Source organism: Budorcas taxicolor, chromosome 4 (genome assembly GCF_023091745.1).
Source record: "Budorcas taxicolor isolate Tak-1 chromosome 4, Takin1.1, whole genome shotgun sequence".
NCBI classification, from domain to species: domain Eukaryota; kingdom Metazoa; phylum Chordata; class Mammalia; order Artiodactyla; family Bovidae; genus Budorcas; species Budorcas taxicolor.
Genome location: NC_068913.1, coordinates 50,571,793 through 50,693,688, shown reverse-complemented (window position 1 = coordinate 50,693,688; position 121,896 = coordinate 50,571,793). Strand labels below are relative to the sequence as shown.

Sequence of the window (121,896 nt, the reverse complement as noted above, 5' to 3'; positions counted from 1 at the left end):
ACCCATCCTCAGGTGTGTAGCAATGCCACCGAGTTCACAGGTCTTTTGAAGAGAGCTGCAATGAACTGAATGTGTCCCTCTCCCAAATTCCAATGTTGAAACTGTAGCCCCAGAGTGATGGTATTTGGAGGTGGGACCCTTGGGAGGTAGTTAGGTCAGGAGAGTGGAGCCCTCATGATGGAATTAGGGTCTTCCAATTCGGGAGCTAGCTACATGAGGAAACAGTAAGACAACACCTGAGTGTCCTCTAGAAACCAGGAAGAGGGCATTCACTGACCATGCTGGCACAAGATCTCAGACTTCTAGCTTCCAGAACTGTGAGAAATAGAAATAAACTTTTGTTGTTTAAGCCACTCCATCTATGGTAATTTGTTATAGTAGCCTGAACTGACTAGGAAAAGAACCATACCTGTTCTCCATACTGAAGAGTCTCTGCCAACTTGTAGTACTGGCTGGTCAAGGACTTGTATCCTTCTTTTACATCCAAAGGGTGATTTTCACATGCTCCTCCTGTATGGCCCAGAGCTCCTCCATGCTGGGATAGTCATGAGTAAAAATGGAGAAAACTTCAAGCACATTCTAAAGTGGAATATTTGGTGGTCAATGTATCCTGGCCACAGGAAGTGTATTATCAGAGGTGCTCCTCCAACTCAGAACATCCTTGTTCAGTCTGGAGTGGTGGGATATGGAGACATATATCTGTGCTTTTTTTCAAGGCCCTTCAGAAGGAATTGTGTGTTCATGATACAGCTATGCATCTTGATTGCAATGGTGTGTACGTGGAGCCATGTGTGTGCATGCATGCTCAGTCACTTCAGTCATGTCCCACTTTGCAACCTCGTGGACTAGCCCATGAGGCTCCTCTGTCCATGGGATTCTCCAAGCAAGTGTACTAGAGTGGGTTGCCATACCCTCCTCCAGAGGATCTTCCCAACATAGGGACCGAACCCACATCTCCTGCAGGTCCTGCACTGACACACAGATTCTCTACCACTAGCACCATGTGGGATGCCCCACATGAAGTTATACTTGGGATAAAAATAAGCTCTATGGTTTGTACCAATGTCAGTTTCCTGGGTTCTGTGTTGTACTGTAATTGTGCAAGATGTTAACATTGGGAGAGGCTGGGTGAAGGGTGCAAAGGAACCTTGCTGTACATGTCTTTGCAAAGTCCTGCAAATCTATAATCATCTCAAAATAAAAGGGTCTTTTTTTTTTTTTTTTAAACATAATGGGGAGGGATTCAGAATACTGGAGCGCTTGGTCTAGAACAGTGACATGGGTTGGATCTTGCGCACAAATATTTCCTCTGTGTCTAGGCCTAAAGATGTTCCTGAAGAAAGAGATGAAGTGGGGTACCTTAGCAGATTTAAAATTAGTATAAAGTCTAGATAGGTCTTCAGCTTCTTGGAGCTCTGTGAGAATGCTAGTGAATCCCCAGCTGCTTTTCTGAAGACCTGTAGGGAGAGCAGGCAGACAGGCAGGTGAGTTGTGTAGACCACAGGAACAGGCCAGAAAGCCCAGGACTTCCCTGGTGGTTCAGTAGTTAAGACCCTTTGCTTTCAATGCAGGGGATACAAGTTGATCCCTAGCTGGGGAACCAAGATCCCAAGTGCCATGTAGTGCAGCCAAAAAAAAAAAGAAAAGAAAAGAAAAGAAAAAAAAAGGCAGTTAGTCCAAAAAGAAAAATACACAAATGAGTCGGGTCAATGATTCCCTCGAGTATTAAATGATAATAAACATCTGAGGTGTTCAATTTCTTTAGTCATCAGACAAATGCAAATTAAAAACACAGTGTGATCCTAATACACAGCCACAAGCATAGCTCAGATGAAAAAGACACACAAACCAAGTGTACACAGAAACATGCAGCAACTGAAACTCTCATATATGATGCAAGTGTGAGTCAATGCAATCACTTTGGAAAATGGTCTGCCGTAGATACCTATTGCAGTATCTACTGAAGTTGGACATACGTATTGTTGTTGTAGTTTAGTCACTGAGTCGTGTCCAACTCTTCTGCAACCGCATGGACTGCAGCCCTTCTGGCTCCTCTGTCCCTGGGATTTCCCAGGCAAGAACATTGGAGTGGGTTGCCCTGTCTTTCTCTAGGAGATCTTCTCAACCCAGGGATGGAACCCACACCTCCTGCACCGGCAGGCAGGTTCTTTATCACTGAGCCACCAGGGAAGCCCTGAACATAACCATATGACACAGCAACTCTGCTCCTAAGTATATAGAGTAGTCTGCATATGTTTACCAAAAAAATGTAACAATGTTCTCAGCAGCACTGTTCATGAAAGCTAAAAACTGGAAACAACCCAACTATTCATAAACAGTAGAACAGATAAATAAGTGGTGGTAAATTTATACAGTGGGATGTGCTGTGCTGTGCTTAATCTCTCAGTCCTGTCCAGCTCTTTGCGACCCCATGGACTGTAGCCCGCCAGGCTCCTCTGTCCACAGGGACTCTCCAGGCAAGAATACTGGAGAGGGTTGCCATGCCCTCCTCCAGGGAATCTTCCCAACCCAGGGATCAAACCCAGGTCCCTTGCATTGCCAGCAGATTCTTTACCATCTGAGCCACTAGGGAATCCCAGATGAAAGAATACTGTTTAACAATGAGAATTAATGAAGATTGTTACATACAATAACATGGATGAATCTTACATTTGTAATACTGAGTGCAAGAAGACAGACACAAAAGAGAAAGGGAAACAATCTTATGATTTTGATAGAAATCTTTCCATTTTGATTCCATTTATATGAAATTCAAAGAACAAGTGTTAGAAGTCAGGACAGTAATCATCCATTGAGGCAATTACTGGGAGAGAGCAGGAGAGGGCATCTGGGGAGCTATTTCCTGCTCCTTGATCTGGGTGCTGGCTGCACTAGTGTGCTTATTTTGTGAAAATTCATGCAGTACACTAGGCTTTGCATCATTTTGATGTGTATTCGTACCAGAAAGACAAGTTGGCTTAAAATAATGAAAATCATTGCACAGAACAAGCTGTAAATAATTGGGTAAGAATTATAAGATTGAACTGAGATATTTATGTGGCATTGTTTATTGCATCAATAAGTCTTTTACAAAAAGAAATTACACCCAAAACAAATGGAAATAGAGCTATGAAGAATACATCAAAATGATGGCTGATAAGAATACTGAACCACTGCACAGCACAAGAAACCAGTGACAAAATATACTTGCAAATTATATGATCCACTGGAGTTATTATTAAAAATATATAAACATTTCATACAACTCAATATCGAAAAAACAACCCAATCAAAAAAAAATGGGCAGAAGGGCTTCTCTGGTGGTCCAGAGGTTATGAATCTGTCTGCAGTTACAGGGGACATGGGTTTGATCCCTGGTCCATGAAGATCCCACATGCCGTAGGGCAAGTGAGCCCATGGGCCACAGCTACTGAGCCCACGCATCACAGTTACTGAAGCCCCCATGCCTTAGAGCCTGTGCTCTGCAGCAAGAGGAGGCACCACAGTGAGGAGCCTGTGCATCACAGCCGAAGAGAAGCCCCACTCATCGCAACTAGAGAAAGCCCATGCACAGCAATAAAGACCCATTGCAGCCAAAAAGAAAGGAGGGAAGGAAGGAAGGAAGAGAGAGGAAAGAAACTGGGACCTAAAAGGTAAGTATTTTTTAAAAAAATGTGTAGAAGACCCAAATAGACATTTTGTCTAACGAAAACATACAGATGATCAATAGGCACATGGAAAGATGCTCAGCATCGTTAATCATCAGAGAAACGCAAACCAAAACTACAGTGAGATATCACCTCATACTTGTCAGAATGACTATCATGAAAAAGACCACAAATAGCAAGTGTTGGTGAGGATGTGGAAAAAAGAGAACATTTTTACACCGCTGGTGGGAATGTAGATAAGTGCAGCCACTGTAGAAAGCATTACGGAGGCTCCTCCAAAAATTAAAATTAGAACTACTATATGACCCAGAAATTCCACTGCTGGGTATTTATCTGAAGAAAACGAAAATACTAATTCGAAAAGAACATGCACCTCAGTGTTCACAGGAGCATTATTTGTAATAACCAATATGTAGAAGCAACCTACGTGTCCAAGAATAGATAAAGAAGACATGATATAGATATATATATATATGAGTAATATTTCGTTCATTTTTTCATTCTTTTTTTTACAGCTGAGTAATATTGCATGATATCATGGATTATATATATATCATGGAATATTATGATATATATATATCACTCAGCTGTAAAAAAAGAATGAAAAAATGCCACTGGAGCAACATGGATAGACCTGTTAGGTATTGTGCTTAGTGAAATAAAGACAAAGACAAAAACTGCATGTTATCACTTATATGTGGAATCTAAAAAATAAAGCAAACAAATGAATATAATGAAATAGAAGCAGACTCACAGATAAAGACAAAAAATTAGGGGTTACCAGTGGGGAGAGTAGAAAGGTAGGCAAAATAGCAGTGGGGACTTCTGAGGTAAAAACTACTATGTATAAAATATATAAGCCGCAAGGGTATATTGCACAGCACAGGAAATATAGCCAGTATTTTATAATAACTTTAAATAGAGTATATTCTATAAAAATTTTGAACCAGTATATGATATACCTGAAACTACTATAATATTGTAAGTCAACTATATCCCAACTAAAAAAAAAGTACTGGCACACTTAAAATTTAGCATTTTTATTATATTTAATAGTTTCATTCAGAAGGGACACATCAGAGTAGTTTAAAAGGTAACATTATTTTTCATAAAAAATATGTGCAAATATTTCTGTATGTACATGATTTGACTTTTTCACTTATTGAAATTCATATACAATAGTAGAATCTTATCCTATAGGTTAAAAACATAACAAAAGCTTTAATTTCAAGTAAAATTTCTACTGAAAATATAGAATTAAAATTACGTTTACTATTCACAAGATGCATAAAGAGACGAAATTACTAGAGTGTGCTTGGGAAACAAGTCAAATAGACTGTGGTCTTATATAGCCACAAATGGACCCAAGATCTCTAGCCTTTAAAATATAACTTTGGTATTTCCTTTGACTTAAAAAAAAAGAGAGAGCAGTGCATATTTCCTCTATTGAACAGAGGTATTCATCCATTTTCTGCAAGACTATGACATTCAGTCTTTAGAGCTATGACTTGTTGCCATTATAGAAAAGTATTACTGTAAATTGTAATGAGATAACATTACAATCCTGGTTATGCTGTACCCAACTAGGTGAGAAATCTGTTCCCTATCAATTAAAGACAGTATAACTCATGAGCATTAAAGACTATTGTAACATCACAGGCCACTATAACTCACTGAAATTCTAACATGTAGTGCGGGTAGAAGGAAGAGAAGGATGCTTTTTAGTCAGCCAATTTGATCTGATCACTAATGATATTTCTTCAGAAGTAGATAGAGACCTCATTTCTGATTATATTTAAGAAGAACACCGGAGATAAGATATGCTGCCTTTGGACAGCCAAATGCCTTTAGGAACTCCACACATCTGTGCCAGAGGTACAATACCATTCTCAGTCAAGTTAAGACATTATCTCAATTGAAAACCTGAGTATTTTTCTCTAGAAATGAAGTACAACTTCATTCAGTCCAGTGTAAAATACATGCAACCAGTCCACAGGACCAAAGCCGATAGATTATACACAATGCCTGGAAATTGTTGACCCTCAGAAAAGGTTCAGGAAAAAACATTTTTTGGCTTAACATATGGATTTTTTGAAACATCTATTTTCAATGTGTATATTCCAAACCAATGTTTTTCCTTTGATACTGAGCTCATTTAGAATGCTTTGTCTTCATATATATATATACACATAAGCAGTTCACTTTTTAGATTTTTTGAAAGGTGTTTAGAATTTAGTTAAAGATCATTTCACATACTTGCTAACATTTTAACAAAAAATATAAACTTGTTTTAGTCACCATGGTCTTATGAGCATATTAAAATTGATTTTTGTTCAAAATGACACAATTTTTTGTTTGATTTTAAATAGACCATACTTAAATATACTCTACACAATGCTCATTTCTATGCTGCTAAGTCAGTTCAGTCGTGTCCGACTCTGTGCGACCCCAGAGATGGCAGCCCACCAGGCTCCCCTGTCCCTGGGATTCTCCAGGCAAGAACACTGGAGTGGGTTGCCATTTCCTTCTCCAATGCATGAAAGTGAAAAGTGAAAGTGAACTCGCTCAGTCGTGTCCAACTCTTTGCGACCCCATGGACTGCAGCTTTCCAGGCTCCTCTGTCCATGGGATTTTCCAGGCAAGAGTACTGGAGTGGGGTGCCACTGCCTTCTCCACATTTCTATAAACTAAGGTAAATTAAAACTGTATTTTTCAAGTAAAGATAGTGTATCATATATTTTTACTGGATCTTATTTGTGAGCTTTGCTTATATCAAAAAATAATATCAATAAACCACAATAATCTTATCACTTCACTTCTCTGAGTCAATTCTATAGCTTTTAAGTGAGCATTTTCTTTATTCTAGTTACATATCTGGTCACATACAGTAATACTTCATTAACCAAATTTGTATTTTTAAAACTTTTTGGATGCATTTACCAAAAGGAATTTCTAAAGACCTTTACTGATAAGTACACTAATAATTCTATACCAGCCTTTACTCACTGTGACCTTACACTGTGATCAGAGCAGCTCATAGGTATCAAGGTCAATCAGAAATAGATTTACAGGATAATCATTCCTGACTCACCTGCCCACAGAGACTGTTGGGTGACCCTTACCCCAGCTGCACAGAAGTACACATGCACCCACATGAACACTCCTAGCAAATCTGTTGTAGGAGCAGCAGTATGGTTCCCTCAGATCCTGCAAACCGCTAAACCCTGTTGACCATGTTGCACATTTTAGAAATAAAATACTCATTTTATAAATAAAGCCTAGAAACAATCTTTGTGCTTCTCTTTCCGTGGTTCAGAGGTTAAAAAAAAAAAAAAGATTTTTAAAAGTCTACTGGGAAAAGAATGAGTGTTTCAAGTTCAAAGGAAATAGTCAATGCAGAAAATATTTGCATAGAATTACATGGTGGGGAAATTCTGCCACGCAGTCAGTCTTTGCTTAGAGTGACCTCCTGAGCTCAATTTCAGGAAGCAAGTCTTCGAATAGCCTGTGGAAGCAAGGGGGAAACAGTGTTGATGCAACAGAATTCTCCTTAAGTCTACCTAATCTCTTTTGCAAATATGTCTTTGTAGTGTTGTTTGCTTACATTTACTTAGGCGTATAGCACCACAATGAAATTAGGGTAAAAACTTAATTTTGTACCTCATCATATGCTAATTGGATGTAGTTTAAAAACAATCATTACTATTTCTTGAGCACTTACTATGTACAAGACTGTTTTATTCCTTTACATGTACCCATTAATGGTCACAACTCTGTAACGTATTATTTCTATTTTACATGAAGAAACTAAAATGAAGTCAGGATAAGTAAATTGTCCCAGGCTACTCAGATGGTAAGATGCAGAATCAGGGCCAGCACTCAAGTCTGTTGGTCTAAAGTTCAGTCCCTTAAAACCACTCTGCTTTACAGTTTCCTTATCTACAAGGGCCCTACCTGAATGATGCTTTTATGTGGCATCAAAAATACTTCTACAGTGTGGCAACTTCTTAAGTTCCAATTGTGATATATGAGTTTTCATTCAACTAACTTGTCCCTATAGCCTTAATCATAAACTAGTAAGCTGGAAGGACTTCACAGCTTCATAATGACATTCCTGGGCTCATTAAGCTGATGGGCTAAAATGCAGAACCCCTGGTTTTCACTCTACTTAGTGATTTCTTCCCTAAAAATCTTCTCTGCCGGTAATCTAGCAGAAGATACGTAGTTCTGCATTAAGGTCAAAACCAATTCTATAACTGTAAATGGGGTGCCCACCTAGACCACAGTTCATGTGAAAATGCTCAAGTCTTTAGTGGACCCCTGCTCAATAGAAGCAAAAAATTTGATGTAGCTGTTATGAAAATAAACCCATTCTTAAGTCACAGTAATGTAAACATCTTGATGAGACCACGGGACATCATAGTTGACCCTGTCTGGGATTTTGTATCCCCTTCTTGTTCAGGGAAGAACTAACAAATTTCTTATCTGTGAGGAACAATAAAGAGAACAGAAGGAATCTCACTCAAGGTAGAGTCTGTTATAAACATGAAAGCTGCTCTCAAATATTTAAGGACTGTTCAGAGAAGGCAACCAGAATGATCTCAGTCCACTGGATGATTCTTAGAGGAAGGGTGAATCTAGTTTGTAAGCACAGCTGACACCTGGAGCCTTCCAGCTGTGTAGCAAACCCCCTTGAAAAGCTACTAATTGCCAATGTCTAGAAACATTCACACAAAAGCTGAGAGAACATCCTTAGAGGTGGGGTAGGAAGAATGTCTGCAGAGCTGAGGATGTGGGGCTACTTGATTTTGAAACATCTTTCAACTTGAATCTGTCTTGTTCTAAAGCCATCATCAGTCAGAGGAAGAGGTTCCTACTGTCCTCTTGGTCCCTAAGAGCTGGAAAACTCGAATGAACTTTTTGGCCAACTCAATATTTCTGAGGCTTATGGAACTCCTGGCTTAAAAATTCCCTCCATTCACCTTTCTCCTATCCCACTGGCCTTAGGTCTCTGAAAGAGAAAGTGTGCAGAAGTTTAGGTATAAAATCAAGACAAATGTGTTGGCTGCTTCCAGTTGCTGATCACATCTGTAGGCTTGAGGCAAAAGGCACCTCCCCATCCCCTGGTACTTAATGTCTTCAATAGAGAATCCTTGTTTTCCATTTTACCCTCTTTGTATTTTCTTAAAATTATTTTCCCTGGATAGTTTTTATCAAATATTTTTAATACTACAAGTATTATTCTGTTTAATTCAAATTCTTTTCTTTGAACAATAACAATGATCATACCTCATCTTGGACATCAAGTTCTTCTTCAATCATTTCTGCTTTCATTAATTCAAGAGGATCTTTACAGTCTTGGATGAGGGCGATCTTGACAAAGAGAACACAGAGACTATTTATTAGAAGTCTAATAGCATCAACCTACCTGGTTCTTCACTGAAAATAATTTGCAGCTTTGCTGGTGTCTCTCATCTAAAATCTGCATACTTCAAAATCCTTTTCAGCTTTCTTGTTCTTTCATATTTCCCACTTAGAATTCTCCCTCCACCATTTTTTTCACACTGAAGTGTGAGCTGGTATAGTTCATTGTCTAACCTCCTTCGCAACTCTCTTCCCCAACCTCTGAAGTGTACACTTAGCAAGTCATCCAGCTGGCCTAAATGATTCTGCAGTCAATGGTCATTTTCTTTCAATAACCAAGCTAAGAGCACTTAGTAAAACATTGAGCATTCAGGGAACTCGAAGTGAAGGGCTCCTGCTCCTGACTGACGACAATAACAATCTCAAGTTGAATTGAATGGGAATTAATTTTATTGGAGATAGAAACCAACATCTATGGACCAAGTAGGTTATTCAGGAAAATTCTGCTTTTTAGCCATAATGTGTAATTTAGCCTAAACACAAAAGAAACCAGTAACAATCTGGACTTTGTCTTAGCCATAAAGCATATTCCCAAAGCAACTCTAAATGTACATCAAGATAACAGCAACATTTCATTTTAGCTACTTTTAATCTTACAAATAAATAACTCAATTCTCTTTACACTATCCTTCTTTGTTATTGTTACCTATGGGGGAAACAATAAATCAATTTTCAGTTATATCAAAAAATTTTTTTTCATTAATTTATTTATTTGGCTACATTGGATCTTAATTGTGGCTCACCAGCTTTTCTCTAGTTGCAGCACAAGTACTCACATGCCTCGTGGCATGCAGGAGCTTAGTTCCCTGATCAGGGATCAAACCCATATCCCCTGCATTAGAAGGTGGATTCCCAACCTCTAGACACCTGGGAAGTCCTTAGACTTTTTAAAAAATGTTTACAGGTTTTCAAAGCTGAGCATCTTGAGTGTAGCACCTTTTTTTTTTTTTTTAAAGATCCACATCTTGGTATTTAGAAGTAGTATTTTTTCTAACAGCATTAAGTAGAACAATCTTTCTACTAACAATAGGTGAACTTAATAATTTACTAATTGTTTTCTAAATTAGTTTCACTTCAAATAGTAACTTTCAATCTACACTATCCTATTTATCCTACTTTTAGATAAAAAGGAAGCAATTTAAAATATAGTGGACTGTGTTATCAGAATAATTATTATTGTTGTCATTTTTATAGACATTTGTTTTAGTTTCCCAAATTCATGGTGAGACGGTCCATGAGAGATGACATTCTTGTATCAAGCAGTAGGCCCAGCCCAATGACGCACATCAGAATCCTCAACTGTCCTGGGTATTTTACAGGAGAAATGATAAAATAAGGCAGCCTGTGGGAAGTCAGGGTCTATCTTGTTTTTCGGAGAATAAACTCTAGGATGATTTGTGGCTTTCAATTTCTTTTTCTTTTTTCAAAGATCATTTATGACCTAATGAATCCTATTTAAAAATATTGATAGGAAATTTCCTGGCAGTCCAGTAGTAGGTCCATACTTCCAGTGCAGGGGGCACAGGTTCAATCCCTGGTCAGGGAACTAAGATCTCACAGTCACATGGTACGGCCAAAGGGAAAAAAAACTGATAAGAGTTTGTAGACTGCTGAGAATTTAGATTGCATTTACATACAAATCACAGAAGATTCAAGGTTTGGTGCCTTTTTTCTTAAAAGTCATTACAGCTACTGCCTACTTATATTAGTAAACCCCCACATTGTGGAATTAATAATGTGCTAGTTTCTACCAGGTGCTTTACTATAAACTGTCCCGTTTAGTCTTCATATCTACCCAGCAAGGGGAATGTTTTACTCCCATTTTACTGATGAGAAAACTGAGGCTCTGAAAAGTTAAGCAAGTGGCTTAAAAACTTCACTGGGCTGGGATTCAAATTTAGGTTTGTGGAATTTTCTGCCATTTACAGAAACCATGGTCGTTTAGGAAAGCTATGTATGTAGAAAGTTTCAATGTTTACCGTTTCTAAAATGGAATCTTGAACCTCTTGAGATTTCACCTGGTTCTGGAGATGGAGGACAGCATCATGAACAGTCATAAAAAATATGTCCTTCCTGATGTTATTATCATTAAAGAAACCACATTTCTCCAGCTTTTCTATCACATGATCTTCAAAAGAAAAAAATAATGTTTAGTTAGTCTCTAGGAAAAGATATTCTTATAACATCAACCAATGCTAAGTTTTGGAACCTCCTCCTTTTTTTTTTTTTTCTCATTTCCAGAATGTAATCCTGCTCTGTCAGTTTCTTTCCCAGCAGCACATGGAATGGTGACACCATAACTGGTTGTGGTATTAATAGGTGGTCTTGTTTCCCAGCCATATCTCTTTTTCCAGGGAACCCATTCTCCTGCTGCTGTGAGGCTGGCTGCTAACAGTTCACAGCTGTACCCTTCTCTGGAGAACTTTCTTTGGCCAGTGGGAACTGTCTCACCTGAAGAAGGCCTAGGAGGTTTTACCCGCAGCCCGCAGCCATAGCTGGACTGATCTGGAGGTAAAAGGGCCAGCCCCCCCACCCCTTGCCTCAAGAAAACCATCAGGTGCTCTTGAGGTATTCTCCCTGTGAAACCAAGCTAAGTAGATTCTGAAGCCATCTCTTTATCTTCTCGTCCTGCCCTATCCTGCTCCTCTCAGTCCTTGATAAATTTTCCAGGGTACTGCCTTAATAAATCACTTGCGCTAGAATCCTTATCTCAGGCTCTGCTCCTAGAGAACTCAGTCTAACCACTACTATTCCTATACACCACTTGTACATCGACAGACACAGATTCGTGCCCTGCAAGTTCCTCTAGTTCTCAGGGATATGAGTCATTTCCAGCTCTGCTCTCCCCAGGACAGTTTTTTGCCCATTGATCCTCCACTGCTAAGAGGACATAGGTTTCCGGGTGTTACCAGCTCTATGACACAAATTGGAAGTAATCTTTCCAGATTCAATTACCTTCAGAGTAATTATTTAATGGGTAGAGTTTCTGTTTGTGGCAATGGTATTTTTGAAAATAGGTAGTTGTGGTGATCTTTGGGACACACAGATCTTTCTAAATTAGTGTTTTTGTTTTTTTCCAGATATATACTGAGGAGTGTAATTGTTGGATCCAGTGGTACTTCTGTTTTCAGTTTTTTGAGAAACCTCCAAATTGTTTTCCACAGTGGTGGTACCAATTTACATTCCCACTTACAGTGTACCAGGGTGCCCTTTTTCTCTACATCCATACCAATATTTTTAACTGCAGACTTTATAATGACAGAAATTCTGACAGGTATGAAATGATATCTGATTGTTGTTTTGGTTTGCATTTCTCTAACAATTAGCATTGTTGAGCATCTTTTCATGTGCCTGTTAGCCATCTGCATGTTTTCTTTAGAAAAATGCCTGTTCAGGTCTTCTGCTCACTTTTTTTTGATTGGGTTGTTTGGTTTTTTGATATTGAGTTGTATGAGCTATCTGTATTTTTTCCAAATATTTTTTATTGAAGTATAGTTGATTTACAATGTTGTGTTAATTTCTGCTGTACAACAAAGTGATTCAGTTTATATATATATATATATATCACAGAATATTGAATATAGTTCCCTGTGCTATACAGTAAGCCCTTATTGTTTATCCATTCTATACATAGTAGTTTGCATATGCTAACCCCAACTCCCAACTCATTTCTTCCCCACCCCTCATTCCCTTGGCAACCACAAGTCTGTTCTCTATGTCTATAAATCTGTTCTGTTTGTAGACAGTTTCATTTCTGTCATATTTTAGATTCTGCACAAGTGATATCATATAGTACTTCTCTTTCTATGACTTACTTCCATTAGTAGGATAATCTCTAAGTCCATCCATGTTGCTGCAAACAGCATTATTTCATTCTTTTTATGGCTGCATAGTATTCCATTGTGTATATATATTAATACCACATCTTCTTTATCCATTCATCTGTTGATGCACATTTAGGTTGCTTCCATGTCTTAGCTATTGTGAATAGTGCTGCTATGAACACAGAGCTGCACGTATCTTTTGAATTATAGTTTTGCCCAAGAGTGGGATTGCTGAATCACATGGCAACTCTGTTTTTAGTTTTTTGAGGAACCTCCACTCTGTTTTCCATAGTGGTTGCACCAACTTACATTCCCACCAACAGTCTAGAAGCATTCCTTTTTCTCCACAGCCTCTCTAGCATTTGTTCTTTGTAGCTGTCTATATGTTTTAGATATTAACTCCTTGTCAATCACATAATTTGCAAGTATTTTTTCCCACTCAGAAAGTTGTCTTTTCATTTTGTTGATGGTTTCCTTCACTACACAAAAACTTTTAGGTTTAATTAGGTCTTATTTTATTTACAATAGCATGGAAACAATGTAAGTGCCCATCAACAGATGATTAGATTAAAAGATGTGGCATAAATGAAATGGAATATTATTCAGCTATAAAAAAGAATGAAATTCTGCCACTTGCAGTAATGTGGATGGACCTAAGGAATATTATGTTTAGTGAAATAAGTCAGACAGAGAATGACAAATGCTTTATGATATCACTTATATGTGGAATCTTAAAAAAATACAAATGAATGTGTATGCAAAACAGAAACAGATCCACAGATATAGAAAACAAACTTACGGGACTCCCTGGTAGTCCAGTGGTTAGAACTTCACCTTCCAATGCAGGGGGTTTGGATTCAATTCCTGGTCAGGGAGCTAAGATCCCAAATGCTTCATGGCCAAAAAACAAAACATAAAACAACCGAAGCAATATTGTAACAAATTAATGAAGACTTTTAAAAATGGTCCACATCGGAAAAAAAAAAAAAAAAACCGCTTTAAAAAAAAGCAATAAAACAAACTCCTGGTCACCAAAAGGGAGGTAGAAGGACCAATTAGGTATATGAGACTAATTGATACAAACTACTAAGTATAAAATAGATAATCAACAAGGAAGTCCTGTATAGCACAGGGGATTAAAGCCATTATCTTGTAATAACCTATAATGAATTATAATCTGAAAAAATACTAAATCACTATGCTATATACCTGGAACTAATATAATGTTATAAACCAACTAAACTTCAATAAAAAAAAAACAATAACAACAGCAACAATAAAAAATGTGCAGTAAATGTAAAATACACACTGGATCTCAAAGATGTAAACAGGAGCAAATAGTGTAAAATATCTCAATAATAAATGTTATACTGACCAAAAAAAAAAAAAAGGAAGGAAAGCAAGAAAGAATAGTTGTGATTAATTGCACAACACAGTGAATGTACTTAATGCCACTGAATTAGTTGTATTCTTAACTAAAAGCGCAAGTCTTATATCTCTTTTACCACAATAAAAATAGTTTTTGGAAAAAAAGCCCTTTGGACATTATGTACTCACATTCCAAGGTAGGAGAAAAGGCTTAAAGAAAAGTCTTATAGATAGATATGTATATATGCAATTACCTTGAAGTGATGCAAAGTACACATTTACATCAATTCTTTGGAATTCTTTGACAATCTAAAAATTTAAAAAGGAGAATTTGTAACAATGAGTAACTTTACCTGCCTATAACTCAGTAGCATTCAACTACTTGCTCAGGAGAAACTCTGAACACTTTCATGGTGAATCAGGAGTCTGAAGAAAGTTCATTGTTGGAAATTGGAAAACCACCGAAGTTTCAACATATAGTTACGATGCTTAGGATGAAAAGACCATGTCTTAAGAGGTGGCAACATCCAGTGCTCAATAGCCCAGCACTGGATAGCACACAAGAGCTTCGTAAATATTTGTGGAAGGAAGGAAAGAAGGGATAAAGGAGGCTTCCTAATGCAACCTCTGCTGGTTGGAGAGAAGAGTATAAGTTTATGTCTCTGAGTGGAAGAGATATGGCTGTGGCTATGTGGCCACCAGACACCAAGGGTAAACACTGACCTAGAAACCAGGGCCTCTGTATTTTGACTGTAGCAGTGTCAGTACAGTGATTGTGCTCTTACACTATAGTCTTGCAAGGTGTTACCACTGAAAGAAACTGGGTAAGTGGTACTGAGGATCTCTCTGTATTATTTCTTATAGTTTTATGGGGATCTACAGTTATCTCAAAATAAAAAGTTTAATTAAAAGAATTAAGATGGAAGACCTATGGACAAAACAAAAGACCCATGGACAATAATAAAACAGAGCTTAAATTTTCTGGGGAAAAAGATCAAGACCTCTATGCAGGTATAAAGTTTGGAGTTTTCAAAATTGTCACTTTAGCATTTGAAAGCAACAAGAAGCCCCAGCTAAGTTAAACCTCAGTTGAGAGTAGTTTAACATTATTACGTAAACCTGATTGTCGGTGCCTTGAACTTGCCTGCTTTTCTGCCCAATCCTCTTGATACCTACATGAGGCTTCACTTAAACTTGACACTCCTGGTCAAGTTGACATCATTAGTCTGTTTTGAGCACTTAATACAATTGTTGTTTAAAAGATTATTTAAAAGATTATTTTCCTTGCCCCCTAGATCGCTTAGTCCCAGGAGGGTAGAAACTATGGCTACTTCATAATTATTAATAGTTTCTGGTCCCCAGCCAAGTGCTTGGCACATCTGAGGCATTGCACATCTATTTGTTAAATGAATCACTGAACTTGAGCTTGCATACCTGCTTTCTGATAAGAACGTTTCTGTCCCGCATGCTCTTCATTCAACTCTTTGACTGCCTAGATGTCTGGCCTACTTCCTGCAGATCTAACCTTGATAATGCCTGGCTTTTCCAGCTCTACCGTGTTTCTCATTCTGCTGCTGTTCACATAACAGATAAAAACATAATACTTAAATTTTGCCCATTTTTCTTTTCATATTCCATGTATATTCTCAGGAAATGAAAACGTAACAAATGGTAATACTTGCTGACAGGTGACCATGTGCCAGACACTCTTCATTCTTCTCATTTAATCCTCATAACAAGACTATGAAGGAGGTACCATCACTATCCCCACATTCAGATGGAGAAACTGAGGTACAGACAGTTTAAGCGATTTGCCCACAGTCACACCACTAATAAGTTGTAGAGCCAGGATTCAAGCCTAGGGAGTCCAGCTCTGCAACCCATGCTTTAAGAATACATTCCATTGCAAAAGCATCCCCCTAGAAAAATTACAGAACCCGTGCAATCAGTTACCCTTCTGCAACACCAGGAAAAATAGTAATCGTTTTACTATTACCAAAGCTCCAAATCTGTAATTCGAAACACCAGAACCTTACCACACGCAATGATCTCACTCCAACAACATCCAAGAATGAGACGGCTCCACAGTCAAGTACAAGGCTATGGATTGGCACTTTGGGAACATTCACTTTGACTGGAAGCTCAGAGTTCCAATCCACTTGGATCTCTATTTCCTTGGTTGGGATATCAGGTTCTTCTGGATTTTCAATGTCTTCATCAGGCTCGAAAGCATTATTTGATGAACCAGCACCACTTATAATGCCATTCTAAACAAAGAAAGCATTGCCAACTTAATTACCAATTAGCTGGGATGTCTTTCAACAATTAATCTAAAAAGACTTAACAGTCCTATGAACTGTTCCTTGGTAAGCAAAACATCAAGAGGATGAACTCTTAGGGAATAAGATTTACCTCAGCCCAAATTTTGATATTCTCTAGGAAGAAAAAGGGAAGAGCAGTGAAGCCAGGAAATGCTTGATTTCTGGAAGATGGTGGAACTTAGGCAAGAGATATATTGGTAGGAATGTTTGAATAAAAGGTAATACCGTAGCTCTAAAAGTCTATAAACCTATAACTGTCTTCTATTGTGAATAATTGTCTAGTATTGAATTAGCACTTGTTTTGTTCCTTTCAGTAAAAATAAGGTTTATTTCATGAAAGAGGAAGATAAATCACACCCTGTGTTTCCAAGGAGCTCTGCTGATGTCATTTTATTCTTTCCCATTCTCTCTTGCCTGAAAGAACAGCTCAGCTGTTCTCTGACATACGTGTGTCATCCGCCTGTTCACATCTGGGTACCAAAGAGAACACATTTAATTTTAGACAATCTAACTGCTCTAATGTCATCTGAGAAATGAGAGAATTTCGGAGGGGGAGTGGAAAGGGTGACGTTGCCTTACCTTTGTTGCTCTTAACTGCCCTTTCTTGACGAGCTTTTGTATTTTTCTCAGTGCTTTCAGCCTCTTATTATATACTCTAATGGCATCAAATCCAACCTTTGGAAATAAATGTTAAGTTAGTTAGAACATTTGGTTTCTAATGCTCATTAATGACTGTTTTTACCTGGAAAGGCTATTCTCAAGCAGTATTACTCCCTTTTCCTGCTGCTGCTGCTGCTGCTAATTTGCTTCAGTCGTGTCTGACTCTGTGTGACTCCATAGACGGCAGCCCACTAGGCACTCCCGTCCCTGGAATTCTCCAGGCAAGAACACTGGAGTGGCTTGCCATTTCCTTCTCCAATGCAGGAAAGTGAAAAGTGAAAGTGAAGTTGCTCAGTCGTGTCTAACTCTTCACGACCCCATGGACTGTAGCCTACTAGGCCCCTCCATCCATGGGATTTTCCAGGGAAGAGTACTGGAGTGGGTTGCTATTGCCTTCTCTGTACTTCCTTCTATATCCTGCCAAAAAAGAAATTCTGAGGTCTGATGGAGGTCTCCACTACCAGGCCACCCTAACCCACCCACCCAGAGACTCAGGGAAAGTGAAAGTGAAAGTGAATTTACTCAGTCATGTCCGACTCTTTGGGACCTCATGGACTGCAGCCTACCAGGCTCCTCTGTCCATGGGATTTTCCAGGCAAGAGTACTGGAGTGGGTTGCCATTTCCTTCTCCAGTGACTCAGGAAAGGTAGTAGTATATTGAAGACTCTAAGACTGTAAAAAAAAAAAAAAAAAAAACAGCAAAAAATAACCTTTGTAGCTTTAAGTCTTAACAAATTTCCTTAACATAACAAAGCCCTCTTGTTGCAAAATTTAGGAACATTCCTTTGAACCTTAGGAAAACACTGATCTATAGGCAAATTCCACCTTCAAAGCATAGCATAGAATTCAAGACCAGAATTCCCTGTTTATATAACCCGCTTATACTTTTTACCCTTTACTCCAACTGCCCCTCACCCCTTACCCAATATACATTCCCACATTTTCTTCTCAGCTCACACAGTTCCCAAACCCCTGCATTAATCTCCTTCCCTCTGCCCAACTGCCATGCAAAGCCCGATTGCTGACATCCAAAGCCTGACATGGATCGCTCCCTTCCATGAAATCTTAACACTTATTGTCTACACTTCTTATTTGGAACTTACTCAGATTCTGGCTGGAGAAATCTCTTGTGGTTTTGTCCAGCACAATTATTGCTACCTGAATTTTAACATATGTGTTATTATTGGTTTTTTCCTGTCCCCAAATATTAACAGATTAAAAGTTATTTGAGGGCAAGGGTGTCATAATTATTAATGCCCTGTACAAAGGGAACATGGCATAGGGCCAAATAAATACCTGTAAAATGAATGAAGTCTCAAAGGTGGTTAGAAACCAAATTTCTAGGGATAAAATACTTACTGTGGACTTGATACATTTTTTCAAACCATCAACATTGCCATAAAAAATAGGGCTAGAAAATCTCAGAATCTTCACACCTTCAAGTTCTTCAATCTAGTATTAAAAAAAAATTGTATGAGTTTAAATCATTTAAATATTCAGTTAAGCTTTTGGCTATTCAGCTAGGAGCTGAGTTAGAATTGCTCCAAGGAGCTAGGCAGTGGCACTCAACTTACCTTGAATAGGGCCTAGATCGCAGTTGGGAGACAGAGTTACACAAAGTCCTGAACTTCCACAGTCACAGAGAAGGTCAGAATAGAAAGTCTTAGAAAGCAATTATTCAGCCCTCTAATTTCCAGATGACAAAACTGAGACTCCAAAACACAGATACTGTATATCCCTGTAATCCCACTCCTGGGGCACGGATCCAGAGAAAAACATGATCCAAAAAGAGACATTCACCCCAATATTCACTGCAGCACTGTTTAGAACAGTCGAGACGTGGAAGCAACCAAAATGTCCATCAGCAGAGAACATCCATCAACAAAGAAGATGCAGCACACACATACAATGAAGTATTACTCAGGCATGAAAAGATTGAGAGAATGCCATTTGTAGCATTAGAGACTTAGAGAGTGTTACATTGAGTGAAGTCAGTCAGTCAGAGGAGGAGAAATATCCTATGACATCCCTTATAAGTGGAATCTAAAAAGGAATGATACAAATGAACTTATGAAACACACTCACAGACTTTGAGAATGAGCTTATGGTTGTTGGTATGGGGGAAGATGGAGGGGGCAGGGATAGTTAGGGAGTTTGGGATGGGCATGTACACACTGCTATATTTTAAATGGATAACCAGGATTCCATAGCACATGGAACTCTGCTCAATGTTACATGGCAGCCTGGATAGGAGAGGTGTTTGGGGGAGAATATATACACATATATGTATGGCTAAGTCTCTTTGCTGTTCACCTGAAACTATCACAACATTGTTTGTCAATTGGCTATATCCCAATACAAAATGAAAAGTTAAAAAGAAATGAAACTGAGGCTCCAAATCGTCATATGAATTGCCTCAAGTTCATATGACTGGCCTTCTCCCCATCTCCAACTATTTTAAAATAGTGAGGGGAAAAAGAGGAGCAAAATTTAAGGGACTTGCAGGAACTGAAGCCTATTATATTTGCTTGTTCTGGAGAAGGCAATGACACCCCACTCCACCATTCTTGCCTGGAGAATCCCAGGGACGGAGGGGCCTGGTGGGCTGCAGTCCATGGGGTCATGAAGAGTCGGACACGACTGAGCAACTTCACTTTCACTTTTCACTTTCATGCATTGGAGAAGGAAATGGCAACCCACTCCAGTGTTCTTGCCTGGAGAATCCCAGGGATGGAGGGGCCTTGTGGGCTGCAGTCCATGGGGTCGCTGGGAGTTAGACATGACTGAGTGACTTCACTTTCTCTTTTCACCTTCATGCATTGGAGAAGGAAATGGCAACCCACTCCAGTATTCTTGCCTGGAGAATCCCAGGGACGGAGGAGCCTGGTGGGCTGCCATCTATAGGGTCGCACAAAGTTGGACACGACTGAAGTGACTTAGCAGCAGCAGCACCCTGACACAGAGGCCAGACAAAAAGTGAACCTAACAGAATCATGGACTTTTCTACCCTTTAGGAATCATAGCAGTTTTCATCCAGCCCCTTCAGATGAGAAAACTGAGGCCCAGAGAGGCTGACTGACTTGCGCAAGGTCTCCACAAGTTAGAGCCTAGAACTCAGAACCCCCAACTCACCAAAGGTTCCCTGCCTCAGAGCATCGTAGAATCATTTCTAGCTCTTGACAGTACCTGGCTCAACACAACTGCCAGAGATTGTGAAAATTAATGAAGTAGCAGCTACTGGAATTTTAGATTCAGTATCTAATATCTAAAAAAATTTTTTCTTTGCTTTTAAAAACTATTTGTTGCTAAAATACATGTTTTCTTTATTTTGTAGTTTCTTTCTTTACTCTCTTTCACGGCAGGTCTACTTCCCACCATGAGAAATGTTTTAAATTGAGATAACACTGGTATATAGCACTATATTAGTTCTGTCTATGCAACATAATAATTCTATATTCATATACACCACAAAATGATCACCACAATAAATACCCTCTTTGCCCCTTCATCCATGTCACTGAAACTCCAACCTCCTTCCCCTCTGGTAATCACTAATCTGTCCTTCATATCTGTGATTTTTGTTTCATTTTGTTTTTATTCATTTGTGTTTTTTAGAATCTATACCTCTAATGGTATTTGTCTTTCTCTGTCTTCTTTCACTTTTCATAATAACCTTAAGATCCATCCATGTGATTACAAATGGTAAGATTTTCTTTTTTATCACTGATTAGTATTCATGTGTGTGTGTGCGTGCCCACGTGTGTGCGCATGCTCATTTCTTTATCCATTCATCTATCAGTGGACACTTAAGTTATTTTTATATCTTGGCTACCGTAAACAATGCTGCAGTGATCATAGGAGTGCATACATCTTTCTGAATTAGTGTTTTCATTTTCTTCACATAAATAGCAAGAACTGGAATAGGTGATAGTTCTATTTTTAATGTTTTGCGGAACCTCCATATTGTTTTCCCTAATGCCTCCACCAATTTACATTCCCACCAACACTGTGTGAGGGTTTCTCCATGCTCTTTCCGACACTTCTTATTTCTTGTTTTTTGTTAATAGCCATTCTGACAGGTGTGAAGGAAAAATCTCACTGTGGCTTTGATTTGCATTTCTCTGATAATTAGTGATACTGAACATTTTTTCCTCTGCCTGTTGGTGATCAGTATATCTTCTTTGGGAAAATGTCTTATTAGAGGCTCTGCCTATTTTTAACTGAATTGTTTGGGGGTTTTTTGCTATTGAATTGTTTGAGTTCTGGGTATATTTTGGACATTAACCCATTATAAGATACATGATTTGCAGTTGTTTCCTTCTAGTCAGTTGGTTGCCTTTTCATTTTGTTCATTGTTTCCCTTGAACACGAAAGGTATTTAGTTTGCTGTAGTTCTACTTTTGCCGCCTTTGCTTTTGGATTCAGACCCAAAAATTTAACACCAAGACGGATGTTTGGAGCTAACTTCCCTTGTTTTCTTCTAGTTTTATGGTTTCAGGTCTTATATTCAAGTCTTTAATCCATTTTGAGTTCATTTTTGTATATTATACAAGATAGTGGTCCAGTTTCATTCTTTTGCATATGGCTGTTCAGTATCCCTAACATCACTGACTTCTGCTTTATTGACTATGCCAAAGCCTTTGACTGTGTGGATCACAACAAACTCTGGAAAATTCTTAGAGAGATGGGAATACCAGACCACCTGACCTGCCTCTTGAGAAATCTGTGCGCAGGTCAGGAAGCAACGGTTAGAACTGGACATGGAACAACAGACTGGTTCTAAATCGAGAAAGGAGTACGTCAAGGCTGTATATTGTCACCATGCTTATTTAACTTATATGCAGAGTACATCATGAGAAATGCTGGGCTGGAAGAAGCACAAGCTAGAATCAAGATTGCCAGGAGAAATATCAATAACCTCAGATGTGCAGATGACACCACCCTTATGGCAGAAAGCAAAGAACTAAAGAGCCTCTTGATGAAAGTGAAAAGGAGAGTGAAAACTTGGCTTGAGGCTCAACATTCAAAAGACAAAGATCATGACATCTGGTTCCATCACTTCATGGCAAATAGATGGGGAAACAGCAGAAACAGTGGCAGACTTTATTTTGGGGGGCTCCAAAATCACTGCGGATGGTGACTGCAGCCATGAAATAAAAAGATGCTTACTCCTTGGAAGAAAAGTTATGACCAACCTAGACAGGATATTAAAACCAGAGACATTACTTTGCCAACAAAGGTCTGTCTAGTCAAAGCTATGGTTTTTCCAATAATCATGTACGGATGTGAGAGTTGAACTATAAAGAAAGCTGAGCGCCGAAGAATTGACTCTTTTGAACTGTGGTGTTGGAGCAGACTCTTGAGGGTCCCTTGAACTGCAAGGAGATCCAACCAGTCCATCCTAAAGGATATCAGTCCTGAATGTTCATTGGAAGGACTGATGTTGAAGCTGAAACTCCAATAGTTTGGCTAGCTGATGAGAAGAACTGACTCATTTGAAAAGACCCTGATGCTGGGAAAGATTGAAGGAATGAGGAGAAGGGGACAACAGAGGGTGAGATGATTGGATGGCATCACCGACTCAATGGACATGAGTTTGAGTAAACTCCGGGAGTTGGTGATGGACAGGGAGGCCTGGTGAACTGCAGTCCATGGGGTTGCAAAGAGTCAAACATGACTGAGCAACTGAACTGACTGAACTGAATATCACCAATTAAAGAGACTATCTTTTTTCCATTGTATATTCTTGTTATAAGCTGTCAATATATCTGTGAATTTATTTCTGGGCTCTCTATTATATTCCATTGATTTATATGTATTTTGATGCTAATACTATACTTTTTTGATTATAATAACTTTGGAGTAGAAAGGGGAATTATTTATATGATCTGAAGAGAAACCAGAGTATATGGCAATAGCTTTATAGCAGAGGGCTTCCCTGGTGGCTCAGAGGTTAAAGCATCTGCCTGGAATGCTGGAGACCTGAGTTCGATCCCTGGGTCAGGAAGATCCCTTGGAGAAGGAAATGGCAACCCACTCCAGTATTCTTGTCTGGAGAATCCCATGGAAGGGAGGAGCCTGGTAGGCTACAGTCCATGGGGTCACAAAGAGTCGGACACGACTGAGAGACTTCACTTTATAGCAGAACTTGAAATCAAGGAGCATGATGTCTCCTGCTTAGTTCTTTCTCGAGATTGCTTTCACTACTCAGGGTCTTTTGTGATTCCATAGATATTTTACAGTTATTTGTTGGGCTTTGTTTCTAAATATATACCTGGTTAATCCACCTTTGCTATATTTTCCTTTACCAGTGAGATTTTTACTTTTATATGTTTTCTTGTTGCTAGTAAGTAGCTGTAGATTGGGTGTGTCCTTAGGGGGAGGGGAGTTCAGAATCTTCCTACTCCAGAATCCATCTTGGACTACCCCTTTGAAATTTCTTTCTCTGTTTTTTCATCTTTGTTCCCTCTTGTCACTTAGCAATCTTTTTTTTTTTGGCAGGGAATATAAGCCCATCAATGGAATGTTCATTTTCTTCATTTTTGATTTTCTGTATTATGTATTATTTCTTCCAATGCCAAGGATAAAGATGTCAAATAAGATTCTTTGTGACAAAGAACATGACTTCACAGGGATTTCAGAGAATTTCATAAAGGATAATGATAACATAGAGAAATAGAAATTTTTTTCCTCTTGCTGCTTAAAAATTTTTTTTATTTCATGGCTTTCAACCCTATCACTGTAATATTTCTGGGTATGGATTTTTATGTGTACATTAACTGGGTTCAGTGGGCATTCTGGATTTGTACATATTTTTCTTCTAATTTGGGAACATTTTGATACTTATTCAAACATTTTATCTTTTTTTTTCTCTTCTCCTTTTTGGGGACTGCTGTTACTCATATGATGATATATTTTATTTTGTCCTAGAGGTCTCTGAGGCTCTGTCTTTTTAAAGTTATAACTGACATATTAGTCTCATATGTTCACATTGTACATATTATGTACAACCTGATATTTGTATATATTGCAAAATGGTCACCACTATAAGTCTAGTTAACATCTGTCACAATATGTAATTACAAATTTTTTTGTGTGATAAGGACTTTTTAAGATCTATTCTCTTAGCAATTTTGAGATATGCTATATAGTATTATTAACTTTGGTCACCATACTGTATATTACATCCCCGTGGCTTATTTTATACCTGGAAGTTTGTGTCTTTTGACCCCATTCACTCAGAGAAATAGAATTTTGCTTCAACTTTTGGAAATAATTGAATTGCCTGTTTTTTAAAAACTACCTCTTACAGTGGTTTGACATTAAAATGACATCTTAACTAGCATGAACAAAATGCATATCAGAGAGCTTCCATGGTGGCTCAGAGGGCTTCACTGGGGGCTCAGACACTAAGGAATCTGCCTGCAGTGAGGGAGACCTGGGTTCAACCCCTGGGTTGGGAAGATCCCCTGGAGGAGGGCATGGCAACCCACTCCAGTATTCTTGCCTGGAGAATCCCTATGGACAGAGGAGCCTAGCAGGCTACAGTCCATGGGGCCGCAAAGGGCTGGACACAACTGAGCAAGCACACACAGGATATCAGAGGGCACACTGGAACAGAAGTTTTCCTAGTATGCCCAGTATCCTTATGGACTTTCCCAACAGAAGTAGCCTCCCTTTTTGGCTACCTTATCCCTAACACACTAGAAGAGAAATATGTAACCTCTGAAAATCCAGCTTAGCAAACCCAAGTCTAGCCAGTGTCTCCCAAGGGCACTTACATTTTTGTAATTCTTGGTGCTTTTGTAGATGTCTGTGCTGGGGATACTTCCAAGGCTGTTCCAAGATGGACTAAAAGAAGAAAAATTAAGGTCAGGATTTTTGGGAACAGGCATATTTTAGAATAAAACATTAGAAGAAATGATAGAATCCAAAGAGCCCATAATTTGGATGTCTTGGGACTCTGTCCTTATTGCAGATGACATTTTCTGGTAGCTAACTCTGAAGTGAACAGCTGGTATTTGTGCAAGCCTGGGGGTAAAAAAGGAAGTGTGCCTCTTTTCCAATGCCTGCAAGAAGTAATGAGCATCGTACTTTCATATGTGTGGCACTTTATAGGATAAGCAAAGAGTTTCACACATGTTAAATCTTATTTGAGCCCTGAATGGTCAACAGTATTATCCTCATTTTTAAGGGTGAGTAAACTGAGGTTTAGAGAAGTTCAAAAAAGCTCTGGAGGGAAGAGAAGCACCGCCTCTATCTTTAACCTGTGGGTCTTCATGGTCTGGCACAGTGCCTAGATCTACCTTGTGAGTTATGGCAACTTTCTGATGAAGTATGGGAAGTCTGCAGTGGTCCAATTAGTCTCATTTCATAGAAATAGGAGCCTGGGAGGACCAGATTGTTGATTTCCTGTTCCTGATGCAATCACATAAATTCCAGGATTCCTCAACTGTGACTAGGGACATATGCTAAATACTATGCCTGAACAAAGAATGTCTGTTTGGGGTGCTCTCAGCAATGTGCTCTCTGGCCCAGGCTTATAATTACTGGAAATTAAATCCTGGGGAGGATACTGCTTTTGGTTGGCTCAAAGCCCCATTACCAAATCTGCAGGTAAAGGGTTTCATCCATTTCTCCTTGGCTTACTGTGCCATGCTGATTTTTACCTTAAAGCTCAGAAACTGTGTGGTCTTTCTCTAAAAACCCTTCTCCCCATCAATCACACACAAGTTACAGTAAATACGGAGGCAGCCAGAACTCAGAAGACATCGTCTTCCAAGGAGAGTTTCTGGGGTGTTTCCCAGAAGAAAACTGGGTGCTTTGGGAGCTTGAGAAGTCTTTCAGGCCCCTGGGCAACCACTTAAGGTGCTGAGATGGTAAACACAAGCTTTTGGGTAGGCTCCAACATGCCAGGGGAGGGAAGGAGAATTGCTTGGTGGAACAGGAAAGGTGGGCCCAGGCTAAGCTATAGACATCTGTGCTAGGTTTACCCAGGTTTTTCATTCCTTTGTGACCCAAGTGCAGGCCAAGAAGCAGCCAGAAGCCTGGGAAGATAGCAGAGGCTTCGAGAGAAGCTCTCTTTAACTCTCTGTTCAGAAAATGCCAGAGACATAGAAAGGTACCTACCGAAGGCCTTTCAAGACTCCAGACGAAACAAACCTCCAAGCTGCCTCATAGATTGTTTTCCATTACTTTGAACTGTGTCTCTGCTGCTTTCACTCTCTAGATGACCTGATTATATCTATTTTGCATTATTGGTATGGCTTATTAGGTACATACCTTATTTGGCAGATTTGAATGAATTTTGGCTACAATCAACTGTCTTAAAGTCTCCTATTCTGGGTTATTACGTAACTTCTGGGTTACTAGCTTCAAAAGAAAATGAGCCATAATATATTTAGCAGCTGTCTGGGCCCAAGACTTGGGTCCCTAGGGCCTCTTAGACTTCATCTCATTTTAAAAAGAAACTACACGGCAACCTCAGTCTTTTGCTGATCATGTATCTTTCAGTCTTACCATGACTTGGAGGTGAACCTAGCAGTAGGGCCTGTGAGTAAGTGCATAGATTTTGGGGTGGGATACATCTTTGAAATGCTGACTCTGCAACATACTAGCTGTGTGATCTTAGGAAAGGTTCTTAACCTACTGAGTTTCAATTATCTTACCTATCAAATGAGAATAATAAAACATATTCACAGGATTTTTTTTAAAGACTAATTATGATAATGTCTAATTTGTAGAAGCGCTAATAAATAGTCACTACTGTGAAAGGGAGTAGTTTTATTACACTTATCAAAATTGTATAAGAAATTTCAGGGTGTGTTGTCCTGTTTATCGGTACCTTGGATCTTATATTACTCACAATTGAACTCTCAGGACCACGGTGAGAAATCCGAACACAAGGCCAGCTAGTAAACCGAGGTCCAGTCCCAGAATGATGGATGCCATGCATGTAAATACCCAGATAACCTAGGAAAACATGAAAATGAAAAATGCTAATTCATCAGGTACCGTGAAGTGGGTAAAAATAATATCAATTGTCCATGAACAAATCACAGCTTTGTAAAATATTCTGACATCTTTACACACTTTAAGTGGAAATTGGACTTCCGAATACAGGCCAACTGTCCCATTAAAATATTTTTAGATTTAATTTTTGAATAGGTGATATATTATTGTTTTAGTCACTGAGTTATCTCCAACTCTTTGCGACCCCATGGACGATAGCCCACCAGGTTCCTCTGTCCATGGAATTCCCCAGGCAAGAATACTGAAGTGGGTTGCCATTTCCTCCTCCAGGGGATCTTCACCAGCCAGGGATCAAACCCCTGTTTCCTGCATTGGCAGGCAGATTCTTTACCACTGAGCCACCAGGGAAGCCCTGATATATATTAACATAGTTCAAAATAAAATTGGTATTAAAAAGGTATGCAGAGGCACTTTCTTGGAGGTCCAGTGGTTAAGACTCCACACACCCACTGCAGGGGGGTTCAGGTTTGAATTCTGGTTGGGGAACTAAGATCCCACAAGCAACATGGTGTGACCAAAAAAATGTGCAGTGAAAAATCTTGGTTGCAACCCTCTCCTTTCTCCATTCATTCCCATCCTCTTTTCTCTCTTACATCCTCTTTTATTTCTGTGTGTGTGTGTGTACACATGTGCACATTTTTCACCAGCATTTTTTTTTTGCAAATACCACTGCAAAACATAGATTATTTTCCTTTCTTTTAGTGTGTTATACACACTCTTCAATTTGGACCAGTCTGTTTTTACTTAACAATTTGTCTTGGAGATCTTTCCGTATAGACAGATAGGGAATTTTTTCCCATTCTTTCTATCTGTTTTGGTTTAAATTATAGCAGAACTCTGAAGGGTTTAGCTTCTTCTTCTTCCTTTTTGTTTTTACAATTCCTCAGAAGAGTTGTAAAGATTATTTTAATCAAAATTATAATCAACATGGGGTTTTGCATTTTGTTTCTGCTTTGTGTTTTATTTGTCCTTCTAAATTAGAGGGTTTTTTTTTTTAATTTATTTGTTCTTTGGCTTTAGAAGGCCAGTGCTTTATGAAGGAGCTCATATAGGATTCTTGTACAAAATGGATCTTCCCAGAGATATAGGACTTTCACAAATTGTAGCTCATGTGGAAGACTTCACAGTTTTGGCTTATCCACAAAATTCTAATTTCTGCTCTGCTTCCCAAACTGCAAGTAAGACTCAGGAGATAAGGGGACATAATATTATGGCACAAAGCACATACGTAATTCCTATTTCAGAAGAAAAAAAAAAAAAAAAGGATGGCAAGCAACTTACAGCATCAGTCTTATTCTGCCTCCACAGATGAGGAACATCACACACCTGCATAAACATCCCCTTCAGGTTGGCAATTACAACAGCTGCCAAGACCGACTGCCAGGAAAGATGGGGAAGTCCAGGTTATTCAGTGAAATGGTTTGCCATTTGATGACTTTTAAATCCCCTGCTATTTCTTGGGTAGCAGAGCAGTGAAGGGAAAGTAAGCAATCAGTGTGGCAAGAAGCAAGGTTATACCTTCTGCAGGGGTTCCAGCAACTTCCCCAGGGCAACGATGGCGATCATCACAACCCCAGCTGAGATGATGCCAGCAACCTGAAAGACACACACATCTCCCATAGTCAGGGTCTGTGCTTCCCACTCTGAATATGTGTTTGCTGCACGCATGTGTGCAAGAGCCTGTTTATGGGCACACAATGCTCCCCTACCTCCCTCCTTCTGCTCAGTCCTGTTGAGAGAAATAAGAATTATTTGCTAAAACCAAATACATTTAGTAGCTATGGCAGAGAAAAAGAAAATGTGGGGGCTAGGTCTGCTAGAGTAAAGCCAGTTTGGCTTGATTGCACTTGGGTACATGGCAGACCTCTATTTTTTGGTGTCAATTTAAGAGGTCAGTATTCCAGGAAACCCAGCCCATCCTTGTTCCTGGACAACAGATCCTTGAAGCATTCTTGGGAAATAACTTCTCATAGCACATAATTGATTCTTCTGCATTATGGAATCGGCAACCTGATAACGATTCTAATAACATTTTGCAGGCACGGTTGCCATGATAATCTCAGAGAAAATAAATTCACCAGTCCTGCAGATTCAAAAACACCACATGAGTCTGCTGAGAGGCAGGACCATGTCACCAGCATCCTCCTACAGCAGCCCGTGTGACGGGGCCAGTAGCAGGAGTAAAGGAAGCTTCAGAAACTTCACCTTCACTGGCAGAAAAGCTCTCCCAGCATTCACAACTAGCTAGGACAGAAGCTGAGGGGGTGGGGACTTTGCTGTGGTGTGATTAGATGACCAGTGGATTCTCTGCTGAGACAGCTGGGGCCTGGCCAAGGTGAAGCCTAGAAACTCTAAAACAAAGGAGAGGAGAGAGGGAGCCAGAAACCAAGCGAGCAGACAGGAAGCAGTAAAGGCGGGTGCATTGGGCCCTGGTGCTGCCCAACGCACGATGCTTGCATTCAAGGAGACACATAAAGCCAATACAAATAAAAATCCAAAAACGTAAGGAAATGTCATGGCCATACTCATCCACTCCATCTGGCAAATTGATCAGTCATGTTCAGAGGATAGCTAGGCTAGCCTGAGGCCATATTATGTATATGATACACTGAAAAGTCTGTTCTGTCCATCCACATCCCCATTTCTAGGTAATCTGTATCTTGCAGCACCACACGTCTAGGTTCCCAGTACCTTAGTGAGATTTTCCCCCCCTTCCTATCTAAGCAGAGAATCTGGTATCTTTCCTTCATCTTTCCCTCCTTTCTTTCCTTCCTTTAGTTCTGTGGAATTACTTAACTAATATTTATTGTCTATCATGAGCCACTTGCATTTCACTGTGGATGCAGGGCTCTGTGGATTGGAGAAAGAGATGGAGATTTGGGAACAGGGACCAAAGCCAGCTCGAGGGTGGCCACCTACTCACCAAGGATAGGGAATAATTAGCCCTCAACTATAATGTGGTCCACTGGAGAAGGGAATGGCAAACCACTTCAGTATTCTTGCCTTGAGAACCCCTGAACAGTATGAAAAGGCAAAATGATAGGACACTGAAAGAGGAACTCCCCAGGTCAGTTAAGTGTCCAATATGCTGCTGGAAATCAGTGGAGAAATAACTCCAGAAAGAATGAAGGGATGGAGCCAAAGCAAAAACAATACCCAGTCGTGGATGTGACTGGTGCTAGAAGCAAGGTCCGATGCTGTAAAGAGCAATATTGCATAGGAACCTGGAATGTTAGGACCATGAATCGAGGCAAATTGGAAGTGATCAAACAGGAGATGGCAAGAGTCAACGTCGACATTCTAGGAATCAGTGAACTAAGATGGACTGGAATGGGTGAATTTAATTCAGATGACCATTATATCTACTACTGTGGGCAGGAATCCCTTAGAAGAAATGGAGTAGCCATCATGGTCAACAAAAGAGTCCGAAATGCAGTACTTGGATGCAATCTCAAAAATGACAGAATGATCTCTGTTCGTTTCCAAAGCAAACCATTCAATATCATGGTAATCCAAGCCCATGCCCTAACCAGTAATGCTGAAGAAGCTGAAGTTAAACAGTTCTATGAAGACCTACAAGACCTTTTAGAACTAACACCCCCAAAAGATGTCCTTTTCATTATAGGGGACTGGAATGCAAAAGTAGGAAGTCAAGAAACACCTGGAATAACAGGCAAATTTGGCCTTGGAGTATGGAATGAAGCAGGGCAAAGGCTAATAGAGTTTTGCCAAGAGAATGCACTGGTCATAGCAAACACCCTCTTCCAACAACACAAGAAAAGACTCTACACATGGACATCACCAGATGGTCAACACCAAAATCAGACTGATTATATTCTTTGCAGCCAAAGATGGAGAAGCTCTATACAGTCAGCAAAAACAAGACCGGGAGCTGACTGTGGCTCAGATCATGAACTCCTTATTACCAAATTTAGACTTAAATTGAAGAAAGTAGGTAAAACCACTAGACCATTCAGGTATGACCTAAATCAAATCTCTTATGATTATATGGTGGAAGTGAGAAATAGATTTAAGGGCCTAGATCTGATAGATAGAGTGCCTGATGAACTATGGAATGAGGTTTGTGACATTGTACAGGAGACAGGGATCAAGACCATTCCCATGGAAAAGAAATGCAAAAAAGCAAAATGGCTGTCTGGGGAGGCCTTACAAATAGCTGTGAAAAGAAGAGAGGTGAAAAGCAAAGGAGAAAAGGAAAGATATAAGCATCTGAATGCAGAGTTCCAAAGAATAGCAAGGAGAGATAAGAAAGCCTTCTTCAGCAATCAATGCAAAGAAATAGAGGAAAACAACAGAATGGGAAAGACTGGAGATCTCTTCAAGAAAATTAGAGATACCAAGGGAACATTTCATGCAAAGATGGGCTCGATAAAGGAAAGAAATGGTATGGACCTAACAGAAGCAGAAGATATTAAGAAGAAGTGGCAAGAATACACAGAAAAACTGTACAGAAAAGATCTTCATGACCCAGATCATCACGATGGTGTGATCACTCACCTAGAGCCAGACATCCTGGAATGTGAAGTCAAGTGGGCCTTAGAAAGCATCACTACGAACACAGCTAGTGAAGGTGATGGAATTCCAGTGGAGCTATTTCAAATCCTGAAAGATGATGCTGTGAAAGTGCTGCACTCAATATGCCAGCAAATGTGGAAAACTCAGCAGTGGCCACAGGACTGGAAAAGGTCAGTTTTCATTCCAATCCCAAAGAAAGACAATGCCAAAGAATGCTCAAACCACTGCCCAATTGTACTCATCTCACAAGCTAGTAAAGTAATGCTCAAAATTCTCCAAGCCAGGCTTCAGCAATATGTGAACCGTGAACTTCCAGATGTTCAAGCTGGATTTAGAAAAGGCAGAGGAACCAGAGATCAAATTGCCAACATCTGCTGGATCATGGAAAAAGCAAGAGAGTTCCAGAAAAACATGTATTTCTACTTTATTGACTATGCCAATGCCTTTGACTGTGTGGATCACAATAAACTGTGGAAAATTCTGAAAGAGATGGTAATACCAGACCACCTGACCTGCCTCTTGAGAAACCTCTATGCAGGTCAGGAAGGAAGAGTTAGAACTGGACATGGAACAACAGACTGGTTCCAAATAGGAAAAGAAGTACATCAAGGCTGTATATTGTCACCCTGCTTATTTAACGTCTATGCAGAGTACATCATGAGAAACGCTGGGCTGGAAGAAGCATAAGCTGGAATCAAGATTGCCAGGAGAAATATCAATAACCTCATATATGCAGATGACACCACCCTTATGGCAGAAAGTGAAGAGGAACTAAAAAGCCTCTTGATGAAAGTGAAAGAGGAGAGTGAAAAAGTTGGCCTAAAGCTCAACATTCAGAAAACGAAGATCATGGCATCTGGTCCCATCACTTCATGGCAAATAGATGGGGAAACAGTAGAAACAGTATCAGACTTTATTTTGGGGGCTCCAAAATCACTGCCGATGGTGACTGCAGCCATGAAATTAAAAGACGCTTACTCCTTGGAAGGAAAGTTATGACCAACCTAGATAGCATATTCAAAAGCAGAGACATTACTTTGCCAACAAAGGTTCATCTAGTCAAGGCTCTGATTTTTCCAGTGGTCATGTATGGATGTGAGAGTTGGACTGTGAAGAAAGCTGAGCACCGATAAATTGATGCTTTTGAACTGTGGTGTTGGAGAAGACTCTTGAGAGTCCCTTGGACTGCAAGGAGATCCAACCAGTCCATTCTAAAAGAGATCAGTCCTGGGTGTTCTCTGGAAGGAATGATGCTAAAGCTGAAACTCCTATAGTTGGCCACCTCATGCGAAGAGTTTACTCATTGGAAAAGACCCTGATGCTGGGAGGGATTGGGGACAGGAGGAGAAGGGGATGACAGAGGATGAGATGGCTGGATGGCATCACTGACTTGATGGACATAAGTCTGAGTGAACTCCAGGAGTTGTGATGGACAGGGAGGCCTGGCGTGCTGCAATTCATGGGGTTGCAAGGAGTCAGACACAACTGAGCTACTGAACTGAACTGATGGGGACTAAGACTAATTTTGGTTACTATTTTTTAAATCTCCCAGGGGACCCACTTCCTGTACTTTATAAGGGAAAATTACTTGTTTGACAGGAAATGCTGTATATTTTATATCTATGAGCAGATTCCGTTGCTAGACAATTAATTCTTCTGTTAAGTGAGAGGATAACCAGGGCTAGAGAATAGTTTGTCATCAGAATTACTTTTTCATGAATCATTAGACATCAGATGGGGATGAGAGAAAGCACAGGTTGAAATCTTGAGCATCTATAGATGTGCTAAACGCAGTTGATATCCACTGACACTCATGATTCCATCCATTCATTCAGCAAATATATGTTTCTTATGTGTCAGATACAATGTATGTGTCATAAGTACTAAGGCATTATTCTTACCTTGAGAACTTAATGACCGGAACAATCAACAGTCAACATGTATGTGCCAGAATTTTACAACCATTTGCTTATTTAATCTATACAGTGTCCCTGTGAGGTGGATACCATGATTACTCCCCATTGCATAGGTACTGAAACTGGGGCTCCAACATGAAAAGTGCGGGAAAAGTCAAACAACAAGGGAAGACTTGCCAGTTTAGTTGGTTATTAGTTCCTGGATTTTAGTCCAGACACATAGACTTTTAACCCCAGAACTTAGTATACATTTCAGTAATGAAATAGCAAGTGATTTCTGTGCTTGCTTCATTCTTCAGTACTGAAATCCTGGCATCCTTCATTCCTAAATATAATACATGCCAGTGTGTGGCAGGGAGTATTAGTTTACCAGAACACCATTATCCCCAAACCTTCTGCCAAGGGATCACTTTGCATGGGCATTCTTGAGGGGAAAGGAAGGGGGAGAGGGCTGTCCCCATCAGAGCCTGGAGTTAGCAGACAGTGAACATCAGCTCTTGGGGATCTGCCTGCACCCACTTACAGCCATGTGCCTTGGGGAGCTTGTCAGGTCTCCATGTCCAGTGGAAGCCGCAGAAAACTTCACTGCTAACAGTTGCCCCTGAACACAGGAGCAACTTTGGCAATCACCTCCAACCTCTTCCCCTTAACCACAGATCTCCGGTTATGCTTCCTATTTGAGGCTGTATTGTTTTATTTGCTCTCTCAGAGCTAGAAATGTGTTCAGAAAAATGGAGAAGGAAACTCAATCTTAAATAGGGTAATTCTGAAAATTAAAAGTAAATGTTTGTTCATCAGGAGCCAAGAAATTGGAGAAGGCCAATTCCTCTGACTCTGTCACAAAGGTCTGTTATGACTGGGAAAGGAGCATCGTGGGCACCTTGGAGACAATTCAAACTCTCCTTGGGCCACTCACTGTTGGAGTCATTCATTTTCTCAGTTACTCTCTTTTTTATATTTATTTGCATCTCTACCTGAAAAAGAAATCCTATTTGAAGACTGTGTGTAGATTGTGTGTGTTAAACTATTTACTTTGGATTGTTGCTCCTTATAGTCTCAAAGTACTATTTACTCTTAAATAATAGTTCTTTCCGTGTTGGGAGGAGAAAACTCCCCAGGCGTAATAGAAGCACAATCCCTGAGCCTGCCCCTCACCCTCATCCATTTGGTTTGGCATAGCTGACTCACGTGCTGCTGAAAAGGATGGCCTGAGTACAGATCCTGAGCTATCTGGCCTAGTGAAGGAGGAGTTTTCCAGAGATTGACTGGGATGCTGGTTTGGGGGAAGGCCACAACTTAAAATCACAGTTAAAGGCAAAATCAAACCCACATTCAGAACTTCAAGAACAAGTCTTTCTCGGGAAGAAATGACAAAGTGTTTAGCAGAAATATGCTTAGCTAGCAAACTGTGGTTCTGTTGGATGCAAGGCCTCTGGAGGAAGTTCCTGATCCTTGGTAAAGCAAATGTAAATAGACAGCTTTGCATTTTCCTGAAAACAGAATAACTCATTAAGCCACAGAGAGATCTTACTAGGCCTTCTCTATTTCCAGATAACAAATAGAAAAAAATCAGCACCTTCATTATCAACTGTTATCATCCCTGCAAAAGCAAGTAAGTGGAGCTATCTGCCAGCTGGGCAACGACACAAAAAGGTTTGAGACTTACTGCATCATAAAACTATAAAGAGAGGTTTACAGGGAGGGGGTAGATCATCGCCACAGAGACGGAGAGGTCCCAGGTGGAATCAGAACAGGATGTGCAAGTTTACTTTTCTCAAAGGGTAATTGTCCTGAGTTCTTTTGCAAGCCTTTCTGAGCCACCATTCCCCTGACTCATTCTTTACATCATTCTAGCTTTCACTTTTCACTTTCATGCATTGGAGAAGGAAATGGCAACCCACTCCAGTGTTCTTGCCTGGAGAATCCCAGGGACGGCAGAGCCTGGTGGGCTGCCATCTACGGGGTCGCACACGACTGAAGAGACTTAGCAGCAGCAGCAGATGGATATTACCACACTGCCGCCCCGTACCTGTGTCTTTCCCCCAGTACTCTCCTGGACAGCAGTGCGGGACAGGGCGGTGGTAGCCACAAAGCAAGAGAATAATCCAGAGAAGATGTTGCTGATTCCAAAGGCGATGAATTCCTAAGAGAGAGAGAGAATGAATGGTAGTGATGCTACAAATCAAATCTTTGGAAGACTCTTGTCGAGCAAAGAGCATTAAGAAAGCAAACTCCCAAGCCCAGCCTGCCTGGGAGTCCCAGTTTAATTCTTACCATTAAAGGTGCTTGGAGACCTTGAAAGACATGTGGAATCTGGGCTCCATAAAGCCTCAGAAAGGCTTCATTGCCCTCAACTGTTCTGAAGACTGACGTATCTTTTGCTGAAATGCTTTATCTTACTTTCTGGTGAGTGGCCTATCTGCAACTCTCACATAAAATATTTTTTCTGAGGTTGGATATTTGCTAGGAAGTATATTATGACTTGGAGAATGATTATTCTGAGGGCTAATCATTTAATTGCTGTAATTGCTATGCTGTGTTTATAGACACAAACCAGACTTGCAGATTTGCAAGCAGTAGAAAATCAGCGTGGTAATGGATCAGATGCTACAAAACCCATCTTGTATCTGTTACTGGTATCCCCTGCTTTTCAAAAGTTTGCTTTACACCAGTTGGCTTTTATAAAAGATCTATCTAAGTTAGTTACTTGTTTTTGCTAACTCAAAGAAATCTCAAGAGAATTTTTGCTATTATGAAAAAAGGGAGAAAAATGTTTGTTTTTGCAGCAACCCCTTATAAAGGCAGCATGCTCCCCAAGCAGAGAGAGTAGCAGCACTAAGCTCCTTCCTGGGAAGCTACACTCAGCATCTCAGCATCTCAGCACGGAGCCGCCATTGCTCTGAACTGTGTTTGTGAGCACCTGTTCATCTCAGTGTATTTTGTGCATCCGTTTGCAAGATGTGTCTTAAGGTAACTGCTTCTTCACTTTACTGCCATTTCAGCTTAAGAAGATTTTCATAGGAACTCTCTCTTTTGGATATGGGGGAAACCTGTAATTAATTGCACAATAAACTACCTCAGTTTAAAGTGGTCACAACTATTATCATTGATGTTTGTGGCAATCTTTTGCCATATTATAGCTGCCTTTAAAAAAATTACCAGGAAAAAAAATTTTTTTTAATTACCAGGAGATACTAGATTACATGAAGAATTCTTATTCCAACTTGCTCCTAATACGTTAAGCGTAAATGTTATTTATGATCTAACTGAATTAAGTTTTTAAAAATTAGGATTACTTTGACTTTTTTCTTAAAAGGTGTGATGCATACAGCACAGGAAATATAGCCAAATATTTTCTAAGAACCATAAATGGAGTATAACTTTTAAAGTTTGTGAATTGCTATGTTGCACACCTGAAACGTATAGTACTTCAACTATACCTCAATTAAAAAAATAAATCTTTAAAAAATGTAAAATAAAAAAGAGATGTATCTAGCTAATATAACACGTGGAGCTTTTTTGGATACTTAGCCAAACAAATCAACTGTTCAAAAAACTTAAGACAACCTAAAAACTGGCTAGATAGTTGATGTTATTAAAGAATTATTATTCATATTTTTAGTTGTGATATGATATTGTGGTTATCTACCTAAAAACTGACTGGATATTAGATGATATTATGGAATTATAGCTAGTATTTCTAAAAATATAATGGTGTATCATGCTTATGTGGTTTTTTTTACATTCTTATCTTTCAGATATATGATAAAATATGGATATATAAACAACAAAATATATTTTTAAAATGAAGTGATACAGCATGCATATTTCAAAATAACTTTAAATTAGCAGACGCAGGAGAGAAACCAACTCAGTAAAGATGGATGGGAGAAACCAATCCCTTCTTTAACAGACAACAAATTCTTTCCCATATTTTCTTATTTTCAGTCCTACAAACCAGTTCAGCCAAAAGGTGACCATACCTGGTTCCCATCGATGGTGTAATCATGCTTGATGGCGTATACTTTTCCTACAGACACTGCAATGGCATAAGCGACCACAGATATGGAAAACGATGCAGTCAGCATCTCAGAAAACAGACTCACAGATGGCATTGCCGGAGGCAAAAACCTAGTTTTTAAATGAAAAATGCTGTGACAATTTGACTACAATGCTCTTCCCCCACCTCACCAAATGCTGCATCGACCCAGCCACAAGTCAGACATGAAAGAATTAAACCCAAGAGGACAAGAGGTACATAAGAAGGGTAAGTAGTAGCACCTGCTTTTACAATTCTGTCAGAAGTTGGTGCTCTCTCACTGGCTGATTGCTTTGTCCCCTATTTGAGAGACTATGGATGCTGCCTTATCCACACTCTGACAAGAAAAACCTGTCATTACTGATTTTTGAATACCGCATATTCCTGTGCGGCACCATCTCACACATTAGTGTTTCTCTTCACAGTTTCATCTTAGAGGCCTTTGATGTGTTTAATATCAAAGGTCTTTGATATCTAGGATATCTTTAAAAGATATCCTAACCGTTAAATGAGATTTACCCTGTACAAGAAGCGGTCAGGTCTGTTACACAGACAAAGAATGTAAGATGCTGAAACAGCGAAGTGGAAAATCCTTATCGAAGAGCCATGATACTTAAAATCTTCTTGAGTACTCCCAAAAGAGTAAATGTATATGGTTATCAGAATGCTCCATCGTCACTATAGTTGTGGGATCAAACAGTTACTATCTGACAAAACCAAAGCTACTCACCAACCATATAAAGAAATAAATTTACAAGTTTATAAGTACGCAATCATGCCCAAGTATGAAAATCAGAGAGGATTCCTTTCTTGTGCCGCATCTTAATGATCATCCGTATGGCCAGTTCTCTGGCCAAAAATAATAATAATAATAATCTTCCTGACCTACCTCATACCTGAAGCTCCTTTCATAGGAAACTACACTTTTTCCCCCTATAGTTGGAAGTGGTAATGTAGAAATAAGGTTCTTATAGAAATCCATAGAAATCTAGAACCTGCTAATATCTTAATATTATCCAAAGTATGATCCTAAATCTAATATCCTAGAAATTGTTGAATCTACCTTTCTCTCTTTGTTGATTAGGGAACTGAGGCCCAGAAGAGTGAACTATTGAGTAGGTCCGAGTGTGAATGTTAGATATTAGATGATTTCCTGAGTAGCCAGATCTGATTTGCCCTGCTGGTTAAGAAAAAGAGTTAAGTGAGAGAATAGGGGGCCCTGGTTTGGGTGAATCCCAGTGGGATGCTCAGAAGCTGACCATACTTGGAGAAACTGTGTATTTGGCCAAGAAAGGCAGTCTGGGAGTAGGGCAAGTGGTCATGGTTTGGGGGACGGTGTCACTGGACACTGAGCAATACTGACTTATGGCACTGACTCTCAATGGAATTAAAGAAAACTGCCAGTAATGGCTGTGCTTTTACTCCCTTCTTGGGGGATTGACATGGGGAGGAGATGAAGAGGTGGGCAGGCACAATCTATATTTTGTTTTGTTTTGTTTTGTTTTGGCTGTGCCACACAGCATGTGGCATCTTAGTTTCCTGGCCAGGCATAGAACCCACGCCCCCTGCATTGAAAGTGAGGAGTCTTAACCATTGGACTGTCAGGAAGTTCCACAACCATTCTTTTTGGTCCTCTTTCTTTCATCCTACTCATCTCATGCTCCTTTCCTTGTCCTTTTCCAATCTCTCCACATCATGGTTTCTTTTTCAGTTTTTGTTAATGTTATTATACTTCTTTCTGGGGTATCAAAAAGCTGAACAAGACAAGTGAGATCACTACCCTTGTGGAAGAGCTTATATATATCCCGGGGGCCAGGCAGGTGAGGCAGACGGACCAATCACAACAGGTGGTCTGTCAGAGCATTCAACTTGACTAACCCAACAGCAAGAGGCCAGAGATCCATTTTCAGCAGGAGAGCATCCAGGAAATCTCTTGATAGGGCCAGAAAGGATCACTTGTGGCAGCAAAAAGGAGTGCCCCAAATCTAGTAATAGAACCTGGACTTAGGGGACAGGGCATTTGCCATGGACCTCCTCCAAGAGTTACACCTTAGGAAACCTGACAACGTGGATCTATAAAATATATTTTTAATGTAGCTCTTTGTAACTACTCAAATAATCTAGTTGTTAGGGTGAAAACACTGTAACTCAAGCAGCCACACTGTATCTTTTTATTACTAAATTTATACCAGCATTAGGATTCACTATCAAAATGTTGATCCTCTAATGTAAAGTTTCCCAAACTTACCTAATCATTAGAATCATGTGAAGCCCCTTTGAAAAATATTAATTAGGTTCAGGATGAGAACCAGGAAGGAATTCGTGTTAACAAGGCCTTGTGTGATTCTTAGAAAAAAGTGAGTTTGTGAAACACTCGAATGGATGATACATAAATTAAGCCCCATGTAGCCAGTTGTAACTTTTCTTTCCTGTTTTTTAATAGATTAGAAGAAATCATGCAATTAATCTAATGTCATGGCAGCAGTTCCCTGTGGAATAAGCCCTGGGGCTGGGCTGGGCGGTGGAATTTCTATTAAGAGCATGAAAAACACAGAGTGTTAAGGTCCCTCAGCTAGTATTTAATGGAAGGGAAACCAGTACTTGTCATCTAATAGCAAGTCTAGTCATGAATGCTGTAAGTTAATGTTATAAATCTAATAAACATTTGTGTTTCTTTTTCACTGTCATACGATCAAATTATGCTATAGGGCCCTTGGTCCACTCTGCACTTTATGAGGGATCTCACTGGTGTTTTATAAGAAGCTGAAGTTGAGATTTCAGTGATTTGTCACTATCTTTGTGTCACTGGCTCAGATGGTAAAGAATCAGCCTGCAACGCAGGAGACCTGGGTTTGATCCCTGGATCAGGAAGATCCCCTGGAGAAGGGAATGGCAGCCCACTCCAGTATTCTTGCCTGGAGACCTCTATGGACAGAGGAGCCTGGTGGACTACAATCACAGGGTCACAAAGAGTCAGACACAACTGAACGGCTAACACTTACACTGTAGGAGAACCCCCCTCCGCCCCAGGGCCACAGAACTAGATGATGACAGAGGACAGACTCTTAGTTCCTTACTCTTTTAATTCACCAAATTGCCAAAATATCAAACCTCCCTTAAAGATCATGCATTTTATTTATAGGAACAAATGATATAATTATTATCTTAAGCTGATTATATGGAAGAGAATTTAGGCCAGATCTCCCTTTTTCTTTAAGCAGATTGTTCTCGGTACAATAAGCGTTACACACCATGATTCTGCTTATACTGTAATTGTATATGTGAGTTTAAATCAGGAGTCTGGAGTTAACCGTGCATGTCCTGCCATGTTTTAAGAATGTAAAGAAAAAGAAAGAGCATATAGTGCTGCTTTTAAACAAATGACTTGATCTTTACCTGATAGTTTGCACAAATGGGATATTTCTTTAAGATCATACACATGAGACTATTGAAGGATCAGCAGTGAAATGAAGCTTGTTTCATTTAAATAGGAAGTACTGACAATGTATTATTAATGCCTAAGAGGAACTCCATACTCACCCACTTGGGATGGATTTAACAATACCAGCATTATAGTTTTTTTCCAGGTCAGCTCCATATGAAATGGCAGTAGCTGCTATTGTCTGAAATAAAAGAAAAGAGGTTTTTAAAAAGTTCATTTGAACAGTTCCTTTCTTACAAAGCTAATTAATGCTGAATTTTCTAATTACACATTCTACTTACCACAATCACTTCTATAGGAATAGGGACTGGGATTTTGTGTTTAAATCGGTCATTTAATTCCTTAACTGCCATACAGATGATAATGGTGAGTAATCCAGCAATGAAATCAGCAAGATTAGTGTTACCAATATTTTGAAAAATCTCAATCAGTGTCTGTAAAAAAAATAATTTCATATACCTCCTGTATGAAAAATCATATCATCATCAAAGAGCACTTAAGAATTTCATGTAAAATTTAAAAAATTTTAATTTGTGTTTGTTAATACAGACACCATTAACGTCCAACCCTTGCAATATAAATACCAAGTTGCTAATGATGGTTAACTTGGAGTGGCAAAAGTATGGGTGATTTCTGCTTTCTCATTTTAGCTTATCTGTATTTTTTACAATAAAAATGAGATCTTTTCAAAGAAAGTATATCATTATATACTGTCTTTTGCTGGCAGAAAAGCTTTAAAATTTTATACCTTAAGTAGCTTTACAGGTGCTACTAACTGACCTAATTTTCATCATGTTATATGTATTATTGAGATTAAAAACAGAAATCAAAAGTCCTGGTTAACCAATATTTTAGGTAAAATTCTTCACTAAACATGAATGATACAGATGTTAATAAAAATTCCTAAAATTCTTCATATGTAGATACATATGGACTCATCCATTCCTTATGGCAAAGAAAAGCTATTGAATTGATATATAGGTCAAGTAGAAATTTTTGGAAATTAATTTGATACCTAGTTCAAACTTCAACTATGATCATTTAAATAAAACTAACTCTTTCAAAAAAAAAAAAAAAAAGCAAGAGAGTTCCAGAAAAACATCTATTTCTGCTTTATTGACTATGCCAAAGCCTTTGACTGTGTGGATCACAATAAACTGTGGAAAATTCTGAAAGAGATGGGAATACCAGACCATCTGACCTGCCCCTTGAGAAATCTGTATGCAGGTCAGGAAGCAACAGTTAGAACTGGACATGGAACAACAGACTGGTTCCAAGAAGGAAAGTGAGTATGGCAAGGCTGTGTATATTGTCACCCTGTTTATTTAACTTATATGCAGAGTCCATCATGAGAAACGCTGGGTTGGAAGAAGCACAAGCTGTAATCAAGATTGCCGGCAGAAATATCAATATCCTCAGATATGCAGATGACACCACCCTTATGGCAGAAAGTGAAGAGGAACTAAAGAGCCTCTTGATGGAAGTGAAAGAAGATAGTGAAAAAGTTGGCTTAAAGCTCAACATTTGGAAAACTAAGATCATGGCATCCGGTCCCTTCACTTCATGGCAAATAGATGGGGAAACAGTGGAAACAGTGGCTGACTTTACTTTTTGGAGCTCCAAAATCACTGCAGATGCTGATTGCAGCCATGAAATTAAAAGATGCTTACTCCTTGGAAGGAAAGTTATGCCCAACCTAGACAGCATATTAAAAAGCAGAGACATTACTTTGTTAACAAAGGTCCATCTAGTAAAGGCTATGGTTTTTCCAGTGGTCATGTATGGATGTGAGAGTTGAACTATTAAAAAAAACTGAGTACAGACTCTTGAGAGTCCCTTGGACTGCAAGGAGATCCAACCAGTCCATCCTAAAGGAGATCAGTCCTGGGTGTTCATTGGAAGGACTGATGTTGAAGCTGAAACTCCAATACTTTGGCTACCTGATGAGAAGAACTGACTCATTTGAAAAGACCCTGATGCTGGGAAAGATTGAGGGTGGGAGGAGAAGGGGACGACAGAGGATGAGATGATTGGATGGCATCACTGACTCAATGGACATGAGTTTGGGTGGACTCCAGGAGTTGGTGATGGACAGGGAGGCCTGCTGTGCTGCAGTCCATGGGGTTGCAAAGAGTTGGACATGACTGAGCAACTGAACTGAACTGAACTCTTTCCAAGTGGACATAAATCCAGCTCAAGAAAAACTAGTTTTGTTTTGTAAATAGGGTGTTTCTGGGAATCAAGGGAGATTAGCAAGGAAGACTCTCAAGAGAGAACAATAATATCTTTGTTATAGGAACTTCCACAGAAGGCATGACTTTAGAAGGTTCTTCCAGACAAGTGAAGGTTACTTTCCTTTGAATGAGTCCTTTTATAGATATATATTTTATATGAAGATAAAAGATTACTTCAAATAATTATAACAACAATCTGGTAACAGTTATGTATAGTGATCACCAAGTAATAGAGGAGTCATCTTGCCAACAACCTCATTCTTTGGAAAACATTCAAGAGTAAGGGATGAGAGGAGAAGCCACTGTGTAAGCAAAATACATTCCACCAAGTGCTTGAACTACAGTTCAAGAATCTGACTGGTGGGAAGCCTCTTGGATTTTCACTGAGTATGTTTGTCCTTGCTTTAAACCCAATACTAGCATGTTTACTCTGAACACTTTCCAGAGTCAGTAAAAATTGCTAGAAGCATATACATTGATAGTAACAAGATGAAGCCAGTGATAGCAAGGTGAAAAAGAAAACAAATCAGAAACTATACAAGCAGACACAACAACTCAAGAATTTAAGGCATTTACCATAGCAGTACAGGCTTCCCATGTAGTGCTAGTAGTAAAGAACACGCCTGCCAATGCAGGAGACATAAGAGACATGGGTTCAATTCCCTGGTCAGGAAGATCCTCGGGAGGAGGAAATGGCCACCCACCCCAGTATTCTTGCCTGGAGAATCCCATGGACAGAGGAGCCTGGCCGGCTATCGTCCATCAGGTCAAAAAGAGTCAGATACGACTGAAGCAACTTAGCACACTTAGGGCTGAGTACTACAGCCCTAAATAACTCGGAGTCTTGAAGGTATTGCTATCCAGTTCTCTATATAATCAAATTTCCTGATGATGACCGTCATTAATTCATGAGCTAAACATAATACTTCAATTAACTGTCTACACAATAAAGGTTTACTTTCAACACAAGATGGAAAAATTCAAACTTAAGAACAATATGAACAACTATCCCAATCCTAATTTTCACCTTACAAAAATGATCACTATAGGATTCTCATGTAATCTATGAGACTCACTTAGACCTTCGAATAAAAAGCATCTGTGACTGTATTAAAAATGTAATATGAAAAAAATAAAATAAATGTAATGTGAGTTGCAAAAACCAAAATCAGTTTACATTACACAGTTACATCAAACAAGGCTTATGAATGTATCAGTTGCCTATACTGAATATTTATTCAGAATCTCTTATGAAAAGTTATACAAAAGAAAGCTTAATATATGTGGAAATAAAACTCACCCACATAAACTGAAGTAGTCAGACTGTATTAATATTCCAAGATACAGAAACAAGACTTAAGAAAGCACTGAAAAGTAATTCTAACTTATTAATAGTTTAATAAAGTAAAATACTAACTAAAATATGTTTAAAATATGGATACACTTATGATTCCATATTTTAGCCTAGTATTCTGACCAGGCAAATCAAGAAGATAAAAAAACTCTTCAGAAATGGGTAATATTTTATTATATTTCCTACTATGCTTGGAGAATTTTAGAACCATTTCATTTAAAGAATTTCTTCCTACTGGGTAAAAGTAAAAATTATAAGTTAAAAATTATACCTGTATTACATATGAGGAAATTCATTAGTTAACTTTTGGTGCCAAATTTATTTTAATTCATCTTGTCTCTATGACTATAACAAACCCCTTGCTGTCAGGAATTTCCTACCAGAACTTCGGTGCATATATAAGATCAACCTTAAAGTGTTACTTTTGTTTTATAATGGCTTCATTTTTACATACAGAAATAAGTTCTAAGTAACGAATCTGATCAAGCTTGGGGGTAGCTTTCAAAACTCTCACCATCTGGGCAGAACTTTTCAATGTGGTCTTCATTCTTGTTAGGGAAGAAATGGGGACACAGAGCCGACTTAGTCAGCAAGCAGAAAGACTTCCCTTGTCTATCAAGACGAACCATTCAGAGTGAATGGTAGGAAAACATAACCGCTTTGAAATGGACTGCATGATTTACTTACATAATTGAGTAGCTACACAGTAGCTTGAGTATCACTAACTCTGAATTCTGCCAACACCTTGTCATTTTCCTTCTGTAGCCTCTATCTTTTTTTTTTTTTTTTGGCCACACAGTATGTGGGATCTCAGTTTCCCAACCAGGGATAGAACCTGTGCCCTCTGAACTGGAGACATGGAATCTTAACAACTGGACCACTAGGGACATCCCTCTCTTCTGCATCCTATGCCTAGCATCTCTGGCATTTGTAAACTGAAGTTTCTATTTTTCTTTCTTTTCCATTATTTCCTCCTCCAATTATTTATATTCATCATTTCCTTTTTCTTTTTTTTTTTTTTGAGAGAGGAGCAGGCAGATGATCCAAAGCACAAGTTTATAACAAAAGGGATGTTAACTCCGTTCCAGGGAAATCTATCTTACAACAATCTGACAATCTTTCCTGGAGGAATCCACAGATGCCCTGCATTTGCTGAAGGATTCTTTCATGAATAATCACAACCGGTAATATCATGAGCAGAATTCTCTGTTCAGGTACTGAGCGGCTCTTTCAACTCTTATGCAATTATTTCCAGACCTGCTGTTTCTTCTTTTTTCAGAAAAGCAAGCTTATATTCACCCTCACACAAGGATGACTGAAGTATCTTTATCCAACTTGGCTGACCTGGGAGGAATGGCTTGCAGAATTCTCTAACACATTCTAACCTGAGGCTTCAAGAATAATGTTCAACACAACATAAGGCACATAATAGTTTAATAATTATTTTTGACCTTGTTCTATCTAGCATTTCCTAGTTTACTTTGGTCTCTGTTGAAAGTGGAGTTATTTGCAGCAAGCTCTATCTTAAACATGTTCTAAGAGACCAGAAAAAACTGTGAAATTTCATTCCCCCCATCTTCAGAAGTCCAACAGTGACCAAGGACCCAGATGACCTATCAGGCTAGGCCTCCTGTTATCTGTGAGGATGCAGGCCTAGCAATATTCATACAAGGAGGTGAGCACACTCAGTCAGGGGTGTCTTGGTGGATTCAGGAGTCAGTGGGTTTGTACAAGGAGTGAAAAGTCCCTGGCACATGGCAGGTTTCAATAAATACTTATTAAAAAGATGAATGGATGACAATAAAGGGATAAATGAATGAACAGTTGATAGAGAAAGTAAGAAAGCAAAAAACAAACAACAACAAAAACCGCAGTGCGTAAGCACTGCAAAAGTGAGAGAACCTGTCAGAAAAAGGCAGTCAGATGATCTCAAAGCAAACCTAGGACTTGGTAGGGAAAAAGAAGTCGAATATGACATGCCCAGAATCACATCACATTTAATCACAGGATCATAAGTGGTAGACCCAAGACTCCAAAGTTCATAGTCTTAATCACTATGTTAAACTGCCTCCTCTACCTCGTCCTGGGCTTCTCTAATGGCTCGGCAGGTAAAGAATCCACCTGCAATGCAGGAGTGGAGAAGGCAACGGCACCCCACTCCAGTACTCTTGCCTGGAAAATCCCATGGATGGAGGAGCCTGGTGGGCTGCAGTCCATGGGGTCGCACAGAGTCGGACACGACTGAGCGACTTCACTTTCACTTTTCACTTTTCACTTTCATGCATTGGAGAAGGAAATGCCAACCCACTTCAGTGTTCTTGCCTGGAGAATCCCAGGGATGGGGGAGCCTGGTGGGCTGCTGTCTATGGGGTCACACAGAGTCGGACACGACTGAAGCGACTTAGCAGCAGCAGCAATGCAGGAGACACAGGAGATGCAGGTTTGATCCCTGGATTGGGATGATCCTCTGGAGGAAGAAATGGCAACCCACTCCAGTATTCTTGCCTAGGAAATCCCATGGATTGAGGAGCCTGGTGAGCTATAGTCCAAAGGGTTACAGAAAGTCAGGGATAATTGAGCTACTGGGCAAGTATGCATCTAGTCCCACTGCTCAGCATAGTATCTGGCTCATAATAGACACTTGGTAATATTTGTTGAATGGATAAAGTAATGCTAATGTTTAATGGAACTACGGCAATGCTGCAAACTTCAGCAAACCCTTGACCACCTCACAATTTTTAGATAGGTATGCACAGCCTTACCTCATTTTAAAAGAAATTAAAGGTCATTAGAATACACGGGTCATTAAAGGACTCCATTCTTAATGCTAGCTCATTGTATTTGGTATCATTCTCCCCAAGCTAGAGTGACATCATGTTACTATTATCACCATTTTTCAAGCATTGATAATATGCCCTATATAGAACACATATTTAGATCCAAGAACTTTTTCAAATCTAATTACTGTGAAATACATCCTTCTTTTGCATCTCTTTTGCATGTTGAATCATCTCCGAATCTAACGTTCCTTTTCATCTATAATTGCTGGGACATTTACATTATGCATTTTATGGACTCTCAGAGTTAAAAAAGGCTTTAGAGATACATCTCCAATCATTTCATTTTATAAATAAAAAAGAAAAGAAGTCTTGAGATGTGAAATAATAAATAATTTCAGCTTAGTTCCCCAACCAGAGATTGTACCCACCTCCCCTGCAGTATAAGCAGAGTCTTAACCTATGGACTGCCAGGAAAGCCCCTCAAAATAACACTGTTTTTTTGAGTACTTTGTTATTCACCAGCCCTTAGGGCATGGGCTTCTCATACAGCCTTATTTAACTTAATTTGTAGATATTATTATCAACTCCATTTTGCAGGGAAGAAAGCAGAGGCATAGCAATTTGCTCATGCAATAGAGCAAATAATAAATAACAGAGTCAGGATATATGTGAATCTTGGTCATCCAAACTGAGTTTTCGGCCACTATTCTACACCCTGTGTCCAAAGTCACTTCACTTGTCAGAGGCAAAGTTGAGAATGGAACTCAAGTGTGCTGCCTCCCAAACCCATCTTCAGTATAAAACTTTGCTTTTATTAATACTCTGAAGATTGATGACACTTCTGAAACCATACTGACCCACTGAAAACAAGGATTTGCAAACTCTGCTTTCTTCAGCAGGACTCCTGCTTCTTCCAGAGAAGAATGTTTCCAGTGGCTCCCAAAGCTTGACATGGAGGAGCTTATACTCTCCAGACTCAGGTTCAATAGGAAAAGTGAGCCATCCTTGGAGAGAAGCAACACTTACATAGATGATGGAGAGAATTCCATTATAGTTTTTGGTTGAAACATTGAGGACGATCTTTAGCTGTGAGACCAACACTTGGAAGGCAGCAGCTGTTGTGAATCCACCAACCAAAGGATCTGCCAGATACCTCACTATGAATCCAATCTGCAAACCTCCAAATATCAACTAGAACAAGAAGGAAGGAAAAATTAAATGCTTGCCTCGGAGAAGGACCAACACTTTTGAACTATTAATGAATTAAACTTAATACCAACTAAAACTCTGGCCCTATCTCTCCCATCCACCATTCTAAGATTTGAAAAACATGTGTAGATAGATAATAAGAAAATTCCATGTACGTTTTTTTCCTGTGACTTGTAGGTTTCATGGCTCCAGTGACCAGAATATTTTTTGTCTCTTTATGGGTTCTGGCACAACTCCCTTCTCCTATTCTCATTCTAATCACACATGTTCCTCTGTCTTATTTTTTATGTCTCTGACTTTGATGATTAAGTGAGCCTTCATAAGTGGAGGCTTGCTGACTATTTTCGCATCTGACCTAAAACAGTATAAAAAATAGCTTTGGGAGTCTTAAACTGACTTGTTTTGCTTTTAAGTCAATCTTGAAGTCCATGTGCTTAACAGTTTTTTCAGATACAAATCCTGCCAACCTCTATATCGCTTGTAAGCCCATTACCTGTATGATTCCAACCAAAAGAGTAAGGGTGCTCGCAATCAATACTCTTGCTGCATCTCTAGCTGCAAAGTCTATTATGGTGGTATTCAGTGCCGTTCCATTACTGCTGGATATGAGAAAGTGTTCGTCGGGGGCCATGCTCAGAACAACAGATCCCACCATTAAACTGACCACTGGGAAAGGTCCTGGGGGAAAAAGATCATTATCAATTAATAATTATTAATCACTTGTAAATCAACTATACTTCCATAAAAAAACTAAAAAATAATTATATTATTAATTGCAAATGTTTAGGTTCAACATGTCTACATAGGATTAAAGATGCATCTGAAGTAATTAGCTGTGATTGAGAAAATACTGTTTGTTCACAAAAGAAGCTAAAAAGCAGATGTTTCAAGGCATTCATGACCCAGTAATGAGCAAGAGAGACGTGCAGGAGGGTCACCATAATACAGCTTTCAGACACTTTGCAAGTACACAGGAAGGCTGTCTAAACTGTGTGTGATCTTCTTGTGTATGGGTAGGAATAGGGGGATGGAGGGGGTAGTTGTCAAGAAAGGTTTCCCGGCAGAAATGGCATATTAGCTGAAACCTTACTTGTTCCATCTTATTTTTATTCCATGTAAGTTTATTTCCTAGAGCATCCAGTGTCCTGATCTCTGTGGAGCTGAGGACCTTGATCAATATCACAAGGTCAAAATTTGGTTAAAGAAATAGCTAAAGTAAAAAACAAACAAAAAAAAATAGCAAAGGTAGTGTAGAGTTTCTCTTTTTCTTTTTCCAAGACAAATTATTTTGTCATATCAAATATCACTCTGTAGGCTTCTACATTTCAAAAGTACTTTTCTTGCAGCAGCTGCTGTATCACTGCTGCTGCTAAGTCGCTTCAGTCGTGTCCAACTTTGTGCGACCCCATAGACGGCTACTGATATTTTTATCTATGATGATGAGGATCTTATCCTTTAGTCATGGAAGGCTTTGCCAATTAGAAGGACTCAGTACCAAAATCCAGTAACCGGAAGTGTCTAAATGTATAGAATAGCAGAGAGAGAAAAAAAGTCAACTTCCATGTTCCTTACCTTGTCATGCATCTGGTACTAATCAACTCTCCCGGGTAAGGAAGTTTTTTTAATCAATAATCTCCTTCTGATCTCCCTTTATAGACAAGGAAACATTCCAGACACTGGGGGAAATATTATACGACTAAGGATAAGGATAAGGGTTGGAGATGGAACAGTAGATGGCTCTATTTGTTTCAAGAGGATTGCCCAGGTAGACACGTCTAGCCAGCAGATGGATGTAGGCGAAAACTTATCTCAAGTATAAATGTCAACGTTGCAAAATAGCATTAAAGCATTCATTTACTAGAACATGCTAGGAGAAGAAAATTCAAATTTCAGGAACATCAGGAAATAAATCTATCTGGGGCTATACCAAGAAGGAAAGCCAAGCTTAGTTTCTAAATTGTTTTGGCACAATTTTCCCAGTCTTCAAATATTAGTGACTTAAAATAACTACGTTCTTTAATAAGACAATGAATATGTATTTGATGAACATAATTTAGTAAAGCTAATTTAATCTAGTAAAACAAGTTCAAAGACCTCCTCAAGATTATTTTCTGTTATCATTTTTCATTTTAGAACACTTTCTAAATGGAGTCAAATGTATTAACATTTTTGAAAAGCCAAACATGCTAAGATTTGAAGGTAGTCTATAGTTTCTCAACCATCTTTCAATTTTCTCCTCTTCATTATAAAAAAAGTTGGGTGTAAAGCCACCTAATAGCATAGTATTTTGAAAGCTAAGAAGAAACCTTTGCATCACTGACTAGGAAAAGCCCTATCTTGCTAGAAAACACTAACAAAGAAAGGGAAGCAGAACACACATAATACAGTCCAAACACATTCAATGTGAACAAACAGAATTGTATATGCTTATAATTACCAACTGAGATGTGTCTTGATGTTCCAAAAATAAAGTACGTCAGGATAGGAAAAAAAGCAGAGTAGAGACCATATCCGACAGGAACAGCAGCTAGTAGAGCATACGCCATGCCTGAAAATACATCCAAAACGGTCAAGTTCACAAACAAACTTTGTGTCTACTGTACAGAGAAAAGCCTTTTCATAGGTCTCTTTAATTTGCAGCTCATCTTGAATGATCTCCTTACTTTGCACATGGTCTGTGGCTATGCTAGGATGCAGAATGTGATTCAAATCACCTACTCAAAAGAACTGACACAACTGATCAGTAATTCAAGCCTCCACTCAGGTGAGTTGGGGAAAAGCTGTTGATTAAAAACTTGATCAATTCTGTTCAAAGGTCTAGCCTGGCTTTGTCTGAATTCAGTGTTTCTATGTGTAATGAGGAACATGTACTTTCTCCTTTCTTGTTGGGGAACAGAAGTTAGATCCAAAGAAAGAAAAAAATCTGACCTTTGTACATAGCACTAGGAGATCACACCTTCGCTAGGCTTCGCCAAGTGGTTTCTGGGTCCATGAATGTCACCCTGTATGGAGAATCTCAGCCTTCCCTCGTACATGGGGGTTGGAAGGCAACAATGTGTTGGGGTTTGGGAGTTTTGTTTGGGGCCTTAAACAATGAACATTTATTTCTTAGAGTTCTGAAAGCTAAGAAGTTCAAGATCAAAGTACCAGCAGATTCAGTGTCCAGTGAGCACCCTTTCCTGGTTTGCAGATGGCTGCTTTCTTGCTGTAACCTCACACGGCACATATTTCCTAAGGTCACTAAGCCCACCAAGAAGACTCTACCTGATTGCCTTCCAAAGGCATGTGTGTGTGCTTAGTTGCTAAAGTAGTGCCCAACTCTTTGCAACCCCATGGACTGTAGCCTGCCAGGCTCCTCTGTCCGTGGGATTTCCCATGCAAGAGTACTGGAATGGGTTGCCATTTCCTTCTCCAGGGTATCTTTCTGACACAGAGATTGAACTCGAGTTTCCTGCATTGCAGGCAGATTCTTTTACCACTGAGCCATATGGGAAGCCCTACCTCCCAAAGGCTTCCGACCTCCAAATACTATCATACTGGGGATTAAGTCTTCAAGAGATGAATTTTGGAAGGATACAAACGTTCAGTCCTTAGCACTTTCCTTCTCCTGTGGGTTGTGTTTTAAAATACTTCATAGGTAGTCAGCACATCTACCTCCCCACATTTCACTCACTCACAATGACAGAACATCAAGTTCTTTGACCTTTGGGTCATTAATAAAGGGTTACATGTATAACAGTTTTTTTAAAAAGTGATGGAAGCAGCTTAGATGTCAACAGATGAATGAGTAAAGAAGTTGTGGTACATATATATACTGTAGAATATTATTCAGCCATAAAAAGGAATGAATTTGAGTCAGTTGAACTGAGGCGGATGAACCTAGAGCTTGTTATACGGGTAAAGTAAGTCAGAGGGAGAAAAATATTGTATATTAATGCATATACAAAGAAAGGCAATGCAAAAGAATGCTCAAACTACCGCACAATTGCACTCATCTCACATGCTAGTAAAGTAATGCTCAAAATTCTCCAAACCAGGCTTCAGAAATATGTGAAGCGGGAACTCCCTGATGTTCAAGCTGGTTTTAGAAAAGGCAGAGGAACCAGAGATCAAATTGCCAACATCCGCTGGATCATGGAAAAAGCAAGAAAGTTCCAGAAAAACATCTATTTCTGCTTTATTGACTATGCCAAAGCCTTTGACTGTGTGGATCACAATAAACTGTGGAAAATTCTGAAAGAGACGGGAATACCAGACCACCTAACCTGCCTCTTGAGAAATCTGTATGCAGGTCAGGAAGCAACAGTTAGAACTGGACATGGAACAACAGACTGGTTCCAAATAGGAAAAGGAGTACATCAAGGCTGTATATTGTCACCCTGCTTATTTAACTTTTATGCAGAGTAAATCATGAGAAATGCTGGGCTGGAAGAAGCACAAGCTGGAATCAAGACTGCTGGGAGAAATATCAATAACCTCAGATATGCAGATGACACCACCCTTATGGCAGAAAGTGAAGAGGAACTAAAAATCCTCTTGATGAAAGTGAAAGAGGAGAGCGAAAAAGTTGGCTTAAAGCTCAACATTCAGAAAACGAAGATCATGGCATCTGGTCCCATCACTTCATGGGAAATAGATGGGGAAACAGTAGAAACAGTGTCACTTTATTTTGGGGGGCTCCCAAATCACTGCAGATGGTGACTGCAGCCATGAAATTAAAAGACACTTACTCCTTGGAAGAAAAGTTATGACCAACCTAGATAGCATATTCAAAAGCAGAGACATTACTTTGCCGACTAAGGTCCGTCTAGTCAAGGCTATGGTTTTTCCTGTGGTCATGTATGGATGTGAGAGCTGGACTGTGAAGAAGGCTGAGCGCCGAAGAGTTGATGCTTTTGAACTGTGGTGTTGGAGAAGACTCTTGAGAGTCCCTTGGACTGCAAGGAGATCCAACCAGTCCATTCTGAAGGAGATCAGCCCTGGGATTTCTTTGGAAGGAATGATGCTGAAGCTGAAGCTCCAGTACTTTGGCCACCTCATGCCAAGAGTTGACTCATTGAAAAAGACTCTGATGCTGGGAGGGATTGGGGGCAGGAGGAGAAGGGGACAACAGAGGATGAGATGGCTGGATGGCATCATGGACTCGATGGATGTGAGTCTGGGTGAACTCTGGGAGATGGTGATGGACAGGGAGGCCTGGCGTGCTGCGATTCATGGGGTCGCAGAGAGTCAGATACAACTGAGCGACTGAACTGAACTGACTGAATGCATATATAGGGAATCTAGAAAAACAGTGCTGATGAATCTATTTGCAGGGCAGGAATAGAGACGCACAGAGAAGGCAATGGCACCCCACTCCAGTACTCTTGCCTGGAAAATCCCATGGACAGAGGAGCCTGGTAGGCTGCCGTCCATGAGGTCGTGAAGAGTCGGACATGGCTAGCGACTTCACTTTCACTTTTTACTTTCATCCATTGGAGAAGGAAATGGCAACCCACTCCAGTGTTCTTGCCTGGAAAATCCCAGGGATGGGGAGCCTGGTGGGCTGCCGTCTCTGGGGTTGCACAGAGTCGGACACGACTGAAGCAACTTAGCAGCAGCAGCAGCAATAGAGACACAGACAAAGAGAACAGATTTGTGGACACACCAGGGGAAGGAGAGGGTGGGACGAATTGAGAGTAGCTCTGAAACATATACATCACCGTATGTAAAATAGATAGCTAGTGGGAAGTTGCTATATAACAGAAAGAGTTCATCCCCATCCTCTGGGACAACCTGGAGGGGTGGGTTGTGGGGGCTGGTAGAATAATAGGGAAGTTTGAGAGGGTGGGGATATATGCATACTTATGGGTGATTCCCATTGTGGTATGACAAAAACCAACACGACATTGTAAAGCAAGTATCCTCCAATTAAAAAAATATATATTTTTTAAAGTGGCAAAAACTTAAATTGGTGCCCCAAATGATGTATTTATCCCTGTCTCACATCAGGGAAGTGGTTAACTACACTGTATTTCATATACTGTAATCTATGAAATGAAGTTGATGTGCTGTATAGAAATAACTTACTACTGATAGTAATTTACCTCTCTCCCGTGCAATATAGTCCATATAAGAAATAAGTGAGAAAAGGCAGAATTCAAAATAGCGGTCAGGGAGCACCCTGGAAGTCCAGTGGCAAGGAGTCAGTGCGCTCACTGCTGTGGTCCAGATTCAATCCCTGCTCAGGGAGCTAAGACCCCACAGGCCCAGCAACACGGCCAAAACACCAGCACAAAACAGTGACCAGCACGCACGCTTCCACTTTCGTTAAAGTAAGCGTGCTTGTTGTATGAATTTTAAAATGTGGGAAGATTTCATACAATTTAGACATGTAAAAAGCATAATATAATAAACACCCAAGTATCTAACATCTAGTTTAAGAACTAGATCATTGCCGTACAGTTGAAACTTTCTGTAGACTCTTTCTCAATCACATCCTTTTTCCTCCCTCCACCCTCAGGAGGCAACACTCTTTTGAATCTAGTGTGTATCATTCTCGGACATTTTTTTATACTTTTAAATAGATACTTATTTATGTGTCTGGTAGGCTATTTATTAAAATTTAGGTTTCGTGGACCATCTACAGGGCAGAATCAAAGGAGACTTCTGAAGAGGTATTTTTCATGTTCCTTATAAGGTATTTTCTAGTTTCCCATAATAAGCATTCATTCATTCAACAACTATTGATTATGTCCCCTTCATATGCCAGGCACTGTTCTAGGCTTGGGGGAATATGGGAGTAGCCAAAACAAAGTCTCTCCTTACAGAGTGTGCATTCTAGAAAAGTCTGTATTACTGATGCAACTGTTTTCATACATAAATTACAACAAGCAATCATCTCTAGGACATAGAATAGAAAGGTGAGGTCACAAAGGGAAGACAAGAAAAGAAGGAGCAAGAACAAAAGCAAAAAAAAAAAAATCCAAACTAAAAAATATTAGAAAAGAAAAGAAGGAGCAAGGAAGGAGAACAGCCTATTTCCTATGTACATTTTTCAAGTCCTTCTCAAATTTCCACTTCCCTAAACTGGGCTCTGCAGTCCTCACAGACCTGGAGAAGGCGGGCTTTTTCAGTTTTCACATAATATCCTATTTCAGGACAACTGCTACTCAAATATACTGTAATCATATTGTAAGGGAATTTGGTACAACAATTTTGAAATTATACATAATTTGTAAAGAAATTTGTCATTGATTTAAACTATGGGATCTCTGTGTTGGTGCTCCTCCTATGTAGGATGGTGGCATGTATTGATAAAGGTGGTGTTAACAAACATTCAGAAGCATCTAGAAGGCATAAGTGGGAAGTAAGAGAGCAGGTCCCCATATCTATGAATAAAAAATAGCAATAATAGGGCTGCATCGATTTCTTGCTGCCTGGGGGGAATTTTTTGTTAATAATAAAAATGAAAAATATCCCATGGCAGCACTCACCTTCTGAGATGGACCACACTCTGTCTGTGGAGTGTGTTTCTCGCTAAATAAATCCACTTCTTAGAAAAAAGCAAAACAAAACCCATGATCCTTAGCATTTCTGGCTTCTCAGTAACATTACTGATGAGTTTTTTTCTACCCCTTAGCAGCCCAGCCAGTGGATAATTGCGGCCTTTGCCATCCCTAGAAACTGCAGCTCTGAAATCTCCTTTTTGAGCCTCCTTTTCTCCACCTACAGCCACATAGCCTTTCCGCTCACCTATCCAGAATCTTTAGTGCAACATTTTTTTGTCCTCATGAGGCTTCTAATGCATGAACTGATCCACTATCCTTAGCACCCTCCCATCTTCATTTGCCTCACTGTCCCTAGAATTTTCACAAATATTTTGTCCTCAGGAGGCTTCTAACGCATGAACTGATCCACTATCCTTAGCACCCTCACATCTTCACTCGCCTCACTGTCCCTAGAATTTTCACAAATCCTCTGGATTTCTTTGCTTCACTCTCTCTCTTTTTCTCCTGTCTTCTCTGGTAAATCTCCAGTCTGGCCAAACTCAAGCATCACCCTTTTCCATGCCAGCATTCAAATAGCTGAATAACTGAACTAAAGACGTCTACATTTGGGCCGGCCAATTTCATGCAAATTTCATGATAGCAAGCCCCCAGATGGAATGCCACACTGCCTGGCCATCCAATTACATTTCCTCAGCAAGTGTGCTTTCCCTCTCCTCAAGACAGCTACTCAGACTTCCCCCACTTTCCTCAACCTCTCCATCCCCCTTCTCAGACATGGTTCAGAGATGAACCCTAGACTGCATCCAAAACCTGGAATCCATGAGATGCCCATTGGTTTTTTTACAATGCAGTGCTTTTCTCCTTTGAAAATGGAGGAAATATCCCACATATCTTTAAGGAGTAGCCTTCCCACTTCTATCCTTGTACCCATCTATGCTTGTCCCTTCTTGTCACTTCTCCTCTTGCTTGTGGACCACAGATTTTTCTATCAGCTAGGTCATTCCCAGTGGGATACATCTATGTTCTAGTACCTCCTATATTAAAGAAGAGAAGTGAAAAGCAAAGGAGAAAAGGAAAGATATAAGCATCTGAATGCAGAATTCCAAAGAAGAGCAAGAAGAGATAAGAAAGCCTTCCTCAGTGATGAGTGGAAAGAAATAGAGGAAAACAATAGAATGGGAAACACTAGAGACCTATTCAAGAAAATTAGAGATACCAACAGAACATTTCATGCAAAGATGGGTTGAATAAAGGACAGAAATGGTATGGACCTAACAGAAGCAGAAGATATTAAGAAGAGATGGCAAGAATACACAGAAGAACTGTACAGAAAAGATCTTCATGACCCAGATAATCACGATGGTGTGATCGCTCACCTAGAGCCAGACACCCTGGAATATGAAGTCAAGTGGGCCTTAGAAAGCATCACTACGAACAAAGCTAGTGGAGGTGATGGAATTCCAGTGGAGCTATTTCAAATCCTGAAAGATGATGCTGTGAAAGTGCTTCACTCAATATGCCAGCAAATATGGAAAACTCAGCAGTGGCCACAGGACTGGAAAAGGTCAGTTTTCATTCCAATCCCAAAGAAAGGCAATGCCAAAGAATGCTCAAACCACTGCACAATTGCACTCATCTAACATGCTAGTAAAGTAATGTTCAAAATTCTCCAAACCAGGCTTCAGCAATACGTGAACTATGAACTTCCAGATGTTCAAGCTGGTTTTAGAAAAGGCAGAGGAACCAGAGATCAAATTGCCAACATCTGCTGGATCATCAAAGAACCAAGAGAGTTCCAGAAAAATATCTATTTCTGCTTTATTGACTATGCCAAAGCCTTTGACTGTGTGGATCACAATAAACTGTGGAAAATTCTGAAAGAGACGGGAATATCAGACCACCTGACTTGCTTCTTGAGAAACCTGTAGGCAGGTCAGGAAGCAACAGTTAGAACTGGACATGGAACAACAGACTGGTTCCAAATAGGAAAAGGAGTACGTCAAGGCTGTATATTGTCACCCTGCTTATTTAACTTTTATGCAGAGTAAATCATGAGAAATGCGGGGCTGGAAGAAGCACAAGCTGGAATCAAGACTGCTGGGAGAAATATCAATAACCTCAGATATGCAGATGATACCACCCTTATGGCAGAAAGTGAAGAGGAACTAAAAAGCCTCTTGATGAAAGTGAAAGAGGAGTGTGAAAAAGTTGGCTTAAAGCTCAACATTTAGAAAACGAAGATCATGGCATCTGGTCCCATCACTTCGTGGGAAATAGATGGGGAAACAGTGGAAACTGTCAGACTTTATTTTGGGGGGCTCCAAAATCACTGCAGATGGTGACTGCAGCCATGAAATTAAAAGACACTTACTCCTTGGAAGAAAAGTTATGACCAACCTAGATAGCATATTCAAAAGCAGAGACATTACTTTGCCAACAAAGGTTCATCTAGTCAAGGCTCTGGTTTTTCCAGTGGTCATGTATGGATGTGAGAGTTGGACTGTGAAGAAAGCTGAGCTCAGAAGAATTGATGCTTTTGAACTGTGGTGTTGGAGAAGACTCTCGGGAGTCCTTTGGACTGCAAGGAGATCCAACCAGTCCATTCTAAAAGAGATCAGTCCTGGGTGTTCATTGGAGGGAATGATGCTAAAGCTGAAGCTCCAGGACTTTGGTCACCTCATGTGAAGAGTTGACTCATTGGAAAAGACTCTGATGCTGGGAGGGATTAGGGGCAGGAGGAGAAGGGGACAACAGAGGATGAGATGGCTGGATGGCATCACTGACTCGATGGGTGTGAGTTTGAGTGAACTCTGGGAGTTGGTGATGGACAGGGAGGCCTGGCGTGCTGCGATTCATGGGGTCACAAAGAGTCGGACACGACTGAGCGACTGAACTGAACTGAACTGATATTATAAGTAAAATAAATCCTCGCATTACTTTACCATTGTCTTTTAGGCCTCTGGAGCCGTTTCTCTACTCTGCTTCATGGCAAACCTTCTTAAAATATTGCATGTGTTCCATCACCAAGAGTATTTCACACTACAGACAGCCCCCCCTTCCACCCATCCTTTAAAATAGAGCAGAAAACAATTCCTCTCTTGGTTTCGGAATCCACATCCTTCAGATTGTTCTTTTTCTCTACCTTCCTGAGCCCAACATCATGTTTCTTTGCAGCCCCTCCTCCTCTGCCCTGACTTTAAGTGCTCCAGCCTGGTTCTTCTCCCCATCAACCTTTCTGCCTAGGTAGTCTCAAGGATTCCCACCCCTTTGAATATTATCTCTAGAGGGGTGCTTTCCTGACTTTTATGTCTAGTCCAAACCTCTCCAATGACCTTCCTGCTTCTAGTAGCTCCAGCTCTATATCTGGCATCTCAGATGTGACACGTGCGAAAGGAAACACTTGGTTTTCCATCCCAGTTCTGCTTGTTAGCCAGTCCCTATCCATCAGTATGTTACCGGTGATTCCTGCTCCAAAATATATTTCAGATTTGTGCAGCTCTGCCTGCTACTTGATTAGCTTCAAGCTGAAATGTCTGTCCTCAGGGCTAGGACTAGGGAGAGGCAAGTGAGGTGCCCGGGGCACATTATTTAGAAGGTCCCTGGAGGACTCACTTACCTAATTTTAATCCTGGCCCTGCCTAACCTTATCTCCTCCTGTTCACTCCCCTAAATCTCTCTCCTCCACCCATACTGGAATTCTTCCTCCCTTGAAAATACTATGCTCTATTTGATCTCAGGGACTTCGCATCTCTGCCTGGTACACCCTGCTTACTGTTTCTTACATGGCTATCTCCTTCCCATCCTCCCAACCCTGATTAAATTTCATCGCCTCAGAAAGGCCTTCCTTGACCATTCTATCTAAGACAAACACTCCCTCCCCAAATTAACCCCTGTTAAAGCCAAGGAATTGATGCTTTGGAACTGTGGTGTTGGAGAAGACTCTTGAGAGTCCCTTGGACTGCAAGGAGATCCAACCAGTCCATCCTAAAGGAGATCAGTCCTGGGTGTTCATTGGAAGGACTGATGCTAAAGCTGAAACTCCAATACTTTGGCCACCTCATGTGAAGAGTTGACTCATTGGAAAAGACCCTGATGCTGGGAGGGACTGGGGGCAGGAGGAGAAGGGGACGACAGAGGATGAGATGGCTGGATGGCATCACACGACTGAGCAACTGAACTGACTGAACTGAAAGCCTATTTGATCAACCATAATAGATATCACAATCTGTAATTATTTTTCTATTTATCTGCTTATTTCATTCCTGAAGTCTCCCACTTAAAATAAGTGCCATGAGGTCAGTATCCATGCCTGTTAGTAAACCACTGAATCCCCGTGGCTGGCCTAGAAATATCGGCGGTGGTTTAGTTGCTAGTGAAATCGCTCAGTCGTGTCCGACTCTTTGCGACCCCATGGACTGTAGCCTACCAGTCTCCTCAGTCTATGGAATTTTCCAGGCAAGAATACTGGAGTAGGTTGCCATTTCCTTCTCCAGGGGATCTTCTCGACTCAGGGATCAAACCCGGGTCTCCCGCATTGCAGGCAGACGCTTTACCGTCTGAGCCACCAGGGAAGCCCCATATCCACCTCTTGTGACCCCCTGGACTGTAGCCTGCCAGGCTCCTTTGTCCATGGGGTTCTCCAGCCAAGAATACTGGAGTGGGTTGCCATTTCCTTCTCCAGGGGATCTTCCCGACACGGGAATCGAACCGGGGTTTCCACATTGCAGGCAGATTCTTTACCTACTGAACCATGAGGGAAGCCCATCCTACAAATATTAGATGAATGGGTTTATGAATGAACCACATTAACCTCTCAGACATTCACCATACAAAGATAACTTCACAGAATTCATGCTTCTGGAAAGCGCTATCACTCATAAAGTGAGGAACTGTATCCTTTATAAATTAAGACCCTGGGAATTAGATTCTGGGTTCAAATCCCAGCTCCACCACTTACCAACTCCATGACCTTGAGCAGAATCTAATAGATTTTTTGACTATTGAAAAAGAGCTATTAAGAGTTGTTGTGAGGACTAAAGAGATAACTTGCCAAAGCCCTTAGCATTGTGTCTGATACTTAAACAAAACTAAAGTTAAAATTAATTTGTATAAGATACCTGTCTAGGAACACTTGCAGGACCCAGCTTGAAATACCATTTTTCATATATAAGGATGATTCATTATTCAGTCCTCTTCACTAAATGTTTACCGGGCTAAACATGTACTAGACAGTTCTCATCCCCCAGAAGCCAGAGGAGGTTGCCACGCCACAGTTCTTAAGAGTCTACTGTGTACACTTGGCACCACTTACTGTATGAACCACACCGTCCTGTCCAGCTCTCCCATCCACTTCCGTGACTGAGAACGCAGGCTGCTGCTCCACACGGGAGCCGTGGAATATCCTCCTTCTCTGTGGGACTCTCCCTGGCTTGCTCTGAGTAATCCTGAGAGTTCTATAGGCAAATTTTGGTTCAGGACATTGCTCAACCACTGTTACTAACTTCTCAAATAGTCTATTTCAAGCCATCTCTCTACCCACATTTCTACCCCATCGTACTTCCCATCACTTCGCAAAGTGAGACTTAACCTTCAGGGAAACAGCTCTGACGCCTCTTCCTCCAAGAAGCCATTCTCAGTCCCCTAAGGCCAGGTTGAGTGCCCCTGTGTGCACTCCCTTCCCAAGCAATATTACCCCTACCCCTACAGTCAGTCCTTCCATTGAATCGTTGTCTGTTTCCTAATTGGACTATGAGCTCCTTGAAAGCAAGTGGTGCATCTTATTCATGTGAGAATACCTAGAGGCTGGCACCTATTAGATATGCCACGAAATAATAATAAGTAAAGTAGATTTTTGTTTTCATAGTCCAAACGTTTTGTGAAGTTGAGGTGAGGGCAGCAGCAAGATGATGAGGATAGGGTACAAAGGAAAATGCCCATAATGCTATTCACTAGCTCTGCAACGGAGTTCCAAGATGTTCATGGAAATAAGGCTTAAAGGAAGTTTAAAAAATGTCCTGTGTTGGGACATTCTGCCAGAAGATTAAAATACAGCGATGGATTTCAAATGGAGAGGGAGAGGCAAGAGCAGAAAAAACATTTACATGTAGTCTAGGCTAACATACTTCCTTCCCTTTCCTTTAAGAGAGTTTCAAATGGCATGTCAAGACCGTGTATGAAATGTAAATAATTTAATGAATTGCAATCATCCTTTTAAAAATCTAAGCAGAATAAAAAATATTTGAGAGTATTACTTGTAGTGAGGATAAGTATTATTTCACAAAACTTGAGATGCATGTGTACATATCATGATGTCATATAGATTTCTTACTGTGAGCTGTGACCAATGAAAATTGGGAAACAGCTGCTTAGGTGACAGGGCTCTAGTTGGAGCCAAGCAGATAGAGAAGCAACAGGGTTTCCTGAGAAGAGAAGTGTAAGGAAGATGAGGAAGAAGGAAATCTCACCACTAAGGGGCAGGCTCTAGAGGAAAGATGCAGGCTATGATGGGTGAGCAAGCCTTTGGTGCAGACCCATGGGAGGGAGGGGGGAGTTAGGAATGGCTGCTGGAGGCTGTGATTCTCCATCACTTCGCAGCTAGACCACAATCATCTTACCTTGAAGTGTTCCCACTAGACCAGTACTAACTCCCGAAATGATATCACTAAGTAGCCATTCCTTGATCTGGTATTTGGGAAGCCAGTCCAAGATGGGCAGGAGAGTCTTCACCATGCGAAGGGTTCTCTTTCTTGAACAACTGTCAAAAGGCAAGAAAAGAGATTTCCAATCCAATCTTGGTCACAATCCACTGCAAATCACAAAGTTTTGAACCGAAGTCTGCTAATGTCTCTAACTATTTAGAAAAAAGCATAGGAATTGCATGAAAAAAATAATAACAGTGAAGGGCTTACCATGTCTTTGCCAAGAACTCTTTTTACCCTTTTAAATGCACTGTACTAGAAAACACAGGATTAAGTGTTAACCACCCCATCCCCTTAATCCTCTGAGAAAATATCCCCAAACAGGAACCCATTTTCTGGTCCAGCCACAGATTGATCAATGTGGAGTCTTTAAATGGAGATTACATTTGGACTTCTAACCTAGGTGTCTTCTTTTTCTTTCAAGAAACGAACTCTGTATATTCTGGCAATAGGAGCTTGGAGCCAGTTCTTACAAAACTCTTACCATGATGAATACATATCTCGTTGCATCTTGCTACCTACTTTTTGAAATTCGACAACCTATAGGTAAAAGGAAAAACATATTTGGGGCTTCCCTGGTTGCTCAGATGCTGGAGAATCTGCCTGCAACGCAGAAGACCCAGGTTCAGTCCCTGAGTAGGGAAGATCCCTTGGAGAAGGGAATGGCTACTCCAGTATTTTTGCCTGGAGAATTCCATGGATCGAGGAGGGAGCCTGGAGGGCTACAGTCCATGGAGTCGCAAAGAGCTGGACATAACAGAGCAATTAACATTTTTAGTTTTTCAAACACGATTTGACGCTTGATTCAAATAAATTATTTTAAAAATTACATTTATGAGACAATTTGAAACTTTTTTGACTTAATTTTTTAATATTAAGGAATTGCTTCATTCTTGTGTGTGATAATGGAATTGGGTTGCATTATCACACACAAAATGATAAGAGTTCCTAAAGATAAATACTGAAATAAATAGAGTCCAAAGGAAAAAAAAAACCCACTATGTGGAATTTGCTCCAAAAAAAAAAAAAAAAAAAAGTGGAGTGGGGCAAGTATGTGGTAAGACAAGATTAACTTTGACTTAATCATCCTTGAAGCCATGTGATGGGTAAAAACATGGGAGAGGGTTCATTGCACTACTGTGCCTGCTTTTGAATATATTTGAAATGTTTTTTAAACGGTTTGAAATGTTTTAAGAAAAGAAAAAAGAAATCTAGCAGCAGCTGACAATTCCTTCTGTTTGCGATATCTACTTACGGAGGCCCGAGTGGGTTTAGAGACTGACCGAGGTTCTTCTTGGAGAGCCCTACTTCCTGGACAGTGGACAACTCAGAGCACAGCGTGCTCTCTTGTGTTTCTCACCTTCATCCATGCCTCTGAGTGTCATTCTTCCTGGATGAGCTTAGGGCTTTCAAGGACTCTTGGTCAGGCGACGAGTTACCCACTACCTCCTTGTAGTAAATCCCTTGTTCTCGCACTCTCCTCAGCCTAGCCTTCACAAGAAGACCGTAGGGACCCGCCGTACCCCCAAGGCGCACTCCAGCGCTGTACCCCCAAGGCGCACTCCAGCGCCGTACCCCCAAGGCGCACTCCAGGTGCCCCTCAAGAGAGCAGCACAAAGGGGCGGCGCTCCCCGAACACTCCCTCTCCAAAGTTGAGTTTCCGAGACTAGGGTCGATTCGGGCCGACAGTGATGGAGCCGCCTTCCCACCAGGGAGGCCAGAGTCCGTGACCTGACCGAAGCGGTCCCTGCAGGGCGGGAGCGGCCTCCCACTCTCCGCCGCTGGGCATGCCGGCGGGTCTGCGCGCCCACATTCCGGGATTCACTGCGCCCCTCGCCCCGTCCGCCGCGGGCGCTACCTGCAGCCCTGGGCCAGGTTCTCTCTCAGCGTCTTGCGCTCTTTCGGGCGCTGCTCGTACTGCTGCTGGAAGGCGAGCTCGTTGTAGACCGGCCGCGACACCACATAGCTGCAACTGTACTCGGGGAGCGGCGGCGGCTCCAACCTGTCGCCCGGCGCTGCCATGACCTGCGAGGCGGAGGGCGACGAGCAGGGAGGAGATGGGGCGAGGGAGGAGAAGAGGAGGTGAAGATCGCTAGTTAGCTGCCTCCCGGCCCCACCTGCTGCACCTGATCCCCGGGAGAGGGGTCCGCGCTCTGCCACACTCTCCGCCCAGGCCCGCCTCGGCTGGGCGCGCACCTCCAGCCTGCAGGAGGCCCTGAGGACCTCCGGTCCCCAGCCTACATCTGCTGCTCGGGGCTCCAGGACTCTTAAGAGAGTGAGTCCTGCGCCGGGGGGCTGCCGGAGCCAGACCCAGTCCCCTCGGATGAGCAGCCAGGGCGCTGTCCGCGTCCTGAAATCTCCCCAAACCCGGGCTGGGGCCCGCGACGCGCGCGCGGCGGGCAGGAAAGGGCCCTTGTGAGCGTCCGCATCTCCCTAAACCCGAAGCAGCGCGCAGAGCCAGGAGAGCCCTGGGAGAGAAGCACAGCCCCCCGTGCCGGACGTGGGGCCTTCAGGCCACGTTCCCCGGGTCCCAAGGCTGCGCGCACGCTGCAGGAAAATTCCAGGAGCCGGGCGCTCTCTCCCGGGGACAGAACTTTGGGGAGTGGAGTGTCTCACACCTCGGCGTGTTTCCTAGCTTCCTTCTTGCTCTCAGCTTCTCAGAAAGACTGTACTGTCCCCTGCCGGGCAGCTCCGTAGCGTGTCCACCCCCGCCCCCTCCACCCCCCGCCACCTCCACTAGTCCCATCCCCAACCAGCGATGCCTCCCCCAGGAGTTAAGGCAGGGCGGCGTGGCGTACGTTGCATCTTCAGCGACGATCTCACCTGCTTCGACTCACGACCAGCCTGGAATGCCCCCGGGACAGCCGTTCCGCCGCCTTTATAGCGCTCTCAGAAGGCAGTGAGACGTTTTATTTACTGAGCAACAGAGACACCTTAGTCCAAAAAAGGGACACACAGGCAGCGGTCTTTACCCACCTCTACCCCTCCCTAATTCTTTCCCTTTCCCGAAACAGGAAGGCTGAGAATCTTACTGGCTCTCACCCAAGAGCCACCCAAATCCACCGCCCCTCAATTACTAACGTGGGCTACGAGGTCAGGGGCGGAGCAGGCCCTTGGGGAGCTTGTTACAGGAGACCAGAGCCCAGCGTGGAAGAAGAGGTCTGTGACTGCGAGGAGCGCTGGCCTTGACTCCTAGGTTGTATGAATCCGGAAGCTCCACAGTTTGACACACAGCTCTCAAACCAAGAGGGGAGGAGAAAAGGAGCAGTGGCCAGTTTTGCATTTAATAAGGCTCTGGATTTCTAGGTCTTTCTTTGAAAGTACTCAGTGAGTGGTGTTTATAGACAGTTCAGTAATTTATTCATAAAGCTTAGATACCGAACTTTTCTGTGCTTATGTGTGTTTTACTTCACAATCAAAATCAAGTGCCCAGGTGACCCCCTTTCTTACTTGACTGACCCTTTGGTTCTTTTATCTTTCTTCTCATTCGTCTGAACTGTGAAGGGGGGAATATGCTGAAGTAAACAAGAATCAAGACTAGAAGGGCGAAAGTGGGGAGTAGGAATCTATCCTACCTCTTCAGTATTTTGTCTTCTGCTAGGATGAATCTTGTTAAAGCCGACTATTCTGGTTAGATGAGGGGAGGGAGAGTTCAGTAAACAAGAGAATCCTCTCCTGATTATCAACACCAGCTTTCAGTTACCCAGCTGGAAAATTCAGATAGTGGTCATTTCATAAGCATAAAGAAACAGAATCGTCTCAGGAGAACCCTTGGTGTAAATCCCCTGAAGCTGTATTTGACATAGTATTACCATGTGTGTGTTTTTCTGAGGAATGAATAAATCAGTAGCTTTCAACAGATCTTCCAAAGCTCGTGTCATTCATTCGTGTCCAACTCTGTGACTCCATGAACTGTAGTGCTCCAGGCTTTTCTGTCCACGGGATTTTCCTGGCAAGAATACTAGAATGGATTGCCATTTCCTTCTCCAGGGGGGGAAAAAAATAAGCTGGCTCAGTGGTAAAGAATCCGCCTGCAATGCAGGAGATGCAGGTTCCATTGCTGAGTAAGGGTGATTTGCTGGAGAGGGAGATGACAACCCACTCCAGTATTCTTGGCTGGGAAATCCCATGGACAGAGGAGCCTGGTGAACTACATACAGTCCATGGGGTCACAAAGAGTCGGAAATGAATTAGCGACTAAACAACAAGAACAACAGACCAAGGTTAAGAACCCTTGAAGATACAACCTAAAAAGAAAATTCAGGGACTTACCTGGCTGTCCAGTGGTTAAGATTCTGTGCTTTCAAGGAAGATGTGGTTTTGATCCCTGGTTGAGGAATTAAGATCCCACATGCTTCATGGCCAAAATAAAAAAAAAAAAAGGAAAAGAAAAGGAAAAGAAAATCCAGGTCCTTAAGTTTAGAATTTTTATCCATCTGCAGAGAATAATGTATTTGTATATAGGATTCCCCCTACCCCGAGACATTTAGCAATGTCTAGAGACATTTTTGTTTGTCATGCTCAGGGGATGCTACTGAGATCTAGTAGAAAAAGGCCAGGGATGCTACTAACCATCCTATGATAAAGTTTTCAATCCCTCTAAGTTTCTATATGTGATTTGAATGTACATTTATTAATAAATCATTATGTATACTAAATATATGCATATCTCTCCATATTTATAGTGTGCATCCATTTTCTGTAAGTGGCACATTTATCATTGGATATCAGATTCAACTACACTGAAATAGAGGCAAGTTTTTTAATGTCTCCACTCCTCACACCCCCACAGATACCTTCAAGATTCAGTTAAAGCTCCTTCTCCTTTTTGAACAGTGCTTGATGCTCTCAGGATTAATCCAATTACTTCTCTAAATTCTCTGGACAGCTTATCTGAACTTCTCCCTCAAGACACCTCTTGCTATCTACCTTAGGACCATACTTTTATTTACATACAAGTTTTATCTCCTTCACTAGACAAAACATCATGAGGACAAACATGATGACTCCTTATATGTCCTATATTACCTTCTATAATGTATTCGAAAAAGATAAATCTTCGTCCCAAACATATTTTTTTAAATAACTAAAAATTATACTGTGTATTGGTCAACAGCTTTTATTTTCTTTGCAGTCAAGGCTGTGTCACGGATATTTTTCCAAGTGAGTACATATAGAAATTCGTTGATTTTGCTAATAGCTGCCTAGGATTTCACACTGTAGCTCAGTTCCATGGTAACTCCTCTAGACGATTCACAATTCTTCAATGATTTACCTTGGGGGCATTCTGTGCAAATATAAATGTAAACCATGTCCCATTCTGACAGGCCGTTCTGTTTGCTGTCACTTGCTGTTCTGAACATTCTTTAGTCTACTTCGTTCAGCTGTGGACCACTTTGTATCAGAACTTGGTGATCATATGTTGATGGCAGCAATTCAAAGGAACAAGGGTCTCAGAAGGACAGAGGACAAAAAAAGCTATCAAATAACACCAGGAGTCAATGGTGTAACTTTCCTTGGAGAATATATGGGAATTCTTTGAAATGCATTTTTCTAGGTAAGGATTCAGTTTTAACAATTATCAAAATATAATAAGACTTGCATGTATCTGGATGAATATAGTGCCTTATTTTCTTGGTTATTTGTTAAATGCCTTTTCTACTGAAGAAATAAGTGGTGCATGGACAGAATGGCCTCTCCCTTACAGGTTTCTATAAAAATATAGAAATACTTCTCTCATTGGTCTGAATTTGACCATCCTTTAAAAACAGAGAAGAGTAGGAGGTGGTAACAGCTGGCTCTCTCCACCCAATGTATTTATTATATTAAACACCTCAAATTACTCACTTTAGAATTCACCTGTTTCACAGAGGTGGGTGGTTCTTATTTACCAGAATTTAATCATTTCCAGAACTTCTTTCCAAAGAGATAGATGTGTCATTTCAAAATAAATGTCAGACAATATTATCGTTACTTTCCAGTGCTTATTTAGCAGTTAATGCTGATTTAAAAGGCATTTTCTTATTTATATCCTTTCAGCATTTGGAGTGTAAGACAGAGTCCTCTATAAGATCTGCACACTCATTCATTCATTCACTCATTTATTCATTCAAGGATTTATTAAGAATTATATAGGCCGTGATACAATGATGAAGAAAGAAGTATTGACCCTCATCTCATACCTGTAGGTGCAGCAAACATTTCTACATGGTCACAAAGTATATTACGTTTCACTGATTCTAAAATGCACATTTTTTGCAAATCAAAACTACAATGAGGTACCATCTCACGCTGGTCAGAATGCCTGCTATCAAAAAGTCTACAAACAATAAATGCTGGAGAGGATGCAGAGCAATCCCACTGCTGGGCATACATACCAAGGAAACCAGAAGTGAAAGAGACATGTGTACCCCAATGTTCATCGCAGCACTGTTTACAATAGCCAGGACATGGAAGCAACCTAGATGTCCATCGGCAGATGAATGGATAAGAAAGCTGTGGTACATATACACAATGGAGTATTACTCAGCTATTAAAAAGAATGCATTTGAATCAGTTCTAATGAGGTGGATGAAACTGCAACCTATTATACAGAGTGAAGTAAGTCAGAAAGAAAAACATCAATACAGTATATCAATACATATATATGGAATTTAGAAAGATGGTAACGATGACCCTATATGCAAGACAGCAAGAGACACAGATGTAAAGAACAGAATTTGGACTCTGTGGGAGAAGGTGAAGGTGGGATGATTTGAGAGAATAGCATTGAAACAGATATATTATCATATGTGAAACAGATTGTCAGGGTGCTCAGGGCTGGTGCACTGAGATGACCCTGAGGGATGGGATGGGGAGGGAGGTGGGAAGGGGGTTCAGGATGGAGATCACGTGTACAACCATGGCTGATTCATGTCAATGTATGGCAAAAACCACTACAACATTGTAACGTAATTAGCCTCCAATTAAAATAAATAAAAAATAAAATAAAATGCACGTTTTTCACATTTTATCAGGACTCATAATTGATGATGTGTTATAGTTCAATTAGCGCTTTTTTTCTTAGTGGTTCATAAAATAATTGTGAGTTTTACAATTATTAGCATTATAGAATTGATAAAATATGAATATATAAAAAATCATAAGTGAGCTATATTTTGGAGTGATTTCCTGTTATATGAGAATGATTTGAGTTCTATGTTAGCCTAAATTGAGAGCAGTCAGTCTTGCTAACTTTTTCTCGTCTAGAGGGCAAATTTTTACATAGTTTCTTCTTCCTTTTTTTTTTTAACTTAAAAATTTCTTTAGTCAGAAGAATGGAAAAATAATGGAAATATACAAATAATGCCCCAAAGTCTATTTTTAAAAGCAATCTAGATTCTGATTTTTATCATTTTCTACCTTTGAATTGTAATGTTTGTAGCTTATTCCTTATTTTTTTTTTTAATGTAGAATTGAATTGACTCACTTCTGTTTGGATGCAGGATTTGACCCACTGTTAATCACATTTCAAACAGAAACCACACCCTCTTCACACTGGCACTGGTGAAAAACCAGTTGCCCAGGGAAATCATTTTTCCCTGGGAAATTCAACTCTGATCCTGAGTTTTATTTTTATCTCATTTGTTAATTTTCTCAAGACAATGGATGCTAAGTTTCTGCCATATTTAAACAGAAAAAGAACTTTAACTTTCTTTTTCTCTGATCTCTCCTCTGAACAACTGATTTGGCTTGCTTTCAGTAATCATACAGCTTTATACACCATTGTTTTCTATTTATTTCCTGTATGTTACCTTTTTCCTCCTCTCCAGATATAAGATCTGCTCCTTAAAGTCAGAAATAGTATCTTATATTTCTTTTATGGTATTAAAAAATTACACATAGCCTGTAGTGAGCAACTTGGAAAATAGAGCAATCATTTCTTATTGCACCACCCAAATGGTTTCTGTTAAGTTTTTTGCTTATTTCCCTTTTGCTTTTTCTCCCTATGTGCACACATGTATATATTTCAAGCAGGTAAGATTATAATGCTAGTCTTAATGCTAGTCTTGTTTTGTATGTTTACACAATACCTTGGCAAATTATGACAATGTAATAAATAAGAAAATATTTGTTAAATTATTGATTGATTTATCATTTAATGATAGGATCTTGAGAAACTATTAGATAGAAATAAAACTTGTTAAAAAAAGAAGAGAATTTAGGCTTCTAAAGGAAAATCATTAAACAAAAGAATTCTTTCCAAACCAGTGTAGCAGTCCATTCCAATTTAAAGCAACTTCTGTTGTCAATAAAAATTTATTTGTATATAATTCAATAAATTTTCAGATAGTGGAGGAAACACCACATTCTTTAATATAAATCCAAATTTGATATTGTTTTAGTAAAATTATCTCTCATTAGATAAATGAAATAATGACACTTTTTAAAGCAAAGAGTAATTTGAAGGCCCATTCAAGTTTTTATGATATTTGTCTTTCTCTTACTTCACTTACTATGATAATGTCTAGGACCATCCATATTGCCACAAATGACATTATTTTATTCCTTTCTATGGCTGAATAATATTCCATTCTATATATCTAATACCACATCTTCTTTATCCTTCAACTTTTAAAGTTATCTTTGCACACCTATTCTGTGAACATGGTTTGTCAGTGGAGGGAGAAAGGGAAACTTGAAAAATGTTTCAAGAAAACACTAATGTGCTGTGTTATCCTGAGTTGGATGTTTAAGTAATTCCATCCATTCATTCATCCATAGATACATAGATACATTTGTTGATTCAGTGAATACTTATTGTCAAACACCATTTTAAGTTTTGGGGATACGGCACTGAACAAGTCTGACAAAGTTTCTGCCCTCAAAAATGTTACCAAACCAAAACATGTTCACAGTAAAGCCAATCTGCTGACATGGGGCTGTGATGAAGGGAAGAGCAGTGTTTCTTGCAGGCCCAAGCAGAGTCCAGGCAGCTGAAGTTTAAAAGGCCTGAATGCGGGGTTTCCCTGGTAGTAAAAATCCATCTGTCAATGAAAGAGACAAGGTTCGATCCCTGGTGGGAAGATCCCACATGCCGCGGAGCAACTAAGCCGTGTACCATCACTACGGAGCTTGGGTTCCAGAGTCAGGGGGCCGCAACTGCTGAAGCCCCTGTTCCACTCGAGAGAAGCCGCTGCATCACACCTAGAGAGTAGCCCCTGCATCACGCCTAGAGAGGAGCCCCAAGTAGCTGCAACTAGAGGAAAGTCCAGGCAGCAGTATAGACCCAGCATAGCCAAAAAGATGAATAATAAAGCAAATTTTTTTTAAGGCCTAAACTCTCCAAAGGTTTTCAGGGAAAGCTTTATAGGGAGGAGGTTCTAGGGTATGTGATCAGCTCATGGAAATTCTTCTGACTAGTTGGTGATGAAATAATCCAGAAACAATATCATCAGCCTTCTGATTCCAACCAATCTGAGGTCTGTGTGCTTGTGGGCAGCATACAGTAAATTTCTTCTGCCTGGTGAGGGGTTTTGGTATGTGTGAAGCAGCTCAAAGGACATGACTCAGTATATCATCTGTAGCACTTGAGGAGGAACTAATGGTCCTTGTCTTTGTTTAATGACTAAACTATTATTATTTGTCTTGTTTGACTTGTTCTTTCTGCATTGTCTCACTTCTCTAATTAAATTCATTCCTTGATTAAAGTTTTTCTATAGACTGAGCAACTAAACACAGCACACAGGCAAAAGGCAGGCAGAGGACATTGGTGGGGAGTGAGGGAGGCAGGGGCTGTTCTGGGAAGGCCTATAGGGTGCTGCTCGGTTACAAAAGAATTTATAGGCTAGTTGATGACAGTCATATGCACGAATAAGTAAATCAGATAATACTCTGTGATGATAAAAATCTGTTAGAGAAACAGAACAATGTCATGTAAAATCACTGGTGGGCAGTGATAGCAGAGGGAGGAGAAAGGCTTTAAATGGAGTGGTCAGGAAAGGCCTCTCTCTCAGAAGGTGACCAGCCTTCTGGAAAAAGGAAACTGCAAATGCAGAAACTCAAAGTCAGGAAGGAGTCTGATGTGCTTGAGAAACTAAAGGGGAGGCAGTGTGGTTGAGATCCTGATAATGCAGATCTGGAGATACCAGAGTGAGAGACCTCAACAGCACGTGAAAATGACAACTCGGCACTTGGGGAGAGAGAGGGCAGACAGATGAAACAAGGCCAGTGCAAGTTCCTGAGAGGTCACCGGAGGAGGGAGAGGGGCTTTCTTCTCTAAAATGCAGATAATTGAACTCAGCTGGTGAGGGAAAAAAGAAAATACTTTGAATGGTTTGGAGAACTATTCTCTCAATAAGAGGTTTTTGGTAGCTATGTTTTAAAATAACATATATCAAGTAAAGGGGAAAAATTAATGATTAAAATATATGGACTTCTCTGGTGACACAGTGAATAAGAATCCACCTGCCAATGCAGGGGACACGGGTTCAATCCCGAGGCTGAGAAGATCCCACATGCTGCGGAGCAACTAAGCCCGTGAGTCACAAGTACTGTGCCTATGCTCTAGAGCCTGCACACTGCAACTAGCAGCACCCGTGCATCTGGACCTTGTGCTCTGCAACAAGAGAAGCCACTGCAATGAGAAGCTGGAGCACCGCAACAAAGAGAAGTCCTCCCCCATCCCACCCCGACCACCGCCCCCCCCCCCCCCCCCCCCCCCCCCGCTCTCCGCATCTAAAGAAAGCCCTGGCACAGCACTTTAGACCCGGTGCTGGACTCTCCCCACCACCACCAAAATGTGTCCTCTTGTTTCTAATTATTGCATGTGTGATTAATAATTTTATTGTTTTGGGGTACTGGTAACGCCTTACGCTCAGGAAGTTTTCAGTTATCAAGGTAACTCCTGTTGATCTGAAGAGAAATTGATCCAGTTAATCACACTAGATTCTTTTGGTAGAAAACAACAGCCTATTGTCTGAGGCCATTTATCTTTCTTTTGTGGGGGAGGGGCGCTGGCTGACAGCTGCTTTGCTTTATAAAGAATATGCTTTCAAAATTCTTTCCTACCCCTACTGATCTACAAAATAGTAGCAGCACAATTAACCCTAGAATCCACTGTTTAATTTTCCATTTAAGAATGAATCTTAAATATCAACAGAAAGAAAGCCTGTCAAGGGACAGACAGATTGAAGAGGAGAAAAAAAAGAGGAAAGGATGAAGCTGAGGGAGGCTGAAGAGACAGAATCAAAGGACTGGGATGGGAGAGAGAGATGGGAGGGGAAGACTCATGACGTTTTTTCCACTGGATGAATTGAAAACTCAACTGCTTTTGAGCATAAGTATTACCTTGAGGTGAATATTGTTATTCCCATTATATAGATAAGGAGATACACACAGTTAAGTAATTTGCCAAGGGTCACACAGCCTAGCTGAGCTGGAATCTGAACCCAAGCAGTTTGACTCCAAAAACCACTCTCTTAACTTCTGTAAAAATATCCTGGGGCTTTAGCAACACCTGCTCACCTCCCCACCCCCAACCATAGCATAGAATTTCTAGTTGTGTGTTAGCAGCCTAGGCTTCATGGTCCCTCTGCTAGTTTCAGCTTCTAATTCTCCCCTTTTGATATGATATTTAGACATATGATATACACAGACAATGGTATACCGTGGGATACTAACAAGGTGGGTTAATGTATAGGATATATAATGTATAGGAACACAGCAAGAAACCCAGAGTGTATTGTAGATGAAAAAAAAATGAGGTGCAAAAAAATGTGTAGAGTATACTCATATTTGCATTCCTGAAGGGCATATACATTTGCATATGATCTTTCAGAGTCCTAGGAAGAGTGAGAACACACTGAGACAGAGTTAATGAAGGCACTGTTTACAGAAGTGTGAGGTAGGCTTGAGGAAAACCAATCAGGCTTGGTGAAGCCCCTTGGGGTTACCTGGAGCGAAGTGTTAAAAATCTGGAGAAAAGCGCAGTCAGCAGTCCTAGCCTAAGGGAGCGGTGAGGAAGGAGCTGTTGGCAGACCCAGACTGTGGTTGGAGAGGGTTGCTCCACAGGTACTGGGGCTTTCAGTACTGGAATAGGGCCTGCTGGTTCCAGGTCCAAGGAGGAAGGAGCTAAGGACATAAGCACCTCTACTTCTTCCCTCCCATCTGATTGTCCTGCTGGTAGGGACTTCCCCAACCTCCCTTCCTCCATTGCCCAAGTTCTACAGGAAGAAGTTAGAGAGCTGAGAAACCTGTTATCCATAAGGTTAGTCTCCAGGGCACACAGCAGAGCAGAGAAAGCTGCAGAGAAGATAGTGGGGTGGGGGGGGGGGGTGGTGGTGGGGGGGTACCATAGAGACTCCATATACATAAAAGTAAAATGTTTCTGGAAAAATTCACAAGACATTAGGGTCTGATGGAAGCAAGGGTGCTTTTTTTTTTTCCCTCATGGCTTGACTTTCAGGACCTCAGTTGCCTAACCAGGGGTTGAACATGGACCCTTGCCAGGCCAAGTCCTAACCACTGGACCACCAGAGAATTCCTGCAAGGGACTTTTTAAAAAGTATACTTTATTTTAGAGCAGTTTTATTTTATTTATTTTTTGGCTGCGCCACATGACATATGGAACTTCCCCCACCAGGGATTGAACCTGTGTCTCCTGCAGTAGAAGCTTAGAGTCTTAACCACTGGACCACCAGGGAAGTCTCAGAGTAGTCTTAGATTTACAGGAAATTTAAGAAGATAATATGAAGAATTCTCATATTAACATTCACCAAAAGTCAATAGTTTGTTCAGATTTCCTTAGCTTTTAGCTAACACATTTTTTGTTCCAGGATACTGCATTGCATTAAGTTTCATTAGGCTTCTTTTGAAACTAAGCAGGATCCTGTGGGGCCCTCCTGGATACAAAAGCCCCTTTAAGCCCCTCATTTCTGGTTTGTTGAAAAAGATCTGGTCTCCTAGACCTTCCCTGAGTTTCAAAAAGCAGACTCAAACAATTACTAATTCTGGAAGGGAGGGAATGCAGAAACAAAGAAAAAGTAGTCAAGAAAAATAGTTCAAGGATAGCTTCCTTTTCTAATGTAAATCTGTGCTGCTCTGTTCCCCCTTACTCCTTTCTCAGGGTCTTGGAGTTGCAATAGGAGGGAAAGGGGCAGGACACAACTTTTGTAGCCCAAGGGCACAACATAAACCACTTAGAATCAAACAGGACCAAGAACAACAGACTGGTTCCAAATCGAGAAAGGAGTACGTCGAGGCTGTATATTGTCACCCTGCTTATTTAACTTATATGCAGAGTACATCATGCACAATGCCAGGCTGGATGAAGCACAAGCTGGATCAAGATGGCCAAGAGAAATGTTAAGTAACCTCAGATATGCAGATGACACCACCCTTATGGAAGAAAGAAAAGAGGAACTGAAGAGCCTCTTGATGAAAGTGAAAGAGAAGAGTGAAAAAGTTGGCTTAAAATTCAACATTCAAAAAATGAAGATCACGGCATCCAGTCCCATCACTTCATGGCAATGATGAGGAAACAATGGAAACAGTGACAGACTTTATTTTCTTGGGCTCCAAAATCACTGCAGATGGTGACTGCAGCCATGAAATTCAAAAGACACTTGCTCCTTGGAAGAAGAGCTATGACCAAACTAGACAGCATGTTAAAAAGCAGAGACATTCCTTTGCCGACAAAGGTCTCTCTAGTCAAAGCTATGCTTTTTCCAGTAGTCATGTATGGATGTGAGAGTTGGACTATAAAGAAAGCTGAGCACTGAAGAATTGATGCTTTTGAACTGTGGTGTTGGAGAAGATTCTTGAGAGTCCCTTGGACTGCAAGGAGATCTAACCAGTCAGTCCTAAATTCCTGAATATTCATTGGAAGGACTGATGTTGAAGCTGAAGCTCCAATACTTTGGCCACCTGATGCGAAGAACTAACTCTTTGGAAAAGACCCTGATGCTGGGAAAGACTGAAGGCAGGAGGAGAAGGGGATGACAGAGGATGAGATGATCAGATGGCATCACCAACTCGATGGACATGAGTTTGAGTAAGCTCTGGGAGTTGGTGATGGACAGGGAAGCCTGGCATGCTGCAGTCCATGGGGTCACAAAGAGTCAGACATGACTGAGCGACTGAACTGAATTGGGACCAAGACGGCAGACAAGACTAGAACTTAATCCTCAGTCAGCAAGTGAAATGACACACTCAGAGGAGCAATTCCAAGGCAAAGTCAAAAGACCAAGAAGTGGGCAGTGGCGCAAATCCTGGAATTCTCCACCCTTTCCCAAAAATAGTTGGAATAATCCTCCCACTCATTAGCATATGAAATTACCCAATGTATTTCCTAGTTGTACTCTCCCCCTGCAATGGCCCACTCTCTTTGAATCTGAATAAATCCACTTCTTACCTATCACTTTGTCTCTCACTGAATTCTTTCTGTGATAAGACATCAAGAACCTGTACTTCATTAGGTCCAGAAACTAGGTACCATGGGTTTTGGCTGGATTCAAGTCCCAGCCATGTGGGTTTGAGTCCCAAACTGGGATTTGGCTGGGTTAGAGTCCGAGCACATGGGTTCAAGTCCCATTCAATGGTAAATGGTTTCAGAGTCACTATGAACACTAAATCCCCATACCTGAGGTTAAACCCCAGTAAATCCAGACCTCATGTTTACAGGATAGACCTCTAAAGATTCATGATGCCTGATGAAGAAGCCTGGAAGAGAAAGAAGAAAGAAAAGGAGTCAGTGTTGGGACCTAACAAACGCCATGATAGGCTTCAGGGACTAAGGTAGGACTCACGGGAAAGGCTGAGTCATTGCCCAGTGAGGTCATCCCTGCGGATGCCAGGACTTGTCTAATCAGCATACTCCCCGTAACCTGGTTTGAGTTTATCAGGACGTAAAAGACATCCCCCTGCAGCCAATAGCCAATTAGTAAATACCAGGAAACCCCTGCAGCCAATAAAGATTAGCCAATTAGTAAATACTAGGAAACTCCTGCAGCCAATCAGCCCTTGCCAACGCTCTGTTCTAAAACCTATAAGTACTGCTGTAAATCTGGGCTTGGGGCTCCTTGCTCCACTCCCTGCGTTGGATGTGGTGGGAGCCCTAGCTCGAGCTAGAAGTAAAACCCCTTCATGCTTTTGCATTGCTGTGGACGTCTTATTCTCTAAGTTTTGGGGACTCGGACTCTGGGCATAACAGTCAGAAATTTATCTTTCTCAGTATGATATAATGTTGAGAACTTCTCTGGTGGCACAGCAGATAAGAATGCACCTGCCAATGCAGGGGACGTGGGTTCAACTCCTGGTCCAGGAAGATCCCACACGCCTCAGAGCATCTGAGCCTGTGCACCACAACTACTGATGGCTGCGTGCCTAGAGTCTGTACTCTGCAACAAGAGAAGCCACCACAGTGAGAAGCCCACACACCTCAAGGAAGAATGGCCCCCCTCGCCACAACTAGAGAAAGCACAGGAACAGCACTGAAGACCCAGTGCAACAAAAATAAAGAAATAAATAAGCTTTATAAAAAGATAATGTTGACAAACAAGTACAATTGCTTCATTTTCATGGTCTCAATGATGCTGAAATACATATGAATAAAAATAATGAGAAAATCATTCAAAAAGAAAAATAGTTCAAGGATAAAGCAGAGTCCTAGTTCCTCTTCAAGGGATATACACAACAATTGAAAGCACGTCGTTGAGCTCCTATGCAGAAATTGAGACCACCCCTCACTCCCCCACCCCCACCAGGTGGAGGATGATGCCTACTTGGAGAGCCTAGATTGGCTGGAACCAGAAAGTTGATGATTGATTGAGTTTTCTGAAACACTACCCTGTTACCTCACCACCAACCAATCAGAAGGAAGTCATGCACCCTGCCTCCCTCTAGCCAAATGTTAACTTTAAAAACCCTTCCCAGGGGGAATTCTGGAAGGGTTTGAGCACAGACCACCCATTCTCCTTGCTTAGTATCCTGCAAATAAATGCTTTCATTTATTACTTTCATTCACCACAACCCCGTGTCAGTAGATTAGCTTTGTTGTATAGCAAGTGGACCCAAGTTCCCTTTGATAATACTCTGCTGTGACAGACTTCCCTTGGTTTTGATGACCTTGACAGTTTTGAGGAGTGCTGGCCAAGTATTTTGTAGGTTGTCCCTCTATTGGAATTTGTCTGGTTTTTCTCATACTTTAACAGGTGATATGTTTTTGGGGAGAGGAAAACCACAGAGGCAAACAGTCATTTTTATCACCTATCAAGGTTACATACTATCAACGTGACTTACTGTTGATATTGACCTTGAGCACCTGGCTGAGGTGGTGTTTGTTGGGTTTCTCCGCTGTAACATGACTCTCTCCCACCACCATTCCCCTTTCTATGCTGTGCTGCTTGAAGAAATTCACTACATGCAGCCCACACTTCAAGGGAGATTTGTCTTCTCCTTTCCCCACTTATTAATTTATTTAATCAGTCATTTCTTGATGTCTTTACGGATTATGTGTTTTTACTTTATGTGTCTATGTGCTCAGTCGCTTCAGTCCTGTCTGCCTCTTTGTGACGCTATGGACTGTAGCCTGCCAGGCTCCTCTGCCTATGAAATTTTTAAAGCAAGAATACTGGAATAGGGTGCCGTTTCCTTCTCCAGGGGACCTTCCTGACCCAGAGATCAAACCTGCATCTCCTGCGTTTCCTGCACTGCAGTCCGATTCTTTTCACTGAGCCACTGGGGAGGTCCTTGCCATACAACCCAATGCTACTTTATTTGTTGATTACGTTGTTCCTGCTTGGTTATTAGGAGATCTTCAGTTGCTCCTGTGCTTCTTTGACATGCCCCATTAATGTAGGGTGGTTTTTGTTTTTGGAGCATTCTCTTACTTTCTGGCATTACAACATGTTCCAGGCTTATATTATACATTTTCTGTGTCAGTCCTGAAATCAGCCATTTCTCCAAGGAACTCTGGTTCACTTTATTGGGAAATGGTGATAGGAACCAAGATGTAAAAAAAAAAAAAAAAAAAAGAAACCAAGATGTAGGTAATGGTTGTGCTCTTTGCTAAAGGAATGTCATTGCTTACAGGCCCTCTCAGGTGACAGAACAAAGAAACATATTTATTATATTATTAAATAACATTTTATATTATATATTATGAAACATATTATGTACCAGTTCAGTTCAGTCACTCAGTCCTGTCCGACTCTGCGACCCCATGGACTGCAGCATGCCAGGCCTCCCTGTCCATCACCAACTCCCAGAGCCTTCTCAAACTCATGTCCATCAAGTTGGTGATGGCATCCAACCATCTCATCCTCTGTCGTCCCCTTCTCCTCTCGCCTTCAATCTTTCCCAGCATCAGGGTCTTTTAAATGAATCAGTCCTTTGTATCAGGTGGCCACAGTATTGGAGCTTCAGCATCAGTCCTTCCAATGAATATTCAGGACTTTCCTGAATGATTTCCTTTAGGATTAACTGGTTTAAACTCCTTGCAGTCCAAGGGACTCTCAAGAGTCTTCTCCAACACCACAGTTCGAAAGCATCCGTTCTTCAGCGCTCAGATTTCTTTATGTTTCAACTCTCAAATCCATACATGACTACTGGAAAAACCATAGCTTTGACTAGACAGACCTTTGTCAGCAAAGTAATGTCTCTGCTTCTTAATATGCTGCTTAGGTTGGTCATAGCTTTTCTTCCAAGGAGCAACCATCTTTTAATTTCATGGCTGCAGTCACCATCTGCAGTGCTCTTAAGTGAAAGTGAAGTCGCTCAGTCGTGCCCGACTCTTTGAGACCCCATGGACAGTGGCCTGCACCAACCTCTGCCGTCCATGGGATTTTCCAGGCAAGAGTACTGGAGTGGGTTGACATTTCCTTCTCCAGGGAATCTTCCCGACCCAGGGATCGAACAGAGGTCTCCCGCATTGTAGACAGACACTTTACCGTCTGAGCCACCAGGGAAGTCCGCAGTGCTCTTGGAGCTGAAGAAATAAAGTCTGTCAGTTTCCACTGTTTCCCCATCTTTGCCATGAAATGATGGGACTGGATGTCATGATCTTCTTTTTTTTAATGTTGAGCTTTAAGCCAGCTTTTTTCACTCTCCTCTTTCACTTTCATCAAGAGGCTCTTAGTTCCTCTTTGTTTTCTGCCATAAGGGTGGTGTCATCTGCATATCTGAGGTTATTGATATTTCTCCTGGCAGTCTTGATTACAGCTTGTGCTTCATCCAGCCTGGCATTTCACATGATATACTCTGCATGTAAGTTAAATAAGCAGGGCAAAAATATACAGCCTTGACGTACTCCTTTCCCAATTTGGAATCAGTCTGTTGTTCCATGTCCAGTTCTAACTGTTGCTTCCTGACCTGCATACAGATTTCTCAGGAGGCAGGTCAGGTGTTCTGGTACAATCAAAGACTTTGGCATAGTCAATAAAGCAGATGTTTTTCTGGATCTCTCTTGCTTTTTCAATGATCCAGAGGATTTTGGCAGTTTGATCTCTGGTTCCTCTGCCTTCTCTAAATCCAGCTTGAATATCTGGAAGTTCTTGGTTCATGTACTGTTGTTGAAGCCTGGCTTGGAGAATTTTGAGCATTACTTTGCTATTGTGTGAGATGAGTGCAATTGTGCAGTAGTTTGAACATTACTTGGCATTGTCCTTCCTTTGGATTGGAATGAAACTGACCTTTTCCAGTCCTGTGGCCACTGCTGAGTTTTCCAAATTTGCTGGCATATTGAGTGCAGCACTTTCACAACATCATCTTTTAGGATTTGAAATAGCTCAGCTGGAATTCTATCATCTCCACTAGCTTTGTTTGTAGTGAAGGCCCATTTGACTTCACACTCCAAGATCCCTGGCTCTAGAAGGGTGATCACACCATCGTGGTTATCTGGGTTATTAAGATTGTTTTTGTATAGTTCTGTGTATTCTTGCCACCTGTTCTTAATATCTTCTGCTTCTGTTAGGTCCATACCATTTCTGTCCTTTATTGGGCCCATTGCATGAAATGTTCCCTTGATATCTCTTTTTCTTGAAGAGATCTCTAGTCTTTCCCATTCTATTATTTTCCTCTATTTCTTTGCATTGATCACTGAGGAAGGTTTTCTTATCTGTCCTTGCTATTCTTTGGAACTCTGCATTCAGATGGATATATCTTTCCTTTTCTCCTTTGCCTTTTGCTCTCTCCTTTTCTCAGCTGTTTGTAAGGTCTCCTCAGACAACCATTTTGCAATTTTGCATTTCTTTTTCTTGGGGATGCTTTTGATCACAGCTTCCGAGATACAAACCTCCATCCATAATTCTTCAGGCACTCTGTCTATCAGATAGAATCCCTTGAATCTATTTGTCACTTTCACTGTATAGTGTAAGGGATTTGATTTAGGTCATAACTGAATGGTCTAATGGTTATCCCTACTTTCTTCAATTTCAGTCTGAATTTGTCAATAAGGAGTTCATGAGCTGACTGTGGCTCAGTCTTGTTTTTGCTGATTGTATAGTGCTTCTCCATCTATTAGGCTTCAAAGAATATAATCAATCTGATTTCTGCGTTGACCATCTGGTGATGTTCATGTGTAGCGTCGTTTCTTTTGTTGTTGGAAGAGGGTGTTTGCTGTGACCAGAGCATTCTCTTGGCAAAACTCTGTTAGCTTTTGCCCTGTTTCATTTTCTACTCCAAGGCCAGACTTGCCTGTGTTACTCCAGGTATCTCTTGACTTCCTGCTTTTGCATTCCAGTCCCCTATAATGAAAACGACATCTTTCCTTGGTTTTAGTTCGAAATGCAGTACTTGCGTGTAGTCTCAAAAACAACAGAATGATTTCTGTTCATTTCCAAGGCAAACCATTCAATATCATAGTAATCCAAGTCTATGCCCCAACCGCTAATGCTGAAGAAGCTGAAGTTGAATGGTTCTGTGAAGACCTACAAGACCTTCTAGAACTAATACCTAAAAAAGATATTACGTATATAGACATATATATAATGTTTCTATATGTAACCATCTGTAATTATTAAGCTAACATGTGCATGCATGTATGCTAAATTGCTTCAGTTGTGTCCAACTCTGTGAGACCCTATGGACTGCAGCCTTACAGGCTCCTCAGTCCGTGGGATTCTCCAGGCAAGAATACTAGAGTGGATTCCCATGCCTTCCTCCAGGGGATCTTTCCAACCCAGGGATCAAACCTGTGTCTCTTACGCCTACCTACACTGGCAGGCGGGTTCTTTACCACTAGCACCATCTGGGAAGCCCATTAAGCTAACGTAAGTTTGAGCGACTAAACACACATACACAAGGAACTAATACTTTTATTTTGCAGTATTTTGTGCAATTTGAGTTTATTTTTTTAGTCCCATATTTTAAGTTTTCAGTTATTTGAAAAGAAATAATATGGGAATTCCCTTGTGGTCCAGTAGTTAGCACTCCACTCTTCCATTGCAGGGGCCATGGGTTCCATCCCTGAGCAGGGAACTAAAATCCCACAAGCCATGCAGTACAGCCAAAATAATAATAATAATAATAATAATGTTTGAAATTCCCTAGTGGTAAGAAAAATTGTACATATGTATATATATCTGTCTTGATAGTTGTGGATTGCTAGATACAAAAAAAAAAGTTCTATCAAAAAGACCATATAATCAAAATTTTGTGAATTAAGGTTTTAGCAATATATTAGGAAAACTAAGTGATTTAAATGGCTTATGTGAGTTATCCTTTTATAAAGTAGAAGAATGATCCCCCTTTGTATCCATATGTTGCACAAGAACTTCCACACAGTTCAAATGGAATTTGTTATCTTCTTTCAACCCCATTATTGAACCTGTGCCTCTTTCAGTGTCTTCCTCCTTGATGAATAGATTACCCCTAAGGCAATAGCCTCCTATCAGATCTCCCTCCTTTTCTTCTTGCTCTTCTCAAAAGTCATTCTCCAAACCAGTCAAAAACAGTTCTAGAAATGCAAATCAAGTTAGATCTATCCTTAGCTAAAATCTTTTAAAATAACTCTTCATTGCCATTAGCCCTCTCCTCTTACACACCTAAGATACTGATCTCTCTTTTATCTCTGAGCTTGGAGGTCTGCTTCTTCCTCTATTTGGAATTCCTTCCCACTTTGGCCATTCCCAGCTTCTGCCTTGGTTTTGTTGTTCCTTTCATGAATCCTTCCCCAGGAGCCAAAAGCAAGGTTAGATGATCTCCCTACACTGGTCCTAAGCAGTCTTACCACACTGAAGGGTACTTGTCTGAATTCACTATTAGACTTTAAACTCTTTTGAATGTAAGGACTTTATTCAGAGTGTAGTGAAGTCAGATTGAGTTTCAGCCAGAGCTCTGTTGTTTTCTACCTTTGTGATGTTGAACAGTTAAGCTTTCCCTTGATTGTCTTATAGTTTAAAAAATAAGGTTATGTGGGAATAGTACCTAATTCATTATGTTAGTGTGAGAATTAAACGCACTGCCTGGCACATAGTGAACACGTGATAAACGTTAACTCTTATAACTGAGTTTTGGAGCCTTGAGGAGCAGTTTGAGTTATATCTTGGTATATTTTGAGCTTCATTTCAAAAAAAGGTACATGAGTGTGTGTATATGCTATTTGATGTTGCCAGGAATTGCTAATTTTATCTGTCAAAAATTTCTTCCTAGCACGCTCTTTTGAGTCATGGATTTTGGCTTTTAAGTAAGCTAAAGGTTGTTAATTGGGAGAATGGCCAGAAAAACTTATCCACGGCTTTTGAATCACACGTTGAGCAAATCTGGCATCACAAGTGTCAAGCTGCCTTCTGTTTCTAATCACTTCTCTTTCTAATTTAGTTTCTCCCACCAAAAGGGATTATAATTGATTTTCATTGCAGAGTCCGTGGAAGATGTCACAAGATGTAAAGGCAATTATTTTCCAGTAGATGGAACCCATATTTGCTGAACGTTGCTGCTGGCTTCATCCCAAATGCTAAGCAGTGGCAATACTTCCTAGATTGAGACGACGTGCCATTTATCTGGAGGAAATGCACACATCTTGGCTGAGAGAAAGCTTTCTTTTCCCTACATCTCTGAAATTCCTTTTTTTTTTTTTAAAGTGGCAGCGCTTTATTATTTATGAAAACCTGTCCAATAGCATAGAGGTCAATGGTCTGGGCCATAAAGGCTTTGAATCCAATTCTTGTCTCAAGATAGACTTCCCTCAGGGAATTGCACTTTCCCCCCTATACTCTGAATTGTCTTTTTCTTCCCTCCCTTCATTTCTCAGCATGTATCCTTTCCCTCCCTTTATTCTAACCTTAAGAGAACAGCCTCCCTTCTCTTAAGTTTCCATATTCTGCTCTTCCAATCATGCTTTTTATTTTAGTTTTTTAATTTTTTGAATGTACTCCACTCATGCTTATCATTTTCTAAGCTTAGGCATTTCTCTCTGCTTTGAAATTCCTATGAAAAGAGAAGAATCTAGAAACGAGTTTTTGTCATCAAAGCCAATATCATGAAAAACAGCGAACATTTACAAAAAGAGGAAAATCGCAAGTGCAGAAAAAGCCAGTGCTGTTCTCCCCTCCTCTCTATCGGAAATTGACACATCAAGCTTTTGCTCATCAACTTCCTCTAGGACATCTCCCAGCCTCTCCCTTGGATTGAATGCTCCTTCTTTGGAGATCTTATTATATATATATTTTTTCTACCGCACATTTGACATCATCTGTAGTTGAGCCAGTTCCTTCTCTCTCTGTGTGTTAATTCCCAGTAGAAATAGGTTTCTTGAGGGCAGAAGCTTATCTCTGTGACCCTGGGAAAGTTTCCTAACCTGTCTCACGGGTATAAGGAAATAGTTATCTTTCATGGTGTTGTTGTGATGATTAAACTCAAGAGAACTTCCTGGACCTTGGTAGTTCATTCCTTTCTCTTTCTGCTTTGGTTTTGTGGTCCCCTCCACGGTGCTCATGCTGGATTCCAGGGATGGGATTTGGGTTTGAGACCCTGCTCTGCCATTCCTTGGGAAACTCAGGAGACATACTTAACGTCTCCAAGACTTCTTTTTCTTGCTTGCAAATTGGGGATAATAAAAGTATTTGCATCATAGGATTTCTGCAATAATCAAATGAGGAGTGGGTAAAGCAATGAAAAGTCAGCATACAGTGAGTACTCATCCAATGTTGGCTGTTACTATTATGATGATACTCAGTGTAGATTTGGTGCCTAACAAAATACTTAAATTGGGGAAAAATTCATAGCACAGTCCTTTTAATAGATCAGCAGAGGTAACCTTGGTCACGATTTTCTACTCAATGGCTGTCTTCTATTTAGTTTGCCAATTCATCTGACACCTGGACCTTGTAAACCATTTGCTGGATCAGTTCAAACCTCATTCATGTAATAAAAATCAAAAATTGTTTGCAAGACAAAAGCCAGAACGAATTAGTAAGTGAAATCATAATCAAATAGGGAAGGTGTTTAACAGAGGGTGAATGAGAGATTCCCACTGGTATACATCTTCTTTAAAATCTAGAGTTCTGGAAAAGGCAAAGTCATATGCTGATATAATGTTAATCTAATTACACTAGGAACAAATGGAGATGCTAATATGGGAGGAAGACCAATATAAACAAATCTAAACGAGGCTTTCTTTCAAAGAGCTCGTAATTAAAACATATTATAAGGCGTATTATAAACATTGCCTTCATCTCCACAGTACTTCTAGAAAAGTGAAATAGATTCCTAAGTTAGCAATATTGTTTTCTTTTTTTAATCAGTATTCTGATTTCAAGAATTGACTAGTTCTACAAGGGTGCTTCTCAGGCAGCACTAGCGGTAACAACTAAGCACCAGCACTTACCGCATGCAATATCTAACTTACCTGAAAAAACCCAATCACTTATACTTAAGAGGAAACTGAAGCTCACCGTGGTTAAATGATTTGGCTAAGGTTACACAGCTAATATGTGCTGATGGCGGCGTTTGGAGTGAAAGGGCTCCAAATCCAACCCACAGAATGAGGATTCATGTCATTATAATTCTGTTTTCTATTCAGAATGAACTACACGGCAAGCTTCTATTACTTTTTATTTCCTGGACTTTTTTTGGATGTGTTCCTTTGAGGTTTTTGATTTTTTTTTAAAGGTTTATGTATTTATCTTGGGCTGTGCTAGGTCTTTATTGTTGAGCATGGGCTTTCTCTAGTTGCAGTGAGCAGGGGCTACTCCCTAGCTGCGGTGAGTGGGCTTCTTATCACTGTGGCTTCTCTTGTTGTGGAGCACAGGCTCTAGGGTGTGTAGGTTTCCATAGCTGTGGCGCATGGGTTCAATAGTTGTGGCGCACAGGCTTTGTTGCTCCTGAGCATGTGGGATCTTTCCAGACCAGCGATCGAATCTGTTCCCCGCACTGGCAGGCAGATTCCTAACCACTGGACTACCAGGGAAGCCTCTTGCTTTGAGTTTTTATTTTCTTGGGTATTTTTTAGTTTCCTTCTCTTGTGTTATTTGCCTAGTTTTCCATGACCACTGAAACATCACCATTTAACCTCAAACACTCCTCCAGCATAATCAAAGTCTCCTTTCCATATGTTCCTTATATCCAGTATATTCATTCACAACAGGAATTTGATTAACAGCATCTTCCTGAAAAAGCCTCTCCTAGAGTCATCTGAGCTGCTTCCTAGCTAAGAATCTTCCTTCACCCTCCTCCTGCCCTCTGTCTCTCGCTGAGCTCATCTGTTTTCCTGGTTCCTGGCTTCCACCTTTTCAGCTTACTCATCACTTAGGTGGAGCACATCGTCTGGACGCAGTTCCCTGACGAGGGGTGTGTGGGAGGTAAAGTTTTTGAGAATTTAAGAGCCTGAAAACGTTTTTATTCTTCCTTCATACTTGATTTATAACTTGATTGAGTATAGAATTCTGGGTTAGAAATGCTTTTCTCTCAGACTTTCAAAAGCTTTGCTCTATCATCTTCTGCCTTCCAGATTTCCTTTTGAGAAGTTTGGATTCCCTTCACCTTTGTGTGTTGGTTTTCTCACTTGAAACTTGTCGAATCTTCTCTTTGGACTCAGGTCATTTGGGTGGGTCTATTTTTAGACAGTATGCTAGGGATATGATGATATGATGGGCTGTCCTCTGTTTCTCCCGAAAAGGGCTCATTTTTTATTTTCTGCAAAAAAGATTTTTTTTTTATAGCTTCCAGTTCTGATTTTATGGGTGTATTGAAATAAGAATCCAGTTTCTCTGAAGACATTGAGTTGTTATTATTTTTACTGTACTTTTCTTTCTCCTGAATATTTTGTATTTTCATCACATTTTTTTTTTCCAGCTTGTTTTTTTGGTTTCCATTTTTTCATATCAGAGGCTTTTCTTATTAGGTCTCCTAAGATTTGATTTCCTCCTTGTATTTACAAGTAGGGGCCTCAAGAGCTGCCCAGAATTTCCGAGCGAGAGGATGGGGTGTCCTGCAGGGAGAGTTGACGGGGAGCCCCTGATGTCTACACTCATGGCTGTGTCATAGTCTTTCCTCCAGGGTCCGAGAGAGCCCCACCTAGAAAAGACTTGTTTGGTCTTCTGCCTGGAAGTGAGGGACTGGCTGCTTTCATGGTGGGTTGAGGAAGAAGTTCTGCGGTTAGTATGACGTGTCATTTACTTAACTCACGTGTTTTCTCTTTCGGAAAAAGATTTTCTGCTTTAGCCTCTTCAAACAGATGGATCATCTCTGTTGGGGTGAGGGAGGGCCATCTCCCAACAGGGCGGGAAGACTGGGGCATCTAGGGATCTAAGGGCTTTTCAAGCAGCTTTCAACTAACCCTCCTGGTTTCAGCCTGTGCTTGCCCTCCTTTGTCGGGAGTAGCTGGTGCCATCACTCCCAGAGCTTCTGTTATTTGGCCCTTTTCTTGACTTGCCCCTTCTCCCCCACCTCCTCCCTCCCCGGAAAGTAGAATTCATTCTTTTTCAATTCTTCCAAGTCAGTACGGCTTGTTCATCTGCTCTGCAGCTCCTAGAATACTGGTGCTCTTCCTTCTCGTTCTCACTGTATTCTTAGAGGTGTATGCTTTCAAAAACTTTCTTTAGTTTTAGTGCAGTTTAGGAGAGAGTAAAAGTGTGTGTTCAATCAGCTATCTTTTTGAAATTCTGTTTTCTTTAGATAAAATCCTGCATCTGATATCTTCTAGTGTTGACAAAATTTTGCAACTGCCTTCATTAGGGAAAACCAAAGGCAGGAGGCTCTGGGCATGGTGAGCTTGGGTCCTGCTCTGTTTCAGTTTTGAAATGTACAACTGCGCCTCATAGTCTAATTAAAAGTACAAATTCTCCCGGGAACTATACACAGTATTTTACAATAATCTTATAAGGGAAAAGAATCTGAAAAATATGTATGTATAACTGAGTCACTTTGCTATATACCTGAAACTACACATTTATTTACACATTGTAAATCAACTAATACTTCAATTAAAAAAATAAAATTCCCTCTATACTCCAGCACCCCTCCCACACCCCACCAAATTCTCCACACTAAGAACTAATACAATGTTAAGGGTATCTGATTACAAATCACACTTTCAAAAGTACTTGGCATTCACATAGTTTCCTCACTGTGGTAGTTAGAACAATAAAGTGAAGTGAAAGTGTTAGCCACTCTGTCATGTCTGACTCTTGCAATCCCATGAACTGTAGGCTGCCAGACTGCTCTGTCCATGGAATTCTCCAGGCAAGAATATTGGTGTGGGTAGTTATTCTCTTCTCCACGGGTTTTTCCTGTCTCAAGGTCGAACCCAGGTCTCCTGCATTGCAGGCAGATTCTTTATCATTTGAGCCACGAGGGGAGCTCAGATAGAAAAATAACACCCCCCTCCCCTAAAGATGACCATATTCTAATCCTCATAAACTGTTAAGTGTGTTAAATTATGTGGCAAAGAGGAATTAAGGTAGCAGGTAGAATTAAATCAAAAGAAGATGGTAAACAAATCAATTGCCTTTAAGATCAAGATTATCCTGGCTTCTCTGGGTAGGACACCATGTAACCACTGCTGCTGCTAAGTTGCTTCAGTCGTGTCCGACTCTGTGTGACCCCATAGACAGCAGCCTGCCACGCTCCCCTGTCCCTGGGATTCTCCAGGCAAGAACACTGGAGTGGGTTGGCATTTCCTTCTCCAATGCATGACAGTGAAAAGTAAAAGTGAAGTCACTCAGTCGTGTCAGACTCTTAGCGACCCCATGTAGCCCACCAGGCTCCTCCATCCATGGGATTTTCCAGGCAAGAGTACTGGAGTGGGTTGCCATTGCCTTCTCTGCCATGTAACCACAAGAGTCCTTAAATGTAAAAGGGGGAAGCAGAAGACCAATGTCAGAGTGCAACATGACATGAGGACTCCACTGGCCGTAACCGGCTCTGAGGATAGAATGGGGCCAGACAAGTGCAGAGCTCGAAAAGGTGGGAAAGAGGTCATCCACTAGAGCTTCCAGAAGGAACTCGCTCCTGCTGATATTTGGATTTTAGCTCCCTCACACTTGGAAGAAAAGTTATGACCAACCTAGACAGCATATTAAAAAGCAGAGACATTACTTTGCCAACAAAGGTCCGTCTAGTCAAGGCTATGGTTTTTCCATTGGTCATGTATGGATGTGAGAGTTGGACTGTGAAGAAAGCTAAGCACCGAAGAATTGATGTTTTTGAACTGTGGTGTTGGAGAAGACTCTTGAGAGTCCCTTGGACTGCAAGAAGATCCAACCAGTCCATCCTAAAGGAAATCAGTCCTGAATATTCACTGGAAGGACTGATGTTGAAGCTGAAACTCCAATACTTTGGCCACCTGATGAGAAGAACTTATTCATTGGAAAAGACCCTGATGCTGGGAAAGATTGAAGGCAAGAGGAGAAGGGGACAACAAAGGATGAGATAGCTGGATGGCATCACCGATTCAATGGACATGAGTTTGAGTGAACTCCAGGAGTTGGTGATGGACAGGGAGGCCTGGTGTGCTACAGTCCACGGGGTTGCAAAGAGTTGGACATAACTGAGTGACTGAACTGAACCATCATTGCAGACTTCTAATCCCCCAGAATCTTAACAGAATACACTTGTTATGAGCAACATTTGTGATAATGTATGGCAGCAGCCCTGGGAAACTAATATACATATTATGAAGTAAAACAGCGATTGTGATGCATGTTCCACTAAATTTTGAAAAAGTTGATTACATTAACTTTTCCCTCTCATTTCTTGCCTAGAGGCAGATTCACTTATTTAAATATTTACTTACTTGGCTGTGCCAGATCCCTTAGCTTAGGGCATGAGGGATCTTGGATCTTAGTTGCGGCATGTGAAATTTTGTTGTTGTTTAGTTGTGGCATGTGGGACCTATCTAGTTTCCTTTTAGGGATTGAACCCAAGTCCCTTGTATTGGGAGCATGAAGTCTTAGCCACTTGACCACCTAGAGGTAGATAGGTACGAGTTAATGAAGTTTAAGCTTTGGGCCTCTCACCTGACGTAGGTACCCTTGGAATACTGGAGTGGTCGAGTGCAGCCAAGAAGCATTCCTGATAAATCGCCCAGGGAGAACTTAGTAGAAAGGGAGCTGGGACTCCAAGGCTCTAGCAACTTGTCATTTTTGTTCTTATTCTGAAGAATTCTCATGTTCAAACCTAATTTTGCTTTGGTAATTTTATATTGTTTTTCTTACAGAGATTTCCACAAATTTTATCTGCTCTGGGCAACCCCATGCCCCACCGACTGTAGATGTGGCCCTACCCTTGCCTCTCTCTTATTTTTCGAAGAGTGAGAAATATCACACATGCACAAGTGCGCATATATATTTTCATCATCATGAAAGGAAAAATAAGAGTGGCAATAAAGGTTCAAGTGGCTACTAAAACATCCCAGACCCAGGCCCTTCCACAAGATCAAATCTGCCAATGGGATTTGAAGGGAAATATGTCACTGGTCTGGAACAGGGATGTATTAAGACAGTTGGTCAAAATTGTAATTAATTTTGTTGTAATCTTCAAACAATAGGATATACGCTAAAGACAGGGGATGGGAAGAATTATCTGAAGAGAATCTGATACATTAGAAATAGAATTAAATTCAAATAAACATTTATTGCATTTCCATGCAAATCAGAGGCTGGGCTTTGCCTGGGGCAGGAGAAGAGCTCGCAGGAGAATGACAACCCAGAGCTGTCAGGAAAAAGTTCTTGGAAACTGCCTTATGGTGCATTTTCATTGTGTAGAACTAGGGGGTCCACTTTTAAAGCATATTTATAAATTCTCCTTTCAGATTATCTTTTTCTCCCTTTCTTTCTCTCCTTCCTTCGCATTCTCTTTCCTTCCCTCCCATTCCCTCTCTCCCTCCCTTTTCTTCCTCTCCTTTCCCCCTTTCTCTTTCTTTCCTTTCTCTCTTCCTTCCTTCTCTCTTCTTCTTTTCTTCACAAGGGCAAATTTCCACTGGGTACCAGTTTCTGTGTAACATTCAGAGTCACTTTCTTCCAGAAGAAGTTGTTTTACTTCATCTAATCCTCTAAGTCCCTGAGGTAGACTCTTGGTGGTGGTTTAGTTGCTCAGTCCTGTCTCTTTGTGACTCCATGGACTGTAGCCCACCAGGCTCCTCTGTCCATGGGATTTCCCAGGAAAGAATACTGGAATGAGCTGCCATTTCCTTCTCCAGAATCTTTCCCCAATCCAGGAATACAGCCTGTGTCTCCTGGATTGGAGGTGCTCTCGTGCATCGCAGGCAGGTTCTTACCCTGAGCCACCCCAGGTGGTGAGGTAGTCTTTCACTTTAAAAATGAATAAACTAGGAGTCAAAGTGGGATTTGTTTTCAGGTGATTTATGCATATAATAATTATGCTTGTCTGCTTGTAGAGCATTTTCTGCCTACAGAAACATTTCTCATCAAATGTCTCACAACAGGGGATGAGTCACATGCTCTTTGTCGCAGGACAGTGGCTTTCCTCTCCTTTTTGTCCTCACATAACGGGTGGTTATGGCACAGTCCTGTTGCTTGGGTGGGTAATTCTCAATGGTGTAGTTAGCAGTGAACGGGGCATATAGGTACGACAATATGTAACTTGAAAAAACCCTGACCCATCAGGTGATGGGTGATGTTTATACACCCTATTGGAGATCCTGCTGTAGAAAAATATATATTGATGTGGAGGAATAAAACCAGGTCACAAAATAGTATGGTATGATTTCATTTTTGCAAATATTTGTATATATATATAAATATTTGTATGTAAGAGCATTACCAGAACTGTATTTTTGTCTGTTTTCTATGTTGTGTGCCAGTTTTGTTTCAAGAGAAAAAAAAAACTTAAAAACAAAAAAAGCTTTCAGGAAGTAAATCCTTGTAGAGTGTTATTTCAGGAAGCCCTTGGCTGAGATGTGGCAGGAAGTCATCAGTGCACTAAGAATGAGAATGAAATTCTTTATCATGGGTGTTGCTTCAGGAGGAACAAAGTGATAATACAGTATGGAGAAACCTGGTTGACCAGGAATGCATCTGGCTTAGGGAGCAAAGCCAAAACTTCAAATATGTTCTTTGCTCAAATTTAGAACACCGGTGACCACGAAGAACAAAAAACCCTGTAGGAATTTTAGTCTCCTAATTTTGTCACAATCAGAAGTCAAGCTCTTATGTTGTGTGTGTGCGCACACAAGGGGTAACTGAATGCTCTTGTCTGTGTGCTTCGTCCTTCTTGTGGTGAAAGTCACAATAAAGATAAAAAAGGAGAGACCAGAAGTCTACTTCCCTTGTAAATTTTTCCTGTGTAAAATGCACAGATATTGTTGGGGCACACTGCATGCTGCTGATGGACTAATAACGGTTAAGTTAAATGTAAAAAGCTGGACTGCAGAGAAAGTAGAGGATGTAATTTAAAATCATGATCCAAATGTAAATGGCAGGCATGATGAGACTCTTTGAGTAGGAAAGAGATGGGCGGTCCCTCCCATCTACATATCACCAGAGCTGAACTATTAAATAATAAAATGCAGTAAATTGTTATTAGTCACCAGGCCATGTGCGATTGACTCTTCTGTGACCCCATGGCCTGTAGCTTGCCAGGATCCTCTGTCCGTGGATTTTTCAGGCAAGAATACTGCGGTGGGTTGTCATTTCCTTCTCCAGGGGATCTTCCCGGCCCATGAAGATGTCTCCTGCCCATGTCTCAGCCCAAGTCTCCTGCGTTTCAGGCAGATTCTTTACCACTGAGCCACTTGGGAAGCCTCAGTTAACTGATTTAAGGAATGCTAAAACAAAAAGCAAATTGAATTCTCATTAGTGGGGGTCAGGAACTCTAGGAAGGGTACGCTGAAGAATAAAAGAAATTCAAAAGGGCTTCATGGACTTCAGATAACTCATTCTAGACATGAGCAAGGCATAAAAAGCCCGCTGTATTTATACACTGCCTCATGGGTCCTCAAACACATGGTGCCACACATGTTGGTTGGACCAGGCATGGCCATTCAGCTCTGGTGGTATGCAGATGCGAGGGACAGAGAAGGCAATGAACTGGATGGGAATGCAGAACCAGACCAAGCCACAGAGGTGGTGCAGGAAAATGGGAGCAGGTGCATCTAGGAGGCTATAGCTGTGCGGTCTGAGGAGGCAAGGCTCTCGGCAGAGCCCCACCGGGACTGCAGCGTGGGAGTTTACAGATCCAGGCAGGTTGGTGGCATCAAGACAGCACGATAGGAAGCAGTTAAATTCCGGGCTCTAGATGGGCGTTCCTAGTAATCTAGTTACCAGGACAGGGGCCCAATATAGAGTCAGACAAGCAATGAAGATGACTAATGCCGAATTCTAGATGCTCAGCTAGAACTTTTTTCTTTTTTGGTCACACTGAGTGGCATGTGGGAATTAAACCCACATCAGGGCTCAAACCCATGCTCTTTGCATTGGAAGTGCAGAGTCTTAACCACTGGACCGTCAGGGAAGTCCCTCAGCTAGAGCTTTTTAAGTGTGACTTTCTATAACCTGGAAGTTCAAGATACATTTGCAAGTAGGGAGAGAATCTGACAAAACTCGTAACTGATAGAAAAGGGCAAGTGTAACCCTTCTGTCTGAACCTATAATACAGCCTAAGATATAAGGAAGTCATTACTGACAGGAGGAACTTGCAATTCAACTAGGTCTGTGTTTATTTATAATAGGATTTGCTAAACACCCTCACTGAGGCCTTCAGCGTGGTGTAAAACAGACACACTTGGGAGCCAGACTCCACGATCCAAACCTTGGTTAGTACATGGCAGTATTTTATTTAGCAAATTATAGCTAATTTGTGTATAAAAACTGGAGTAATACCTGGGGAACCAGGACACCTAAATTCTAGACTCAAATCCTAGCCCTGGATCTAACTACTCATGTTAACTTGGGAAAACTGCGTACACTTTTGAGGACTGTTTGGAGACCTGTATGACTGAGATAAGGACTAAGACTACCTGACCGTATAAAGTGCTTTCTGGGAATCTTTCAAATCCTTATGCTCTTCAAAGAGCACCTGGTCTTTCCCTTTGCTGTACAGTCTGCACAACTTTTGGGAATCACTGTGTTATCTCAATTTATATATTAATCCCGACCTAAATGTTATGATTCCCATTTCAGAGATGAGGAAATGGAAATCTAGCAAGTTTGATTTATCTGTGCTAAATTAGTGGTGAGAATAGGATTATTATTTGGTTCTGTCAGTTCTAAAGCGGTGTAATTTCTGTTTTTCTGTATGCTATTCTGTCATTAGACTTGATTTGCTGACCAGGCCAGGATCATAAATACTCAGAATCTGTATCTCACTCTGGTAGGCTGGCACTTTGGTATTTTTAAGTTGCTACTTGTTCAGTTCTCTCCTCTTGTCAGCATTCCCTTGCCTTGTTATTTATGGTTCTGTCAGCCCATATGGCCTAACTCCCATTTCTTACTCTGTTAAATGTCTCCTACATGTCTGTTTTCTAGCAGTGACTCCTTTTATCTGAAATAAAATTTTTCTTATGTACTTGCTCATTTCTCATGTACTTGCCACGTTACAATGAAAAAAATTAATTATGCATGAAGTTGGTGCTAAAATGATCATAATAAAGGATAAAACAAACATCAGGGAAGTAAGACTCCAGTAATTATTTTCCATTTTCTTTTATATCTAGGTCTTTAAGAAACAAGGAAGATAGCTTTCAAGTCTAAACACTGGAGCAACCTAAATCACATTAACATAACAATCATCCTCTCCTAAAGGAAACTAAATGAATATATGAATGGAAAATAGTATTTAATATGTAGCTTTCAGAATATAGAAACATCTCAGAGAAATTGTGACACCAGTGTGTGTATATATGAGGTAATATCTGTATAATTAGCAACTCTCACAGCAATGGGAAACATTACTTTTTGGATACATTATACATAAACTTTCTATCTCAAGAACTCCACATTGTTGTAAAATTATTTCAGTTCAGTGCTATGGCAGTTATACAAATAGATGTAAACTCCATTCCCAGATGAACATTAAAAAAGCAGAATGCCTACTAATTATGTGTTATTAACATAAATGTCAACAAAAATAGTTTAACAGGTGCAGAATCACAATACTGAAAATATAATTATCAATACAGCTGTCTTAAGAGAGTTAACTAGTACCATCAGGCTTAAAAAGCAGCACTTATGGTCACTGTTTTCATGTTTCACTCTTTCAGCCACCACACACCAGTGTTACTATCAGCATCTAAATAAAGTGTTTAACATGCTTATATTTTATTTAAGAGCTGGAATACAGGCTTTACAATATATCTGAAACATCATCAATACTGTGATAATGCCATTATGATAAGTCCATGTGTATGGCATTTAAAAAATAATGGCTGTCATAGTAGGTTTTTATGAACTGAATTTTAAGTTTTCTAGAGGCTAACATGATAACAAATTTTTCTTCTTGACATGGTATATTCACAATCTTCTTTCATAAAGTTCACAGGCATTTCTTGTCTTTCCCTGCACGATCCTGTAAGAAAAAAACATGACTTGGGTAGTTAGAGAAACAGATTCATAAATATGACAAGGACTTTTAAAAAACATTCTTTCAGTTCTGGTTTCCTCAGTGTGTATGCCCAGCAGTGGGATTGCTGGGTCGCATGGCATGGAAGCAACCTAGATATCCATCGGCAGATGGATGGATAGGTAAGTTGTGGTACACATACACAGGAATATTACTCAGGTATAAAAAAGGATGCATTTGAGTCAGTTCTAAAGAGGTGGATGAAACTGGAGCCTATTACACAGAGTGAAGTAAGTCAGAAAGAAAAATACCAATACAGTTTATTACTATAAATATACGGAATTTAGAAAGATGGTAATGATGACCTTATATGCAAGATAGCAGAAGAGACACAGATGTAAAGAACAAACTTTTGGACTCTGTGGGAGAAGGTGAGGATGGGATGATTTGAAAGAACAGCATTGTATGTATGTTACCATATGTGAAATACATGACCAGTCCAAGTTTGATGCATGAAGCAGGGCACTCAAAGCTGGTGCACTGGGACAACCCAGAGGGATGGGATCGGGAGGGCGGTGGGAGGGGGTTCAGGATGGGGGACACACGTACACCCATGGCTGATTCATGTCAATGTATGGCAAAAACCACCACAATATTGTAAAATAACTAACCCCCAATTAAAATAAATTAAAAAAATAAAATCATTCTCTTTTCTGTGTATAGCTATTAATTACAAGGATAATCGAATGAAAATACAAAGTCTCATATTTAAAAAAACTACAAAATGTGTAGTTTTACTTGAAAAAGTGTTTAAAAGGAAAAGAAATAAAACTCTTGTTAAATTAATCTTTTCCCTTGCTTTAATCTATTTTGCTTTCATTTCACAGGTTATACAAGGAAAACAAAATTTCTGAAATTCCCCTCTTGCAAACCTATTTAAGATTTTTGGCAAAGAAAGAATGAAGGAAACAAAAAAATCCATATGGGTGGCTTTTTTGTTGTTCTTCTGACATTTGCCAATAGAACTGGCTTCTCAAATTATACTCTTTGCTGATCATAAGACGACTATAATACATCATTTAAAACTGGAGGAAAATGGGATATAAATTAACTGTAAGAGATCATTTTATTGAGAAAAATAAAACAAACAATGGAGGTGTGTGGTTACTGCTGCAACAGAGAAGCTATCAAGCTCTCTTTTGGGCTAAGCATTCTTACTTTCATCTGGGCAACTTTAGTAACATTAACTTAAAGCAACTGAATCAGAGGACAGCATTAGAGCAGGCATCTGAACTGTTAACAAGGTGTAGCTCTTATGTGTTCACATATATCTTACCACTTTTGATAAAAATCGTAGCTTTAATGGAGCTGCTACCCTGATGAGTCCCTTAAGCGAAGGGTGATTTTCCAAAATGAAACTTTAAAAGTGGCTAGTGTTGACAAGTCTGTGCTATCAACCTGAGTACACTCTGTGCTTTTTTTCGGTTTTCTAGAAGATAGTCAGGGCAAACAAGGAAAAGCAAAGACTACATGTTTTGAAGGTACTGTTTTCTAATATTTATTTAGTGCCTATAACAGGGAGGGGATCAGATGGGGAAATCCAAAGAGGTTTAAAAGATATAAAGTGACATTTGTTTAAACAGAGAAACAGGTTTCCCTTCTTCCATCTGTTTCCTTAATATTTTAACAGTTCTTTATATCATGATCTATTTTATCTAAAGTAAATAAAGTATATAAAACTAAAAAGTTTAGTTTCCCTAAGAAACTTTATGATGTAATTCAATTATTGAAGTTGGTCTGACATCAGAAGTAAAATTCATGAAGGACAATTTGGCAGAGCTTTTTACTGTGGCTAGTCTAGAGCAATCTTGTGCTTCTCAAGTGGGTTCAGAAGACGAATATCAAAATGGTTCTGGCAAAGAAAGAATGAAGGGAACCGAAAAACCCACGTAGGTGGCCTTTTTTTTGTTCTTCTGATATTAGCCAATAGAACTGGCTTCTCAGTTCTGGCTTATACTGGCTTATACCCTTTGCTGATCATAAGATGACTATAATACATCATTTAAACTGCAGGAAAATGGGACAGACATTAACCATAAGAGATCATTTTCTGCACTAAGAAAAAAATATCACCAACAACAGAGTTGTGTGGCTGCACTGAGGAAACTATCAAGCTCTCTTTTGTACTGAGCATTCATGCTTTCAAAACAACTTCAGCAACATTAACTTCAGGACAAGTCAGAAGACAGCATTAGAGGAGGTATCTGAATAACAAGGTTTCCTTTGTGTTTTTACACGTATCTTATTTTAGAAAAAGACACAGCTTTAATGGAGCTGCTACTCTGACAAGTCCCTTAAGCGAAGGATGATTTTCCAAATGAAATTTTAAAAGTGGCTAGTGCTGACAGGTCTGTGCTGCCAATGACCCTGTATGTTCTGTGTTTTCTTTTCCAGAAGAGTGTCAGAGCAAACAAGGAATGGCAAAGACTATTAATACATATTTCCAAGGGACTGTTTTCTATTTTTTTTAATTTAGTGCCTATAACAGGGATAGCTCAGTGGTAAAGAATCCACTTCCAATGCAGGAGACATGGGTTTAATCCCTGGGTTGGGGAGATCCCCTGAAGAAGGAAATGGCAACCCACTCCAGTATTCTTGCCTGGGAAATCCTATGGACAGAGGAACCTGGCAGGCTACAGTCCATGGGATTGCAAGAGCTGGTCACGACTTAGCGACTAAACCACCACTACCACCATAACAGGGAGCGGATTGGATGGGGAAATTCAAAGGGATTTAAAAGATATAAAGTGGGATCTGTCTACAATAGAGAAACCAGTTTTCCCCTCTCTCATCATTAATATTTTAACAGTCCTTTATTTTAAAATTATTTTATTTAAAATAAATCAAGTATATAAAACTGAAAAGTTGTTTCCCAATGAACTTTATGATGTAATTCAATTATTGAGGTTGGTCTGACAACAGAAGTAAAATTCATGAAGGACAATTTGGCACAGCTTTTTACTGTGGCTGGTCTAGAGCAATCTTTTGCTTCTCAAGTAGGTTCAGACAGTGAATATCAAAGTGTAAGAGTGACTTTTAAGAAAATAGTTCTCATATAATGACACCTAAATCTCAGAGTATTATTCAGGCTCTCATATTGGATAATGAGGGGTTAAGTATAGGTGAATGGGAAAAAAATGTGTCCAATTAAGAAATAACTTCCCTACAGCAGTAGATATAATGGTCATCTGAGTTAAATTCACCCAACCAATCCATTTTAGTTTGTTGATTCCAAAAGCCACCACAGTCAAGAAAAGAGTCTGAAATGCAGTACTTGGATGCAATCTCAAAAAGAACAGAACGATCTCTGTTTGTATCCAAGGCAAACCACTCAATATCACAGTAATCCAAGTCTATGCCCCAACCAGTAATGCTGAAGAAGCTGAAGTTGAACGGTTCTATGAAGATCTACAAGACCTTCTGGAACTAATACCAAAAAAGGATGCCCTTTTCATTATAGGGGACTGGAATGCAAAAGTAGGAAGTTAAGAGATACCTAGATTAACAGGCAAATTTGGCCTTGGAGTATGGAATGAAGCAGGGCAAGGTCTAACAGAGTTTTGCCAAGAGAACGCACTGGTCATAGCAAACACCCTCTTCCAACAACACAAGAGAAGACTCTACACATGGACATCACCAGATGGTCAACACCGAAATCAGATTGATTATACTCTTTGCAGCCAAAGATGGAGAAGCTCTATAAGTCAGCAAAAACAAGACCGGGAGCTGACTGTGGCTCAGATCACGAACTTCTTATTGCCAAATTCAGACTGAAATTGAAGAAAGTAGGGAAAACCACTAGACCATTCAGGTATGACCTAAATCAAATCCCTTATGATTATTTAGTGGAAGTGACAAATAGAATCATGGGATTAAATCTGATAAGACAGTTCCTGAAGAACTATGGATGGAGGTTCATAACTCAGAGGCTGTGATCAAAACCATCCCCAAGAAAAAGAAATGCAATGGTTGTCTGAGGAGGCCTTACAAATAGCTGAGAAAAGAAAAGATGTGAAAGGTGAAGGAGAAAAGGAAAGATATAAGCATCTGAATGCAGAGTTCCAAAGAATAGCAAGGAGAGATAAGAAAGCCTTCCTCAGAGATCAATGCAAAGAAATAGAGGAAAACAATAGAATGGGAAAGACTAGAGATCTCTTCAAGAAAATTAGAGATACCAAGGAACATTTCATGCAAAGATGGGCTCAATAAAGGACAGAAGTGGTATGGACCTAACAGAAGCAAAAGATATTAAGATGAGGTGGCAAGAATACACAGAAGAATTGTACAAAAAAGAGCTTCATGACCGAGATAATCACGATGGGTTGAGTGACTCTCAGTAACATATATTTTTTAGGGATTAAGAGAATCATTGGCTGCTGCCACAATGGGATATTCAGCAATGAAGGAGTCTTCCTGCTGCTTCTCCATCTAGGGATCTAAATGTTTCTGACACCTAGGCAGAGTCCACTGGTGTAAGGTACTCATCCTTATTGCCTATACTCTGACCTCACACATGGGAAGGTGAAAAAGCTCTTTTTCCAGGCGAGAGGCTTCTAAAGTGGTTCTCCACTTTCCATGGAGGATCTTGAAGGATGCAAAGGAATAATTCTCATCTCATTATGCCATGATGAAGCCAACAATTTCAGGACCTCTGTTTTAGAGATGGGGAAAGGGTGGTCTTGCTGAAAATATAACTGGTTTCTCCAGACCCTGTGAACTGAGCTTTGGGTGTCCTGGGTCTGGAGCACATAAGGTATCTATCTGTCTCTGGCTGTCCTATTGTCAAAGTAGGTTAGTTAAACATGCAACTCGGCTGGGAATAACAGATTGCCAATGTGCTTTGGACCTTCTCTTGACTGGCTCTAATCAAGACCAGAGTGCCTGGATAAGAGTAGTTCATTATTTCAAGAAAATTTCTACAGAGGAATTAATATCGATAATGGTGATAATTATGGTAAAAGCTCTCATTCCTTGGGTGTTTACTGGCCAGGTACAATGCTAAGTGGCCTACACATTTTCTTTAATCCTCCCAACAAGCTGGTGAGCCAGGTGCTATTATTGTTCTGATTCTACAGATGAAGAGAAGTGAGCCCCAGAAGGGTGACATAAACTGCTTGGGATCACAAAGCTAGCATGAGAGTTATTCCAGTTGTCCGACACCAAGGCCTATGAGTAGAGTGCTTGCTTGTCTTGTACCAGGCACGTTGTTAGACCTTGAAGATACAGTGACCACTGACAAGCAGGGAAATGAGTCTTGGGACTAAGGTTTCTTGTACAGTGAAATAAGTGTAGAGCTGTAATTGCTAAAAAGCCTCGACTGAAGGCCACAAACGCTACCAAATTCTAAGGAAAAGACCAACCTGAAAGCAGAAGAGCAGAGACAGTCCATTTTGGGAGGAACTAGGAAAGCCAGGGTTGCCTCTGGAATGGGTGGGCTGGCAAATCAATTCAGGTTATGACCTGGTAGCCCAAGAGGGAAGGAAGACAAGCCCATTCCATGGGAGAAGGTAGGGAACTGGCTCTTGCTGAAGTGAAGGGGAAGAGAAAGAAAATTATGGCCCCAACTTTGTGACTTCAATGACAAAACGGTTTTCCCTATTTCCATCTTTCAACTCAACTCTGGAGGAAAAACATATATTTGAATGCTTCAGGGTTTGTCCTAAAGGGTTTGTTTAAAACATCAGGACAGAAGAGTAGTGTGATGTAGGCCTTCGATTTTTGGTTGTATTTTGACATGCATATGGCAAACATGCCAAATGTCAAAACTAAATTATTTCAGGACCAGCCTTTTTTTCAATGTTGCTCAATTCTTTTGCTTAAAACATCACCGCAACAAGAGTGCTGTAAGTTAGCATGCTGTACATCTCTATGTCATGATTATCTTGCATATTGATGTCCCAGTCTTAAGCCTCCAAGTAAAAATTGGCTTAATCATTTAGCAAAGTCAGAATTAAAAACACCTTGACTTGGGAAGGTGAACAGCCCAAATAATTGACTTAAGTAATTATTTTTTAAAAGCTGAGGCTCATAAAGTGGATGTCACCTACCTGAAGTCCTGAGTGTTCTCTCAGGAGCCGGTCATACTCTTTTGAAAGTCTCTCTGATTGCATCTTCATTATCATCACGTCATTTTGTGCCTTAGAAAGGGCTAGAGAACATTGAATAGAATTAAAAAATCTTGAATTTGAAATTTATCAAATTTATGGGAAAGTTGCAAAGAGAACCGCTTTGTAGCCTTTGATAGTGTATTCTTTCTGTACAAACACAATTATTTTCTTGAACCATCTGAGATCAAATTACAGACTTCATGCCCCTTTACCCTTAGGAAATCACCGTGTATTTCCTAAGAACAAAGATATTCATAGTATAGTTACAAATTTAGGAAATTTAACATCAATATAATACTTTTTATCTGATCTACCATCCATTTCCAATCTTCGCAACTGTACCACTTATGTCCTTTTCATCATTTTTTTCAGTTCTAGTCCAGATATCTAGTCCTATATTTAAGATTATCATTAAGATGTCATATCTCTTTAATTTCCAATAATCTGGGATAATTCATTAGCTTTCCCCCTTGCCTTCTTCTCCCTACTCATCAATGACACTGATATTTTTAAGAACAGAGCCCCCTCTTTTTAATAGAATGCTTTCCATTTTGACTTGGCCTGATGTTCTCTGATTAAATTCAGATTATACCTCCCTCTTACATGCAAATATGACATAATGTTGAATATACGTTGATGTTGAATATATCTCAAGGTTATCACATCCAAAGGCCCATCTGTCTCTGTTTTTTCCATTTTTACAGTTATTTTCCTCCTGTAACTAAGAAGTGGTGAGACAATTAAGGCTATGAAATGACACCACCTTATGGCAGAAAGCGAAGAGAAACATAAGAGCCTCTTGATGGAGGTGAAAGAGGAATGAAAAAGCTGGCTTAAACTCAACATTCAAAAAACTAAGATCATGGCATCCGGTCCCATCACTTCATGGCAAATAGATGGGGAAAAAAACGGAAACAGTGACAACTTTATTTTCTTGGGCTCCAAAATCACTCCAATCTGTGAATGCAGCCATGAAATTAAAAAATGCTTGCTCCTTGGAAGAAAAGCTATGACAAACTTAGTGTATTAAAAAGCAGAGACATCACTTTCCTGATAAAGGTCCGTATAGTCAAAGCTATGGTTTTTCCAACAGTCATGTATGGATGTGAGAGCTGGACCATAAAGAAGACTGAGTGTTGAAGAACTGATGCATTTGAACTGTGGTGCTGGAGAAGACTCTTGAGAGTCCCCTGGACAGCAAGGAGATGAAATTAGTCAATCCTAAAGGAAATCAACCCTGAATATTCATTGGAAGGACTGATGCTGAAGCTCTAATCCTCTGGCCAACTGACGCGAAGATCCAATTCACTGAAAGACTCTGATGCTGAGAAAGATTGAGGGCAGGAGAAGGGGGCGACAGAGGATGAAATGGTTGGATGGCATCATAGACTCAATGGAAGTAAGTTTCAGCAAATTCCAGAAAACAATGAAGGACAGGGGAGCCTGGCGTGCTGCAGTCCATGGGGTTGGGACATGACTGAGTGACTGAACAACAAAACATCCTGTTTCTTGTCAAAACTTCAAGCTTATATTCAGCATCTACATATCATTCTTTCCCAAAACCCATCTTTGTTATGATGATTGCAAACTAGTGATTTTCCAACTTCACCATTCAATCCAAATTTATCAGTCAGCACTGTAGTATAAAGAGTCTTCCTTTCTTTCATATCCATCCATCCACCATCAGTATGAACTAGAAATAGATTCCTATTTTTAAAAATGATTTATAACTCATTAATATACTTAATTTCCCCCAGGTCTGGCCAGGGGGAACCCCTTTCAGGCTGGCATTTATGTCCCTTGACTATGCCCCCAACAGTTTCTGGCACAAGATGTTCCAGATTTACCCTAACCTTTCCCAGGTTCAGCTTGGACTCAAGCATTAGCAAATAGAACTTATCAGAAGGGTCTGCTTTTGAAAAAACTGAGGGTGGAAAAAATATTTTATCATTTTTACTAAGAGATGGGTGACCCTATTTCCTTAAGAATGATCACTTTCTTATACAAAGTAGAAAAATATGGGGTATATAAGTGGCGTTTAAAGACATTACTTCAACATCTAAGTCAACACTTTGTGTAGAAGCCAGTGAGCAAATGTGCAGAAGGGAAGAGTTGTGTAAGATGGACTGGAGAAATTCTGGGAATCCTGAACTAGCTCTACATACAATTCTGCACATGCAGCCTTCAGAAGTTCTGTATTTGTAAATCTTTGAGGGTAGGATTTGAGGAAAGAAAGTGAGATTTATAAAACTTAAGTCACTTTTTTTTGCAAAATGAAATTAAATTTTAGGTTCTCTTTATAAACAGTTTGATGGTCTTCCCTCCTGAGAAGCCATCATATGGGTATTTTTATACATAAATGTGTAAGTCACTATCAACTGAAGCGTCTTTTGTATCAATACTTTCTTGACTATTTTGTCTAATTAAACTCTGCATTGTTCTACATCTGCGCTGTCCAATAGGTAGCCACTAGCTTTATATGGCTATCAAGCACTTTATTAAAAAAAATTTTGTAATTGGAATATAACTGCTTCACAATGTTGTGTTACTTTCTGCTGTACAACACTGTATGAATTGGTTATATGTATACATATGCTCCTTCCCTCGTGAGCCTCCCTCTTACCCCCTCCATCCTACTTCTCTAGGTCATCACAGAGCACTGGGCTGAGTTCCCTGTGTAACACTTTAAATATGGCAAGTGCAACAGAAGAACTGGGTTTTAAATTAAATTTAAATTAAATTCTGATTTAAATAGCCATACATAGCTAATGGCTAGTGATATTAGACAGCTCAGCTTTATAGTTTCCTCACATTACTTCTATAGATCCATAAATCTAAATTCGGTATTAAAAACTGAATTTGACAACTTTAATGTGTCACTTAGTAAAGAAAGGCATGGGTTGGATGTGAAAGAGAGATTTCTGGTAGTTAGATTTCATAAGGACCCATAGCCACAACATAAAGATAATGCATTAGTTTTCAATTTGGGGATAAGGCATTTCCTAGAATATACTCATGGAGAAGGTGATGGCACCCCACTCCAGTCCTCTTGCCTGGAAAATCCCATGGACAGAGGAGCCTGGTGGGCTGCAGTCCATGGGGTGGCTAACAGTTGGACACGACTGAAAGACTTCACTTCCACTTTTCACTTTCATTCATTGGAGAAGGAAATGGCAACCCACTCCAGTGTTCTTGCCTAGAGAATCCCAGGGATGGCGGACCCTGGTGGGCTGCTGTCTATGGGGTTGCACAGAGTTGGACATGACTGAAGTGACTTAGCAGCAGCAGTAGCAGCAGAAGATACTCGAAAAAATAGAGCATGGTGTCATCTTCAGGACCTTCCTTACTAAACATGTTTAAGAGTCTTGACTTGAGTATATAAAGAGCAAAGAAGATTCTACAACTTAGTAATATCTGAGTAGTCTGTAATAGTGGTTTTAAAAATGTTGATCAGGAGCTTGTATTGAACAGTTCTTAATGTTAAAAATGACTTATACTTACATTTCTGACATGAATAAATTAATTAGATTTAATAAATCATATATCAACTCATTAAAAATACTATTACAACTTTCTTATTAAAAGATACTATTTTCTTATGAATTGTTAGGAGAAAGAATGAATCAGGTGACCCTATGAATCTGTCAGAAAAGCTAGAAACCATGTGTATAGCCTATTCAGAAGTTTCTTCTGATTATGAAGAAAGTACAAAGATATAACAAAACAAATGCAGGCAAATCCTGTTTTTCTAGCACTTATCAAGCCAAGGCATGACCTGTGTTTCTTATTTTATTTTGTATTTCAGTGGATATTAGTAAACCTAATGATTACTAGCTTACTGATTTACTCCAATTAGGACAGGCTGTTACTGTCTAGGAGTCTTCTGGACTGTTTTCCAGTCCTTTCTTTACCTCTCATTTTATAAAAACTACAATATTCTGTTTTGGTTGTCTTCTACCCCCTTCTGGAACTGCCTTTATGACTAAGCGATTACATAAAGTTGTTATCTGACATTTGAATATGCTTCTTGTTTTATTTCAAACCATGTTATTTTGGAAACAGCATATATAGGGAAGACATCAGATAAGGAGGCTTGAGGTGATACATCTAAGTCACTATTTCAATTTTCCCATCTGCCAAAATGAACTATCACTTTCCAGTAGTGGTATGGAAATGTTGAGATATTTCATGAGATTACTGGACAGGTTCAGTTATGCTCACTGGGAACTTTCAGAGGCACAAATCATTAATATAAAGAAAAACTCTAACTAATATTACAGTGACATGTAGTAAGCCAAAATGTTTGTGTAAAACGACATGTAAGCAGGCCAAAAATATCTGTGGTTTTCCAAGTGCCAAACTTACATTTATTGAGCTATTTGCACAGTGGGAAGTTGGTGAGACCGATGCACTGTGTAAATGTATCACTATGATTTCTATCTGAGATAACAGACAGTATCAACTAAACTCTGCCAGGAACATAAAAAAAACATTTTTAGACCCACTGGCAAGAAAGCTCAAGTTGGCTGCAGTATACGAGGTATAAGGACTGCACTAGAGGAAAACTAATTTGAAAAGTGTTCATACATCTGGTTCTATTTTTGAGAACTCGAGAGTGACATACCAGACTATTCAGTATACTTACTCCTTATATGTACTGTTCCTTTACAGGGATCATCACTGGACCATTAATCTACAGTAAAAATTTCAAAATTCTTGGAAAGGACACACAAACATCTGTTCAGTAAGGGATGTAAGTTGTGGTTTTAATTATATTATGCTTGTTTTTGTATGTGACTATCTTGTCAGGTATATGCAGGTAAGGTCTGTTTTATTTATTACTTCAAGCATTACCTACGTTCTTTTAACGCCACACCCATATGTCGATAAGGTGTGTTGGTTCTACTTCCTTTCTCTCTCTCCAATCTATCCACTTCACTCAGTCACTATCACCACTCTCTTCATCTCTACTGAAATGGATTCCTCACCTTGTTTCTTGGCCACTCTAGTTCACTGTCCACAGTGATGTCAAAGAGACTGCTCACTCCTATGCCTTAAGGACCCCACAACAGTGCCCCTCAGATGTAACATGTAAACATGGCACACGAGACCCTTTATGATGGATCCGAGACCTACTTTTCAACTTGTATCACTGTCTCCATCTTATTTTACGGTCCAGTCACAGTGAGTTCCTTGCAGTATTTCAGAAGGTACTACTCTTTCAGTTACATGCTCCTCATTTTCTTAAAACATCCTTGCTCACTCTTTTAACCTCCTTGCCTGACTCATTCTCTCCTACTTCATCTGGCTAATTAATATTTATTCTTTAAAATGTCAAGAAATTATTCTTGATCTCTTCTGTTGGTTTCTATTTCACCTTGAGCTTAATTTTATTATATCACTTATGCTGAAGTGTAACTATATCCCTGGGCTTCCCTGGTGGCTCAGTGGTAAAGAATCTCCTTGCAATGCTGGAGATGTGGGTTTGATCCCTGGGTCAGGAAGAAACCCCTGGAGAAGGAAATGACAACCCATTCCAGTATTCTTGCCTGGAGAATCCCATAAACAGAGGAGCCTGGCGGGCTACAGTTCATGGGGTTGCAAAGAGCTGGACATGACTTAGCAACTCAACAACAGCAGCAAACTATGTCCCCAGCAGATTGTGGACTACTCAAGAAACAAAGCTGGACTTTCCTGGTGGCCCAGTGGTTAAGGATCTGCCTGCGAATGTAGGGTATATGGGTTTGATCCCTGGTCCCAGGAAGATTCCACATGCCGCAGAGCAACTGATAAGCCTGTGCGCTGCAACTACTGAGCTCATGTGGCACTCTTGAAGCCCCTGCACCCTAGAGTCCATGTTCCACAACAAGAGAGCAGCCCCTGCTTGCCACAACTAGAGAAAGCCCGAGTGCAGCAACCAAGACCCAGGGTAGCCAACAATGTTTTTAAGAACTAAAATTAAAAAAAAATGAAGCTGTGTCTTGTCTTTCCATTCTGAGCACCCAGCACTGTGCCTAGCGTTTGTTGGGTATTTAAAATATGTTCCTTGAAAGAATTAAAGAGCAGACAAATGAAAAGTCTAAGCTTTAAGCATGTGAAAAATCCACTTGTGTGTAATCAGTTCAGTTTTGAAAATATGATAAATGTCAGGTAAACAATGGAGGACCATTTTAATCACTTGATAGGAATTTTGGTTTCAACTAAACCCAATTATATCTTTAATGAAAAAAAATTCAGGCTAGCTGGAAATTCACAAAGCAAATGGACTACTCATGATATTTTGATAAAAATATAATTGTTGCAAATATCTCATGCTAATTTAGAATTAAAAACCAAAAGTAAATACTATCACAGAATTGAGTTAAAAAAAAAACAACAACCAGAAAATACTTATTTTAGTAATGGGGCAAGATATATACAAGATAAGCCTGGAGTATCTTATAGAGTTAGAATGATGTACTCAAGAAAAAGATAAAACAACAACAACAAAAAAATCCACGATGATGAGGATACATCAAGGAGATACAGGAGTCAACTGAAGGAGTTCTCAATGACTAAAGCTGAAAAAAATGACCTGAGCAACAAAACAAGTAGTATTAAATTATAATCTGAAGTATAAAGTGGATATCCATGAGTTTTTCTGATATAAATAAATAGGGGTACGTAGACAAATCTGTGCAGAAGAGCTTCAATCATTTATTCAGATACTCTGTCCTCAAAGAGATAGGGCGTGACCCCCTACTACTTCTTAATCTTAGGCCACAAATAGTGACTTTCCTTCCAAAGACTACACTGTGGAGATAAGGGGTTACAAAAGTAACTTTTTTTAGTGAGGTAGTGTCAAATACTACCTCAACCAAAAAATCAAGGTCAACATCAATAGTGTAAATCATGTTGATAATATATTCTTAAAATCATGTAGTAAAATGGCATTCTACCTCTGTGACTTTCCTCTCAAGTCCCATAACCCCAGTCTAATCATGAAAAATAGCAGATTCCAATTGAGAAACATTCTGCAAAAAGCCAGTACTTCTCAAAACTGTCAAGGTCTTCAAAAATAAGTCTGAAAAACTACTGTAGCCAAGAGAAACCTAAGGAGATATGAAACTAAATGTAACGTGGTATCCTGAATGGGATCCTAGAGTACAAAAAAGATCTCAGGTGAAAACTAAGGAAATCTGAATAAACTATGGAGTTTTTCAATAATAACATATCCATGTTGATTCATTAATTATATAAATATAACATATTAATGTAAGACATGAATATTAGGAGACACTGAGCATGGGGAATATGATAATTCTCCATACTATATGCCTGTTGCTGCTAAGTCGCTTCAGTCGTGTCCGACTCTGTGTGACCCCATAGATGGCAGCCCACTAGGCTCCCCCATCCCTGGGATTCTCCAGGCAAGAACACTGGAGTGGGTTGCCATTTCCTTCTCCAACTATATTGCCTACTTTTGTATAAATCTCAATTATCCTGGTGGCTCAGATGGTAAAAGAATCTGCCTGCAATGCAGTAGACCCAGGTTCAATCCCTGGATGGGGAAGATCCCCTGGAGAAGGGCATGGCAAGCCACTCCAGTATTCTTGCCTGGAGAATCCCATGGACAGAGGAGCCTGGTGGGCACAAAGAGTCAGACATGACTGTAGCGACTTGGCACACGGCACACACATCCTAACATCAAGTTTAGTTTTAAAAAATTACAGTGGGAAAAAAGCCCACACAAGAAACATATATATGGGACAAGATATAATAAAATTCATTAGCTTGTAAGTAATATCTTAGTAAGAACCTATCTAATATGATTTTTTAAATTCGTTTGCTTAAAGAAAGAAAAACTTAAATTTTTCTTTAGTGTAAAATCTTCTGATGTTTTAAAATTATTATATATTTTAAAAACTCACCAAAGTGGTAATATTAAAAAAGTCACTGAGTGAGGAGTGAGGAAGGAGAGAAAAACAAAAAATTTAGTAAAGCATGGACTTAATACATTTCAAGAATAACAAAAGTATAGGTTTCTTCATCTTCATGAGCAAGTCTTACATATAAACGGTTTAAGTTACTTAAGAGGAGGGTTGAAGGACAGTATGATTATAAACATCTTAAAGAAATTTAAAGTTAGGGTTTGTAAAAATAGTTTTTATGAAATCTACATTAGAGTCAGTATGCACAACAAATATAGAAGGGTGGTGAGAATTAAGCTGCTTAACAATGATGATAAACCTTTACTATTTACATCAAGAATATGAAGAAGGAAAGTTTCTTCCAGTCTCTAACTAGTAAGAGTTCATGAAACCTAAGAGCCCCTCCAAAGATTCCTAGTCTTCACAACTAGAGAAGATGAAGCTGTTACACAGATGAAGCTGCCATAAGACAAGGGAGTCATCCATTCTTCTATCCATTCATCAACATACGGAATGCCTACTAGGCATCAGACTTTCTACTAAGTGAAAGGGTCTTTGTTCTCATAATACTCATTTTCTAGTCTGGGAGGAAGACACTCAGTAAAGAAGCCAACCAACCAACCAATAGTAAGTGATAAATATAATGCAGAAAGTTTGAACAGAGTGCCAGGATGGAGTACATACAGCCACACAGAGATGGAGTACTCAGGAAAAGTTTCTCTGAAGTGGTGAAATTTAAGCTACCATCAGTTCTGTCTGCTAAGGGCACCTAGAAGCAATGACACCCCAGTAGCACACTGAGGGTCCAGATCTTTCTTTCTATATACCATTCTTCACTGTAAGGCTCACTAGAGAAATGGCTGGAGAAGGCAATGGCAACCCACTCCAGTACTCTTGCCTGGAGAATCCCATGGACAGCGGAGCCTGGTGGGCTGCAGTCCATGGAGTCGCTACAAGTCGGACACAAATGAGCAACTTCACTTTCACTTTTTACTTTTACCCATTGGAGAAGGAAATGGCAACCCACTCCAGCGTTCTTGCCTGGAGAATCCCAGGGATGGGGGAGCCTGGTGGGCTGCCATCTATGGGGTCGCACAGAATCGGACATGACTGAAGCGACTTAGCAGCAGCAGCAGCAGCAGAGAAATGGTTGATTCAAAGGACGGAGGAGGAAAAGTACAAGATAAGCTTGGAATATCTAAAGTTACACCAGAATGGAAACGCTTACAGAATGGGGGCATGACAAAATGATAGGGAACCCAGCTTGAAAAGACTCCCATTGGCCAAATCTGAGATAATTGGAACAATAAAATAAAATCTACTGAATATATTAAATAGGCAAATCAATAAATAACTGTGGGAAAAATGAAAAAGCTCCTCCTTTAACAACAGAATGGCATTTAATAAATGGAGAATAAGGAAATTAGAAAATCACCATTTGGAAACTGTAAAAATAATAAGGAAAATATGAAGAGAGAGAAAAGGATAGGGCAAATCATTTGGGTAACTGAGTGAGGACTACAGGGCTTTTCTTGGTAGTATTTCTGTGTCTCTTCTGTGATTTGAATTTATCATGTCTGAATAAAAAGTTAAAAGGAAAAAAAAGTCTGCTGTGAAGCAGAACAGAGAAATGGGGCAGTAAGTGAAGGAATATGAAACAAAAGGTTTTTAACTTTTATTTTTGGGGATAGGAGGTGAGGAAGTAATTGCAGAAAACAAGAGCCCTTGAGAAGGATAATGGGGTTGAGAGTCACAGCAGGAGAAGAGGGACTAAAACTTGTAACCCAATGACATTCAGAGTTTGAGTTCAGTTGGGGGAGGATGGTAGTTTTGGTGGTAAGAAGATGAATTTTTTTTTTATTAATTCTCTGAGTTCAATGAAGTAGGATGGATTTAGAATTTAGAAGTGAGATGAAAAGATCTAAAACAGGTCTAGAGAGTGAAAAAGTGAAGAATTTAGAGAAGTGCAATAGGACTGTCACAGTGTTTAGGGACCATTTGAATGCAGTGACTGTATATTTAAAACAAGAAGTTGGTTCTTTCAGCCATGTTGAGATGCTTGTGTGCAGGTACAAAGTAGATGGATAAGTAGACTATCACCAAGGCTCAGACCTTGAGAGACACAAGGGAAATAGATGACGGGGGTTGGGGGCGGGGGGAGATGGGAGGAGAAAGGAGGTAAGTAGTTTGCAAGAGCCTAATTATGATGAACCTTGAAATCTAAATAGGGTAAGGAGGGAAGAGAAAGCATCAGTACTTGGGGGTGAGATTTGTTAGAATCTGTTAGCAACCAGGCCTGGAATACTGTATGTACGCTAGGGACAAAGAGTTGATTTAGATGTGGCCCTGCCCTCCCAGAGAAGGCAACGGCACCTCACTCCAGTACTCTTGCCTGGAAAATTACATGGACAGAGGAACCTGGCAGGCTTCAGTCCATGAGGTCGCGAAGAGTCAGACACGACTGAGCAACTTCACTTTCACTTTTCACTTTTGTGCACTGGAGAAGGAAATGGCAACCCACTCCAGTGTTCTTGCCTGGAGAATCCCAGGAATGGCGGAGCCTAGTGGGCTGCCATCTATGGGGTCGCACAGAGTCAGACACGACTGAAGCGACTTAGCAGCAGCAGCTGCCTTCCCAGCACTTACAATCTAGTAAGAAAGATAAAAAATGAAAAATAATTTCTATAGAGTACACTACTAAATACATATCCACACAGAACTATGGAGGTCCAGAAGGAGGCCATTCAACCCAGCTTGAAAGGAGGCAGTTTCAGGGAGGCTTCTTAGAGGTGGTGACGGGGAAGCTGAAGGATGAGGGGAGTAGAGGCAGACAGACCTGCAGTCAAAAGGGTCAAAGGAGAAAAATGATGAAACACCACTGTTAGGACAACTACATGCTCCCATAGTTAATAGAGTTCAGTTCAGTTCAGTTCAGTCGCTGAGTCGTGTCCGACTCTTTGTGACCCCATGAACCGCAGCACGCCAGGCCTGCCTAAAATTAAGACTGGACAAGGGTGGGGCTGGCAAAACTGGAGATGATGCTGGGGGCAGATCACAGAAGACCACGTGTGCCTTCCTGAAGTGCTCTTATAAGGGCAACAGGAACTAATACAGAGTTTTAAACACTGAAGACGCCAAATCAAATTGATGGTGTTGACACTCTAGTGGCAAAGTGAAGATGCCAAACTAACAGGAGTGACATGCTTTAGAAGACTGCTTGCTTCGCACGAGAAGGAGTAAGATATTTTTTGGAATGGTAACAAAGGGGCAAAAATAATTATACTAAAGAGTAAACATTAATGAATAAAACAAAAAATAGCTCTATTTTTCATATGCAGAGAGAAAGGGGAAATGAATGATTTTGTGTGTGTTAGGTATTCTTCTACCTATTGTTAGGTATATGGTGCCTGCCCCTATCCTCTGGGGGACTATGAACATGAATGAGGTTCGTGGGTGAAATAAGCTATGATGATACTTATAAAGACTACTGGGACTCTGGACCAAGGAACCAATGAGCAGGCTTTATAATTTAATAAATAAAATCAGACCTATGTTATGCTCTTGGCAAAAGAAACAATAAATACATAAAGACTTCTTTCATGAATCTTAAGTTAGGTTGCTAAGTAATATATTTAAGAAAATTTTGGCTCTGTTGCTTAGCAAAGAATAATTACAAATTATATAAATATGCTGGTTTTGTACTTGAAAATCAGGTGTATGTTTTAGGCAAAGCACTGTGTCGGTATAGCTTATATATACTGCTTCGAAGAGTATGTTTTATAAAGCAATCTCATGTGAAAGCAGAAGCAACACGTGAAATCTCTGATTTACAAATCATCATGTATGCAGAACTGAAGGAATCAACTGACTCTGACTATAAAAAATATATATATAGTTTTACTATATATAAGCATACATAATTCCTTAAATTATCTGATCAACATTCATTCAACGAGTACTTAGGTGTATAGCAAATTTTATAATAATTTATACTAAAGCAGAAATCAATCTCTTCAATATCATCTCATTTGTACTGAAAAAGGTATTCTTTATCTAAAGACCCTTAACAGGAGTCAGTAAGGGCCAGATTGCAAACATTTTTAGCTTTCTAGGCCATGCAGCGTCTGCCCAGTTTGCTTAACTCTGCACCCAGACAACATGTAAATGATTAAGCAGGGCTTTGTTCCAATAAAATTTAATTTCTAAAATCAAGGCAGCAAGCTGGAGTTGACCCATGGGCCACAGTTTGCTGATCCCTAAACTAAAACACACTTGTAAGTCTTATCAGATTCTCTTAGATTATCAATTTATGCAAAAGAACTATAAAATAAAGTAGCAGAACATGAGAGGAGAGGACTCAAATTACACTTGAAATTTTAAGAAACTGCCTAAGAAGTTCCCCATTTATCTATTTTTCTTATAGAAAGAACAAATACTATATAGATACAGGATGCTGCAATGAGATTTTGCTTTAGGAAGGAGAGGTTTTCTTCCTTTTTCAGCTCACTTTCCTGGCTGAATGCTTCCCATCCATTTTGAAAGTATCTTTAGAGTAGAGTTGTCCAGTTTAATTTCTGTACCGCATGGGGCAATTACACAGAAACCTGAAACAAACTGATTCAATCAATATGTCTATCAACATATTCAGAGAGTTATGCTTGATTACATTTTAATCATCTGAACATTCCATTATTTGGTATGCATTTAACACTCTCTACTCCAGTTTTTTTTTTTTTTTTTTCAGTAAACTAACTCATATGTCACACAGAGGAAGGAATAATTTGTAGTCACTTCATGTATATATGTTGGCATTCATCAAGGTTATAATCTCTCCAGGGAAAAGAATATTTTCTCTTGCCGTAATGCCCCTTTGTAGAGCTAATGAAAGCTTTTCTTTAGGTAGCATTACTTATGCTTGCTGGCTTCCTGGGTAGTTAAGCTGGTAAAGAATCCACCTGCAATGCAGGAGACCCCAGTTTGATTCCTGGGTCAGGAAGTTCCCCTGGAGAAGGGATAGGCTACTCACTCCAGTATTTTGGGGCTTCGCTGGTGGCTCAGATGGTAAAGAATCTGCCTACATTGTGGGAGACCTGGGTTTGATCCTTGAATTGGGAAAATCCCCTGGAGGAGGGCACCATTCCAGTATTCTAGCTTGGAGAATCTCCATGGACAGAGGAGCCTGGTGGGCCACAGTCCATGGGGCCACAAAGAGTTGAACACGACTGAGTGACGAAGCACAGCACACACTGTCAATGCTATGAAGGCCATCCTTGAGTTTCTGTCTTCAGTTACTATTTTCCCTGGAGCTATTCCTTTTGGTCACTGTATATCAATTATATAGTTTATTTTACATGAAAAGGGCCTGGAAACAGATAAGAAGCTCACAAAATGGAAAACATTACAACTAAATGGGAATGTGACAGGGAACCAAGCAGGAGAACATATCACTATGACATATTTGTTCCAGGAAATAGTCCACAGCAAGAAAGTCTCCTTCTTCTGGTTTGATAATAATGCTAACTGCATGTAGAGATAATATACACTAATCAATGGCAATATACCCTTTATTTAAAAATTAAAAAAACAACCTAAGAGTTAAAAGCTGACTAAAGGGATGGGTCATATATTTTATTTGATTTAAATAACTGATATATTGTTAATAACATATAGTCTATTGCCATATCCATCAAATAATCTATGCTATTTTTTAAAAATATGGACTTTGCTTCAAAGGAAAAGAAGGAGATATTAAAGAAGCAGAAATTTCCAGATAAGTAAACAGAGGAGAAAATACATGTGTTTTCTTACTCAAAGCATAAAAACATTTGTTAAAAGGTCATAAAGCAAAAAACATATATGACTAAACCTACCAATTTTTTAAAAAGCACTGCAAAATTAAAAATAAGATGGTGGCTTTGATATAAGTGCAAGTTAAAGATAGTTCAGTTTACACCCACAAGAATTTGCAACTGTAAGATATGCTTAGTTTGGACTTTGAGAATTTATTTTTAGCTAGATAGATGGCTCAAACAGTTACTTTGCAAGAAACTAGAAACCCCACAGTTTTAAATCTGTCTTATTCTTGTTTAAGACTCAAGAGGCAGAAATACAGGGTTACTGATATACAGAATAGTAATTTTTCTGTAATTTTCTCTTATCTCGATCTTCAGTTTCTCTTGTAAAGCACTTCAACTATTTTTACTCTCTGGTACCCATGTTAGCTATGACTTGTGTATTACTGGCTTTAGAGGATGATGATTTAAAAAAAAAACAAAACTCAAACATGCTAAGGGTAGAGAAGCTGGTCTGTAAAAGGAAATGCTAGAATGTTATTTCTTTTCAAGGTAAGCCATGGTGAAATGGAAGCATTTATCCAGGAACAGAGTTGAGTAAACTAGTTGAGAGTTGAATAAAATAACTAGTTAATAAACTTGAAGTTTAAAAAGGATTAGAAGATTCTGTGTCCTGATTCAAATCTAAGGTCCCCGTTATACGCTGCCAATACTTAGGTACACAGAATGGGCCTTTACACTCAGTTTCTGTTCTACTTGTACAGACTTTGAGTAACGTTTAAAATTTGCTTTATCTCCAGCAATAGCACTCCTCTGAAGAAAACTAAAACACCAATTAGAGAACATAAGATACATGTACCTCACTGTAGCATTAGTTACAACAACCAAGATATGGAAACAACCTAATTACCCATCAATAGATAAATGGGTAAAAAAAATGTGACACACACACACACACCCAAACACACACTACGGAATATTTGTTGTTGTTTAGTTGCTAAGTTGTGTCTGACTCTGTGATACCATGAACTGTAGTCTGCCAGGTTCCTCTTTTCATGGGATTTCCCAGGCAAGAATATTATTATTACTCAGCTATAAAAAAGAATGAGATCTTGCCATGAGTTACAACATGGTTGGACCTAGAAGGGTGTAATGTACAACCTAGAAGGTAGGCTAAGTGAGATAAGTCAGACAGAGAAAGACCAATACTGTATTATTTCACTTCTATGTGCAATAAAAAAGACAAACAAATGAACAAACATAACAAGATACAAAGTTATATATAGAGAATAAACAAGTGTTTGCCAGGGGTGGGGATGGGGGAGGGGGAAGTTAAGGAGAAGAAAGAAACAGGTGAGGAGATTAAGAAGGACAAATTTCCAGACTTCCCAGGTGGTCTAGTGGTTAAGACTCAGCCCTTCCACTGCAAGGGGCATAGGTCAGATCCCTGGTTGGGGAACTAAGATCCTGCATCCTATATTATAACAATAATAATAATAATAATGATGATGATGATGAGAAGCCTAGAAGAAATTTAAAAAAAGGAAGTACAAATTTTCAGTTGCAAAATAAATGAGCCACAGGTATGAAATGTACAGTGTGGGGGATACAGTCAATAATTATGTGTTATCTTTGTATGGTGACATGGTCATAAGACTTACTGTGGTGATCAGTCTGAAATGTTTAAAACACCACATCACTATGTTGTGTTAAAGGAACTAGTATACTGCTGTAAGTCAATCACATCAAAACCACACTCACAGAAAGAGAGCCGAGTGGGGGAGGGGGAGTTAGAGGAAGGCAGTCAAAATGTGCCAACTCCCAGTTATAAGATAAGTAAGCTCTAGGGATGTAATGTGGAGAAGGCAATGGCACCCCACTCCAGTACTCTTGCCTGGAAAATCCCATGGACGGAGGAGCCTGGTAGGCTGCGGTCCATGGGGTCGCTAAGAGTCGGACACGACTGAGCGACTTGACTTTCACTTTTCACTTTCATGCATTGGAGAAGGAAACGGCAACCCACTCCAGTGTTCTTGCCTGGAGAATCCCAGGGACGGCAGAGCCTGGTGGGCTGCCATCTGTGGGGTCGCACAGAGTCAGACATGACTGAAGCGACTTAGCAGCAGCAGCAGCAGCAGGGGTGTAATGTACAACATGATTAATACAATTAACACTGGTGTGTGTTAGTTTTGAAAGTTGTTAAGAGAGTAAATCCTAAGAGATCTCAACACAAGAAAAAAATTTTTTTTCTATTCTTTAATTTTATAATGAGATGAAGGATGTTCACTAAACATTGTGATAATCATTTCATGATGCATGTATCGATAAATCAAATTATTAAACTGTACACCTTAAACCTGCATGATATGTGCTCAGTTGCTAAGTCGTGTCTGACTCTTTGTGATCCTATGGACTGTAATCTGCCAGGCTCCTCTGTTTATGGAACTTCCCAGGCAAGAATACTAGAGTAGCCTGCCATTTCCTACTCCAGGGGATCTTCCTGACCCAGGGATCGTACCGGTGTCTCCTGCATCTCTTGCACTGGTAGGTGATTCTTGGCCACTGAGTCACCTGGGAATCCCACACCTTAAACTTATACAGTGCCATTTGTCAATTATATTTCAATAAAACTAGAAGAAAAATAAATAAAAATTTGCTTTATCCTCAATAGGTTGCTTTTTAAGGATAGTTATGCTCCATGTTAAATGATCTTACAATGAATAAGTTATTTGAATCGGTTTCCCTGGTAGCTCGGCTGGTAAAGAATCCACCTGCAATGCAAGAGACCCTGGTTCTATTTCTGGGTCAGGAAGATATGCTGGAGAAGGGATAGGCTACCCACTCCAGCATTCGTGGACTTCCCTGGTGGCTCAGCTAGTAAAGAATTCATCTGCAATGTGGCAGATTCTTACATTCCACCTTACAATGAATGTTATTTGAATAGTTCCCCCCAAAATTGCTGATGGAAAGAAAAAGAAAGGGAAGATAAAGAAGAAAGAATAATGGCAGGGTCAAGGAATTTGCCTCAGTCACTTTTTTTTTCTTTTCCCTTTATGTAGGAGACATACACTAGTACTCAGCTTCTACTGTTAGACTGCCAGCCCTGAGAACTTTCAATGTAGCATGCTACGGATACTTCTGCTCCTAAAGGAATGAGGAAGAGACATTTTCATGTACAACTCAATCACACTTAAAATCATTGCCTGGATGCATGCAATGACTGAATGATACATATTTCCTCTAGTTTCAAGAGTAAGCACTGAGAAGGTATTAAGAGTAAATCCTGGGAAGCTCTCCTGGGAAGAATCTTTTGAAGTCAATCTCCTTGGATATCAGAAAGTTTCTGCTACATACAAGGTCTACTTTTATTATGAGGGCTTGTGAACTTTGTAAATTCTTCAGAGCTTAAGTTCTCATTTTTCATGGCAGTGCCCTTTCCCAATTACTCCACACACTGGGACATCAGAGCTACCATTAAACAGATCATTAAAAATGACAGATCAGGTCCTTACACCTGACTAAGTTAGTCTTGAGTGTAAATTGGATGCTTGGGGACATGCATGCTCTCCTTTGGCTCACTAGGGTCATATGACTGCACTGGAGCACAGGTCATTTACTAACTAACTGGTGAAAAATCTGAGCTGGTGTTTAAAAACTGATGGAGGTTTTGGCACTGCTGATAGAGTGAGTGCTCTTAATACTGCTTTCAGAATACTTTCCCAATTTGGATTGAATCAGTTTAAATAGACATTTGTATCTGTGCTTTACTTCCACTAATATATTTGGAGAAAATGTTTCACCAAGATTATAAAGAAACACTAAGGGTAAGACCATGCATAAGGACAATATTCTATTTACCTCTTTAAAAAAATATACCACACTGCCTTTCTACTCAGTTTTTAAATATAAGAGAACTTCCTGAAACATTTCTTAAGCACCATCAGTCTTAATGCTCTCAATTTTTAGAAATCTATGAATATTATTTGAATGGTACTATATACAAAGCATTGTGCTGCTGAACTCATCCATACCTTGAACTACTAATTTATTTCTTAGTTCTTGTCTTAACAAATTTGACTAGTATAGGTCAAGAGAACACAGCCAAGGTTATACCTCCATTAGAAATGGAACTTGGATCTTCTCAAGGTCAGTAACAATGTTATCTAAAATAAAATGTGTTCATAAAATACTACACTCCTTGCAGAAACCAAACAGAACGTACTCAAACAGGTAAAATCTGCTTTACTTCCACCTTGATTCACTTTGAAAGTAGTTCTGCAGTCTATACTTCAAATAGGAAAATTGCAATCACTTGTTATCCGATCATAAACAAAATGCCTATATTATAAAAGAGTTCATCTCCAAACATCTGAATTGTCAAAGAAATATTGAACTTCTTTATATTACTCAAAATAACACTGAGTTTAGGGTTATATATCCGACTTGTGAAGTTAAAACTCAAAATACATGAGCTGGATTTTTTAAAAAGCAAAGGGAGGAAAAAACTAAGCTGGCCAGGGTTAAGAGAGGAAGTATGGCACACAACCTCCTCTTGTCTGCCTTTTATTTCTGTCCTACTCTGCTTACAACTAAAGGAAAAGGATCCTTGGCAGATATTAAAAAAAGCAGGAATTTAAAATAATTTTTTAAACTAATTAAAGGTATTTTGGAAATAGTCCCTTGCATTCTTCAGAAGGATTACCAGCAATATTTTGTGTTGGGTAAAAAAAGAACACTAATTCTCTTCTGAAATGTCTGATTACTAAATTTATTTTCATACAAATGTTAAAACTTCGTGATCATGTTCCAAATTATTTGGAACTGCAGAAGAGCCAAAAGTACAACTATGGGAAGATTTAGAATTTTGAGCTATACTATACCAAACACACCATCTACCACTTTGTCTGGAAGAGTAAATTATTTTTTAACTTACTGCTTCTAAATGATTTTTTTTTACTTTAAATAAGAAGTAGGAAAGTGACTATACATTTTATATCAGATGAAATACCCTACGGATTTTTTTAAGCAATTAGCTTTTATCTTCAGGCTTTCCATTTCAAATGCAAATACATCTTGATGAACTCAACTCTGTCCAAACA

General features: G+C 40.1%; 2 protein-coding genes and 1 non-coding gene across 3 annotated transcripts in view; all 3 read right to left on the bottom strand.

Annotated features, from left to right (window-relative positions):
- Positions 1-7,149: 7,149 nt before the first annotated feature.
- SLC26A4 (solute carrier family 26 member 4) lies at positions 7,150-65,017 on the bottom strand. Its single transcript, XM_052639054.1, has 20 exons — positions 64,854-65,017; positions 62,912-63,051; positions 51,245-51,355; positions 49,301-49,485; positions 48,625-48,789; positions 41,512-41,664; positions 41,329-41,411; positions 37,733-37,880; positions 35,779-35,892; positions 28,816-28,893; positions 28,579-28,674; positions 27,131-27,237; positions 25,047-25,116; positions 18,625-18,717; positions 17,185-17,280; positions 16,321-16,551; positions 14,539-14,593; positions 11,072-11,220; positions 8,958-9,041; positions 7,150-7,173 (listed from the first exon to the last, which is right to left on the bottom strand). Exons 1-20 carry the CDS (start codon positions 65,015-65,017, stop codon positions 7,150-7,152), a joined length of 2,346 nt encoding a protein of 781 aa, XP_052495014.1.
- A 30,635-nt stretch (positions 65,018-95,652) lies between these two features.
- The window catches only part of LOC128046593 (uncharacterized), a 64,895-nt gene continuing 38,651 nt past the window's right edge, over positions 95,653-121,896 (bottom strand). Inside the window, 2 exon segments of the mRNA XM_052638734.1 lie at positions 95,653-96,934; positions 103,036-103,136. Of these exon segments, the coding sequence (XP_052494694.1) occupies positions 96,902-96,934; positions 103,036-103,136 (134 nt within the window). The 3' untranslated portion in view covers positions 95,653-96,901.
- Positions 119,849-119,976, bottom strand: LOC128047100 (small nucleolar RNA U109). Its single transcript, XR_008199292.1, has one exon. It is a non-coding gene; the product is annotated as a small nucleolar RNA U109 (small nucleolar RNA).

Bases quoted from the DNA above. Each gene is read 5' to 3' on its own strand.
- SLC26A4 (XM_052639054.1), bottom strand. From the start codon at position 65,017: ATGGCAGCGCCGGGCGACAGGTTGGAGCCGCCGCCGCTCCCCGAGTAC. The intron at 37,881-41,328 runs GTGAGTATGGAG...TTTAAAAACTAG, and splicing joins GTTAAATCCATCCCAAGTGG to GTTTTTGCCTCCGGCAATGC. The intron at 9,042-11,071 runs GTAAACATTGAA...CTCTTTGTCAAG, and splicing joins AAGATTCCATTTTAGAAACG to ATCGCCCTCATCCAAGACTG.